Below are 144179 nucleotides of genomic sequence, written 5' to 3'. Positions count from 1 at the left end.
GGCACATTCAATCTTGATCCAACTCCGTTGCTCCTGTTTCGAAAACATCGTGACACCGTTACGTTAGACGGATCGCTCACAAGTGACTGTATTTCCCTCGATTGTGCGCACGCCACTGACGTGAGACGGGCGAGCCCATTTGCTCTGAGGTTAGGTAGGTATGTCAACAACGTGTGCTGTCAGTGACAATAGTAGACTCCATTGCATAGTGTCTCCACAGCAGTGTTGCCACTATTTAAGTTCTAAACTACGTATATAGCTTTTAAAAAATAATTCTGGCTTTTATTTTGTCTACCATCTCGTATGAGGAGCAGATTCAGGAGTCCTGCACTCTGCCGCTCATGGCAAGATGCCACTGAGATGGTTTGTTGTTGGCTTTCTTCTACCTGATATGAAGTGAAAAAGTATGTGTCTGTGTGTAGTGTGACGAACGCTTGTACGGTGCAGTGTTGGATTTGCGTTGTTAGGCATGAAGGAAAGGGACAGAGTCAAACCCGGTGCTGGCAAGTAGCGCAGTCCTCTCGGAAAGCACCAAAGGGGCCGCCGAGCTCAACGTCCCCAGCCGACTGACGGACCACGATCAACAGTGGCAAATGCCCTCACTTCATGAGGCACTGTGCAGAGGTTTGGAATTTAGCCCGGGACACTGACGCAGTGACGCGATCATCGGCTTTATGCCAACACCTGTCGTATCCTCGCCGGCCAAATACAGGCTGTGGAAATTTCATCTACCACCTGGAGTCGAACCGGCTTATCTGCGAATCGAGCACCACTACAAAGGCGTGCCTTAGCGACTTCGGCTACTGAGGTGGGTTCAACTTCCTTACATTTTTAACGATTTTTTACTTTCAATCAACTTATTTTTAATGACCTTTTGCATTTTCCAGCTTTCTTGTTGCCCCCCCCCCCCCTCTCTCTCTCTCTCTCTCGCTCTCTCTCCGTCCCTCCCTGGCTCTCTCCTTCGATCTTTCTCTGATTTCTAGAGATTTTTCTAGATATTTTTGTTTTTAGATGTCATATTTTCTTTGGTATTCTTTTTCTTGTATATCATAAATTACATTTTACCTTATCACCTTAGACAAGAAGGGAATCTGTGACCTGTTGGCACTAATCATTATTAGGGCTCAGATTTTAATTACCTAAAAACAGTGAAATATGCAGGTATCTATGACCTAAAACTTACATAAATATGACCTTAAAAAATAAAATAGACTTAATAGAAGTTTATTTAAAGCATTCTTTTTTATTTAATTTTTATTCATCATAAAGTAATACAAAATTCACTTCTCAAAATATTGTAAGTATAGTTCTTTCTTTCTGTAGGGTTTGTGGCTAATTTGCACCTATTTTTTGAATCTCTGAATGTTTTATTTTCTAAACCAAAGTACAGTGAAAAGATCATCTATCGAAACAGTAAAACAATGTTTTTACTTCTACATAGTATTTAAAGCGTTTCATATTGTTTAATACCATATGTCAATCTTCAGTATCTGCAAAGTTACACTGAATCACAAGGTACATTTTCAGGTTTTCCATTGTCAAAGATCGAAGGTTGTCGCTGAGGATAGTTTTGTACCTGGAAAAGCTCCTCTCCATTTCACAAGACGTCACTGGAGCGTATTTGAAGGCATCCAGGTCACTGGAGTTCAGCTTTGTTTCAGTATCTTCAAATGTTGCGACATTCCCTGAAAGACTGTCACTAATTTTGCACAGTGTAGAATATCCAGGATTCCGTTGGAGAACACTTTGTAATTTGGTTTTCATTTTGTCAGACACATGACCACGAGCTCGACCCAACTCACTCTGCACATGTTGCACAATACTCAGGGCCTCACATAGCTGAGGGCCATCAGCCTCCAGTCGTTTGATGGCTTTTGATATCACTGAAAAATTGGATTTGATGTATGCCAAGTTTCGAGACAATGTATCTGTAAAAACTTCTTTCACAGTTTTGATGGCACTTGATTCATCGCTATCAAGCTCACAGAAGATTGTCTTCATTTGGGTGTAGTTGGTGCAGGAATACTCGGCAGCATTAAGCCAAGAACCCCATCGTGTAAGAACAGGTTTAGGTGGGAGGGGCGTTGAAGGTGCTCGTTCCTTGAATTTCTGCACCCGTAGCGGAGCCTTCACATGATTTGCTTGCCACAGGAAATTAATTTGTCCACGTCAGGGTAATTTGATCGCACCTCTTCGGCAACTCTGTGCAACGCATGTGCAAGGCAAGTGGCGTACACCATACTGGGGTAGAGGATCTGAAGCCCTTTGGCTGCTTTAGCCATATATGAAGCACCATCTGTTACACGCAGCAAAAGGTTGTCTCTTTTCACACCATTCGGCCACAGTAGCTTCAGACAATTGTCAAACAAAATAGCAATCGTCGAATTGTTTACTCTATCGAGAGCTTCACACGTTAGTAGGAACATATCTCCAGAGCCATCAACTTTTAGAACACTAACAACAACATTTGCAACATATGGCCCACTAATATCCGTAGTTTCATCTATCGATAGCCAGATCTTTTGCTCAGCAATAGTAATTGGTATTTTGTTGAGCACATCATTGTAGCATATGGATAAATAGTTCTTTCTCAGTGTAGATTCATCTGGAACTGGATGTGTTGTGTACATCTCCAAGAACCGTCTGAACCGTGGATTCTTCAGCTTTTCCAATGGGATATTGCAGGACACCATCATCTCACACAAATCCTTGCAGAATGATTGCACGGTTGACGATTGACCTGTTTGTTCTAATAACAGCGTTTGCCTGCTGTTATTTTCAGCACTTCGTTTCACGTAGCTGCTGTGTTTTGCGGTATTACAGTGTTGTTCCACATTAAAGCGCTTTTATGCACTAATTTTAACTTCACACAGTTTACAAAATAATATTTTCTCATCAGTACTAAAGAACTTCTCTCCAAATTCTTGAACATATCCTCGCAACTTCACGCTGTCGGAGCACTTTGCTTTAGGCATGTTGAACAAGGCTAAGGCTGTATTCAAACTGGTTACTGGGAAAACCTGTGCGACTGCGATGATTATTACGGCAGGAGCCGCCTTTGTTGGCTCTGAGAGCGTATTGTCGACTCTGCGCAACAATGTTTTATGTTCGCGAAACGACTGTTGTGGTACACCGATTTTCTGCTACAGTCCTGAGAAATAAAGCTGTGTACTAATTTATCTTTCATAATAGCACCTTAAATATTGTCTCGTGAGCAACATATTCATTTTCTTATTCGTGTGTCCCATAAGATAACGAGAAAACGGTCTATGCATTTTTGGCAAAAGTTGACGGAAATATGACCTATTATATTAAAAGTTAGCCGCAATATGACCTGTTACTAAAATTTGTTGAAATATGACTTTATATGTACAATCAAAATACATTTTTCGACACTAAAATGCCTATATTTGTGTATAAATTGTTCTAAAATTCACCCTATAGTTCAGAAAATTAAAATCCGGGCCCTAATCATACACTTTTCTTAGTCGCCAACAATTTTTCTTTATTTTTAACTTCTCATGGCGAGTTATCCTGTCATCAGATCTTGAACATTGACACATAGTACTTTTTCACTTATAAACGTCCCCTTAGAACATCAGTGCCCAGACTAACTGGGGATGAACGAAGTATAGGAAGTATTATTAATATGTTGCAGCTTGTCATCACTGTTATCTAACTCGTATGCTGAAGCGGTAATGGAGGGAGCAGAAGACAATTTCACATGGCAACAGGGATAAAAGGATAAATGGAACAGATTGCAAGAAACTAACTGCGAGAACTTTCGCACAATCTGATGAACAGCTGATGCATCCAAGTATCTGACAAGTACGATATACAGAAAAATGGAAAAAAATTGAGAATTTCTTAGATGACCATCAGTTTGGCTTACGGAAAGGTGAAGACATCAGAGAGGCAATTTTGACGATCTGACTGATAATGGAAGGAAGACTTACCAAAAATGAAGAGATGTTCATACAATTTGTCTAATGTAAAATTCGTTCAGCAATGTAAAATGCTGCTAGATGTTTGGAATTCTGAGGAAAAAATCAGTAAACCATAGAAAAAGGGGGGTAACTACGAGAACCAGGAGGGAAACTAAGACTGAACGACGAAGAACGAAGAGCTCGGAGAAAAAGGGTGTAAGAGAGGGATGAAGTCTTTCGAGCCTACGTTGAATCTACACATCGAAGAAGCAATGACGTAAATGAAAGAAAGGTTATGGAGTGGAATTAAGAGTGAGAGTGTAAGGTTATCAGTGGTGAGATTGGCTGATGACATCGTTATCCCCAGTGAAAGTGAAGAAAACTTACGGACATGTTGAATGGAATGTAATCTAATAGCTACAGACTGAGGACGAAGTGCAAGCCGAACAAACAAATAAATAATGAGGAGTAGCAGAAATGTGACTGCGACAAACTTATCATCCATAGTTTGTAAACACGAAATAGACGAAGTTAAGGAATTATTCTACCTTGGAAGTAAAATAAACATGACGAATGAAGAAGGGACATAAAAAGCAGACCAGCACAGAAAAAGAACAGTCTGCCGGCATCAAACATCCTCATAATGTGAGGAAGAAAATTCTGAAAATGTACATTTGGAGCACAGCATGTACGGTAGTGAATCATCGACTGTGGGAAAACTGGGAAGGAAGAGGATGTAAGCGTTTGAGATGCGATGTTACAGAAGGACGCTGAAAATTACGTGAGCTGATAAACAATGAAGAGGTTCTCCGCAGAATCGACGAGAAAAGGAATATATGGAAAACAGTGGCAAGAAGAAGGGACAGGATGGTAGGACATCTGTTGAGATATCAGGGAACCACTTCCATGGTACTAGAAGAAACTGTAAAGGATCAAAACTGTAGAGGAAGACAGAGATCGGAATACATCCAACAAATAGCTGAGGATGCAGGGAGCAAGTGCTTCTCTGAGGTGAAGTTTGCACAAGAGAGGAAATGGTGGTGGGTGCTGATTCCGAAAAGAAGAAAGGTTCCTCCTTGAGGAAAGTGAAGAACACGAAAGAGAACTGTTGCGTGGCATGAACAGCTTACTAACAGGTTAAGGATAAAAAAAGCAGTAACAAAGGAAAACTGTACAAATACGACTGAAGAAGTGAAAATTATTACAGTAAGTTGAAAATCAGATTACATAAAGTCGACCAAGTCAGGAGAGTATCTACATTACTGGCCATTAAAATTGCTACACCACGAAGATGATGTGCTACAAACGCGAAATTTAACCGACAGGAGGAAAATGCTGTGAACTTGCACAGCATAGAATAGCATGGAGAGCTGCATCAAACCAGTCTCAGGACTGAAGACCACAACAACATGCAAATGATTAGCTTCTCAGAGCATTCACACAAGGGTGGCGTCGGTGGCGACACCTACAACGTGCTGACATGAGGAAAGTTTCCAACCAATTTCTCATACACAAACAGCAGTTCACCGGCGTTGCCTGGTGAAACGTTGTCGTGATGCCTCGTGTAAGGGGGAGAAATGCGTGCCATCACGTTTCCGACTCTGATAAACGTCGGATTGTAGCCTATCGCGATTGCGGTTTATCGTATCGCGACATTGCTGCTCGCGTTGGTCGAGATCCAATGACTGTTAGCAGAATATGGAATCGGTGGGTTCAGGAGGGTAATACGGAACGCCGTGCTGGATCCCAACGGCCTCGTATCGCTAGCAGTCGAAATGACAGGCATCTTATCCGCATGGCTGTAACGGATCGTGCAGCCACGTCTCGTTCCCTGAGTCAACAGATGGTGACGTTTGCAAGACAACAACCATCTGCACGAACAGTTCGACGAAGTTTGCAGCAGCATGGACTGTCAGCTCGGAGACCATGGCTACGGTTACCCTTGACGCTGCATCACAGAGAGGAGCGCCGACGATGGTGTACTCAACGACGAACCTGGGAGCACGAATGGCAAAACGTCGTTTGTTCGGATGAATACAGGTTCTGTTTACAGCATCATGATGGTCGCATCCGTGTTTGGCGACATCGCTGTGAACGCACATTGGAAGCGTGTATTCGTCACCGCCATACTGGCGTATCACCCGGCGTGAAGGTATGGGGTGCCATTGGTTACACGTCTCGGTCACCTCTTGTTCGCATTGACGGCACTTCGAACAGTGGACGTTACATTTCAGATGTGTTACGACCCGTGGCTCTACCCTTCATTCGATCCCTGCGAAACCGTACTATTCAGCAGGATAATGCACGACCGCATGTTGCAGGTCCTGTACGGGCCTTTCTGGATACAGAAAATATTCGACTGCTGCCCTGGCCAGCACATTCTCCAGATCTCTCACCAACTGAAAGCGTCTGGTCAATGGTGGCCGAGCAACTGGCTTGTCTCAATACGCCAGTCACTTCTCTTGATGAACTGTGGTATCGTGAGGAAGCTGCATGGGCAGCTGTACCTGTACACGTCATCCAAGCTCTGTTTGACTCAATGCCCAGGCGTATCAAGGCCGTTATTACGGCCAGAGGTGGTTGTTCTGCGTACTGATTTCTCAGGATCTATGCACCCAAATTGTGTGAAAATGTAATCACATTTCAGTTCTATTATAATATATTTGTCCAATGGATATTCTTTTATCAATTGCATTTCTTCTTGGTGTACCAATTTTAATGGCCAGTAGTGTAGTACAGATTCATCCAGGCGCAGAAAATTTCATCCCAACAAGAACTCCACTGGTATAAAAACTGAAATGGGGTTGAGGAAGAAGTCACATTGCATCGTGTACAAGTGGAGAGTCAGAAAACTGGGCGAGAATAAAGTGGAAGTAATGCGAAGTACTCCAAAAATGTGTTAAGAATTGAGCACAGAGATAAAAAAGGAGTAGCAAGACTAGTTTGTAACATCTAGTTGACGGTGCGGAGTCATGCTCTGTAGCTGAACGGTGAATGTGACTGACTGTCATTCGGCTGTCCCGGGTTCAGTACCCGGTACTGCCAGGGATTTTCCCTTGGTAGGAGCCTCTTGCCGCCGTTTGAGGAGCTACTTGAATGAGAAGTAGCGACTCCAAGATCTGCATAGCTAGGAAGACCCGAGACTGCGGTGTATCGACGTCAGGTCCCTCCACGACGCATTCAAGTGACGCCTTTAGATAAGCATGATTGGCCCATCTTAGGCACGAACGGTGGTAAATAACAATAACGACACTCAACATTCAATAAGCAGTCAATTTATCGTAAAAATTGCAACAATTAAAAAGTCGAGAATGACGTTTGTTGTTGTTGTGGTCTTCAGTCCTGAGACTGGTTTGATGCAGCTCTCCATGCTACTCTATCCTGTGCAAGCTTCTTCCTCTCCCAGTACTTACTGCAACCTACATCCTTCTAAATCTGCTTAATGTATTCATCTCTTGGTCTCCCTATACGATTTTTACCCTCCACGCTGCCCTCCAATGCTAAATTTGTGATCCCTTGATGCCTCAGAACATGCCCCACCAACCGGTCCGTTCTTCTTGTCAAGTTGTGCCACAAACTCCTCTTCTTCCCAATTCTATTCAGTACCTCCTCATTAGTTATGTGATCTACCCATCTAATCTTCAGCATTCTCCTGTAGCACCACATTTCGAAAGCTTCTATTCTCTCCCTGTCCAAACTATTTATCATCCATGTTTCACTTCCATACATGGCTACACTCCATACAAATACTTTCAGAAACGACTTCCTGGCACTTAAATCTATACTCGATGTTAACAAATTTCTCTTCTTCAGAAACGCTTTCCTTGCCATTGCCAGTCTACATTTTATATCCTCTCTACTTCGACCATCATCAGTTATTTTGCTCCCCAAATAACAAAACTCATTTACTACTTTAAGCGTCTTATTTCGTAATCTAATTCGCTCAGCATCACCCGACTTAATTCGACTACATTCCATTATCATCGTTTTGCTTTTGTTGATGTTCATCTTATACCCTCTTTTCAAGACACTGTCCATTCCGTTCAACTACTATTCCAAGTCCTTTGCTGTCTCTGACAGAATTACAATGTCATCGGCGAACCTCAAAGTTTATATTTCTTCTCCATGGATTTTAATACCTACACCGAACTTTTCTTTTGTTTCCTTTATTGCTTGCTCAATATACAGATTGAATAACATCGGGGAGAGGCTATAACCCTGTCTCACTCCCTTACCAACCACTGCTTCACTTTCATGCCCCTCGACTCTTATAGCTGCCATCTGGTTTCTGTACAAATTGTAAATAGCCTTTCGCTCCCTATATTTTACCCCTGTCACCTTTAGAATTTGAAAGAGAGTATTCCAGTTGACATTGTCAAAAGCTTTCTCTAAGTCTACAAATGCTAGAAACGCAGGTTTGCCTTTCCTTAATCTTTCTTCTAAGATAAGGCGTAAGGTTAGTATTGTCTCACGTGTTCCAACATTTCTACGGAATCCAAACTGATCTTCCCCGAGGTCGACTTCTACCATTTTTTCCATTCGTCTATAAAGAATTCGCGTTAGTATTTTGCAGCTGTGACTTATTAAACTGTTAGTTCGGTAATTTTCACATCTGTCAACATCTGCTTTCTTTGGGATTGGAATTATTATATTCTTCTTGAAGTCTGAGGGTATTTCGCCTGTCTCATACATCTTGCTCACCAGATGGTAGAGTTTTGTCATGACTGGCTCTCCCAAGGCCGTCAGTAGTTCCAATGGAATGTTGTCTACTCCCGGGGCCTTGGAGAATGAAGTAGTGTTTCCAAAAGCCGCAGAGCTGTATGAAGATGCTTTATTCGCAACTAGAAAACGATTTCACGTCAGTATAGACGCATCTTCAGGTTTATAATGGTTACGTTTCCACACTGTAGATGGACTGTTACGAAGCCCCAGCTTTAAAAAAGATGTCCACGTTAATAATCAAACCACACTGGCAGGTTGTCATAATAAAATTGAGTAAACTCAAAAGATACTTGTCAAATGTACAAAGCACTGTTGAATGAGCACGGATAACAACCCAGTGGATATAAGATCCTGTAGACACCAGTTGTATAAAACCACTTAAGTATAACTTAAAATCCCGTGTGATGTGCGTACTTCCGCCGTATTGCTAGCCACAATTACCTGCTTATACCACTTCGGTCTCTTAGCAAGACGGCGGAACTACGTACATCACACGGATTCAAATGATTCAAATGGCTCTGAGCACTATGGGACTTAACGTCTGAGGTCATCAGTCGCCTAGAACTTAGAACTACTTAAATCTAACTAACCTAAGGACATCACACACACCCATGCCCGAGGCAGGATTCGAACCTGCGACCGTAGCGGTTGCGCAGTTCCAGACTGTAGCGCCTAGAACCGCTCGGCTACTCCGGCCGGCCATCACACGGAATTTTTAATGTTTCCGTACGGTGAGGTTCAACAGCCGTAAAGAATTTTATAAAATGCGCTTTAACCATCAGCTGTTTATTTGTCCCACTAGTCATCTACCGGTTTCGGTTGTTAACTATCATCCAGGACTTACGGTACAACAAATTAGTTAAAAGCATCCCATATTCCTTTGAAGCTGAATATAGAAATTATCCAGTGAAATAGTGCATATCTAATGACTGTCAGTATTCGAAGACAAATTATGTCAGGTGTCTGTACAGTTTAATTGGATAGTTTCGATATTGTTCAGCTTCAAAGGAGTACGGGATACTTTTAACTAATTTATTGTACCGAACATCCTGGACGATGCTTAAGGACCGAAATCGGTAGATGACTAATGGGACAAATGAACAGCTGATGGCTGAAATGCATTTTATAAAACAGCGAATTTTGTTTCATTTATACCAGTTTTATACAGCTGGTGTCTACCAGGTCTTATATTCTTTGGGTTGTTATCAGCGCTCATTAACAGTCATGCTTTGTACATTTTGAGACGCATCTTTTGGATGTACTCGATTTTTTATGACAACCCACCAGCGTGATCTGATTCTTAACATGGACAACTTTTTGAAAGCTGGGACTTACCAACTGTCCATCTACAGTATGAAAATGTAACCATTATAAACCTCAAGATGCGCCTATATTGACGTGATGCGAGTAAAGCATCTTCATACAGCTATGCAGCTTTTGGAAACACCTCATCATTCTTGACTATTTAATTATTATAATTTTTGTGGTAATTTGAATGCTTATTGAGTGCCGAGACTTGTTCACAATGTCTCTGAGTTGTGGTTGTCCTCCCCAGACAGTTCTTTGAATGAAAGGCGGTGCTTTCCTTCCTTCCTCCGGCAAGGGGCTTAGAGAAGGAAAGTATTTTTGTAATAGACAAGAACGGGCAAAGAAATCGTCCGTTGTGATTTCAAATCAAAGATCGCAGCACTGGCGTTAACCAGTTTCAGGGAAACCATGGAAAACCCAAATCAGATGGCTGGACGAGGATTATAAATCCTTCTTGTCCCAAACGCATGTCTTGCAACTGAAGGAACGTACCATCCTGCGCTGTCTCGAAATCGTCTTCAAATAAATGAACGAATGTAGAAGCTTGCACTTTTTGAAGGAGATATGTTGGTAAATAAATAGTCCCAACGACAGAGCCCAGATGACGTATGTAAGCTGAGACTGATATAAGGATAGAGAAGGAAACTGGCTGTGTCCTTCTCAAGCGACATTTGGTTTACCATTTGAAATCTACGTCAGGGTGGGTGGACGTTTGATTTGAAAGGCCATCCTCCAGAAGGAAAGTCCAGTGTGTTCGCCATCCTCCAGAAGTAGAGTCCAGTGTCTTAACTATCTTGCTCAGTAGCTCTTCCCCTTATTTCGGAGGTACAGATCCTTGACGTATGTCACCCTTGATAAACAGGGGGAGCACAGACTGATTTTCTTAAACTGCGTCCTGGCCGTACGTCTGGGCACGCATTTGTACGAGTAAGTCTATTTTTCGGCCAAAAGGCCGCTATCAAAAAAATGGTTCAAATGGCTCTGAGCACTATGGGACTTAACATCTGTGGTCATCAGTCCCCTAGAACTTAGAACTACTTAAACCTAACTAACCTAAGGACATTACACACATCCATGCCCGAGGCAGGATTCGAACCTGCGACCGTAGCGGTCGCGCGGTTCCAGACTGTAGCGCCTAGAACCGCTCGGCCACTCATGCCGGCAGGCCGCTATCAGCACTGTCTCAACGGGCTTCACGATACGTCGCACAATGGACTGAGGTGCTCCTCAGGACGGTGATAAGGAGAGTTCGGGCTACTAGATACAGGTACTGTTTGCCGAGACGCTGATAATGGAAGAACTCACACAAATCAGTGCCAAAACACAGATAAAAGGCTGTTGCGCTATACTGCTGCCACCATATTGTTTAAGAGCACATATCAACAAATAAACGCACATACCACATTCATGCTCTCTCTCTCTCTCTCTCTCTCTCTCACACACACACACACAACCACACACATTTGCATGCACGTAGACTTCGTTGTACAAATTTGCAGGATGGGGTATTGTTTTCTGACGTTGCAGTTTTCAGTTGCTTGCAGAAAATTCTGAGCGACAATACAAATTTTAAGAAGCTAAGGAGTGCCACAGAATTGATTTCCTCGCTGCAGCAATGTGCACACACTGCTGACCGTCAACGTGCAACTCCACGATGGCGACACTCAAAAAATGGCAAGTTGTGATGAAGAGTACTACATCCGCTGGATATGCAAGTAATTACCATTTCACCACAACACACAAAGGAAGTACGAGTTACTCCACCTACGTTCTGTGTAAATGGTAATACTACGCAACCCGTTTCTCATTCAGAATTCACATTGTAACGTAGATTTTTTTGTGAGATTGTGTTACGTCTGGTTTAAAAAGGAGAAACATCCACCAGACTCAAGTCCCAAGTCCAAACGTGTAGTAGTGCCAGCGGTTGAGTCTCTAGGTTATAGTTTTGTGATTTTGATACATGAGCTGGTCACGCAAATATGTAATCGACGGGCCGGCCGGTGTGGCCGAGCGGTTCTAGGCGCTTCAATCTGGAACTGCGCGACCGCTTCGGTCGCACGTTCGAATCCTGCTTCGGGCGTGGATGTGTGTGAGATCCTTAGGTTAGTTAGGTTTAAGTAGTTCTAAGTTTTAGGGAACTGATGACCTCAGATGTTAAGTCCCATAGTGCTCAGAGCCATTTGAACCATTTTTTGTAATTGACGGAACCAGGCGGACCGTACACGACGCCATGCAGTATCTCAAACGCCCTCGCGCCTGAGAGGACAGATGTATATTGTATGGTCGGCCACGTGGGATCATCCAGTCACGTCACATACCACGCGTCAGGAACTGGGCTTGTTAGCTTCCAGAATTGCTCTTCCATTTGCAGCTGAAGTTTATCTGCATTGGTTCAGCTGTCTTAACGTATTCCATCTTCTTTCCCCCAGGTTAAGGATTTGAATCCTTCCTCTAGGGCTGCTGAGAAACCTCAGAGCTTCTTGCCTGAATACTCCCTTAACGGTGAATGCGTTTGGTCCTGGCAAAGGCTAATGGACGTTGTTGCACTGCCGTCTCGTTTCTCAAGGCCTGTGAGTGCCAGTTATTGTTGAAGGTAGTTTAAAGTTATTTTGTAAGTTCAAAAATGGCTCTGAGAACTATGGGACTCAACTGCTGTGGTTATCAGTCCCCTAGAACTTAGAACTACTTAAACCTAACTAACGTAAGGACATCACACACATCCATGCCCGAGGCAGGATTCGAACCTGCGACCGTAGCAGTCCCACGGTTCCGGACTGCGCGCCTAGAACCGCGAGACCACCGCGGTCGGCTATTTTGTAAGTAATAGTTCGCATTCATAGCTATATACTATAATTTTATTCACGATTTCCAAGCGGTCATTATTCTTGTCCTTTTGCCTTATTAAAAGGCGGTTATTGTTCATTTCTACATTGCAAAGGTGAAGCTAAAAGAACTTTCGATATTAATGGTCTGCAGGGTATGCAGAAGAGTTTGAAATGTTTCTTTTTATGTGTAAATAAATTTAAGCCCCAAAATTAAAATAATTTATGTAAATCTAATTAAGAAACGCGGTATTTCGTTATTAGTTACGTTTATTGTCCTTAAATTGTCTTATAATGTAAAATTATAATTAATTCTTAAATATGAGAAAACATACAGATGTTAAAATTAGCGAAAGGGAGCAATTGTGCATTTTAATTGGCAAATAATGCATCAGACTATGAGGGTACTGGTGTGTAGTTTCTGTAAGTGGTTGTTCTTTGGAGGGCGACAATGCCCTGTGGCGCAGAGTCGCAAGCAGAGGCAGAGGCAGAGGCTTTGGAAGGTGTAAGCTGCGTGAGCCAAAGGCGGTTGCGTAGAGAAGGATTTATCTCTATGTTTAATAGTAGTGGAACACAGTTTGAATAACAGTGTGTTTATGTTTGTGCAGTGTGATAAAGGAAATAAATTAAATTTTACCAGTTCTTAATGCTTCTCCATCAGTTAGCATCACACCATTGCATTTAACAATGAACGAAGTCTCGATATACACGGTCAACTAAAACAAGAGGAATGTAACATAATAATTATTAACTAATCCATATAATCTCCAAGGAGACAGGAGCTTATAAGACGCACCGCAAGCGGAGTCAACAATCAAATTTTATGCGATCAGCCACGCCGGAAAGGAGTGCAACGAAGTCTCTCGAAAATGTTTCCACGGAAGAGGCTTCCAGAACAGGAAGAGACCGAGGAAAAATGACAGTAAAGTTGCCTTCAGTTGTCTACTTGTGTATAAACATGAGCAGCGTCTGGCTCTCTCTCTCTCTCTCTGCTTAGATCCGCTCTCTATTGATGCCCCCGCTCTTGTCGATCGCTCTCTCTTAATGATCGCTCTCTCGAATGAATTTATAACAGGCAGTTATACTAGAAAAATATTTTCAAATTGTGTAAAATATTTATCTATGTAAATGTGTCGTCAATATATAATTGTTAACCAATGTTTCATTTCAACAACATTAACCTTGCCTGCCAACTTTTCTATGTTTCAACTAGGAGAACTGCAAGACTACCGACATATCGTTTGCTGGCCGCTGCCGAACATCACTGATGTTCGAATTTGCAGTAGCCACTCGTGCGTTCCTGAGATGTGTTAAGCCGATCTGTAAACACAGTTTCCGGGCAGCATTTCTGCGCGTAGTATTAATGGTCTACATACAGCCAACAAACGATGTGCGCGGTCAGTCCACTCCACGGTATCAAAGCAGGTTAGAAAAAGTCTTGAATTATTGATTTTCTGACTTTAGTGGTAAATGTATCTGTGCTGTGTGATAATTTAAACTTTATTTTTTTACTTGGGTGCTTCTTTTATTAACGGCATTCCAGTTAATTTCCTCTTATCTAAATTTATTTTTCAATTACCACTACAGAGCGCCACACAAAATACACTACTGGCCATTAAAAATTGCTACACCAAGAAGAAATGCAAAAGATAAAGGGGTATTCATTGGACAAATATATTATACTAGAACTGACATGTGATTACATTTTCACACAATTTGGGTGCATAGATCCTGAGAAATCAGTACGCAGAACAACCACCTCTGGCCGTAATAACGGCCTCGATACGCTTGGGCATTGAGTCAAACAGAGCTTGGATGACGTGTACAGGTACAGCTGCCCATGCAGCTTCAACACGATACCACAGTTCATCAAGAGTAGTGACTGGCATATTTTGACGAGCCAGTTGTTCGGCCACCATTGACCAGACGTTTTCAGTTTGTGAGAGATCTGGAGAATGTGCTGGCCAGGGCAGCAGTCGAACATTTTCTGTATCCAGAAAGGCCGTACAGGACCTGCAACATGCGGCCGTGCATTATCCTGATGAAATGTAGGGTTCTGCAGGGCTCGAATGAAGGGTAGAGCCACGGGTCGTAACACATCTGAAATGTAGCGTCCACTGTTCAAAGTGCCGTCAATGCGAACAAGAGGTGACCGAGACGTGTAACCCCATACCATCACGCCGGGTGATATGTCAGTATGGCGATGACGAATACACGCTTCCAATGTGCGTTCACCGCTATGTGGCTAAACACGGATGTGACCATCATGATGCTGTAAACAGAACCTGTATTCATCCGAACAAACGACGTTTTGCCATTCGTGCACCCAGGTTCGTCGTTGAGTATACCATCGCTGGCGCTTGTGTCTGTGATGCAGCGTCAAGGGTAACCGTAGCCATGGCCTCTGAGCTGATAGTCCATGCTGCTGCAAACGTCGTCTAACTGTTCGTACTGATGGTTGTTATCTTGCAAACGTTCCCATCTGTTGACTCAGGAATCGAGACGTGGCTGCACGATCCGTTACAGCCATGTGGATAAGATGCCTTCATCTCGACTGCTAGCGATACGAGGCCGTTGGGATCCAGCACGGCGTTCCGTATTACCCTCCTGAACCCACCGATTCCATACTCTGCTAACAGTCATTGGATCTCGACCAAATCGAGCAGCAATGTCGCGATACGATAAACCGCAATCGTGATAGGCTACAATCCGACGTTTATCAAAGTCGGAAACGTGGTGGTACGCATTTCTCCCCCTTACACGAGGCATCACAACAACGTTTCACCAGGCAACGCCGGTCAATTGCTGTTTTGGCTGCACGATCCGTTACAGCCATGTGGATAAGATGCCTTCATCTCGACTGCTAGCGATACGAGGCCGTTGGGATCCAGCACGGCGTTCCGTATTACCCTCCTGAACCCACCGATTCCATACTCTGCTAACACTCATTGGATCTCGACCAAATCGAGCAGCAATGTCGCGATACGTTAAACCGCAATCGTGATAGGCTACAATCCGACGTTTATCAAAGTCGGAAACGTGGTGGTACGCATTTCTCCTCCTTACACGAGGCATCACAACAACGTTTCACCAGGCAACGCCGGTCAATTGCTGTTTTTGTATGAGAAATCGGTTGGAAACTTTCCTCATGTCAGCAGGTTGTAGGTGTCGCCACCTGCGCCAACCTTGTGTGAATGCTCTGAAAAGCTAATCATTTGCATATCACAGAATCTTCTTCATGTCGGTTAAATTTCGCGTCTGTAGCACGTCATCTTCGTGGTGTAGCAATTTTAATGGCCAGTAGTGTAGAGAAAACTTTCTTTTTTAAAATAATAATTCAACTGGTGCCTATCGTGGGACTCGAACTATAATTCAAGAATGTACTAATCTTTTGTTTGTTTCATTTTTCATGAACCAAGTGCACCAGTATAGTACTGAGGAAAGAGATGTTGAAGCGGAAACGTAGATGATGAGCTGCAGGTTTGCATAAAAAGTACAGTCGCTTGCATATTGCCATCGCAGTACATTTCAGTAGTTTTGCCCTGCATAGTCGCATCATTTCGTGGCCAGCAGAATCATTTTATTGTGCCTTCGGCATAGAATACTGTAACTATTGTTGCACTGCGGCGCAGAATTGGGCTTTCGCTAAGCCGCACCCCAGCTGCAAACAAATTTTCATGTGTTGTTTTAAAGTTACCTTGTTACTCTGCCAGATAGGTAATTCATTGTTGCGTATAGAAAGCTTCGTTAGTTATTCAGGTTAGATCGAAGGAGGGTTCCACCTCTAAGCGCAGTTGTTTGTGAAATGATCAAAAAAGAAAAATTCGCAAAAATGGACTCTGCACAAGAAAACTTTCTTTTTTAAAATAGTAATTCAAGTTTCTATTATATTTGGAAAGTAGAAGGGGAACTGGCAGATATGCAGCTGTGTGGGCGAGCCGGGGGCCGCCTCTGGCTGGCACAGCAGGTAAGAGCATTGGCCACTGAAGTTCGAACCCTGGTCCAGCATACACTTTTAACACTTTCGAGACGAGTGACGTAGCTCCTACGTCGGTCCGACAGTACCCCAAAAAGACGATCGACGTAGCTCCTACGTCGGCCGATATCAGCGATGTTAACGACTCCCAGCGCATAACTTTCATACTCTGTAGGTTTAAAAGTACTCTCTGGTTATCCTAGTACCAAGAAAAAAATATAGATGGCAGCATTTGTCACTGTTGGAGGTGGTACAGGAGTATATTTTGTGTCATTTGCTTTGCCGCGCTCACGCTCCACAACAGGCGCGCCGCAGTTCGAAACTTGCTTTGCGCTTTATTTTCGTCATGGCCTTGCGAGATGAAGAAATAGAGTTTTTATTGAACAATGGTGGTTCAGAATTAAATGAAGAAATTGCAGATTTTGACATTAGTGATGCTAAGCTATTTTTTCTCCGAATTTTCCGTAATTCTGTGGTTTGATTCCTGGTCACAAAAAAGATAATTTTTACGAATTTTGTTATAGATGAAAACGATCCCTCTGACGGTGAACCGTCAGGAAGACCTGAAGATGAGGCTATTGACATCGTTGTCACAACAAACACAACTGGTCATTGCAATTTGCCATATTCTTCTGGCCAGTGGACAGATGACGATACAATCACTCCCCAGCTTCCTGTTTTTTTCTGAATCCTGTGGAATTCAAGATGGGATTGACCAACATTCTTCAGTGTTTGATTGTTTCACGTACTTTTCCGATGAAGATCTGGTGAGACTGATCAAACGAGAGAGAAACCACTACTCTAGAATGACAATAGAGACACCAAGTGCTACAGGGAAACTGAAGCCTCAGTCAGTGTGGCGTGAGTGGACAACGGTGAAACTCAGTGAACTGTATAAATTTTTTGGTATTATTTTGCATATGTGCCTAGTCAAGAAACCAGAACTGTCTGACTACTGGTCAACAAATCCGGTGTTGCAGTCCTCATTTGCGGCAAAGTGTCTGCCAAGAGGTAGATTTTTGTCAATTCTACGAATGTTCCATCTCATAGATAACGCAACATATATTCCTAAAAAACAGGTAGGTCACGATCCTATTCATAAGGTAAGACCTATATTCGACAGATGCTTGACCCAAAGTGGAAAGGCTTACAAGTCAGGCGAAAATATTACTTCAGATGAAGGAATTTGCCCTTTTCGTGGTAGACTGAGTTTTAGAGTGTATATGAAAAATAAGCCTAATAAATATGGCGTAAAATTTTTTATGCTATGTGAAAGTGGAAGTGGGTACGTCCTGAACTGTGAAATTTATTCTGCGAAACAGTCTAATGCCGATAACAGCATTTTACACATTTTAGACAGATTGTGTCATTCGTTTCAAAATAAAGGTCACACATTATACATGGACCGATTTTACACCAACCCTGATTTACTGCATTATTTGTGGGGGAAAAGAACTAAGGCAGTTGGTACTGTGCAAAAAAATAGAAAAGGACTACCAAGGGGCCTTGTTGGCCAGAAATTGAAAAAAATGAACTTGCGTTTCGCAGACGAGATCACTTACTGTTTGTACAATGGAAGAACAACAGAGACGTTTTTCTTTTGCAACAAAGCATAAAATGACGGCAACAAATGTCAGTGTAAAAACTAAATTAGGAATGGCGGAAAAAATGAAACCAGACTGTGTTTTGGACTACAATAGTAAAAAAGCTGGTGTGGATCATAGCGACCAGCTAATGGCGTACTATCCTTTTAAATGAAAACAAATAAAGTGGTGGAAAAAAGTTTTCTTTCACATTTTCGTGCTCATGACTATAAATTCATACATTTTGTATAAAACGCCGCAGAGTACAAGCAAACATCTGGTTGAATACATTACAGAGTTAGCAGAGAACTTGGTTCACAAAGGTGGCCTGTTAGACTTGAGCACTTCTCAGAATAGTTCATCCGTCAACAGACTAAGCGGAAGACATTTTCCAAAATTAATTCCACCCACAAAATTGTCTAAGTGACCTCAGAGAAGGTGCAAAGTATGTGCAGAAACAAGCAAGGCCAGATATGCTAAAGTTTCAAGGAAAGACACGCGATATTATTGTGAAACTTGTGACGTAGGACTTTGTTTTCCAAAATGTTTCGAAATATTTCATACAAAAGCCAATGTGACTGTGTGATTATTAATAAAATAAAAGTTCATATTTAACAGTTATTCATTTAAAACTAACAACTTCTATCCTATGTCCCTTAGAGGTCCTAAAACCTAAAAAAAAATTTTTTTCAGTGTGAAAACAGCATACTCTCAAATTAATGTACAACCCTTGTCACTAACGTAAATGTTTATTTCTTTGCAGTACTCTGAAGGGAATGGACGTAGTTTTTAAATGCAAAACAGGCAATCTATTTTCTGTGGTATAGAATCTGCTGTAGAAAATTCAGAAAAACTGTGAAATCGCTCAGTATCAGCCGGTTGAGCGTCCACACTTGCGCTCGGTCCTCAAAGTATTAATTTACTATTCAGATACTCCACATAACGAAAAAAGTGAAGTACTCAGAAGACATAATGGAATATAAACAAAGGTTCGTATACTGACAAGCCGGCCGGAGTGGCCATGCGGTTCTAGGCGCTACAGTCTGGAGCCGAGCGACCGCTACGGTCGCAGGTTCGAATCCTGCCTTGGGCATGGATGCGTGTGATGTCCTTAGGTTAGTTAGGTTTAATTAGTTCTAAATTATAGCGACTGATGACCTCAGAAGTTAAGTCGCATAGTGCTCAGAGCCATTTTTGTATACTGACAAACCACCGGCGGGTGCGAAAATGATTAGAGTAGCAATTCTCTGTGACAGACAGAACGGCTACCAGACTGCATTAATGTTCTACGTGTACAATGTTGTTACCTCATCTAGTAGGTTATACAAGGGACGTGAAAAGATATTCAGCGCTCATTGGGAAGGAGATGGGGATGTCACATAATCGTGTGGGACAGAGTTATCAGCGCCTGACTGACTTTGAAAATGACCTCATTTGTTAGTCTTTGTTTGACCAGCTGGTCGAATCAAGCAATATCAGAATTTTTGAGGTATTCGGATAAGACAGAGACAAGGTATTGGACTGCATGTTGAAAGGTGGCTACACTGAGTCACAGCGCCAGAGATTGCGCCAAAGATTATTATTCCGCCGCCTCCACTGGTGCAGTAGTAGTTCAGAGGTTGCCGTGGGCAGTACTTGTTGAGAGGATGTCGAGAACAGTACTAGTTCAGAGGATGTCGAGTGCAGTTGTTGTTTTGTTGGGCGAGAGAGTAGATGCTGTTCGGTTGGTGTAATGTATAGATGGAAGATGTTGCAATGATCACAGTGTATTTTTCGTCAATATATATTGAGGTAAAACAAAAATTATTTCACTTTTCTTTAATGACAATGCTTCTTGGTCACAGGTTCAATCAACAAAGCATCTGGCTCGTGTTCATGTATTAGACTTGTAATTATGGTTTCTATGTGCAATTATAGTATTTCTGGTTTTTTAATTAGTTCATTGTAAATGGTGTTTAAAATATCTTGTCGTATTGAGGAAGAACCGTGCCAGATACATGTACGTTGAGACACACTACCATACACAGAACAGTTACACTTGTGCTTTGTTGTTTCGTAGCTTTTATAGTTGCAGGGGACTTAATTAATCAATTGTGTTAACGGAAATTTCTTCTCATTCTTTATTTTTATTTTATACAGTCAGATTGTGTGCTAATATTACTCAGGGCCAACCAGTTACGAGATTTCGTAACCGGACACACAGCTACTAAAATTATTGCATTTTAAATAAGCCCCCATGCAATGTGAACATGAGGGCAGGCATACTCAAGGTTCCAGGCAAATATGTCTGGCCATCACAAGGCAGGATTGCCGTATTGTCCACTAAGTACATCGTAACCCGATCACATCTGCGCCTGCCATCCGAGAACAAGGAATGGACTCCCTGCGGCGTTCTGTGTCATTCCACGCCTGTGGTCGGAGAATAGCAGCAGCTACAATTGAGATTCACTGTTTCATGCAGAGGCTGACGTTAACAGCACAGCACAGACGGCTGTGTCTGGAGGCTTACCATGACCAGGAAACATGCAGTATTGATCGATAGTGTCCCACTGTGTTCGGCGATGAACCACGGTTCTGCCCCACCCCAGGTGGCCATCGATGACGAGCATGGTGACGTACTCGAGAGGCACAGCGTTGTTATTCCTGGAGTCATCGTCTATGGACCCTTCGGGTATGATTTCAGATCACGGCTGGTAATATTGTTGAACCCTTGGCGAAAAAACGGTGTAAACAGCAACATCCTGTGCCCTGACGTATTGCCACTCATGTGACAGTATGGAGATGCCATTTGTCAACATGACAGTGCTCGTCCACACACGGCGTGTGTCTCTTCGAACTGTCTGCGTGATGTTGACGAACTCCTGTAGCCAGAAGATCCACAGATCTGTCCCCAAGAGAATATGTGTTGGACCAGTTGTAACACCGCAAATGCAGGCTGCGTGGCTCCTGCTACCAATATATTAATTTTTTTTTGCTGGATTGTATGTAAATACACTCATGCTCATAAATTAAAGGATGATTGCAGAATGTGGTGCCACACAACGTGGCACTACACAAAACTGGCGCTAATAGCATAGGCACATAGGGAACACACACGTCACAGATCTGTAAGTCCACGGTATTGGTGATAAATTGAGAAAACTGTCGCGAAACACATGTGCTACAAAGCACCACTGTTTCCTGCGCATGTACCCCGACATCAATAAGGGATATGATCACCATGCACACGTACACAGGCCGCACAATGGGTTGGCATACTCTGGATCGGGTGGTCGAGCAGCTTCTGTGGTATAGCCTCCCATTCTTGCCCCAGTGCCTGTTGGAGCTCCTGAAGTGACGTACGGGTTTGAAGACGTGCAGCGATACGTCAAACGAGAGAATCCCAGACGTGCTCGATAGGTTTTAGGTCTGGAGAACAGGCTGGCCACTCCATTCGCCTGATAACTTCTGTTTCAAGGTACTCCTTTACGATGGCAGAGCGGTGGGGCCGTGCGTTATCATTCATCACGATGAAGGTGGGACCCACTGCACTGACATACTGGTGCAAAATGACGTCCCGATAAACCTGACCTGTTACAGTTCCTCTGTCAAAGACATGCAGGGGTGTACGTGCACCAATCATAATCCCACCCCGCACCATCAAACCATGACCTCCATACACGTCCCTTTCAAGGACATTAAGGGGTTGGTATCTGGTTCTTGGTTCACGCCAGATGAAAACCCGGCGAGAATCACTGTTCAGACTATACCTGGACTCGTCCATGAACATAATCTGGGACCACTGTGCCAATGACCATGTATTGTGTTCTTGACACCAGGCTTTACAGTTCTAGGCGCTACAGTCTGGGACGGGCGACCGCTACAGTCGCAGGTTCGAATCCTGCCTCGGGCATGACTGTGTGTGATTTCCTTAGGTTAGTTAAGTTTAAGTAGTTCTAAGTTCTAGGGGACTACGCCGGCCGGAGTGGCCGTGCGGTTCTAGGCGCTACAGTCTGGAACCAAGCGACCACTACGGTCGCAGGTTCGAATCCTGCCTCGGGCATGGATGTGTGTGATATCCTTACGTTAGTTAGGTTTAATTAGTTCTAAGTTCTAGGCGACTGATGACATCAGAAGTTAAGTCGCATAGTGCTCAGAGCCATTTTTCTAGGGGACTCATGACCTCAGAAGTTAAGTCCCATAGTGATTAGAGCCATTTTGAACCAGGCTTTACGGGCTCTCCTGTGACCAGGGATCAGTGGAATGCACATTGCAAGTCTCTGGGCGAATAAACCACGTCTGTTCTGTCATATGTAGGCTGTGTGTATGGAGACAACTGTTCCAGTGGCTGCGGTAAGGACCCGAGCAAGGCTACCTGCAGTACTCGGTGGCCGTCTGCGTGCACTGATGGCGATATATCGGTCTTCTTGTGGTGCTGTACACTGTGGACATCCCGTACTGTAGCGCTTGGACATATTTCCCGTATGCTGCAATCTTGAGATCACATTTTGTGGTACACAGAGGGCCCGTGCTACGACTTGCTGTGTTTAACGATCCTCCAGTCGCCCTAGTATTCTGCCCCTCATAACGTCATCAATATGTGTTATTTGAGCCATTTTCAACACACAGTCAACATTAGCACGTCTGAAAACGTCTGCACACTTACTCTAAAATGTTCAAATGTGTGTGACATCTTATGGGACTTAACTGCTAAGGTCATCAGTCCCTAAGCTTACACACTACTTAACCTAAATTATCTTAAGGACAAACACACACACCCATGCCCGAGGGAGGACTCGAACCTCCGCCAGGACCAGCCGCACAGCACACTTACTCGCTGCACCGTACTCGAACATGCACCAACACATCTCTGTGTACAGTATGTGGACTGCTGCCGGCGCCACCGTGTGACGACCGCACATCAAATACACCGCATGGTCATACCCCGAGGTGATTTAAGCCCGCAAACGGCCCACCAGAGCGTTGTTTCACCATGTATCAGCATTATCCTTAATTTATGAGCATGAGTGTATTTGAAATTTAAATGCTTTCTTTTAATGAGTAAGGACATTGCTTCACTGTATGTGTAAATTTAGATAGAAGTCTGTTAAACGCTTCATTGTATTTATCTGTGTCTTACTGTGAAACTTACAAGCTCTGGGGAAAAGCGTAAAGAATTGTTATTTGCATCGACTAGCAACGATAATAGCAGTGCTTGTGCGTTGTAAAATCTTTGGGTAGGGAGTTGTTGCGCGGAACGCGATGAGAGAGAGAGAGAGAGAGAGAGAGACGGGTTGCAGCGCTTGTAGTGTGCGGAAGTGTGGTGTTACGCTCTCGCAGTAGAGAGTAGCATTTTCGGCGGCATCATGTACGCGCACCGGCCAGATGTTTAGTAGCAGTGGACGGGCAGAAGGGGCTGCATTAATTACGATTGCCTGTTCCCGTAATTAGCCGTGCTCCACAAGATGCTACCGTCTTCAACAACAGCAGTAGTTCCAGCAACACAGATTCGTCGTCGGCTCCGAGTTTCGCCGTATGCTCAGCACTGAAGTAAGGCTATTCATTGGTAGAAAGTATTAACGGCTAACCCAGCAGCACAACTGAACGTGGTTTGATTGATAAAATTTATTCAAATAATTATCAGTTAAACTCAGGGTGATTGTGTCCTCATGGTCCTCAGACGTTGTTACCAAGCAGGGTCCTTGTTCCTTTTTTTCCTTACATGCTAACCGAGTGTCATAAGAATCAAATTGAATAGTTACAGCCAGTTTCTTAATGAATAATTTCACTTTTAAGAATTTTAGCCTCATTCTACTGTCAATTAACTGTTGTATATGAGTAAAGTAAAGTAATTTCATTTTTCAAGTTTGAGCATCAACACTGGAAAAAATCCAAATCTAAAGAAATGCACAAATTGAGAGTGCGGAAGTTTTATTTATTTTACATATAGCTTGGGGCACACGGCTGTTTGGTTTGGTACGTATTCTATTATTTATTTCTGCTCAAGTCAGTAAAAAAGGCTTAGTTGTTCAGACAATAATTTGAAATACAATTTGCAAAATAACTAACTGCAAAGTAAAGGTGCTTGCTTTCTTTCTAAATTTCTTTGATGACATTACGTGAGGCCACTGAAAGTCATTGTCCACGTAACGAAGTTCAGTACTAACAAACAGTTTAACTGCATATTTTCAAATCATTAATCGATTGTTTCTTTCAAAATTTAATGACAAACATAACGTAAGAGTGACTTTTCAGTTTTCTTTATCATTACATACTCAAAATTAGTGTCAAAAAACCTTCAGTTGCCACGTCAGTGTTTAATAATACATATTTTTCTTTCCCTTATTCTTGTACAGGGTTTTTGGATGTAAATTATCCTAGTGGGCTTGCGGCCGTTAATTATTTCCTTTTCGTTCATTAGTGTAACTTTTGGATTCATTATCAGTGGTACCACTTTTCTGTCCAGTGTTGTTCGTGAGTGAATGCACAAAATAGCTTCCACTTTTCCAAATTATAACCCTGTTAGGTTTAATTACTTTTTATTTTTAGTAGACTTTTCCATCAGAAGGGTCTGTTGTACACTCTCCTCCTACTTATCGATATTATTTCTTCGGCAAAGATAGCCTTATCCATTTAGTAAAAATCCATTAGGCATACATGCTATCCGTGGTCATATTTTACATCAGAAGCAGGATAGGCCGATTAGTAAGGGGGAGGTTACACAGCTCGCACATTCAACTCGGTCCCAGGGCCAGTAATCAAGGACCAGTTACAAAAGCTGTTTGTCAGCTAGCTTCATGAGAGGGTACAACAGCTTTGTAACACACTTACCAACCAAATCACTGCATGAAATCAGGGCAATGGGTGCGCAACGTCATTTTGATAATCTTATAATAAAATTTCTCCTGAGACATTCAAGTCTCATCTTTATTTACGATAATGATGGAAGCTGAAGAAATGAACTAAAATTTGTACCATGCTCATGATTCGAACCCGGGGTCCTTGCTTATTAGGCAGCAATACTAACTAATACATCACCACAGCACTATGGTGAGCACTGCTACAGGGATTACTCAAATCCAGTGTCCTCCGCAAAACAAACCTCAACTCGTATCTTCAGTTTATTTTACCCCAAATCGTCATTATTGACGGGGATCACCGAATAGCGCCTCAGCGCCGGACGTAATGGGGAAGTCCTTTACCTCAGGTAATTATTTAATTTATATGATATAGTTTAATTATATGATCTATAAGATCACCTGAGTTACGGGACTTCCCCCTTACGTCCAACGCTGTGGCGCTATTCAAACCAAAACACTGCAAGAAATCAGGGAAATGGGTGCGCAAAGTCATTCGATTTAGGGGGAAAATAAGCTGAAGATATGAATTGAGGTTCGTTGAGTAGGGCACTGGACCGTGGCACAAGTTTCAGTTCATTTCGTCAACTTCCATCATTATCATTTTGATAAGTCATAGAGTGGGGTAAGACTGCGCGGCAGACTGCGCAAGTCTTGTATCTCAGTTTTAGTAACGCAGCAGTTGGCTACTCTACAGGGCACGAAATGGCCTCTGTGGCTGACCCTTTATTACCGTAGTTTGTTAACGGCTGCGCAATGCGGTAAGAACTGTTTTACGTTATTTTCATATAATATTTCATGTTCCGGAAATAAGCTATAACTCAGGCAATAATTGGATTATCAATTTAAACTTTATTTCAATGTGTACTACGATGCATTGTCAGTCTTGTGGTATATTAACACATCTATATTCCTACAAAGCGTTTCCATGTGCAGTCAAAAGCTGCAGTGTCGTAGTGCGGGGCAAGTTTACGCGTTGCAGGTGGGACAAAACTGCGCAGTGCGTAATCTTACCTCATGCTTTATAATTATCGGCTTTTTCATAGACCTAGAAATATTTATGAACGTTGAGGTGGATATTATACATCGACAGTAGTCCTCTAAGAATCCTTTTTTATATTTTAGCGTCTACAAAACGAAAACCGAACGGAAACCATGCACTCCAGAAATGCTGGGAGCTGCAAAAGAGGGCTTGAAAAATGGCAAGTCTAAAAGACAAACAGCGAGGGAGCTTGGAATAAGTGAAGCTGCCCTCAGAAATCGCCTTAAAGAGCTACGAGGCCCTTGCAAGTATACTTTTATCTCTATATTTTTTATTTTGGAAACTTTTGCCTACATAGGGATAAGCTTAAAATTAATACTCCCACCCCCACTTTTTTCAGGGTTTTGGGATAAACAAACTGGGAAGATTCGGAAGAACTTTTAATGATGAACAGGAACTGGAACTCGCCGAACACTGCAGATCTTTGGACAAATGTTATTATGGTATGAAAAAATGGTTCAAATGGCTCTGAGCACTATGGGACTTAACTTCTAAGGTCATAAGTCCCCTAGAACTTAGAACTACTTAAACCTAACTAACCTATGGACAGCACACACATCCATGCCCGAGGCAGGATTCGAACCTGCGACCATACGGTCGCGCGGTTCTAGACTGTAGCGCCTAGAACCGATCGTCCACCCCGGCCGGCTATTATGGTATGACTGAAAGATTTCAGAAGATTAGTTCATGACTACTCTGAGAGGAATAACATAAAAACAAAATTTGACAAAAACACTAAGATGGCCGGAAAGGACTGGGCTTATGATTTCCTGTAGAGACGAAATCTTAGCCTTCGGATCCCACAGAAAACTAGTCTCGGTCGTGTGATCTGGTTCAACAAACAGCAAACGAGCATCTTCTTTGATAATCTTTCGTCGCTGATGGAGAGATATAAATTTGAACCTCATCGCATATATAACATGGATGAGTCAGGAATTACAACTGTTCCTAACAAAGTTCCGAAAGTGATTGCAACATGCGGCAGGAAGCACATAGGCAAAATAGCATCTACAGAAAGAGGTCAGCTGATAACGGTTATATGTTGCATGGGAGCTAGGGGAGTTACATCTCTCCAGGAATAATATTTCCTTGGAAAAGGATGATGGATAGTTTGAGGAACGGTGCCCCTCCTGGGTCACTAATGATGTGTTCGGACACTGGATACATCAACTCAGATTTGTATCTCACATGGCTATAACATTTTGAAAAACATACACAGCCAACAGAAGATAATCCAGTCTTGTTAATTTTGGACAATCACTCGTCACATTTGAGTCTGATGGTTCAAATGGCTCTGAGCACTATGGGACTTAACTTCTGAGGTCATCAGTCCCCTAGGACTTAGAACTACTTAAACCTAACTAACCTAAGGACATTACACACATCCATGTCCGAGGCAGGATTCGAACCTGCGACCGTAGCGGTCGTGCGGTTCCAGACTGTAGCGCCCAGAACCGCTCGGCCACCTCGGCCGGCCATTTGAGTCTGAACGCCGTTCTTTACTGCAGGGACCATAACATTCACATATTTACCGTTCCTCTACACAGCAGCCACAAAATGCAGACACTGAATCGCTGCTTTTTCAAGCCACTGACGGACTTTTATACACAGGAATGCGACCAGTGGCTCATTAACCACCCTGGATATGTAATTACGCAAGAATGTATCGCTGAATTGTTTGGAAACGCTTATCAAAGGACGGCTACAATGACGAAGGCAACAAAGGCGTTCAAGATATGTGGCATTTATCCAACCGATCGTCACAAATTCACAGAGGAAGATTTCCTGCGTTCGACTGTTGCAGACCAAAGCGACAAATTTAATGATGCATCCACAGTTGAAACTGGATCTCCCCAGAGCCAAAGTTCAGAGACATCTACAAATGAACCACAACCAGGACCAAGTACCTACGTTACCCCAAAAGAAATAATTCCTTTGCCAAGAAGAAAAGATTGCCAAAAAAAGACAGAAGAAAGGAAAGAAGTCAGAAATAGTATCTGGGACCCCATTCAAGAAGCAACTGGAATCCCAATCAACAGAACAAGAAATAAAGAAACCAAAGAGGAAACGGTTTGATTCTGATCAAGCTAACAAAAAGAAAGCAAAGCAAAACTTAAATACGTCTAGGGAAAATTCACGAACTTTTCACTGTCGAGGTTGTACTAAAAAATATAATAATCCACCAACAGAAGACTGGATTCAATCTCTCAAGTGCGAGGAGTGGTGGCATGAATCCTGCTCTTGTTATGAAAGTTCTGGACACTTCATTTGTGATCTCTGTTAAAAAGATTTTCGTCCGACATGAATATTTTTGCATGTTTTTGATGACAGGCCCAGATTTATTCATTAGGTCAAATATCGTGTCAACAGTAACTGTTATATGCTGAGAAACAAGGTATGTTACCCCACGGTCGGGTAAGACTGCGCATTTGCATTACTTTTTTTACTAAGTGCGAATTACAGTTTAAATTGCTTCCATGACTTTCGGACTCTGTCATATAACAGGCAAAATTCAGATGAAATGCCAGTTAAAATATAATTGTAATTTGTGACGTTTCCTTCAGTATATCGCTATTTAAACCTTAAGTGCGCAATCTTGCCCCACTTTAATGTACTGGAAAATTATTTGTAAATTTAACTCGATTTGGTAAGTATTGAAATAACATTACGTAGCGTCTCAACCTGTCAAGTTTAGTTTCCCCTTCCCCGTCTAGGTGCTCCAGTCTTTTTTATCAGTAAGTTTATTTGTTGACAGGAAGCTTAAAGGTACTGTGCCTACAAAGGTAGAAGAAAGAAGGCTGACAGAAATAACCGATGTGTAAGGTACAAAGATTCCATTTATTTACAAATTACAAGTTTTAAATAAGACACTGAACGGTAAAGTGACGAAAAAGTGGACAGCTTTACTGGTGATGTACTAGCTCGTCAGCTGCATGGCAGGCAGTACGTGGCAGTGGATCCCCGGCGGGCGACAGCCGCCCACTCGGGCGATGTCTGGAGATGTCTGCGGAGCGGGGGCGGCGGCCACCTCACTCCGAGGCGACGATGATGCGCCCGGCGGGCGGCCAGCCCCCGCCGCCCCCGCGTCACTTGATGTTGACGGCGGGCCCGACGCGCTTGTGCGCCACGGGCGACCAGGGCACGGTGCCGCGCACCATGGGCTCCAGGGGGCTGGCGTACACGTCGCTGGCCAGTTCGTCCAGGCCGATCTCCTGGTCCGCCTTCGCCTTCAGCGTCGCCTCGTCCACCGCCTTCTTCGCCCTCGTCTCGATCTCCTGCCGACACAGAAGGGGGCCGTGCAAGGAACACGTCACATCGTCCGACACAACAGCTAGCCTTGAGAATGGCCTCAGTCCGGCGAGAAAATTTCTTCAGGCACGTCATATGCATTGAAGCCTGTTGTTGATTATTTGATCTTGTAGAGATACAGAACTAACGATACTGATTATTATGTTCCAAATAGCCGCCAGACATTTCCTATTGAAATAAGAGTGCAAGACATAACAAGTCACTCGAGATGCAACAGGAGAGTACGCGTACGGTCTTACGTTAAATCAGTAAGTGGCTCGAAACAGCATATCCAGACACTCCGGGATGATGATGGCATTGAAACAGAGGGTAACACGCGTAAAGCTGAAATACTAAACACCTTTTTCCAAAGCTGTTTCACAGAGGAAGACCGCACTGCAGTTCCTTCTCTAAATCCTCGCACAAACGAAAAAATGGCTGACATCGAAATAAGTTTCAAAGGAATAGAAAAGCAACTGGAATCACTGAACAGAGGAAAGGCCACTGGACTTGACGAGATACCAATTATATTCTACACAGATTACGCGAAAGAACTTGCCCCCCTTCCAACAGCCGTGTACCACAAGTCTCTACAGGAACGGAAGGTTCCAAATGATTGGAAAAGAGCACAGGTAGTCCCAGTCTTCAAGAAGGGTCGTCGAGCAGATGCGCAAAACTATAGACCTATATCTCTGACGTCGATCTGTTGTAGAATTTTAGAACATTGTTTTTTGCTCGCGTATCATGTCGTTTCTGGAAACCCAGAATCTACTCTGTAGGAATCAACATGGATTCCGGAAACAGCGATCGTGTGAGACCCAACTCGCTTTATTTGTTCATAAGACCCAGAAAATATTAGATACAGGCTCCCAGGTACATGCGATTTTCCTTGACTTCCGGAAGGCGTTCCATACAGTTCCGCACTGTCGCCTGATAAACAAAGTAAGAGCCTACGGAATATTACACCAGCTGTGTGGCTGGATTGTAGAGTTTTTAGCAAACAGAACACAGCATGTTGTTCTCAATGTAGAGACGTCTACAGACGTTAAAATAACCTCTGGCGTGCCACAGGGGAGTGTTATGGGACCATTGCTTTTCACAATATATATAAATGACCTAGTAGATAGTGTCGGAAGTTCCACGCGGCTTTTCGCGGATGATGCTGTAGTATATAGAGAAGTTGCAGCATTAGAAAATTGCAGCGAAATGCAGCAAGATCTGCAACGGATAGGCATTTGGTGCAGGGAGTGGCTACTGACCCTTAACATAGACGAATGTAATGTATTGAGAATACATAGGATCCTTTATTGTATGATTATATGACAGCGGAACAAACACTGGTAGCAGTTACTTCTGTAAAATATCTGGGAGTATGCGCGCGGAACGATTTGAAGTGAAATGATCATATAAAATTAATTATTGGTAAGGCGGGTACCAGGTTGAGATTCATTGGGAGAGTCCTTAGAAAATGTAGACTATCAACAAAGGAGGTGGCTTACAAAACACTCGTCCGACCTATACTTGAGTGTGGGATCCGTACCAGATCGAGTTGACGGAAGAGATAGAGAAGATCCAAAGAAGAGCGGCGCGTTTCGTCACAGGGTTATTTGGTAAGCGTAATAGCGTTACGGAGATGATTAGCAAACTCAAGTGGCAGACTCTGCAAGAGAGGCGCTCTGCATCGCGGTGTAGCTTGCTGTCCAGGTTTCGAGAGGGTGCGTTTCTGGATGAGGTATCGAATATATTGCTTCCCCCTACTTATACCTCCCGAGGAGATCACGAATGTAAAATTAGAGAGATTCTAGCGCGCACGGAGGCTTTCCGGCAGTCGTTCTTCCCGCGAACCATAGGCGACTGGAACAGGAAAGGGAGGAAATGATAGTGGCACGTAAAGTTCCCTCCGCCACACACCGTTGGGTGGCTTGCGGAGCATTAATGTAGATGTAGATGTAGATGTACAGGCCTGAGAACATGTTAGATGTCTCGGAAGATGAGAATATCAACAGCATATGTGTGATTCCTTCTGTTTCGCAACGTATTTTATTTTCTAAACTTTACCTGCACCAGAACTCACAATATTAATAACATATTCCGTAGAAATATTGGAATACGTGAGGCAATACTGGCCCTACGACTTAACTTAGAAGATAGATTAAGGAAAGGCAAACCTACGTTTCTAACATTTGTAGACTTAGAGAAAGCTTTTGACATTGTTGACTGGAGTACTCTCTTTCAAATTGGCAGGGGTAATATACAGGGAGCGAAAGGCTATTTACAATTTCTACAGAAACCAGATGGCAGTTATTAGAATCGAGGGGCACGAAAGGGAAGCAGTGGTTGGGAAGGGAGTGAGACAGGGTTTTGGCCTGTCCCCGATGTTATTCAATCTGTATATTGAGCAAGCAGTAAAGGAAACAAAAGAAAAGTTCGGAGTAGGTATTAAAATCCATGGGGAAGAAATAAAAACTTTGAGGTTCGCCGATGACATTGTAATTCTGTCAGAGACAAAAATGGTTCAAATGGCTCTGAGCACTACGCGACTTAACTTCTGAGGTCATCGGTCGCCTAGAACTTAGAACTAATTAAACCGAACTAACCTCAGGACATCACACACATCCATGCCCGAGGCAGGATTCGAACCTGCGACCGTAGCGATCACTCGGCGCCAGACTGTAGCGCCTAGAACCGCACGACCACTCCGGCCGGCTGTCAGAGACAGCACAGGACCTGGAAGAGCAGTTGAACGGAATGGACAGTGTCTTGAAACGAGGATATAAGATGAACATCAACAAAAGCAAAACGAGAATAATGGAATGTAGTCGAGTTAACTCGGGTTACGCTGAGGGAATTAGATTAGGAAATGAGACACTTAAAGCAATAAAGGAGTTTTGTTGTTTGGGGAGCAAAATAACTGATGATGGTCGAAGTAGAGAAGATATAAAATGTAGACTGGCAATGGCAAGGAAAGCGTTTCTGAAGAAGAGAAATTTTTTAGCATCGGGTACAGATTTAAGTGTCAGGAAGTCGTTTCTGAAAGTATTTGTATGGAGTGTAGCCATGTATGGAAGTGGAACATGGACGATAAATAGTTTGGACAAGAAGAGAATAGGAGCTTTCGAAATGTGGTGCTAAAGATGCTGAAGATTAGATGGGTAGATCACATAACTAATGAGGGGGTATTGAATAGAATTGGGGAGAAGAGGAGTTTGTGGCACAACTTGACAAGAAGAAGGGGTTGGTTGGTAGGACATGTTCTGAGGCATCGAGGGATCACAAATTTAGCATTGGAGGGCAGCGTGGAGGGTAGAAGTCGTAGAGAGAGACCAAGAGATGAATACACTAAGCACATTCAGAATGACGTAGGTTGCAGTAAGTACTGTGAGATGAGGAAGCTTGCACAGGATAGAGTAGCACGGAGAGCTGCATCAAACCAGTCTCAGGACTGAAGACCACAAAAACAATAAACAAGTAGTCGAGGAATCAGCACTCGTGAAGAAACTAGTAAAATATCGAACTGATGCTTCATAGTGTAACACGTTCCGCTTCTGCCAGTGTGAACAGACTGCTGATATTGTAAATGTGGTTGGTCTTGGAGACAGATAGGACAGTGGACGGGTAGGTGTGCTCACCTTGAGCTCGTCGGGCTTGACGAGTTCCGAGTTGAGGATCTTCTCCTTGAAGGAGGAGATGGGGTCCCTGGTGGAGCGCACCTCCTGGATCTCCTCGCGCGTCCGGTAGCTGGTGCCCGGGTCGGACATGGAGTGCCCGGAGTAGCGGTAGGTGACCGCCTCCATCAGCAGCGGGCCCTTGCCAGAGGAGCAGTGCTCCACCGCGAACCGCGACGCCTCGCGCACGGCCAGCACGTCCATGCCGTCCACCTGCAGGCACCGTGCAACGCAGTCAGTCACCTCAATCGTTTTATTTACTAACAAACTATGTAACGACCACCAGCAAGAACTGGGGATGATTCTCTTTATACAGTGTGATTCAAACAAGAAAGATGGTTCAAATGGCTCTAAACACTATGGGACTTAACATCTGAGATCATCAGTCCCCTAAACTTAGAACTACTTAAACCTAACTAAGGTAAGGACATCAAACACATCCATGACCGAGGCAGGAGTCGAACCTGTGACCGTAGCAACTGCGCGGTTCCGGACTGAAGCGCCTAGAACCGCTCGGTCACAACAAGAAAGAAAGTTGATGTCGCCTAAGAAACTGGAATAGGCATGCGTATTCAAATACAGAGATATGTACGAGTAAACAGGGCGAATACGACGCTGCTATCGGCAACGCCTATATAAAACAACAAGTGTCTGGCGCAGTTGTTACACTACTGGCCATTAAAATTGCTACACCAAGAACAAATGCAGATGATAAAACGGGTATTCATTGGACAAATATATTATACTAGAACTGACATGTGATTACATTTTCACGCAATTTGGGTGCATAGATCCTGAGAAATCAGTACCCAGAACAACCACCTCAGGCCGTAATAACGGCCTTGTTACTCCTGGGCATTGAGTCAAACAAAGCTATGATGGCGTGTACAGGTACAGCTGCCCATGCAGTTTCAACACGATACCACAGTTCATCAAGAATAGTGACTGCAGGTATTGTGACGAGCCAGTTGCTCGGCCACCATTGACCAGACGTTTTCAATTGGTGAGAGATCTGGAGAATGTGCTGGCCGGGGCAGCAGTCGAACATTTTCTGTATCCAGAAACGCCCGTACATGACTTGCAACATGCGGTCGTGCATTATCCTGCTGAAATGTAGGGTTTCGCAGGGATCGAATGAAGGGTAGAGCCACGGGTCGTAACACGTCTGAAATGTAACGTCCACTGTTCAAAGTGCCGTCAATGCGAACAAGAGGTGACCGAGACGTATAACCAATGGCACCCCATACGATCACGCCGGGTGATACGCCAGTATGGCGGTGACGAATACATCCAATGTCCGTTCACCGCGATGTCGCCAAACACGTATGCGACCATCATGATGCTGTAAACAGAACCTGGATTCATCCGAAAAAATGACGTTTTGCCATTCGTGCACCCACGTTCGTCGTTGAGTACACCATCGTAGGCGCTCCTGTCTGTGATGCAGCGTCAAGGGTAACCGCAGCCGTGGTCTCCGAGCTGATAGTCCATGCTGCTGCAAACGTCGTAGAACTGTTCGTGCAGATGGTTGTTGTCTTGCAAACGTCCCCATCTGTTGACTCAGGGATCGAGACGTGGCTGCACGATCAGTTACAGCCATGTGGATAAGATGCCTGTCATCTCGACTGCTAGTGATACGAGGCCGTTGGGATCCAGCATGGCGTTCCATATTACCCTCCTGAACCCACCGATTCCATATTCTGCTAACAGTCATTGGACCTCGACCAACGCGAGCAGCAATGTCGCGATACGATAAACCGCAATCGCGATAGGTTACAATCCGACCTTTATCAAAGTGGGAAACGTGATGGTACGCATTTCTCCTCCTTACACGAGGCATCACAACAACGTTTCACCAGGCAACGCCGGTCAACTGCTGTTTGTGTATGAGAAATCGGTTGGAAACTTTCCTTATGTCAGCACGTTGTAGGTGTCGCCACCGGCGCCAACCTTGTGTGAATGCTCTGAAAAGCTAGTCATTTGCATATCACAGCATCTTCTTCCTGTCGGTTAAATTTCGCGTCTGTAGCACGTCACCTTCGTGGTGTAGCAATTTTAATGGCCAGTAGTGTAGATCGGTTACTGCTGCTACAGAGACAGGTTATCAAGATTTAAGTGAGCTTGCACGTTGTGTTACAGTCGGCGCACGAGCGATGGTACATAGCATCTCTGAGATAGCGATGAAATGGGGTTCTCCCGTACGACCGTTTCACGAGAGTACTGTGAATATGAGGAACTGGCGAAACATCAAATCTCAGACATCGCTGTGGCCGGAAAGACATCCTGTAAGAACGGGACCAACGAAGACTGAAGAGAATCGTTCAACGTGACGGAAGTGCAACACTTCCGCAAATTGCTGCCGAAACATAATCGATATTGGCTTTCGGAGCAGAAAGCATACTCTTGTATCCTCAATGACTGCACGACACATAGCTTTTCGCCTCGCCTGTGCCCGTCAACACCGACATTGGACTGCTGATGACTGGAAACATGATGCCTGGTCGGACGAGTCTCGTTTCAAATTGTATCGAGCAGATAGACGTGTTTGGGTATGGAGACAACGTCATGAATGTACCGTGCATGTCATCAGGGGACTGTTCAAGACAGTTTGGAACCGTGCGACCGCTACGGTCGCAGTTTCGAATCCTGCCTTGTGCATAGATGTGTTTGATGTCCTTAGGTTAGTTGACTAGAAGAAGGGATCGGTTGGTAGGACATGTTTTGAGGCATCAAGGGATCACAAATTTAGCATTGGAGGGCACCGTGGAGGGTAAAAATCGTAGAGGGAGACCAAGAGATGAATACACTAAGCAGATTCAGAAGGATGTAGGTTGCAGTTGGTACTGGGAGATGTAGAAGCTTGCACAGGATAGAGTAGCATGGAGAGCTGCATCAAACCAGTCTCAGGACTGAAGACCACAACAACAACAACAGGTTAGTTAGGTTTAAGTAGTTCTAAGTTCTAGGGGACTGATGACCTTAGAAGTTAAGTCCCATAGTGCTCAGAGCCATTTGAACCATTTGCCTGTTCAAGCTGGTGAAGGCTGTGTAATGGCGTGGGGCGTGTGCAGTTGGAGTGATATGAGGCCCCTGATACGTCTAGATACGACTCTGACAGGTGACACGTACATAAGCATCCTGTCTGATCACCTGCATCCATTCATATTCGTTGTGCATTCCGACGGACATGGGCAATTCCAGCAGGACAATGCGAGTCCCATACGTCCAGAATTGCTACACAGTGGCACGAGAAACGCTCTTCTGAGTTTAAACCTTCGGCTAACCACCAAACTCCCCAGACATGAACATTACTGAACATATCTAGGATGCCTTGCAACGTGTTGTTCAGAAGTGATCTCCACCCCGTCGTACTCTTACAGATTTTGCGGACAGCCCTGCAGGATTCATGGTGTCAGTTCCCTCCAGCACTAATTCAGACATCAGTATAATCCATACCACGTCGTGTTGCGGCACTTCTGCGTGTTCACGGGGCCCTACACAATATTCTGCAGGTGTACCAGTTTCTTTGGCTCTTCAGTGTACCGGTATGTCCGAAAACCCTTCGTTTTCAAATTATTCAAAATGGTTCAAATGGCTCTAAGCTCTATGGGAGTTAACATCTGAGGTCATCAGCCCCTAGACTTGGAACTACTTAAACCTAACTAACCTAAGGACATCACACACATCCATGCCCGAGGCAGGATTCGAACCTGCGACCGTAGCAGCAGAGCGGTTCCAGACTGAAGCGCCTAGAACCGCTCGGCCAAAACGGCCGGCTTCGAACTATTAACGAAAGTTGCGTTTAGGAGCGTTCCAGATACAGCTCAACAACTTCACCTATCTATGCGCCCGTTCGGCTCATTGTATCCTCGATGGCGTTGTGCTGCTAGGGAGACTTGTTTACAGTCGTCACTCGTCTCGTTTCGAGTCCATCGTGTACTTGTATTGGTGATAGTGACTTAACTCAGAGTGCTCCTTTAAAGTGTGGCAGGATATTCACTTCGTGAGCAAGCAGACATAAAACTACAAGGGCGCGAATGGTAATGGACACGAGGCTGCACGGCAGTACCACACGGCGTTTACAGACTGAAGACTGCAAAGTCATCCAGTCTTTAGTGCTGCGTATCGTCGTGCTGCCGAGAAAGCATCCGTAGCACCACAGACTATTGGCCGTAGAAGACCGCATGTTGCTCATATGCCTGACCAGGGAGTGCACGTTCTACGGGCTGTAGAAAAAGAGCCAGGTATCAGCGCAAGACAAGTGGCCCTGGCACGTCGCACATCTCCAAATTCAGCATGGAGGGTACTTCACGTACAGGGCTTTACATCTGCCGATCATCCACCACGAGAGAACTGTTGCCGTCGGTTTTCTGCTCAGGCTGCCAACTCGTTTTTGCCCCTTCACTTTTTCACTTTTATATACAGATGAGGCAACGTTTGGAAGAGATGAAATAACAAATTTCTACTGCCACAACATATGAACTTATCGCAATCTTCATTCTACAGTACAGACTAGACATCAGCATTAACTTAAGATTAACATGTGGGCTGCAATCGTAGGTGACTGTCAGGTAGAGCCATATGTCCTCTCAGCACGTCTTACAGGTGTTGTTTACAGGGTTATTCAGAACACTCTCCAAGACCTACTAGAACATGTGCTCCTGCAAATAAAAAGAGACATGTGGTTTATGCATGATGGAGTCCCAGGACATTTCAGTCTCAGTGTTCGAGAGGCACTGGCTGGTATCCAATACCATGACAGTTGGATAGGTAGAGGAAGACCATTTCCACAGACCTCAGTTTATTGGATTATTATCTCACCTTAAAGAATTGATCTAAGCAGCAGACCACCCGCATGCAGAAACTCTTCATTAGCGTGTTTTGGAAGCGTGAAGAATTACTCGAAACCGTAGGCATTATTTGACAGTATGCAACAGTCAACAAGGCGACGAGTCATGTGTGCTTAGAAACAAGAAGACGACATTTTGAGTACTTACTGTGAGTTTATGTGAACAGCAAACTTTCATTGATAATTCGAAAATGAAGGATTTTCGGAAATATGTTTATATGAACTTTTTTCACGTTTTGGTGTAAGGAACCAGCGCCAGAGTTGGTAAAAGCATATTTGAAACAACCTGTATTCTGCCTGACAAATAAAAGTTCTGATAGTGAATTTGCAATTCTGTATCGACAAGTTACTCTGTAACTGTAACAAATGATCTGAAGACGCGGAACTGACCTGAAACCGGTTATTTGGAAGTAAAGAAAAGCAATCTGCATATTTAAATTGGACACTTTGGTAGTGTGTTTAGTGTTGTTACCACCTTTGGTAGGGTAATAATGTGCGTGAAAAATATCATATGTTCAGTGAGCACTATCAATGACACAGAGATGATACATACTTATGTGATATAGCATTATCAACAGCAGGCATTTTAAAAATGGGGTCATTGTGGGCCTCCATTTGGCCAGCTCGTCGACTCACACAATATCCGTATTTATGTAGCATTCGAATAAGACGGCAGGCATATTCATCGACAAGGTTCCGGTCGATCCGTATGACCACCGCAAGGGAGATCGCCGTATTGTGCACCTAGTACTTTGTGACACCCCTCCCATCAGAGGAAGATTAATGGACTTCCAGGAACATTGGATGGAAACTAGCAGCAACCAGATTAGGGAATTGCCGTCCCATGTGACGGCTGCCATTCACACCGCAACACTGACAGCTACGTTTGGTGTGTTGCCATGATAAAGAAGTATGGTCCACCGATGAATGGCGTCGTATTGCGTTGAGCGATGACTCACGGTTCTGCACTACCCCAATGACCATCTTCGGTTAGTGCTGCAGACCAGAGCTGATGTCCCATTCTTCCAATCTTTTGAGAGGTACAGCGGTGTCACTCCTGTTGTCATGGTGTGGGGAGTCATCGAGTGTAACCTAGTCATGGCTGGTAGTAACTGAGGGAACTCTGACGCCACAATGGTACGTCATGAACATTCTGCGTCCACACGTTAATTCTCATGCAATATTAACGTGGTGCCATTTTTCAGCAGGACAATGCTCTTCCATACACGGGAAGCCTCTGTATGTGTGCGTGATGTCGAGGTACTCCTCTGGCCAATAATGTCCAGAGATCTGTCCCTGACAGAACACGTGCAGTATCCCAGTGCCAGCGTCAAGTACATCAAGGACCACTCACAACAGTTGTATGCCAGCTTGCCTCAGGAGGGGGATACAACAGATTTATGGTGTCTTTCCCAACCGAATCAGTGGATGCATCCAGGCTACATGGAGTGCAATGACATACTGATAAGTGTGCCTGTACTGCCAAGTTCTTTTTAAACTGGACTCCATTTTTTAACCACTGCAGTAACATCACATATGCTCTCGATGTACGAAGTTTCATTTCGTTTCCTCCTCCCACACTGAGTGCCAACTTTCTTTGTGCGGCGGTGTATATTTACTGTACTATTACTATTTTAAATTACAGTGAAATTACGATTTACTAAATTGCCTGTGGTGATCTTTCTGTGTACACGATACATTCACAACCAGTAGGAAATGGCCTTGGTAGCCGAAACCGACCTTCGTGATCTTTCTGTGTAGTCTCATGATGATATACTCATGACCAGTGGAAAATGGCCTTGGTGGTCAAAACTGGCCATGGTGATTTGTCTGTGTACTCCCGTGACAATACATTCACAACCAGTAGTAAATGGCCTTGGTAGCCGAAACCGACCTTGGTGATCTTTCTGTGTAGTCTCATGATGATACACTCAAAACCAGTGGAAAGTGGCCTTGGTGGCCAAAACTGGCCATGGTGATTTGTCTGTGTACTCCCGGGACGATACATTCACAACCAGTAGGAAACGGCCTTGGTGGCCGAAACCGACCTTGGTGATCTTTCTGTGTAGTCCCATGATGATACAAACCAGTGGAAAATGGCCTTGATGGCCGAAGCTGGTCGTGGTGATGTGTCGGTGTACTTCCGTGATGATACACTCACAACTAGTGGGAAATGGTTTTGGTGGCCGAAACCGACCGTGGTCATCGAAAATAAAAGTGCAACAGGTGCTGTAATTTTATTCCAAGTAATTATTACTGTTATGGAATCTACACCGTCATGCTCCACATGTTGGATAAGAAATTAATCCAAGGTACCGCACAAATATATTGAACCGAAATTTAACATACTGCAAAATCAGTATGCGATAGCATCAGGTAGAGATAACATGCATTTCACTTGTACTAATTCTGTTTCAGTAACATGTAGACTAAGTGTTCAAAAGTATCTGGATACCTATTAGTGGATATTAGTATGGGGTTTGTACACCCTGCGCCTTTGTGACAGTTTGATCTCTAATGTGCACCCTTTTAATGTTTTAGTAAGGTGTCTGAATGTCTGTGGAGGAGTGGCAGTCCATTCTTTCCCAAGAACCCAAACCCGATAAGGCAGTGGTGTTGACGCTTGGATCTGGAGCGATGTTGACATTCTAATTCATTCCAAAGACGTTCCATTGAGTTCAGGTCAGGACTCTAGACGGGTCATTCCATTTTGTGAGCGTAATTCTCCATTAACAAATGTAAGATGCCAACCGAGCAAGTTACCTTTGTGGCTGCAAAAGTGATCTGCAACGATTGGACTGATAGAGAGACAAATCACTACCCACAAACTCCGACACATAAATGATTTCATCGCGCAGCAGACTGAATGATATAAACAGAATGGACCTCATAATGAGTCCCGGGTGTTTGTCTTTACAAAAAACATTGTAGGTTCAATAACTAAAAGGAGGTTTCATATAAATACCGAATTAAAAGTCTTGGTCCAACCCCATTTCCTACAAACATTGCTTCTAAGCATATGTACAGGGTGGTCGGAAATTCCCGTTGCAAACTTCTAGGATATGTAGAGGGTACTGAGTACATAACATTTTGAATAGGGACCCATGTGCGTAATCGTATCGTTTCCGTTCTACGACAGTTTCAGTTCAGATGTGTACCTCGTCAACGTCAGTTTAGGGCAAGAGAAACGTCTCAGAGTTCCCTGTCCTGGTATGCAACAGGGTAGACACGATGTAGTTCAAATTCAAATGGCTCTGAGCACTATGGGACTCAACTGCTGAGGTCATTAGTCCCCTAGAACTTAGAACTAGTTAAACCTAACTAACCTAAGGACATCACAAACATCCATGCCCGAGGCAGGATTCGAACCTGCGACCGTAGCGGTCTTGCGGTTCCAGACTGCAGCGCCTTTAACCGCACGGCCACTTCGGCCGGCCACACGATGAAATGTACTACGTCAAACGATCTCCAGATATCACTTATTGTCCGCTTTGCTGTGAGACCGAGTCAATACCTGTGCATCACCGATAGAGGAAACATGATGCAGTACACGTTTGCGGAATACACAGACATGCTCCTTGTGTATGGCGAAGCTGGAGGTAACGGAAGAGCTGCTAGTTGGCTGTATCACGAACGTTTTCCACACCGTCACACTCCATCGCACAAACTGTTTGCCCAAGTTACACAACGGCTACGACAAACGGGTACCTTCACCGTGAGGAGACAGGACTGTGGTGCTCCACGGCGGCGCCGCACTCCCGAATTTGGAGGTGTACTGCGTCGCACTGAAGATATCCCGCCAAAGAGATCGCGAACAGTTACGTGTGCAATGGCTGTTAGTCACAGTACAGCCTTGGACATCCTGCACCACCAACAATTACATCCGTACCACTTACAAAGGGCACACGCTATGGGTCCAGCACGCTTTCCACAGCGCGTCGCCTTCTGTACATGGTTCCTGCACCGTCGTATCGACGCGCCCCTGTTTCCACGTCGAGTTCTCTTCGCAGATGAATGTAGGTTCACAAGGGATTGTGTTCTGAGTGCTCGAAATAGCCATGTCTGGGAGGACGAAAACCCTAATGCCACGCATGTTCAGGGATTTCAAGACAGGTTTGGAATTAACGTGTGGGCAGGTATTCTGGACGGTCATGTGATTGGACCATACCTCCTTCCATCCAAGCTCACGGGTCCCGCATACTTAGTCTTCCTACGACACGCAATGGACCCGTTCTTGTAAGCTGTGCCATTGAATGTCCGTCAGGAAATGTGGTTCCAGCATGATGGAGCACCACCTCACATTTCACTGACTGTCCGGAGATATCTCAACAGACGGTATGGTGAAAGATGGATAGGCCGTGGTGGTCTAACCGCGTGGCCGTCACAATCGTCGGATTTAACCCCTATGGACTACTTCTTGTGGGGTCGTTTGAAGAGCCTAATTTATGAGACACCCGTAGAGACAGAGGAAGATCTACTGGCACGAGTGTGGCCGCTTCAAAATGTTATGTATTCTCTACCGTCTACATGTCCTAGAAGTTTGTGACGGGAATTTCCGACCACCCTGTATACTCAAGAAAGCAACAATTACACATCAACGTGAGAGCAACTACTAATTTTGAACATTGCAACGAACTTAAATCGCAGACAGTCTACAAAGAACAAGTCGATCGAGAAAGACCATCATCTCAATAGGTCATTCTCGAAAATACATGACTGTGAACGCTTGTGCAGTGAGTACCCCGATCAGGCCAGAAAGTCATATGAAGCACTCATGCAAAACAGTCTGCTCGGCTATGGACGAGACCTCGAACCTCTGATCAGTTGTTAGATCGCGGAACCTAATTACGTTTAGGTGCAACAGGCCGCAAAAAATGCCTAACTGTCTTTCTTCCCGGTTAACTTTCACTGCGAGAGTCTCATCACACTTGATGAGTTGGAGCATCGAGTCCTGGGTACTGCAGAGTCTCCTGACAGCTGCTAATCATTTAGCCGACGTGTGATCGACTGTCCCTCAGAAATACGAGTGCTCTCTCCACTGCTTCACCACGTTTCAGAGCCTGGAGCGTCTGCTTTCACATCCCGCTGGAAGTGCCCACTTCCTCGTTCTCCTCCAGTGTGTCTAAGAGATTCTGTCTTTCCCCACTGCTCTGCACAAAACCCATGCAACGGACACTCCACGTCGTTAAAAGCTGGCCAATGAAGTTTTTTTAAAGAGAGATCTAACGCCCCCACTAGCAGTTGTCTTATAAGTCACCTAATGGGCTTCCTTCCGAGGCATACAATTCTGAGAAGACCAAGCTCAAAACTCCCATTACTCAGATACCTTTCTATGTTACCCAATGGGTCGTTGTCTCACATCCAACATTTCTAGAAAACAGCATCCTTAACTGCCACTTAAAGATTTTTTTTTTTTTTTTGTAGAAAAGTTAGTGGACTTCCTTCCAACCTTCCACCTTCCAAGAGAGACAAGTCCTTACTTCACGTCGAGTGGCGTTAGGCGACCATACTTCCACCCCATTAAAGGCAGAAGAAAAAACTTTTATCGATAAAATTTTTAACGATAAACCCATCGATCTTCCCAGGAGAAAGCAGGAATGAAAGTCTCCCAACCGGTCTGAGACTCTACGTTGTTCTACGAAAAGTGTTGCCGGCGAAAAACAGCATTCCACCCAGGTGTCCTTTCATCTATAGGAAAAGAAGATTGCGTGGCTAATAGAGGTAGATGAAGAGGAAGAAGAGAAAGGAGCAAGATAGGAGACACTAGCTTTGCTATTTGACAGAGGAGAGGACTGGCCTTGTACATTAATTTTGTGGAAAATGTTATGAGGATGATAGTAGGAAATGCTTCAACTTCTTGAAAGCAGCAGGGGATTTAATTTTTCGCAAGGTAAGTGGCAGTATTTTCCAGAGGCGGACAGCGGTAACTGAGAAGGAGTTTGCAAAAGTTTTTGTTTTGTGAGTGGGAACAATTAGGATACTAAATAAGAGTGACCTCGTGTTTCGATTGTGATGGCATGAAAGGTATTTAATCTCTGAAGCAAGGTACTGGGGTGCTTGCGCGACGAGGAGTCGGTGAAGTAGACGTAGAGTGTGGTAGTCACGCAATTTGTCCAGCCGCAGCCACCCTAGCTGGGAGTATGAAGCACTAACATGGTCATATCGGCGAATGTTGCAGGTGTAACGCACACAGGCATTCATGGTTAGTTCTAGCCGTCTTCTGTTTTCACTACTCATGCCTAGTATTTAGTTGAACTGGAAGCTTTTGGATTTGTGTGACTCATCGTGTAATAGAAATTTAAGGACTTCCTTTTAGTACTTCTGTGGATGACCTCGCACTGTTCAATATTTAGACCCAATTTCCACTTTTGGAAGAATGGGATGCCATTTGTCCACAGACATTGCGACACTGCATTCCAAGTGTCCCCAGCGGATCCAAGCCGTTACAAAGGCAAAAGGTGGGTACAACCCACATTAATGTCCACGAATATGTGTCTGGATACTGCTGATCAGATAGTGTGGGTAGATGTTACCACATTTTCACTGAGAATCTGCATCATTTCTGTGAAGCAGCTGGCATATTCAGAATGAATCTTTCACTCTGCAGCAAAGTATACACCGTTATGAAACTTAAAAATGATCATGAGCCGTCCCAATAGCAAGAAACTTCTGTTTTATGAGGTTACCTGTTTCGGCCTGTTTTAGACGATCTTCAGACCTCAAAACATGATGGCGGAGTCGTAGCGCCTGCTCCGTTCAAAACCACCGCCTACCAGCATGGTGTGAGGTCTGAAGTGGTCTAAAACAGACCGAAACCGATAACAGCATTAAAAGAAAAGACGTTTCTTGCGGTTGTGGCTGCTCATGTTCCTTTTAAAGTAGTAAAAAAAAATCGCTGTATTCCGAGAGAAATGTTCTCAAAAATTGCTATGAAACGTCTTTGCAGATTTAAACTGAGTGGCAGATTGGGCCTCGAGCCCAGTAACTTGCCTATCGCGATCAATGCTTGTACCGCCTGAGATAACAAGGCACGTTTCACGATGCATCCTCACAACTTATCTTTTGCCATTATTTACCTTATTCTTTCAATACTTTAGAGAAGAAAGTTTCCGGATTCAGTCTCTGTCCACGGCAGACTTTTAAGGTGCCTGAAAGTATTTTGTGCCGTAGCGAGATATCGCGGGCGTGGTCCACGGTGTATCAGAGTGGACTGGGATGTGGGAGAGTCAGTACGCACGCACCTTGATGCCGGGCACCATGTCTCCGCGCGTGTAGTAGTCGGTGTTGGCTGAGGCGCGCGCCGCGCTGGTGCCCATGCCGTAGCCGTTGTTCTCGCAGACGAAGACGCAGGGCAGCCCCCACAGCTTGGCAATGTTGTACACCTCGAAGATCTGGCCCTGGTTGGCCGCGCCGTCGCCGTACAGCGCGAAGCACACGCCGCCCGTGCCCTTGTACTGCGCCGCGAACGCCACGCCCACTCCCAGAGGCACCTGTAGGAAGCACGGTCGCACAGCAGCTAGTACAGCATAAAAAGAGGGAAAGGTCACGTAGAGACGGAGGGCGAGCTCGGATTGGGGAAAGGTTGGGAAAGGAAATCGGCCGCGTCTTTTTCTAAGAAACCATCCTGGTATTTGAAAAACGTCATGATACACTGCCAAGAGCTGCTGACAAGATTTCTTTATTGAACAATCAGTTTTGATTTACGGACCATCATCAGGTATCATAAAATATTTACAACAGCTTGAACATTCATATAAAATCGGAGGCGTCAAAAATGTTGTTGTTTGTTGTTGTGGTCTTCAGTCCTGAGACTGGTTTGATGCAGCTCCCCATGCTACTCTATCCTGTGCAAGCTTCTGAATCTGCTTAGTGTATTCATCTCTTGGTCTCCCTCTACGATTTTTACCCTCGACGCTGCCCTACAGTACCAAATTGGTGATCCCTTGATGTCTCAGAACATGTCCTACCAACCGATCCCTTCTTCTAGTCAAGTTGTGCCACAAACTCCTCTTCTCCCCAATTCTATTCAATACCTCCTCATTAGTTATGTGATCAACCCATCTAATCTTCAGCATTCTTCTGTAGCACCACATTTCGAAAGCTTCTATTCTCTTCTTGTCTAAATTATTTATCGTCCACGTTTCACTTCCATACATGGCTACACTCCATACAAATACTTTCAGAAACGACTTCCTGACACTTAAATCAATACCCGATGTTAACAAATTTCTCTTCTTCAGAAACGCTTTCCTTGCCATTGCCAGTCTACATTTTATATCCTCTCTACTTCGACCATCATCAGTTCATTTGTTCCCCAAATAGCAAAACTCCTTTACTACTTTAAGCGTCTCATTTCTAACTCCCTCAGCATCACCCGATTTAATTCGACTACATTCCATTATCCTCGTTTTGCTTTTGTTGATGTTCAACTTATACCGTCCTTTCAAGGCACTGTCCATTCCGTTAAACTGCTCTTCCAAGTCCTTTGCTGTCTCTGACAGAATTACAATGTCATCGGCAAACCTCAAAGTTTTTATTTCTTCTCCATGGATTTTAATTCCTGCTCCGAATTTTTCTTTTGTTTCCTTTACTGCTTGCTCAATATACAGATTGAATAGCATTGGGGAGAGGCTACAACCCTGTCTCACTCCCTTCCCAACCACTGCTTCCCTTTCATGTCCCTCGATTCTTATAACTGCCATCTGGTTTCTGTACAAATTGTAAATAGCCTTTCGCTCCCTGTATTTTACCCCTGTCACCTTCAGAAACATAAATGCATAATCCAGCAGTATTGCCATGGATTTTATATTTTTTGGCGGCAATGATTTTATATTGTCTTGTAAGCTGATATAAATATTTTGTGATACCTGATGATGGTCAGTGAACCGAAACTGATTACGTAATAAATAAATTTTTAGCATCAGCTCTCGACGGTGAATCATTGGCTTTTTCAAATATTTTCGAACGATGAGGAGCCACCTCCTTAAAATCCCGGCATTTACCTTAGGAGGACGTGGACACTTGTTAAATCTAAGGAATATTTTCTGTTACATCACATGCACCGTAAAGATATGTTTTTGAAGAACCATAGTGAATATGTTTGACATCTTTTTTCAAAGGAGTTTCAGTATCCTGGAAATTATTTTTCAGATAATTTTTTATGGCTGGAAAACTGAAATAATTGTTTCACCATCTTACCTTAATGTTGATCTATTTTTTGACGAATTATGACGGAGCTATATAAAATGTGCGAATTATTGTTATCACTATTATTATCATCACTATTACTATTTGTTAAAGGACATCTTCTAAACACCACGAGCGGAATTCATAATGTTTATTAGCTAAACCGGTATTAAAGTGTATAAGAAAATTAAATGATCGCATGGCATTGTCGGCCGGGAGGCCCCATCCGGGGATGTTCGGCCGCCGAGGGCGAGTCTTATTTCAGTGGATGCCACACTGGGCGACTTGCTTGCCGGTGATGAGGATGAAATGATGATGAGGACAACACAACACCCAGTCCACGAGCGGAGAAAATCTCCAACCCGGCCTGTAATCGAACACGGGCACGCTGCATGGGAGGCAAACATGTTACCACTCAGCTAAGCAGGATGATATTCAAATGTATAGTCCGTCGTCAATAAAAGTCAGATGTCTCTGAAGATGGATGACACACCCGAATACCGGCTTGCCTAATAAACGTTGTAACTGCCACTCATGGTGTTTGGAAGTGTCCTTTAACAAATATCTAAAAGCTGCATCAACACTGTTACATTATTATTATTATTTTTATCGCATTAAGACCTTCTAGAAAGTACCTTCGAATTTCAATTCCTAATCCTTTGTTGTTCTTTCCTTTTACTTCTAAAATGGTTCAAATGGCTCTGAGCACTATGGGACTTAACATCTTAGGTCATCAGTCCCCTAGAACTTAGAACTACTTAAACCTAACTAACCTAAGGACATCACACACATCCATGCCCGAGGCAGGATTCGAACCTGCGACCGTAGCAGTCCCGCGGTTCCGGACTGCAGCGCCAGAACCGCACGGCCACCGCGGCCGGCATTTACTTCTAATATTCCTTCATCGTTTCACTGTGTTTCTTGTTCTTGTCTTCAGACAACTTTGAACCGGTTTTCAGTTCCCTCTTGCGTTGGAATCTTCCCACTTTTAAAACCTTTCCCTAAAAATCTCTCTTTACAACATACCTTCTTCTTCTGTTATTTCTTTCAAAATCTTTCCTAAAGTGTTGAATCTAGGTGTTTCTTACTTTCTTTTCCTCAAGATATTTGAAGGTTTGCTAGGAAAACCTATTATGATCTATTATTATTATCATTGTTTTTATTAATACTATCGTACAACACTCCAGAATGTACACATAATACAAACACAATGAAATTGGACATATGTTTAAATTGAACAACGGCACTTCACGCAACTCTTCCAGACTTCTTTTAAAAGCATGTAGTGAGCAACTCTTAAGGTCTAAATAGATATGATGACCAAACATCGAAATTTTGTCTTATCTGAAAATATTTGTTTTATGACAAACAAAGGATGAATTTTCTGAATCACTAGCTAACAGCTTCCTTCTGTCTCGCTTGCCTCCTCAAATCCTTCTATTTCCTCCAATTATCCTCTTCCTCTCATAGGACTTAACTTTTATTTTTCAGACCACACAATAGTGAATAATATTTACTATCTTATACGTCTCAATATCATAACATAGTCAAATTGTGTAGAGTTCAATATGTCTTTCTACTAATATTCAACCTTCACGTGGATCATGTACAACAGATAGTTAGTGCAAATAAATATAGCATAGATGACAGCATGTTAATGCTCATACCCACAGTCTGTCAAAAGCTGCGATGGCAATTATAAATCCAATGTTTAGAGATTTGTCTGACACAGAATAAGAACGAGAATGTGAACAATGTGATTAGAAACAGTCATAGTCCTCAGATCCACGCGGCTTGTTCCCACTTTCCACTGATCACACATGAGCTCCCTACTGTTAATAGTGTTGCATGCATTATAACAAAAAACTGTCATTATTTTGTTACTTATGCACCTTCCTGGAAGCTTCATCTTTTTAATAAAGCCCATTGCTGAAATGCATCATGTTTGCATTAAACCAACAATGCAATTCATAAAGTAAGGGAAAAGATGTTGCTCTATTCTTGAAGCTCTCGATCTGAAACTGAAACAATAGCAGGTAGTGTTGGAAGGTGCTTCTCTGATATATAGGATGTATGGAAATTCTCTTTACACATTTCAAGGACTCGTAGAGGGAAGTGAGTACACAATGTTTTGTTATAAGAACCCATGTCCGGAAACATCATCCAAAGACGCTACAGAGCGTCAAAGTTATAGGCGCCGGCACGTGTAAATTTTGCTATATACAGAATGATTCCGTGATGATATTACAAATTTTCTAGAATGACGGGAAAGGACAAACGTATCAAATTGATCTCAGGATCCCTGTAGCAGAAACGAACGATTCGAAAGTTGTAAGTGAAAACCGTTCCGATACCTCTGACACTGGGGCTACAGGTACTGTTATTCTTGTCCCTAAGATTGTAGGATAGGCAACTTTCAGAGGTGTCAGTATCGACCAAAACAAGAAAAAAAACTAGTAAACATGGGCTCTACAACTCACACCTTAAGAGCACTTGTAGAATAGAGGAGACGTTTTTCACAGCATCGAAGATGAGCAAGTGCTCTTAAGTCCTCAGGTATGCATTTTAGAGACCATGTTTACAGGATGTTTTTTTCTTGTTTTGGTCCACACTACCACCTCTGAAAGTTGCCTATCCTACAATCTTGGCAACAAGAGTACCAGTACATGTAGTCCCGTGTCAGAGGTATCAGAACGGTATTCGCTTATAACTTTCGGCTCGTTCGTTTCCAGTACAGGGACCCTTACCTCAAATTGATACATTTATCCTTCACCATAATCCTAAAAAGTTCGTAACATCATGACGCAATCACCCCGCATATACATACATTTACAGGTGCTGGCACCTACAACTTTGACACTACAGCGTAGTTGGATGAGGTTTCTGGAATGGGTTCCTATTACAAATATTATGTACTCACTCCACTCTACAAGTCCTAGAAGTTTGTAACGGGAATTTCCGAACATAGTAGAAGAATATCTGAAAAAATAGGGTACCTAATTCTTTTAGATTGTGATATCATATATCTAAAAAAACTTTAAGATCAAAGAACATAAAATATACATGCATACTGTACGTTATATTAAAGAGGAAAGTTTCTTCTACTGTAGTACAAAAACCGAAAAATCAAATTTTCCCAATTTCTGGGTAGGTTTCCAGTCAAGATATTTGAGCAAAACGAACTAAAGGCAACTGTCCAACTGCCGGCTACGAAACATTGTTATAATATAATATTTTTTTAATATTCCTAAAAGTTCCTGTACTTTCCGTATTTGCAAAAATGGTTCATATGTGTCTGAGCACTATGGGACTTAACATCTGAGGTCATCAGTACCCTAGACTTAGAACTACTTAAACCTAACTAACCTAAGGACATCACACACATCCATACCCGAGGCAGGATTCGAACTTGCAACCGTAGCGGTAGCGCGGTTCCAGACTGAAACGCCTAGAACCGCCCGGCCACACAGGCCGGCCTCCGTGTTTGCGCTTTCTCGACAGAGGCTCTAACTACTTGGGTTCAAACAAGTTGCCTCGAAGTACCAGTTTCGCTGTTGGTATCTTCAGCTCTGTGAAAATCTTAAATAAACAGCGCCCTGTTATTAGGCTGAAACCTTCAGACCGATGTAATTGGGCAGGTAGACATTACTGCGAATAAAAGCGATGAAATTTCTTAAGTAAAATTGTATATCCTGACAATCCTAGCATAAAGTAAAGCGACAATCTCTACGCAGTTTTAGCTTGCACAGTTTCTAACCTTCTTTAACTAGTAGCACCAAGTTTCCCAGCCGGTGTCCACTCACATTCAGTGAGAAGCCATTACAATATCCACAGCTGTTCAGAGTAGTTTGATCGCCAGTTAAGTGGATTCAGTGTATATCTCATTCGCCTTTCCAAAGTACACTTCGCCCTATTGTGATTTTTTAACAAGGTACTGTATTCGCCCCGCCCCCCCCCCCCTCCCCCCATGAACCATGAACCTTGCCGTTGGTGGAGAGGCTTGCGTGCCTCAACGATACAGATGGACGTACCATAGGTGCAACCACAACGGAGGGGTATCTGTTGAGAGGCCAGACAAACGTGTGGTTCCTGAAGAGGGGCAGCAGCCTTTTCAGTAGTTGCAGGGGCAACAGTCTGGATGATCGACTGATCTGACCTTGTAACACTAACCAAAACGGCCTTGCTGTGCTGGTACTGCGAACGGCTGAAAGCAAGGGGAAACTACAGCCGTAATTTTTCCCGAGGGCATGCAGCTTTACTGTATGGTTAAATGATGATGGCGTCCTATTGGGTAAAATATTCCGGAGGTAAAATAGTCCCCCATTCGGATCTCCGGGCGGGGATTACTCAAGAGGACGTCGTTATCAGGAGAAAGAAAACTGGCGTTCTATAGATCGGAGTGTGGAATGTCAGATCCCTTAATCGGGCAGGTAGGTTAGAAAATTTAAAAATGGAAATGGATAGGTTAAAGTTAGATATAGTGGGAATTAGTGAAGTTCGGTGGCAGGAGGAACAAGACGTTTGGTCAGGTGAATACAGGGTTATAAATACAAAAGCAAATAGGGGTAATGCAGGAGTAGGTTTAATAATGAATAAAAAAATACGAGTGCGGGTAAGCTACCATAAACAGCATAGTGAACGCATTATTGTGGCCAAGACAGACACGAAGCCCACGCCTACTACAGTAGTACAAGTTTATATGCCAACTAGCTCTGCAGATGATGAAGAAATTGATGAAATGTATGATGAGATGAAAGAAATTATTCAGGTAGTGAAGGGAGACGAAAATTTAATAGTCATGGGTGACTGGAATTCGGGAGTAGGAAAAGGGAGAGAAGGAAACATAGTAGGTGAATGTGGATTGGGGCTAAGAAATGAAAGAGGAAGCCGTCTGCCAGAATACTGCACAGAGCATAACTTAATCATAGCTAACACTTGGTTCAAGAATCATGAAAGAAGGTTGTATACATGGAAGAATCCTGGAGATACTAGTAGGTATCAGATAGATTATATAATGGTAAGACAGAGATTTAGGAACCAGGTTTTAAATTGTAAGACATTTCCAGGGGCAGATGTGGACTCTGACCACAATCTATTGGTTATGAACTGTAGATTAAAACTGAAGAAACTGCAAAAAGGTGGGAATTTAAGGAGGTGGGACCTGGATAAACTGAATAAACCAGAGGTTGTACAGAGTTTCAGGGAGAGCATAAGGGAACAATTGACAGGAATGGGGGACAGAAATACAGTAGAAGAAGAATGGGTAGCTCTGAGGGATGAAGTAGCGAAGGCAGCAGAGGATCAAGTAGGTAAAAAGACGACGGCTAGTATAAATCCGTGGGTAAAAGAAGAAATATTGAATTTAATTGATGAAAGGAGAAAATATAAACACGCAGTAAATGAAGCAGGCAAAACGGAATACAAACGTCTCAAAAATGAGATCGACAGGAAATGCAAAATGGGTAAGCAGGGATGGCTAGAGGACAAATGTAAGGATGTAGAAGCTTATCTCACTAGGGGTAAGATAGACACTGCCTACAGGAAAAGTAAAGAGACCTTTGGAGAAAAGAGAACAACTTGTATGAATATCAAGAGCTCAGATGGAAACCCAGTTCTAAGCAAAGAAGGGGAAGGAGAAAGGTGGAAGGAGTATATAGAGGGTCTGTACAACGGCGATGTACGAGGTGCGGCTAGAAAAAAACCGGAATGATGCTGGAAAAAACATTTATTTACAATTATTTACAATTTCATGCTATCTCCTTCAATGTACTCTCCTCCTCGGTCTCTACACCGCTCCATACGAATTTTCCACTGTTCATAGCAATGCTGCAGATCATTTTCGGTAAGTCCATACATTACTTCCGTCGCTTTTTCTTTTACTGCTTCAACAGTCTCAAATCTAGTTCCTTTCAAAGCTGCCTTGACTTTAGGGAAAAGAAAAAAGTCACAGGGGGCCAAATCAGGTGAGTAGGGTGGATGATCTAAGATGGGTATGTTATGTTTTGCCAAAAACGTCTTCACTGACAACGCACTGTGAGCTGGGGCATTGTCTTGGTGAAGGATCCATGACTTTTTTCTCCACAAATCGTTCCGTTTTCTCCGTACTCGCTCACGTAGGGTAGCCATGACGCTAATGTAGTAATGCTGATTCACTGTTTGTCCCTCTGGTACCCAATCAATGTGCACAATCCCTTTGATGTCAAAAAAAACAATCATCATTGCCTTGAATTTCGATTTTGACATTCGTGCTTTTTTTTGTCGTGGAGAACCAGGAGTTTTCCAATGCATCGATTGGCGTTTAGTTTCGGGATCGTAAGTAAAAAACCACGATTCATCGCAAGTAATAACATTTTGTAAGAAGGTGGGATCACTTTCAATGTTTTCCAGGATGTCAGAACAAATCATTCTTCGGCGTTCCTTCTGTTCAATTGTGAGACACTTTGGAACCATTTTTAACACACTTTGTTCATGTTGAAACTTTCATGAAGAATCTGCCTAACACTTTCCTTGTCAACTCCTGTTAACTCAGACACTGCTCTGATTGTTAAACGGCGATCTTGTCGAACAAGTTTACCGATTTTTTCAATGTTTGCATCAGTTTTTGCTGACAATGGTCTGCCAGTGCGAGTGTCATCACTGGTGTCTTCGCGGCCATCTTTAAATCGTTTAAACCACTCAAACACTTGTGTTCGCGATAAACAATCATCGCCGTACACTTGTTGTAACATTACAAACGTTTCACTTACAGATTTTCCTAGTTTGAAACAAAATTTGATGTTAACACGCTGTTCTTTCTGTACACTCAACATTTTCCACCGCACAGACAAAACGACAACTACTTAAAACAGACGCCACGGGCAGACTGAGTGCAGGAGGCAGATGAAACTCGAGCAGTAGGCGGAGCGAGAGTCACGTGACAGGCCACGCGACTTTCAGCCTTATTGCATTCGTTTTATTGTTTCACCAGTACTAGTCCGGTTTTTTTCTAGCCACACCTCTTACTTGAGGACAATATTATGGAAATGGAAAAGGATGTAGATGAAGATGAAATGGGAGATACGATACTGCGTGAAGAGTTTGACAGAGCACTGAAAGACCTCAGTCGAAACAAGGCCCCGGGAGTAAACAACATTCCATTAGAACTACTGACGGCCTTGGGAGAGCGTGTCCTGACAAAACTCTACCATCTGCTGAGCAAGATGAATGAGACAGGCGAAATACCCTCAGACTTCAAGAAGAATATAATAATTCCAATCCCAAAGAAATCAGGTGTTGACAGTTGTGAAAATTACCGAACTATCAGTTTAATAAGTCACAGCTGCAAAATACTAACGCGAATTCTTTACAGATGAATGGAAAAACTGGTACAAGCCGACCTCGGGGAAGATCAGTTTGGATTCCGTAGAAATGTTGGAACACTTGTGGCAATACTGACCCTACGACTTATCTTAGAAGATAGATTAAGGAAAGGCAAACTTACGTTTCTAGCATTTGTAGACTTAGAGAAAGCTTTTGACAACGTTGACTGGAATACTCTCTTTCAAATTCTAAAGGTGGCAGGGGTAAAATACAGGGAGCGAAAGGCTATTTACAATTTGTACAGAAACCAGATGGCAGTTATAAGAGTCGGGGGACATGAAAGGGAAGCAGTGGTTGGGAAGGGAGTGAGACAGGATTGTAGCCTCTCCCCTATGTTATTTAATCTCTATACTGAGGAAGCAGTAAAGGAAACAAAAGAAAAATTCGGAGTAGGTATTAAAATCCATGGAGAAGAAATAAAAACTTTGAGGTTCACCGATGCCATTGTAATTCTGTCAGAGACAGCATAGGACTTGGAAGAGCACTTGAACGGAATGGACAGTGTCTTGAAAGGAGGATATAAGATGAACATCAACAAAAGCAAAACGAGGATAATGGAACGTGGTGGAATTAAGTCGGGTGATGCTGAAGGAATTAGATTAGGAAATGAGACACTTAAAGTAGTAAAGGAGTTTTGCTATTTGGGGAGCAAAATAACTGATGATGGTCGAAGTAGAGAGGATATAAAATGTAGACCGGCAATGGCAAGAAAAGCGTTTCTGAAGAAGAGAAATTTGTTAACATCGAGTATTGATTTAAGAGTTAGGAAGTCGTTTCTGAAAGTATGTGTATGGAGTGTAGCCATGTATGGAAGTGAAACATGGACGATAAATAGCATAGACAAGAATAGAATGGAAGCTTTCGAAATGTGGTGCTACAGAAGAATGCTGAATATTAGATGGGTAGATCACATAACTAACGAGGTGGTATTGAATAGAATTGGGGAGAAGAGGAGTTTGTGGCACAACTTGACTAGAAGAAGGGATCGGTTGGTAGGACATGTTCTGAGTCATCAAGGGATCACAAATTTAGCATTGGAGGGCACCGTGGAGGGTAAAAATCGTAGAGGGAGACCAAGAGATGAATACACTAAGCAGATTCAGAAGGATGTAGGCTGCAGTAGGTACTGGGAGATGAAAAAGCTTGCACAGGATAGAGTAGCATGGAGAGCTGCATCAAACCAGTCTCAGGAGTGAAGACCACAACAACAACAACAAAGTATTTACTATTATTCATATCGCAATATCTAATCTTGAACCATGAAAATACCTAATCATAATTGTCAACTTAAATAATCTAAAAACCAGTTTACAGTAAATACAATATTATTGTGCTTCAGTTCAACCCGCCCGGCTAGCCGCGCGGTCTAATGTGCTACTTCCAGAGCGGGAAGGCGTGCCGGTCCCCTGCACGAATCCGCCCAGCAAATTAGTGTCGAGGTCCGGTGTGCCGGCCAGCCTGTGGATGGTTTTTAAGGTGGTTTTCCACCTGCCTGGGAGAATGCGGCCTGGTTCCCCTTATTCAGCCACAGTTACATTATGTCAGCGATTGCTGTGCGAACAGTGTCTCCATGTACGTGTACACCATAATTACTCTACCACGCAAACATTTGGGGTTTCACTCGTCTGGTATGAGACGGCGGGTCCACTGGGGGTCGAACCGCACTTTAACCCTGTGTTCGGTGTAAGGCGGCAGTGGGGTGGGTGGACTGCTGGTGCCTGTTGTGAGGTTGTGGACCACTGGGGACGACGGCGGGACGAAGCCTCTCCGTCGTTGCTAGGTTCCCGGTTGAATAAACAATACACACAATGCTTCAGTTTTCATGGGAACGAAATCCTGTCTTCATTTATATATATATATATATATATATATATATATATATATATATATATATATATATAATTTTAGCATCGATAATTAAATCGATCCTATAAAATTACAGGGAGCTGCTATTTTTTTATATTGTCAAATACTTGCAGCCTTTGTTATTAACAATTAGGCATAAAAATCTTCACACAAATAATATTAAATTAAATCTGAAAAACAGTTTCGTTGAAGACAATCATGTTGATACTATTTTGGACTACATCCTGTTCTAGAAAATACTGGAAGCTTGGATCGTATTACTTATAGAGAATTTTGGCGCGAAGCGCGCCAGAGTGAGTTTAGCACCTATTAACTTTGGTGTATGTTACTCTCTGATCTACCGCATTCTTTGTCTAGTTCAAGAACGTGGCACAATATTTGTTTTTAAAGAAGTGATGTTGTAGAAAGTGTATCGAGAACGTGGCAATAAATGAAGACCGTGTTTAAAAGAAACATAATATTCCAGCGACTTGTTATTTGAAAAACCCAGGACCAAATATTATAAGAATTTATATAGTGAGAAAGAAGCCAGCCGAGTAACTGAGACCGACTTTGCGAAATAAGTAATATTTATCTGCCGGTGTAATATATTTTCTATTATGTAGTAATTTAAACATCGTCAAAACTGCCATATAGTTAGAACAATGTATGCACACAAACATGAATTCTTCGTTGTAAATGAACCTTAAGTATCGGAATTGCGTTATCAGTAACACGCAGCCGAACGACTCAAACGACTTTGGTTTGTTTGGTCGCCTGCTTTTCAACGAAACGTGTAGTCCTTTATAAGAGCTGACCAGGAGGATTGTACTAACACGTTTGCGCACGGATTCCGGCGCCTGTTCTCAGCAGAAAATAAACATGGCAGGAGTTTACTAGTGGACCACAGTATTACTGCCGTCCGGTGTAGCCGATGGGTCTAGGGCGTCTTGTCACGGTCTGGGCGGCTCCCCCCGTCGAAGGTTCGAGTCGCTCTCGGGCATGGGTGTGTGTGTTGTCCTTAGTGTAACTTGCTTTTAAGTTAGAGTAAGTAGTGTGTAACCTTAGGGATCGATGATCTCAGCAATTTGGTCCCATAAGACTTAACCACAAATTTCCAAAATTTCCGCAGTATTTCTGCACTCGGGAGTGAGAGAGCTTAACGTGGGTCAGCGCGTAATCGGGGGTTGCTGAGCGAAGTCTGAGCGAAGGAAGGAAGGAAGGAAGGTACAACTACATGTACGCAATGAAAACTGTGCTAACCTTGATGATTAGAGTTATGAAGTGGATGGTCCATCACGAAAAGCACAGACACAAAGTACGTCATCTGCTGCATCTATTTCACTGGAATCCGTTCCAGTTTTATCCGCTGTGTCGGTTTCCATATCATTGTCATCATGTGCTGCTTATTAATCTCACTCTCAAGACCAACATTTATTATTAAGTTCTGTGTTGCTTTCTCCATTAACCCACCAGTACGCTAATATTCATTTTCAGTTCCTTTTACATGTTCACAGGCTTTTAATCAGTTATGTTTGGTAGTCTTACATAAAGACTCTTTGGTTATTTGTTTCAGCGTAGTTAAATTACTGAAAGAAACTTTTTTGTCTGCAATTTTTTGTTTCATTGTATTCCAGATTACAGACAATCTATAGCATTCAAATTACAGTGACATGGCGCGAGCCTCAGGACAGCTTTAAAACTGCGTCTGCTTTAAAAACAGGCTTCTGCTTATTATGACACATAATTTGTAAACACTTTAAATTTTGTTAAATGTTAAGCTTAGTTCAAAGCTGATTTTAATCTGAATGACCCACTCAGTTATGTCCTTTTTGCGAGTTGCAGTAGTACGGGCTTTAGTTGTCTGACGAGTATGATACAATGCGCTATCAAAACCAATAATACTAGCAGCTGGGATGATGGGATTCAGTTTCTCTTGTAACACTTGCGATAGTTACCTCATTGATTTCATCGTGACTATCTTGGGAATTCGGTATGTCTTCGTACAACCAGCACTTTTTCATGGCGTAACGCGTATGCACCCATTGGTTTATAAGGCCCCTTTCAATTTTTTTTTTTTTTTTGAGTGCTCTCAAATATTTCCAAAGCTTTGGAACAACGTTGCAACATACTGCTAGAACAGTCTCTTATTTTACATTTTTAGAAGCGAAATCTCATATATTCCTAAATTTTCCGAAATGTTTCCCTTCCCTCTGAATTTCATTTCAATTTTTGAAAATGTGATCAACTTCCTCAACGTTGGTATTTACTTCATCTAAAAAATGGTTCAAATGGCTCTGAGCACTATGGGACTCAACATCTTAGGTCATAAGTCCCCTAGAACTTAGAACTACTTAAACCTAACTAACCTAAGGACATCACACACACACCCATGCCCGAGGCAGGATTCGAACCTGCGACCGCAGCAGTCCCGCGGTTCCAGACTGCAGCGCCAGAACCGCTAGACCACCGCGGCCGGCTTACTTCTTCTCCTAATACTCCAAAAATTTTCTCCGAATAAATGCTTAACGAAGTCATCTAGAAAAACAACTTTTTTTACAACACCTTCGTTTTATACGATTTTAACCTTTTCTCCGGTTTCTTCTTCTTTCTTATAGTCTTTCAAAATGTGTTATACTGTTCTTCCTGCCATTTTTACCACCGACAAGATTACTCTCTGTAGCGGTATCGATAGCTGATTCTGCTTTTTCTTATTCGTGACAAAACTACAAAACTTTGAAAATAAGCTCTTTTTCACCTGAAAGTGTCCACTTCCACTACATCTTTCTCTGTTTTCCATTCTCAGGAGTGTTCATGGTTATGGAATGGTTCAAATGGCTCTGAGCACTATGGGACTTAACTTCTAAGGTCATCAGTCCCCTAGAACTTAGAACTACTTAAACCTAACTAACCTAAAATCCATGCCCCAGGCAGGATTCGAACCTGCGACCGTAGCGGACACGCGGTTCCAGACTGTAGCGCCTTTTACCGCTTGGCCACACTGGCCGGCCATGGTTATGGATAACACCTCACTACACTACAGACGATATTTCACGAGGACATGCTAAACCACTTGACAGTACATGCACAACTGACCCAAAAGCATTGACAGTGCCATATGTTTTCCTAAGATGCCACTGTACTTGCTTACTGTAATGTCACTGCCTGTTTCCGATAGCTGCCACGGGAGGCGAAGTGCAGTAATATCGTGGTTGGGAGTACCTGTCCAACACACGTCCCTAATGGAACAAGGACGCCCTCTTCTGCTACTACACAACTCAGTCACGATAGTAGTTCACCATTTGCCAGTGCTGATCAGAGATCACACGTCGCTGCTTCAGTTTTACAATCGCAGGCAGATTCTAGCAGACCCTAGTTTTCTCAATTTCGGACGATGACGCCTGTTTTGTCTGCCTGGTGAGTCGCCTCCACACTCATCCGGACCTCATCAGTGACTTGATTCTCTCACTGCCCGCCTCGCATAAGTATTAGACGGCGAAAGGACTGCTCATTGAGCACCTTTCTCTTATTCTCCGGCAGAGGCTATACACCACATTATTCACGACGAGCATCTTGACAACCACACTCCTCTGCAGTTTTGGCAGCGCCTACATCCATTAATTTATGATCAAGCATTACCTGATGCCACGCTTTGGAGATTGTGGATGGTCAAAATGCTTTTGTATCTGCAACTTCATCTACTGTCTCGCGCCCCTGACCCACTTGAGGTTCTTTTATGCATGGCAGACGGGGCTTACGCTATCATTTGTCACTGACACCACCTGTCATGGACGACGTCTCCATCACCCTCAGTTGGCACGCCCGCACCTTCAGTTCCGTGCCCTGCCGGCAGAGGCCAGCGTGCTCGCCTCGGTGCCTCAGCTGCCAGTCAGCATCTGCCACCTAGTGACCTATAGGAGGTACTGCCCGCGGCCTCCCAACAGCCACCGACCTCACCCGAGCAGCAGCCCGATGGGCTGCCAGCCCCGATGCAGTAGGCTGCCGCCCCCTCCGCTCCGCACCGCCTCGCCTAGCAGCCTACCCACTGTGCTGGTTCCATGCTACTTACAGGGATGACGCTAGCAACTACCGCACACGTTGCACCTACCCAAACGATTCCAGCAGGCACGTTTAGGCGCCATGTCCCGGCACATTCCTTCACGGTACCTACCATCCGACACTGCACCACTCGCGTCAGCGGTGTGATGCCTCTATGCCACAGACATGTCACTGGGCATTCGCTTTCTCGTCGACACTGGCGTCCACTTTCACCTACTACCTTCGCCTTGATCGCCGACAATCATTCTCCTGTTGCGGTCCATGGCTCCATCAAGATGTCTCCTATCACCTTCCCTTGGACATTCCACGTTGTTGACGTGGATGAACCTGTGATTGGGTTGGATTTTCTACATCTGTACGACCTTTCACCAGACCTGCAAGCTTCCATGCTCTACCATGTGTCTGGCTCTACTGTTCTGTGCTCATACGAGTTCAGCACAACTTCACTCTCCGCCTCCTTCATGTTCATCCCTGCTCAAGTGCTCTGACCTGTCGAATGTACGCTCACAAATTGACGAACTCCACATCCAGAATGCCACCTTATGCACCCACATTGCCTCTACCTCCTCTGAGTTTTCACGTGCACAGCGTACAATACATCGCCTATCTGCAGAACCGCAACAAGGCAACCCAACACATGCCTCTACTACGTGTTCTTGCCAACCTGCTCCTGTGTCGAGCATTCCAGCACCTGCTGTCGTTTTCGCATCACTGCAGCTGAATCTCCAAGACACAACTTCATGCACCCCTCCTGATTCTCCACACCGCGTGCCTCCTACACCATGCCTTTCATTGTCAACTACGGCCAAAGCCCCACCTATGCTGGCTTAGTTCATCAAGGTCAGTGAACCAACATTGCCTGCGGATACCTTCTTGACCCCTCTTTCCAACCCAGCTTTGCGAGTATCAGCCATCAGTAATGGCACTTGTCATTGAATTTGCACCAACAATGACTCACCTGTATGTTATCAGGCCAGGGGCCTTGTTGTTGTTGTTGTTGTGGTCTTCAGTCCTGAGACTGGTTTGATGCAGCTCTCCATGCTACTCTATCCTGTGCAAGCTTCTTCATCTCCCAGTACCTACTGCAACCTACATCCTTCTGAATCTGCTTAATGTATTGATGTCGTGGTCTCCCTCTACGATTTTTACCCTCCACGCTGCCCTCCAAAGCTAAATTTGTGATCCCTTGATGCCTCAAAACATGTCCTACCAACCGATCCCTTCTTCTAGTCAAGTTGTGACACAAACTTCTCTTCTCCCCAATCCTATTCAATACCTCCTCATTAGTTACGCGATCTACCCACCTTATCTTCAGCATTCTTCTGTAGCACCACATTTCGAAAGCTTCTATTCTCTTCTTGTCCAAACTGGTTATCGTCCATGTTTCACTTCCGTGCATGGCTACACTCCATACAAATACTTTCAGAAACGACTTCCTGACACTTAAATCTATACTCGATGTTAACAAATTTCTCTTCTTCAGAAACGATTTCCTTGCCATTGCCAGTCTACATTTTATATCTTCTCTACTTCGACCATCATCAGTTATTTTACTCCCTAAATAGCAAAACTCCTTTACTACTTTAAGTGTCTCATTTCCTAATCTAATCCCCTCAGCATCACCCGATTTAATTCGACTACATTCCATTATCCTCGTTTTGCTTTTGTTGATGTTCATCTTATATCCTCCTTTCAAGACACTGTCCATTCCGTTCAACTGCTCTTCCAAGTCCTTTGCTGTCTCTGACAGAATTACAAGGTCATCGGCGAACCTCAAAGTTTTTACTTCTTCTACTTGAATTTTAATACCTACTCCGAATTTTTCTTTTGTTTCCTTTACTGCTTGCTCAATATACAGATTGAATAACATCGGGGAGAGGCTACAACCCTGTCTCACTCCTTTCCCAACCACTGCTTCCCTTTCATGCCCCTCGACTCTTATAACTGCCATCTGGTTTCTGTACAAATTGTAAATAGCCCTTCGCTCCCTGTATTTTACCCCTGCCACCTTCAGAATTTGAAAGAGAGTATTCCAGTTAACGTTGTCAAAAGCTTTCTCTAAGTCTACAAATGCTAGAAACGTAGGTTTGCCTTTTCTTAATCTTTCTTCTAAGATAAGTCGTAAGGTTAGTATTGCCTCACGTGTTCCAACATTTCTACGGAATCCAAACTGATCTTCCCCGAGGTCCGCTTCTACCAGTTTTTCCATTCGTCTGTAAAGAATTCGCGTTAGTATTTTGCAGCTGTGACTTATTACACTGATAGTTCGGTAATTTTCACATCTGTCAACACCTGCTTTCTTTGGGATTGGAATTATTATATTCTTCTTGAAGTCTGAGGGTATTTCGCCTGTCTCATACATCTTGCTCATCAGATGGTAGAGTTTTGTCATGACTCGCTCTCCCAAGGCCATCAGTAGTTCTAATGGAATGTTGTCTACTCCCGGGGCCTTGTTTCGACTCAGGTCTTTCAGTGCTCTGTCAAACTCCTCACGCAGTATCTTATCTCCCATTTCATCTTCATCTACATCCTCTTCCATTTCCATAATATTGTCCTCAAGTACATCGCCCATGTATAAACCCTCTATATACTCCTTCCACCTTTCTGCCTTCCCTTCTTTGCTAAGAACTGGGTTGCCATCTGAGCTCTTGATATTCATACAAGTGGTTCTCTTCTCTCCAAAGGTCTCTTTAATTTTCCTGTAGGCAGTATCTATCTTACCCCTAGTGAGACAAGCCTCTACATCCTTACATTTGTCCTCTAGCCATCCCTGCTTAGCCGTTTTGCACTTCCTGTCGATCTCATTTTTGAGACGTTTGTATTCCTTTTTGCCTGCTTCATTTACTGCATTTTTATATTTTCTCCTTTCATCAATTAAATTCAATATTTCTTCTGTTACCCAAGGATTTCTATTAGCCCTCGTCTTTTTACCTACTTGATCCTCTGCTGCCTTCACTACTTCATCCCTCAGAGCTAACCATTCTTCTTCTACTGTATTTCTTTCCCCCATTCCTGTCAATTGTTCCCTTATGCTCTCCCTGAAACTCTCTACAACCTCTCGTTCTTTCAGTTTATCCAGGTCCCATCTCCTTAAATTCCCACCTTTTTGCAGTTTCTTCAGTTTCAATCTGCAGTTCATAACCAATAGATTGTGGTCAGAATCCACATCTGCCCCTGGAAATGACTTACAATTTAAAACCTGGTTCCTAAATCTCTGTCTTACCATTATATAATCTATCTGATACCTTTTAGTATCTCCAGGATTCTTCCAGGTATACAACCTTCTTTTATGATTCTTGAACCAAGTGTTAGCTATGATTAAGTTATGCTCTGTGCAAAATTCTACAAGGCGACTTCCTCTTTCATTTCTTAGCCCCAATCCACATTCACCTACTACGTTTCCTTCTCTCCCTTTTCCTACTCCCGAATTCCAGTCACCCATGACTATTAAATTTTCGTCTCCCTTCAGTACCTGAATAATTTCTTTCATCTCATCATACATTTCATCAATTTCTTCATCATCTGCAGAGCTAGTTGGCATATAAACTTGTACTACTGTAGTAGGCATGGGCTTTGTGTCTGTCTTGGCCACAATAATTCGTTCACTATGCTGTTTGTAGTAGCTAACTCGCACTCCTATTTTTTTATTCATTATTAAACCTACTCCTGCATTACCCCTATTTGCTTTTGTATTTATAACCCTGTAATCACCTGACCAAACGTCTTGTTCCTCCTGCCACCGAACTTCACTAATTCCCACTATATCTAACTTTAACCTATCCATTTCCCTTTTTAAATTTTCTAACCTACCTGCCCGATTAAGGGATCTGACATTCCACGCTCCGATCCGTAGAATGCCAGGTTTCTTTCTCCTGATAAGGACGTCCTCTTGAGTAGTCCCCGCCCGGAGATCCGAATGGGGGACTATTTTACCTCCGGAATATTTTACCCAAGAGGACGCCATCATCATTTACTCATACAGTAAAGCTGCATGTCCTCGGGAAAAATTACGGCTGTAGTTTCCCCTTGCTTTCAGCCGTTCGCAGTACCAGCACAGCAAGGCCGTTTTGGTTAATGTTACAAGGCCAGATCAGTCAATCATCCAGACTGTTGCCAGGGGCCTTAATGGTTCCAAACTTCTGTGTGCCAAGGAGATCGTTCAGGATCTGTTGGCTTCTGGCATCCTCCATCCCTCCGATAGAAACTGGCCTTCACCCATTCACCTTGTTCCTAAAAAGGACAGCACCTTACACATGTGTGGGGACTACAGGTCCTTTAACGCTTGCACCATTATCGATAACTACCCCATTCCTCATATAAAGGATTTCACACAATTACTACATGGTTCTAATTTTTTCTCTGTTTTACATTGTTCCAAGGCATACCATCAGATCCCTATGCATCCACCAGATATTCCTAAGATGGCCATCATCACAACCCTTTGGCCTATTTGAATTCTTTTACATGCCTTATGAATTGAAAAATGCTGTGCAAACATGGCAGCAGTTCATTGACTCCATTTTGCTCCCTCTGCCATTTGCTTATGCTTACTTAGATGATGTACTGATCTTTTCCTCCTCCACTGAGGAACATCAAGTTCACTTCGATGCAGTTTGTTTGGCCCTCATTGCCAATGATCTGGTGATCAACCATGATAAATCTCAACTGTGTTCCACACCATACCATCTCCGCCGACAGCTTCCGACCAACCTCCCTCTCCCTGAGAATAATGCTCAGCTCCATCATTTTCTGGGTATGGATAATTTTTATCGCCGCCATATTCCTCAGACTGCCTCTGTCCAAATGGACCTCTCCGACTCTCTCTCCTGTAAGAACACGACTGGGAAACTGAAGTTGGAGTGGAACAAACCCATGCTCGATGCATTTGGTAACCTTAAACAAGGCCATCACACTCGCCCACCCCGATCCTGAGGCCTGTGTCTCGAACACTACTGACGCCAGTGACTCAGCTGTGGGCACTGTTTTACAACAGCACACCGCTGACTCCACCCAACCCCTCTGCTTCTTTTCCAAGAAACTGACTAAATGGTCAGCTTTCGACCGTGAGCTCCTCGCAGTGTAAGAGGCGATTAAACATTTCCATAGTGACCTCGAGGGGCAACCTTTCACGATCTATACAAATCACAAGCCACTCGTGAATTCTGTTCGTAATCCTACTACGGACCTGCCACCGAGACATTTCCGCCATACGGACTACATCTGTCAGCACTCTTCCAACGCATGCTATATCCACAGCGTGGAGTACGTTGTGGCAGACTACCTTTCCTGCATCTGCATGCTAACTGTACTGGTGAATCTGGAAGAGCTCACCCTACTTCAGGCTGAAGACGATGATATACAGCAAATAATATCAGAAAACGAGTCATCGCTCTCTGTCCAACCCATTATACTACACGGGTCGACGATCCCTGTCCTTTGTGACACCACTGCGGCCACCCCCCACCTCCTGGTTCTTACCACTCTTCACCACGGCGTCTTTTACTGCCTTGCTCATCTTGGCCCATCCTGGAATGAGCCACGACACGGCTGTTTAAGGAGCGCATTGTCTGGCCCGGCGTGAAGCACGCTGCCGCACTTGGACCTGTGCGTGCATCCTGTGCCAGTGCAGTAAGATCGACAGGCACGCTCAACCTCCTTGGGTTATGTTTGACATTCCAAAGGGGCGTCTTCAGCACGTCCATAACCACGTCATAGGTCCCCTCACCCCTTCCGAGTGTTACAGATACATCTTATAGATCATTGACCACGTGACTGGCTGGGTCGAGGCAGTCCCTCTTTTTGACATCACGGCCGAGACAATCGCACGCTCTTTCATCTCAGCTTGGGTTCCTCATCTCGGCTGTCCCCTGTCTCTCATGACCGACCAGGGATTCCAGTTTGAGTCCATCCTCTTTGCACAACTCTACGAACTTTGCGATCTCTGTCACGTTGCCAAATTTCACACTATGATTTACCACCCACAGGCGAATGGCCTGGTCGAACTGTGGCACCACACACTCAAGGCTATGCTTATGTGCCACGGTGGCCTATGGTCCGAGGCCCTCCTGTGGGTCTTGCTGGGTACTCGCTCAGCCCATAGAGAAGACTGGAACGCCTGACTTGCTGAGATTCTATACGGCGAACCCCTCCTCCTTCCATCAGCCACTACTGTGGATCTTCCCTCTCTGGTTGAATGGGTTCGTACAAACGTCACACGCCTCTGCACCCCCGTTCCACGCCCTCACTCCACCCTGCTTGTGTTCGTCCACAAGGACCTTGCTTCGTGTGACTTTGTGATGCTGTGGGACAACACTGTGCGAACAGCCTCGCAGCCGCCTTATTCGGGCCCTCACCGCTTGCTATGTTGCGGTACGGACACATTCATCATCCACCTACACAGGCGCCCACAGACTGTTTCTGTTAATCGATTGAAACCGGCGTGGTCACTCACCCTCCTGCCTCCCGACGTTGCCGACCTGCCTTCAGCCTATGTGTCTCCACCTGCGCAGCCGTTGGAACCACAGGACCCTTGCACCGCAGATTCCGATGCGCTTACTTCTCGCGCCAGCCGCCGCCTACAACCACCGCGCTGGCACGAAGATTATGAATTCGTGTGATGAAGCTTCCCTCCGCCGTGCTCCCGAAATACCGGGTGAGGGGGGGAGGGGGTCTCTGTGGCGTCTCTGGCGCAGAGTGACCTATCTTTGACTGTTATTTCTTTGGACTGCTTTTGTTCTAGCTTCTTCTCGTCGTGTAACTTTTTCTTCTGCCACGTTTGTTCGTTTTGTCTCAGTGATTAATAAATGCAATTTCCATACTTTGTGTGTGTTATTACCGACCAACCATACGTGATAACCCCGAGTTCTATAATTTCTTAGTTTTGAGCGAGTTTAACGATGTTGCAGCGAGCAGGGACAAGAATGTCCGTTGTTGCATATATCGCCCTCTGAATGCGTGGAGCATAAACGCATCAACTTTCTCAACTCTTCCACTATCAGCGTTCACAAAATTCCTTTCTATTGCTACTTAAAAGTTGTAATTGCATTTTCCATCAGTAAATAGCTAAACTGTTCACAAAAAAGTACGCGAAAACCTCGGAATTTCGTCTAACGCTCCACAACACACGTACAGCATCGTCTTGCTCCTAGTTGTGACGTCAACAGAACATCAGCCAATAACAGAGCGTTTTCGATCACGTGACCAAAGCTTGATATTTCATGATTTATAAGCTTTAATTACATGAAAATAACTGATGTTTTGTGAGAATATTAACCGTAAATGTTATTCATATTTTATGATCAATCAGAATAACAACGTCTTGCTCCTAGTCTGTGACGTCACCAGAACATCAGCCAATAACAGAGCGTTTTCGATCACGTGACCAAAGCTTGATATTTCATGATTTATAAGCTTTAATTACATGAAAATAACTGATGTTTTGTGAGAATATTAACCGTAAATGTTATTCATATGTTATGATCAATCAGAATAATAACAGTCCAAACCATATTTTTAAAATTAGGAAAACAGCCTATTGTTGCTAAATACGAGCCAAAAACGGCTAGAATCTTCAAAACATTCGCTTTTGAAGCAAAAGTAATTACATTTATAAAAATATCTCTGTATTAGAAAGCCGAGCGAAGCATAAGAATGGGTGATTCATTAGAACCGATAAAAAGTTTTTAAGCATCAATGAAAGTGCCTATGATAATAACAACAGACAACAACAGAAATATATGCTTCTCATACATGAAATATTCAGCTGAATAAGCTGCAAACCAACACATATTCGAAAGTATTTCCTCAGAAACAAGCTGTAGTTTATGTCATTGAATCATTGTGGTTCAGCTCTTTTTAAATGTATTTCACTATAATACATGTGTCTTGGTAATTTAATTACGCATATAACGCAAAACTGTAAAACTATTTCGTTCATTATGTAGAAAATAACTGAAAACAATCAAATGGTTCAAATGGCTCTGAGCACTATGGGACTTAACGTCTAAGGTCATCAGTCCCCTAGAACTTAGAACTACTCAAACCTAACTAACCTAAGGACATCACACACATCCATGCCCGAGGCAGGATTCGAACCTGCGACCGTAGCGGTCGCGCGGTTCCAGTCTGTAGCGCCTTTAAGCTTGGCCACCCCGGCCGGCAACTGAAAACAATCATCATCCTTACGACGCATGTGACTGCTTTCTCACCGCTTGGAGCGCTAGTATCGCTCCAACTGTCAAATGGTAACAACTTTTGCACCAGAGAGTGTCGTGCCTGTTTATGTTAGGCTGTGACTGTACTCGAAACATCTTGGCTTCCGCTCCACGTGAAATGGCATCCCATGAAATTCCAGAAAAATCGGAAGAATACATATTGAAATGTTTACATCGGGTTTATTCTTATGATGAAGGCAGTGACATCAGTTGGTGTTAGTTTGTGGCAGTGTGGTGGAGGTGATGGTTCAAATGGCTCTGAGCACTATGGGACTTAACATCTGTGGTCATCAGTCCCCTAGAACTTAGAACTACTTAAACCTAACTAACCTAAGGACATCACACACATCCATGCCCGAGGCAGGATTCGAACCTGCGACCGTAGCAGTCGCGCGGTTCTGGACTGCGCGCCTAGAACCGCTAGACCACCGCGGCCGGTGGAGGTGACATAGTGAGTAGTTGGGAGAAGGTTCAGCCGGTTGAGAGTAGGATTGTCGATATTTTTAAAAATAGCAGGAATCTGATATATCGATATTTAAAAAAAATATCATTATCGGCCCCTAATTTACCTAAAAAGTATCGATATATCGACGGAAAAAATTTCGACGTACCGGCTTATGAAAACATCGGTTGCACATTGTAAATATACTGCCGGTTTTAGAGCTGTAAATTTAAGTACTGATTGGTTCTTAGATATTTTGGACATCATCAAGCTAGCAGTGTGCTTGTCCCCGTTAGAGCAAGAATTGAAAGGAAAACGATCCACCTGAACGCTTGCCTACAACCACTTTGCTATCAATGGTAACTGCATGTAAGTGGCACAAGAAAAGGCGTCCGATTCGATTCCGATTCCGATTTGTCTGCAACACTTCTTGTTGACTGCCCTGTTCTTTCATTTCTGAAAACGCTGGCAACCTAGCAGTTGTAGTGTCAAAATTGCGTGGTGAAGTTAAACGTTGCAGTTTGTGTTAGTAGCGCTGAGTACGTCAGCATTTCCCCTCATACGTCTCCGTCCACCGCAAAGACCAGTGTTGTAGTCTTGTCATTTAGATTTTTCTTCGTCATTTTCAGCAACTGTTTTTGAAGAATGCCGGTGTGAAGAAGTAGCACGCTAGTTGCGTTAAAAATTGGTTGTAACGCAACTGGTGTGCTATTTCTTCGCATCGGAAATCTTGTTATTCTATTCACACGGCCACCGCCAGGCGCAGTCGGACGTCTTCTTTGTGCCACCTATACTGGCTTTACACAGTCAAAGAGAAAGACTGCTCAAAAAAAGTAAGACTCCTTCAAACAGTGAAAGCAGAATTATGTTTTACTACAGTTTCAAAAGAACTGTTATTTACCGAAAATTTGGTAAAAAATACAATATAAATCAAAAATATCGGCACCCGATATTGCCATTCGACATCGATACATTGTAGAATATCGACCGATATTTATCGATGTTATTTGGAAAAATATCGATGAACCAATATATCAATCTTTCATCAAAAGCAGTAGTTGAGACGAGCGGCTGGAGCGACCGACCTGTGCGCCGACGATGCCGTTGCCGCCGTAGAAGTTGTGGGCGTACATGTGCATGGATCCGCCCTTGCCGCGCGCGCAGCCCGAGCGCCGGCCCGTCAGCTCGGCCAACACCCCCAGCGGCGGCACGCCCATCAGGTAGGTCCAGCCGTGCACGCGGTACGCCGAGATGACAGAGTCCTGCGGCCGCATCACACACCGCATGCCGACCGCCACCGCCTCCTGCAACAGTGCCGCCGAACGCATTGAAATCACTCTGAAAGTGGAGCCTCTCCAGAGGTCTAATCAAAAGCATCCGGACATCTATTAGTGGACATTATTATGGAATTTGTCCGCCATTAGCCTTTACGACGGCTGGAGCTCAGCTACCAACACTTTAATAAAGGTCTCTCAGTGCCTGTGGAGGAATAGTAGCCACTCTTCCTCGGGAGCCAAAACCAGAGAAGGTAGTAATGTTGAACACTGGGATATGGAGCGAAGGCGTTGTTCTGCTTGATCTCAAACGTGTTCCACTGGGTTTAGGACTCTCAGCAGGACAGTCTATTTCAGGAACATTATTGACCGTAAACCATTGTCCCACAGTTACTGGAGTGAAGTCAACACTCTGCTTCATCCCAAAGGTTTTCCACTGGGTTTAGTTCAGGACTCGGAGCAGGGAAGTCTGTTTCAGGAATATCATTAGCCTTAAACCATTGTCTCAGAGATACTGAAGCTACACCGACGTTTAGCTTCATCCCAAAGGTGTTTCACTGGGTTTCGGTCAGGACTCTGAGCAGTACAGTCTGTTTCAGGAATATCATTGGACTTAACCTATTGTCTCAGAGATGCTGCAGCTACATCGACGTTCAGCTTCATCCAAAAGGTGTTCCACTGAGTTTAGGTCAGGACTCTGTGTAGGGCAGTCTGTTTCAGGGATAATACTGGCCATAAACCATTGTCTCATAAATACTGGAGCGAAGTCGGCATTCTGCTTCATCCTAAAGGTGTTCCACTGGGATTAAGTCAGGACTCTCAGCAGGGCAGCATACTTCAGGAATATTATTGGCCATAAACCATTTTCTCACAGATCTTGGAGCTAAGTGGACCTTCTGCTTCATCCCAAAGGTGTCCCGTCCCACTAGGCTTAGGTCAGGACTCTGAGCAGGGCACTCTATTTCAGGAATATATTGGCCATAAAACATTGTCTCACAGATATTGGAGCGAATTCGACGTTCTCGTTCATCCCAGAGGTGTTCCACTTGGTTTAGGTCAGGACTCTGAGCAGGGCAGTCTATTTCAGGACTATTATTGGCCGTAAACTATTGTCTCACAGATACTGGAGCGAAGTCGACGTACTGCTTCAACCCAAAGGTGTTCCACTGGGTTTAGGTCAGGACTCTGAGCAGGGAAGTCTGTTTCAGGAATATCGTTGGCCTTAAACCGTTGTCTCACAGATACTGTTTTATGACAGGGTGTATTGTCATGCTGATATAATCATCGTTTCGCAACTGTTCCTCTACTATTCACAGTGCTGTAAAATTTATTTATATCGTTCGAATTTAACGTTTTCTTAAGCGCGTAGAACACGTCTACATGGTATTGTCGCCTCCTCTGTACTTCGCTGTTGGCAGTATACATGCTGATAGGTAGCGCTCCCAGGCGTTCGTCAAACCCAAATCCACCCAGCATCTTGCCGTGATACATCACCCATAAACTACTCGCTTCTAGTCGTCAACTTTCTAGTGATATCACTCTTTACACAATTTCACGCACCGCTGAGCACAGAATACAGAAATCTGTGTATTTTATTGTGCTAGCTGTACTTCTGGTTGCACTTTAGAACTCACAAGTGATCCCTTCTCCTGATTTCATGCGATTTTTTTACAACTACCCTTCGCAATGCTCGAAGGTCCCTGTCCGTTTTAGTACATGAGTTCTTCCTGGTCCCAGTTTAGCTTTCGTTGTTCCCTTGCGTTTCCACTTCTCAATCACACCACCAACACTCGACTTGAAGAGCTTTAGAATGTATGAAATGTCTCTGACAGATCTGTCACTCAGGTGATATCTAAGGATTCAATGTTATTGAGCTCTTCTGACCGACTCATACTCCTGTTATTGTTTCTCCACTGGCTACACAATATTCCCTGCCTCCTTTTACACTGAGGGGTGGAGGTCTGCCTCTAGTGACACCTAGTGGTCACTTACACATTACGTTGAGGTGTCCACATACTTTTCATCAGATAGCGTACAGCGCTACGTCAAACCTCACTTCGCCCTGGTCGCCGAATTTTATCATTTATCAGTTACCTCAGAAAATAATATTGACAGAAGGTATTAAATATGACAAGTCAGAATTTGCTAGAGGAGAAATACAAAGTTGAAGAAGTATGCATGATTATGAGACAGACAGACGCCACCTACATGGAAATTAAAGACGGGTTTTCTTAAAAGAGAATCGTCTCTATGACTACAAACAGCACAGATGGCAAGCCAGTACAAAGTAAAGAAGGGAAACACAGAACTTTGTAATGCGGGCAGCTGCAGCCGTTAACCTGCATATTGAATGGAAGTAAAATGAACCGCAAGACATAAGTAATAGGTGGTTTCTTTATTGTCATAACCGCTTTCTCTGGATTAAAACAGCATCCTCGAGAGAAAACAGTGTCACAATAGCGCATCAAGACGCCCCAACGTTCGCAATCAAAAATCAAACTCTTGAAGAGGGGAAGTCGTCAAAATAAGTAAAACAGCAACATACACCTGACTGCCTTCCGTGCTGTACCCTCGCAACCAGCAAAGGTACGCCACCGCGCTATTCGCCCAGATGTTCGGTTTTATTTATTTATTTTGACGACTTCTGCTCTTCCGAGGTTTGATTTTTGACTATGAGCGTTGGGGACATCTTGGGGCGCTAATGTGACACTGTTTCCGCCTTAGGGTGCTGTTTTAATGCAGCGAAACCGGTTGTGACAATAAATAAATTACCAGTTACCGATGTCTTGCGGTTCATTTTACTTCCTTTCATTAGAAACAAGTAAAAGCCAAAGAAATCAGTGCTGACATATGTGAATACTACTCAATCAATTATTTAATCAGTGATGGTTGCAAAATACTTACACGAATTATTTACAGATCAATCGAAAAACTAGTAGAAATCGACGTCGTGGAAGATCAGTTTGGGTTCTCGAGAAATATAGGAAGACGCGAAACAATATTGAGCCTATGACGTAGAAGACAGGTAAAGAAAGGCAAAGCTCCCCAAGATACTGTTATAGGCCCTTTGCTGTTCCTTATTTGTAAAAACGATTTACGAGACAATCTGAGCAGCCGTCTTGCGTTGTTTGCAGATGATGCTGTCGTTTATCGACTAGTAAAGTCATCAGAAGATCAGAACAGATTGCAAAACGACTTAGAAAAGATATCTGTGTAGTGCAGAATTGGCAATTGACTCTACATATTGAACAGAGTGAGGTCATCCACATGAGTGCTAAAAGGAATCCGTTAATCTTCGGTTACACGATAAATCAATCAAATCAAAATTCAACTAGGAATTACAATTACGAACAACTTAAATTGCAAGGAGCACATAGAAAATGTTATGGGAAAGGCTAACCAAAGACTGCCTTTATTGGTAGAACACTTAGAAAATGTGACAGATGCACTGGAGAGACTACCTATACTACGCTTCTACGTCCTTTTATAGAATACTGCTGCACTGGGTGGGATCCTTTCCAGATAGGATTGACGGAGTACATCGTGAAAATTCGGCACGTGTTTAGTATTGAGGAATAGGGGAGAGAGCGTCAAGGACGTGATACAGAATTTGGGATGGACACTATTACAACAAAGGCGTTTTTCATTGCTGTAGAATCTTTTCACGAAATTTTAATCACCAATTTTCTCCTCCGAATGCGAAAATATTTTGTTGACGCCGACCTACATGGGGTGAAACGATCATCATAATACAATAAAGGAAATCAGAGCTCCCACGGAAAGATACAGGTGTTCCTTTTTTACGCGCGCTGAGAGTTTGGAATAATAGAGAATTATTGTGAAGGTGGTTCGATGAACCCCCTGCCAGGCACTTATATGTGATTTGCAGAGTGTCCATATTGATGTAGATGAGATGTAGATGCACGTTTATAGATTTTTATAGACACAGAGAAAGCTTTTGACAGCGTTGACTGCAATACAGCCACTGAAATTCTGAAGGTATCAGGGGAAAAATACAAGTTCTTTAGAAATAACAGTTATAAGAGTCGAAGGGCACGAAGGGGAAGCAGTGGTTGAGAAGAAGTGAGACAGGATTGTAGCCTATCGACGATAATTCCAATCTGTACATAGAGCAAGCAGTAAAGGTAACCAAAGAAAATTTTGGAGAAGGAATTAAAATCAAGGAGAAGAAATAATAACCTTGAGGTTTGTCGATGGCATTGTAATTAATTCTGTCAGAGACAGCAAAGGACTTGAAAGAACAGCAGAACGGAATGGACACTGTCTTAAAAACGAGGATGTAAGATAAAAATCAACAAAAACAAGTGTAATGGAGTATAGGTGAACGCAATACAGCGATGTTGAGAGAATTACATCAGCAAATTTTACATGGATTTTACTTTTGGGAAGGTGACGATGACTGAAGTAGAGAGGATATAAAATGTAGACTAGCAGTAGCAAGAAAACCGTTTCTGAAGAAGGAAAATTTGTTATTATCAAACGTAAAGTTAAGTATTAGAAAGTTTTTCTAGAGGGATTTTTCTACAATGTAGACTCACATAGAAGTGTAACGTGGGCGATAAAGAGTTCTGGCAAAAGAGAACAGACGCTTTAGAAATGAGATACTACAAAAGAATGCTGAAGCTTAAATGTGTAGACCGTATGACTAATGGGGAGTTACTGAATCGAAGTGGGAAGAAAAGAAAATTTTGTGGCACAACTTGACTAAAAGAAGGGATCGCTTGGCAGGACACATTCTGACCCATCAAGGAGTCAACAATCTCATAATGGAGGGAAGTGTTGGTTTTGTGGGGGGGAGGTAAAAATAGTAGAGGTAGGGTACGGACTGACAGTAAGCACATTCAGATGAGTGTAGGCTGCAGTAGTTATGGAGAGTAGTGTGGAGAGCTCCACCAAAGCTCTCTTGAACTGAAGACCACTACATTGACAACAACACCCATTCATTATTCAGGTTAGCCTTATTGTCAGATCTGAGAGAAAACAATGAGGTTTGTCAGTTACTCAGAGACGCCAAAGGACGGAGAAGAGCAGTTAAACGCAATGCACAGTGTCTTCACAACAGGTTATAATATCAATATGAACAAAGGTAGAAAGTTAACAGAATCTTCCGTCGGTTCTTGATAGAGAAACATTATAATAAATGAAAAGCACCAGTTTGCTTTTGTTCTACAATATTACTTTTATTGTGTTAACCTGTTTTAGGCTTACAAGGACATCTCCAGACATTTACTGAGTATTGTTACCCAATACTCAGTAAACGTCTGAAGATGGCCTTAACAATATTCAGTAAATGTCTGAAGATGGCCTTGTAAGCCGAAAACCGGTTAACATAATAAAAGTAATATTGTAGAACAAAAGCAAACTGGTGCTTTTCATTTATTAAGGAAGAAAGTGGTAGTGGAATATAGTCTAACAGTGGGAATTCGATTAGAAAATGTGACACTGTGAGTAGCAGATGAGAGGAAATATGTCAACATAGTCGTTATTATAGATCAGAAGTAGCAAACGGGGAGACAGAAAAAATATTAAAACAAAATTTTACGCTATACGTGTTCGCAGTTCCACCATGTGATCGCCTACGATATTATAAGGAAAATAATTTTCGTCTCCAGGTGCTGTAAGTGGAAGTTAAAAATCGGAACAAATGTTATACTGAAAGTAACCTAGGAAGCCATATTGATTCCTGCTTTAACGTAAATTTTCTGGATATAGCGCTTGTAACGGGACATCCTCCTCCAGCATTACCTTTCCTCAACACTAGTTGTCGACACCAATATTATTTTTTGAATTTTGGACAGGTCAGTATAAACTCAGCTGCTTTTCTGGAAACTTTCATATAATTTTTATACACAATGTGTTGTATTTCAAGCAGAAATTTATGAAAAGGAATTAATTTATTTTCGATGTTACAATCGAAGGTATAGTTAAAATTTTTTTTTAAACATTTGAAATGAATGATTATTTGGCACACTTAAAATTTCTATTATTAATTACGCCATCTAGTACTGTTTAATATGTTTATTTCTAGATTCATTTATGAAATAATAATCGAAATTAATAGAAATTCATTTGTGAAGGAAACTTGTAAACCCTTTGGAATACTGTTATTTCGGCTGAGTGAGATAGTAGTAAGCATGCCTCTGATGTGATCGGACGTAGTTTTGTAATTTCTGCTTTGTTTTATGTGATAATTCGAAAGACTGTATGATATACTTAAATGTGCAACAAAAAAAAATTCTGCAACAATAATCTTCAAATTTATTTAGATCAATTCAACCATGAGGACCTAAAAGTCAGAATTTAAGCTTTAAGAATAAGTAAGACCTCTAGACAAGAAGAACTGGAGTCAACTCTACATGAAAAGCTAAGTATACTAGAAAATTTATTGTAATCTTCGCTCCTCTCAAATTTCATAAAAGACTTTGCTTATTGAGGACAATAGCTGGAATCAGGAAGGAGGGGGGAGATTACAAGCTGCGTCATATCGTAAAGTAAAAATCACTGAATGATATCGACATTTCGGCAAGGTTACAGCAGCCTTTATCTAAGTCTTTTCGGGTATTTTGTTGTCTAGGCGTATTTCGTCGTGACTCAACTACCGAGCTGCCGGTCACTGCCCTTCATCAGAGCCCAACAGACATAAACAATGTGAAACGCGAGCGTTACCATCGAGTTACTCCGGCTGCGCGACCCATGGCTCACGAGAGCAAAGAGGCCACACCGCATTCGCCGATGAATACCTGTCATGGTCCATTCTCTAAGGAGCAGTTTACAGCAGCAGATTACCATTCCCTCCACGACAGCAAATCAGTTACAACATAGTTTCCGTGGTTGAGAAAACATGATTTTCTGACTGCTTTAATGCGTCTCGACAAGTTTTCCTCTCCTGTGCCAACCCCTTCATTTCGAAGCAGCATTTGTTCACTGCCCACTCAATTACTTTTTGGATATATCCCCATCTCTGTCTTGCCCTGCATTTTTTGCTCTCTCCCGTCACCTCAAGTACCATGGAAGTCACTCCTCGATGTTTTACCACATGCCCTGTCATCCTATCCCTTCTTGTAACTATTGTCCTCCATACGTTCCTTTCCTGGCCGATTCTGTAGAAAATCTCATTTCTCATTTTTTTTCAATTAGCTTAGTTTTTATCGTCCTCCTGTAGAACGACATCTCAAACGCTTCGACTGTCATTCTTCCGGTTCTCTTAAACCAGGTCAGAATTGTCTAGTATCAGATAAAGGAGAATGGAAAAGAAAATTCAGGATCTGTTAGATTACATTCAGATCGGCTTTCAAAAAGGTAAGGTCACCAGAGGGACAGTTCTGACGTTGCAGCTGATGATGGAAGCGAGACTGAGAGAAAAATCAAGACACGTTCGTATGATTTGTTGGCTTGGAGAAAACGCTCGACAATGTGGAATTTTGCAAGCTGTTCGAAATTATGAGAAGAATAGGAGTAAACTGTAGGTGAAGACGGGTAACTTACAGTATGTACACGAACCAGAAGGGAATATGTTCAAGAAAAGGAGCTACAGTTGTGCATTTTTTATTAAAAGCGCGACTGATTTCGTAAATCAATTTGCATCATCGGGGGTAAATCTGAATAAAAAGAAGAAAAAGACCGTAAACAGTATTACGCAAAGACCGTATCACTCTGATAAAAAGTTTCCGCAAGACTGAATACTTACATTGCAGTGTTCAAGCCACTTTTACAGGCCGATCCCAATTCTTTCTTTAAAATTTGGGAAATTTCACAAGAAAAAAGGGATAGTTATGGACTAAAACGCGGCAATGAAACTGGAACCTGTGAACAAATGGGATGAGAGAAAAGATTATAAAGAAGCATCGGAAAGAGGGCGAAAGACGAAGTATAGAGTAAACAGTTGAAGCCGCGCCGAGACGGAACGCCTCACTCTGACAGGATATCAAAACAAATAACTGAGGACGTAGCTTGCAAGTGCTACTCTGAGATGAAGAGGTTGGCACAGGAGGCCAATTCGTGGCGGACCGCATCAAACCATCCAGAAGACTGGCGACAAAAATAAAGAAAAGCATATTCGTCGTAACTCAAGTAACATACACGGACGAATTTGAATTTTGCGGTATTTTGTCATATGACGGTTGGTAGGAGTGGCTTTTTTTATGTCTGTTACATGCGATCATTCCCATTAGTAGCATGATAGCTTTTGTATGGCGAGCATTGTTGTTTGATGTTTATCTGCATCATGGAACAGATGACAACTGAGCAACATATCAAAGTGAGAAAAAATTATTACAAAAACAGTGCAAGTTCCAAGACAACCGTCCGTGAATTGCGTGTGACACTCGGACATAATGCTGCTCCAACCGAATCACCAGTTCGGAAGTTGATCCGTAAGTTTGAGACCACTTTTGTTTCAAACGTTAAGAAAACATGACTACTGCTTTCCGTACACAAGAAAACATTGCTGTCGTGCGTGATAATGAGGCCACGCCCCAGAAAAGCGGTTCGCCGATGAACTCAACAATTGAATTTACCGCCAAGTTCACTGAATGAAATCCTTTCAAATGATCTGAAAATACATGTGTACAAGATTCACCTTACACGAGAGTTGGAGCCTGCAGTTCATGGAAAGAGACTTCGATTTGTTCAATGCGCTTTGACTCGACAAGCGGAGAAGATGAGGAGCAATTCCACGTCAGTGGGTACGTCAATAAGCAGGGTAGCGAAAATCCGCTAGTGACTGTGGATGATGAGATGCATCCACAACGCACGACTGTGTGGTGCGGCTTCTGAGCAGGAGGAGTGATCGGCTCGTACTTTTTTGAAAATGATGAGGGAGCTGCCGTCACTGTGAACGGCGACCGTTACCGAAACGTGCTTCCTGACTGGTTTTCCCCTCTTATTGAGGAAAATGACGATTTTTGGTATCAACATTATGGTGCAATATGTCACACATACCGTGAAACATTTTCTCTGCTGAATGTAAAATTTCCTCAAAAAATTATCTCTTTACGTGGCAACAAGAAATGGCCTGCCATATCATGCGATCTTACTTCTTGTGACATTTTTGTGGGGATTTGTGAAGTCAAAAGTGTATGTGAACAAACCACAAACGGTACAACAATTGAAGAATGAAATAATTAAAGGGGTTATTAACGGCATCCCACCAGATATTTCTGAACGTGTCATCATGAACTTCAATGAACCAACCCACTGCTTGTGCAGCGCGGCCTTCAGTAGGCATACGGAGGATATAATATTTCATACATACGAGGTGTGGCTAGAAAAAAACCGGACTAGTACTTGTGAAACAATAAAACGAATGCAATAAGGCTGAAAGCCGCGTGGCCTGTCACCTGACTCTCGCTCCGCCTACTGCTCGAGTTTCATCTGCCTCCTGCGCTCAGTCTGCCCGTGGCGTCTGTTTTAAGTAGTTGACGTTTTGTCTGTGCGTCGGAAAATGTTGAGTGTACAGAAAGAACAGCGTGTTAACATCAAATTTTGTTTCAAACTAGGAAAATCTGCAAGTGAAACGTTTGTAATGTTACAACAAGTGTACGGCGATGATTGTTTATCGCGAACACAAGTGTTTGAGTGGTTTAAACGATTTAAAGATGGCCGCGAAGACACCAGTGATGACACTCGCACTGGCAGACCATTGTCAGCAAAAACTGATGCAAACATTGAAAAAATCGGTAAACTTGTTCGACAAGATCGCCGTTTAACAATCAGAGCAGTGTCTGAGTTAACAGGAGTTGACAAGGAAAGTGTTAGGCAGATTCTTCATGAAAGTTTCAACATGAACAAAGTGTGTTCAAAAATGGTTCCAAAGTGTCTCACAATTGAACAGAAGGAACGCCGAAGAATGATTTGTTCTGACATCCTGGAAAACATTGAAAGTGATCCCACCTTCTTACAAAATGTTATTACTTGCGATGAATCGTGGTTTTTTACTTACGATCCCGAAACTAAACGCCAATCGATGCATTGGAAAACTCCTGGTTCTCCACGACAAAAAAAAGCACGAATGTCAAAATCGAAATTCAAGGCAATGATGATTGTTTTTTTTTTGACATCAAAGGGATTGTGCACATTGATTGGGTACCAGAGGGACAAACAGTGAATCAGCATTACTACATTAGCGTCCTGGCTACCCTACGTGAGCGAGTACGGAGAAAACGGAACGATTTGTGGAGAAAAAAGTCATCGATCCTTCACCAAGACAATGCCCCAGCTCACAGTGCGTTGTCAGTGAAGACGTTTTTGGCAAAACACAACATTCCCATCTTAGATCATCCACCCTACTCACCTGATTTGGCCCCCTGTGACTTTTTTCTTTTCCCTAAAGTCAAGTCAGCTTTGAAAGGAACTAGATTTGAGACTGTTGAAGCAGTAAAAGAAAAAGCGACGGAAGTAATGTATGGACTTACCGAAAATGATCTGCAGCATTGCTATGAACAGTGGAAAATTCGTATGGAGCGGTGTAGAGACCGAGGAGGAGAGTACATTGAAGGAGATAACATGAAATTATAAATAATTGTAAATAAATGTTTTTTCCAGCATCAGTCCGGTTTTTTTCTAGCCGCACCTCGTAAATGGGAGAAGTTACTTAATGTGTTTGTAAAAAAATTACGTTTTCAATAAATTGTGTATGTTCTATAGCACTTTAATATTCGTCCCTTCTTCCCGGACTTCTGGGAATGGCGGTCAGTGACGAGTTGTCCTGACCTGTCCAGAGTAGAGGTGGCAGAACCCCCGGATGATCTTCTCCTTGTAGAGGTTGCCGGCAGCGGTCTCGAGGCGTCGGATTGTCTGCATCTGCTCGAAGTACTGCAGCGCATCTTCCCTCGTCAGCTTCACATTGGTGGACGGGCCCTGGTCCAGGCGGTGCAGCCGGCATTCCTGTGACAAGAAGAGCTATGCGTCACTCACCGCGGAAGCACCACGCACAGGAATATAAGCGACACTCTGGCTACAATCTGGAAGTCCAAGGAATCCGAAATGCTGCTTATTTACGTAATAGACCACTCAGTCAACCTGTTCAATGGTACTTCTTATCAGAAGGTGAAAAGTTGGACAGTGCTGACCCTAAACAAGAAGTAAATTGTGTATTGTCATGCCTTTCCAGATTTAAGCAAATACCACCACCAATGACAGGAAATGTTGCTATTTCGTCTCTGTACACATAGACTTTCAGTTTTTAAAGTGAAGTATTCACAAAGTTCAACAGAAATTTTGAATAGCTTGTTAACTCATGCTGTGGTTTTTGTAGTTTCTGTACTTTATAATATGACTGCTATCCTTCTACAATTTTACCGATAACGAAAACTTATTTACTTCGAAAATCACTCCTGGGATGTTAAATTGTCGTGAATTATTTTACTCTGTGCGAAAGACTGCGTACAGGGCTATTACAAATGATTGAAGCGATTTCATAAATTCACTGTAGCTCCATTCATTGACATATGGTCACGACACACTACACATACGTAGAAAAACTCATAAAGTTTTGTTCAGCTGAAGCCGCACTTTAGGTTTCTGCCGCCAGAGCGCTCGAGAGCGCAGTGAGACAAAATGGCGACAGGAGCCGAGAAAGCGTATGTCGTGCTTGAAATGCACTCACATCAGTCAGTCATAACAGTGCAACGACACTTCAGGACGAAGTTCAACAAAGATCCACCAACTGCTAACTCCATTCGGCGATGGTATGCGCAGTTTAAAGGGGAAATCAACGGGTCGGCCTGCAGTGAGCGAAGAAACTGTTGAACGCGTGCGGGCAAGTTTCACGCGTAGCCCGCGGAAGTCGACGAATAAAGCAAGCAGGGAGCTAAACGTACCACAGCCGACGGTTTGGAAAATCTTACGGAAAAGGCTAAAGCCGTTTACAATTGCTACAAGCCCTGACACCCGATGACAAAGTCAAACGCTTTGAATTTTCGGCGCGGTTGCAACAGCTCATGGAAGAGGATGCGTTCAGTGCGAAACTTGTTTTCAGTGATGAAGCAACATTTTTTCTTAATGGTGAAGTGAGCAGACACAATGTGCGAATCTGAGCGGTAGAGAATCCTCACGCATTCGTGCAGCAAATTCGCAATTCACAAAAAGTTAACGTGTTATGTGCAATCTCACAGTTTAAAGTTTACGGCCCCTTTTTCTTCTGCGAAAAAAACGTTACAGGACACGTGTATCTGGACATGCTGGAAAATTGGCTCATGCCACAACTGGAGACCGACAGCGCCGACTTCATCTTTCAACAGGATGGTGCTCCACCACACTTCCATCATGATGTTCGGCATTTCTTAAACAGGAGATTGGAAAACCAATGGATCGGTCGTGGCAGAGATCATGATCAGCAATTCATGTCATGGCCTCCACGCTCTCTCGACTTAACCCCATGCGATTTCTTTCTGTGGGATTATGTGAAAGATTCAGTGTTTAAACCTCCTCTACCAAGAAACGTGCCAGAACTGCAAGCTCGCATCAACGATGCTTTCGAACTCATTGATGGGGGCATGCTGCGCCGAGTGTGGGAGGAACTTGATTATCGGCTTGATGTCTGCCGAATCACTAAAGGGGCACATATCGAACATTTGTGAATGCCTAAAAAAACTTTTTGAGTTTTTGTATGTGTATGCAAAGCATTGTGAAAATATCTCAAATAATAAAGTTATTGTAGAGCTGTGAAATCGCTTCAATCATTTGTAATAACCCTGTATATATATATATATATATATATATATATATATATATATATATATATATATATATATATATATGTCTTCACTGCACAGGTACGTCAATGTCTCGCCATTTACAAGATACGAAAACGAGATGGTGTTCCCTTATTCGCTCACACACACACACGCAACACACGCACAAACACCCACCCACCCACGCACACACACACACACACACACACACACATACATAGAGAGAGAGAAAGGGGGATAGAGAAAGAGAGAGAGAGAGGGAGAGATGCAGCCTACTGTGAAAACTAGATTCAAGACTCCCACCCAGGGCACAATCAACTGTCCGCCATCTCCTTTTCGTATCTTGTAAAAATGGAGACAGTGTAAGTTACGAATACAGTTTCAAAGTGAAGACAATGTGCAAACCTGTAAAAGTAGGTACCACCAGCTGCGTACACCTAAAAAAACACACACATGGACATAGAACCTTTCACGTAGTGTGATGTAATGTTAATCACAACCGTTTGACACTACAGCCGTAGTTTTCAATGTAAACAAGTTTTCTGTTTTAGTTTCTTTATTGTTGCAGATAACATACTCTCAAGGAATAACACCATTACTGCAAAGTGCAGAAAGCTGCAAAACTACAGCATATGCTAACAAGGTATTAAAAGATTTCTGTTTCAATTTGTGAATACTTTCGAAACTGAAATTTTATGTGTACAAATAACAAAGAGTAATTTTTCTGTTGTTTGGTAGAAAACAAATAAAAACCCCCAGAAGTTGCTGTAACTTTAGCGAAACACGTATGGTTAAAAAGAAGAAAAAACTGTGTTTCCTCAAGGCGGAATCCATCGATAAATAAATTTGCTTGTTACGTATACATGTGTACAGTGCGCAGTTACAACCTTTTCATTCTCACCTCGAAAGAGTAAACTTACTTATGTAATTCTTTGTTTGTTTGTTTGTTTTCTGGTAATGACTGCCGACCTGGTACACACTGAAATGGTTCAAATGGCTCTGAGCACTATGGGACTCAACTTCTGAGGTCATCAGTCCCCTAGAACTTAGAACTACTTAAACCTAACTAACCTAAGGACATCACACACATCCATGCCCGAGGCAGGATTCGAACCTGCGACCGTAGCGGTCGCGCGGTTCCAGACTATAGCGCCTAGAACCGCTCGGCCACACCGGCCGGCTTACACACTGAAATCCCTGTGCCTCAGTGCCACAGCACACCACTGTAAAACCCAAAACAAAATGGTGCAGCCCATCGATAAGGTAGAGAGTCGGGCTTCAGTGAGACTGCGCGACAGCAATTTAGCGTCTGGAATGTGATACATCAACTAATGTGAAGTCTGGTGTGTAGAATTCGAATCCACCTTTCAAAATGTTCTAACTGTAAGTTTTTTGAGTTTTTAGGGATTTACGTTGTCTATTTTCTGTATTTCGATGTTTACTGTTCGTTTACCATGGTTGAAACTTTGATAGTGGCAACTATTTATTTACACCTCCTACAAAATAAATACTTATTTCAAAGTTTTACTGACCTTCAAAGTAGTCACCAGCATTGTGTATAACCCGTTGCAGGGATGTGGAAGTCTTAGGATACTCTTAGCAGTGCCAGTTGTGTTGAGAGCGGCGCGGTCTATTGCCCGACGAATTTATAGCCGTTCTGAAGCGAATGCCGTGAAGTGTTTCCTTCGGTTCAGAAATCGAGTTGAACTCACGAGGTCTTAAGTCAGGGGAGTGCAGTTGTTGGTATAACACTTAGCAGCCCCATTACTCAAAAAAATCAGTAACAGCTTGCCTTGTACGTGCTTGAGCATTGTGCTACAAAATAATGGTCAGGTCCTGCAGAAAGTGGTATCACTTCTGTCTCTAAGATGGTCGTTGGTTGTGTTCCAAAAATCAACAACCGACAACAGACAGCATTATTTTAAGGGGACGACGATTTATAACATCTAAAAGAATTAGTACTGAGATTATTATGCCCTAGTTGTCGAAAATGTGTGATGTATTTAACACAACATGTTTCAGAACGTCGAGGGCTATTCGCAAAACAAGTCCCTATCTGTCGCAAAATGGAAACCACTGTGAAAATTAAAACAAAAAATGTTTTATTTGCAAGAGTTAGCTACATCTTCCTGCCACTTCTCTACATAGTCACCACTTCGGCTTGGACATCTGTCGTAGCGTTGTACCAACTTTCCAATACCTTCGTCATAGAAGGCAACCGCCTGCGCTTTCTGCGAATTCTCTACGCTGATCTAAAGCTCGTTGTCTGTGACAAAACGTTGTCTTCATAGCCAGCGGTTCATGTGAGCAGAGATGAAACTCAGCGGTAGCCAATTACGGGCTGTATTGTGGGTGATCAAACACTTCCCTTAGCAAAGGCTACAGGATCATCTCGATTGCCTTTGCAGACTGCGGCCAAGAATTGTCTTGAAGAAGCAACCGTATGGCAGTTATGTTATGTGGGTTGCACGACATCAAGCGAAATCTCTCACCAGGCCCTCATACTTGGCGGGAGACACGGTTTTCTAGGCCCCTCTACGTGCTCACTGTGCGTTCAAAACTGAAAAGAGCGACGTGACGTGATCGACGGGCATACTAGACAATCTGCCCAACATATACACTATGTGATAAAAAGTATCCGGACAGCCCCCAAAACATACGTTTTTCATATTAGGTGCATTGTGCTGCCACCTACTGCCAGGTACTCAATTTCAGCCACATCAGTAGTTATTAGACATTAGTCATTAGAGAGCAGAAGAGGCCGCTCTGTGGAACTCATGAACGTGGTCAGGTGATTGGGTGTCACTTGTGTCATACGTCTGTATGCGAGATTTCCACACTCCTAAACATCCCTAGGTGCACTGTTTCCGATGTGATATTGAAGTGGAAACGTGAAGGGACACGTACAGTACAAAAGCGTACAGGCTGACCTCGTCTGTTGACTGACAGTGACCGCCGACAGTCGAAGAGGTTCGTAAAGTGTAATAGGAAGACATCTATGCAGACCATCACACAGGAATTGCAGACTGCATCAGGATCCACTGCAAGTTCTATGATGTTTAGGCAGGCAGTGAGAAAACTTGGATTTCATGGTCGAGCGGCTGCTCATAAGCCACACATCACGCCGGTAAATGCCAAACGATGCCTCGCTTGCTGTAAGGAGCGTAAACATTGGACGATTGAACAGTGGAAAAACTGTAAGTAGGCTGTTTAGGTTTTTTTATTGGTAACGCCTCATAGCGCTTTGTATGAAAATCACTGGCTGTGCTGTGTGCAGTCTGTGGCTGGTTTGCATTGTTGTTGGCTATTGTAGTGTTGGGCAGCTGGATGTTAACAGCGCGTAGCGTTGCGCAGTTGGAGGTGAGCCGCTAGCAGTGGTGGATGTGGGGAAGTGAGATGGCGGATTTTTGAGAGCGTGTGTCCATCAGAAACAGTACATTTGTAAGAATGGATGTCATGAACTGCTATATATATTATGACTTTTGAACACTATTAAGGTAATTACATTGTTTGTTGTTTATCAAAATCTTTCATTTGCTAACTATGCCTATCAGTAGTTAGTGCCTTCAGTAGTTAGAATCTTTTATTTAGCTGGCAGTAGTGGCGCTCGCTGTATTGCAGTAGTTCGAGTAACGAAGATTTTTGTGAGGTAAGTGATTTGTGAAAGGTATAGGTTAATGTTAGTCAGGGCCATTCTTTTGTAGGGATTATTGAAAGTCAGATTGCGTTGCGCTAAAAAATATTGTGTGTCAGTTTAGTGTTGATCAGAAATGTCTGAGTACGTTCAGTTCTGCTCAGCTGTTTGAAAATCAAATAACATAAGATGTTATTCAGTAATTCATTAATTTTTCTAAGGGGACGTTACAAAACGTTGTGTGGAGTGACGAATCACGGTACACAATGTGGCGATCCGATGGCAGGGTGTGGGTATGGCGAATGCCGGGGGTACGTCATCAGCCATAGTGCGCATGCGAAAGGTAAAATTCGGAGGCTGTGGTGTTATGGTTTGGTCGTGTTTTTCGTGAAGGGGGCTTGCAACCCTTGTTTTTTTGCGTGCCACTAACACAACACAAGTCTACATTGATGTTTTAAGCACCTTCTTGCATTCCACTGTTGAAGAGCAATTCGGAGATGGCGATGGCACCAAACACGATCGAGCACCTGTTCATAATGCACGGCCTGTGGCGGTTACACGACAATAACATCCCTGTAATGGACGGGCCTGTACAGAGTTCTGACCTGAATCCTATGACACACTTTTGGGATGTTTTGGAACTCCAACTTCGTGCTAGGCCTCACCGACCGATATCGATAACTCTTCTCAGTGCAGCACTCCGTGAAGAATGGGCTGCCATTCCCCAAGAAACCTTCAAGCACCTGATTGAACGTATGCCTGCAAGAGTGGAAGCTGTCATCAAGGCTAAGAGTGGGCCAACACCATATTAAATTCCAGCATTGCCGATGGAGGCCGCCACGAACTTGTAAGTCATTTTCAACCAGGTGTCCGGATACCTTTGATGCCATAGTGCATGTGCAAAGCTTCATCGGATTTTCGTAGCAGTGTTATTTCGTGACCAATTGGAACTCACTTCCCGAATAGCCCTCGTATACTATCACATTATCAAGCTATATAAAACAAATAAACACAAACCATTACTTCCCATTACTACACACACTAACACACATACACTGACAAAAAAAAGTAACGCCAAGGAGTCGTGCGACATAAACGAAAGTTGGTAAGCGTGTTCCTACAGCTGGAAGATGACGGCTATTCAAGTTTCGCGACAGTCGCATAAGAGCGGTGCTAGTAGCGCCATTGTGAGGTTAGGATTTGATGTGAGTTGACACACAATTTTTCAAACTGTAGCATCGTTGGGGCTTATGATATATACGTAGCAAGATAGGTCACCATTTGGTAGCCGAGGGTAGTTATCTTCAGTAAATGAATTGAGCTTTATGATAGTGTAATGCACAAGGAAAAGTCTTGTATGTTTAACAATGCTTATTTGGTACTTGTTTCTTATTTTTTCTGTGCCTAATGGTAGATCAAGTTTACTGTAGGTGATACTAGTGTACAGACAGTGTAGATAGATTAACTGTCTGTTGTAATGCGAAATAATGATTTTTGTTTGTCTCTTTTATATAACTTGATAATGAGAGAATGTAGCCCCGAAATATAATGTGTTAAACAAATCACACATCTTAGACAAGTGGTGCGTAGTAATTTTAGTACTGTTTCGCATGCAGTTGTATGATGGCTTCCCAAGAGATAGCATCGAAATGCTTTCGAAAAGTCATGATTATCGTAACAGATGTACATCACTCTATTACAAACAACCACTTTCGATCAGACGACAGGCCGTTCCTCAGGTAGATATATACAGTAAAGAAGACCATAATTAGGCCTAGTGTTCACATACAAATATAACCGTCATATATCTATACGACATACGTCGTATCAACTATACGTACAAAATATCAGTTACTGGACGTGTTTCAGAGCAATACAACTGCATCTACACCTGTGATCGTCAAATCGTCGATCAAGAGCTCCTAGTAGCTCGTGGGAACAGTTTTGGTAGATCGTGGTAAAGCTCAGGTTGGCCCCATTGAGCTCAGACCGCGCTCACGACAATTGCTTGTTTCTCCCGCGCACCCAGTACCTACTCCGCCAACATTAAAAAACTTGTTGATGACAAAAAAGAATGCCATCCTTCTCACTGAAGTAATGTATGATACATTACATTTGTAATTTGTTACTAACTACGCTTCAATTGCTTTCTTATGTGCAATTCGATTTCAGTTTATTTTTTCATATACTGGTTAGTAAAAATTCATTTCATATTTGTTAGAAATGTAAGAATATAGACGGAAAACAATTGCAAGATTTTTAAAAGTTATTATTTATGTCCTAGTATCTTTTGATAGCTAATATTAGAATTTAAAACCGGTATTGTAGCTCAGAAGTTTCTTAAGTTTGGCGACTACTGATCCAGACCAATGCTAAAGAACCCCTGTATCAAAACCACAGATTGCAAGAAAAAATCCAACCCACACGTAAGGTAACATGTTAATGGGGGCAAGCGTAGAGTCTGACCGAAGTGGCATACGCCCTTCTGTCACAAAAACTGTGTCAAAGATTGTAGAACTCATTCAGAGGCAGTTCTGTACAGATAAATTACTAGATATACAAAGCGTATCTTTCGCACTAGCAAAATGCTCTGAATTATTAATGGATGTTTAACATATAATGATCTATCATCATAGCAGTTAAAATTAATGTATCTATACAAATTACAAATATGAGACACATAAGTAAAGTAGCCATTTTGTCCCGTGAGCTATCGTCTGATGATGTAGTTCGATTTCGAAAATAGGCGTAGCACATGAAATTAAATGATTTCTAGACGACATGCTCCAGCATTGGAAAAGTTCTAAAAGTAGTAAGTTCGTTATTTGTTGTGTGTGGAACGTACCTTCGTGTCAAATGTCGCTTCCGTTGCGTAGCCATTGCTGCTCACAGATAAGACCTGCGGTCTCTGGAAAGAGAATAAGACATAAATATTACTCTGCACCACGACTAAAACAAAGCTGTGTTATATTATCAAATCCTACGGCAAAGTTTACAGTTTACGGTAATTAATGGACGCTGATACCAGCGTTCTCTTGGTTATGAAAACCGTCGAAATTACCAGCTACCGATCCATGAACCCAGTAGTGCCATTACACTCAAATACTGTCCCTCACACTGAACTGTTCCTTATCCATATCTTCAAATTAGAACTTGGCCCACATCTCACTCCCCAACATTGATATCCTTCGCACATCCCCAACATTAAAGCTAAGCAGCAGCCGTGTCAGGACCTTTAGGAACCCCTCATCTCTTCCCTCCTTCCTGGAGACTTTTCATGCAGTACTATGTCAACGATCCCTCTGTCATCATGGTATGTACTACTTGCTTCATTACAACTAACCAAATATTATGCAAAATCGTCATTTAATTTTTTGTTAAATTCTTCAATATATTGACACATCTTAAAATCAGGCAAAGCATTACTTGCACCTACACACATCTCACGAAATGACCACGACAGCAAAAATTAAAGAAATTAGAGCTCATACGAGGTGTGGCTAGAAAAAAACCGGACTAGTACTGGTGAAACAATAAAACGAATGCAATAAGGCTGAAAGTCGCGTGGCCTGTCACGTGACTCTCGCTCCGCCTACTGCTCGAGTTTCATCTGCCTCCTGCACTCAGTCTGCCCGTGGCGTCTGTTTTAAGTAGTTGACGTTTTGTCTGTGCGTCGGAAAATGTTGAGTGTACAGAAAGAACAGCGTGTTAACATCAAATTTTGTTTCAAACTAGGAAAATCTGCAAGTGAAACGTTTGTAATGTTACAACAAGTGTACGGCGAAGATTGTTTATCGCGAACACAAGTGTTTGAGTGGTTTAAACGATTTAAAGATGGCCGCGAAGACACCAGTGATGACACTCGCACTGACAGACCATTGTCAGCAAAAACTGATGCAAACATTGAAAAAATCGGTAAACTTGTTCGACAAGATCGCCGTTTAACAATCAGAGCAGTGTCTGAGTTAACAGGAGTTGACAAGGAAAGTGTCGAACAAGTTTACCGATTTTTTCAATGTTTGCATCAGTTTTTGCTGACAATGGTCTGCCAGTGCGAGTGTCATCACTGGTGTCTTCGCGGCCATCTTTAAATCGTTTAAACCACTCAAACACTTGTGTTCGCGATAAACAATCATCGCCGTACACTTGTTGTAACATTACAAACGTTTCACTTGCAGATTTTCCTAGTTTTAAACAAAATTTGATGTTAACACTCTGTTCTTTCTGTACACTCAACATTTTTCGACGCACAGACAAAACGTCAACTACTTAAAACAGACGCCACGGGCAGACTGAGTGCAGGAGGCAGATGAAACTCGAGCAGTAGGCGGAGCGAGAGTCACGTGACAGGCCACGCGACTTTCAGCCTTATTGCATTCGTTTTATTGTTTCACCAGTACTAGTCCGGTTTTTTTCTAGCCACACCTCGTACAGACTTTATCGACAGTCAGTCTCCTTAAGGGCCACTCTCAAATAGAAAAGAAAGAGAGGAAAAGATTTAGGTAACAGAGGTACCACCTACTGCACTAGGTAAGTCGCTTGGGTTGCGGAGTATAGATGTAGATCTTACTGTAATTTCATTAATGATGATCGTTTTACATCAGTACAAAGAGTGGTTGAAGATTCTACCGATCCATCTGGTTGTGGATCTGATATAATAGAAATGGACAGAAAAAGAAGGGTGACTGCGTAGGATGTCCAGTTGCCACTACGTTCATTTCTGGCGAATTATGTAACATTTTTTAAGTCTGCTAATGGAAATGACGCAGTTTGTGCATGAAAGTGTGCAACCGGTACATGAAGCATCGAGATCCCAGTGCTGTCTTCCTTCACCTGAATCACTGTTTGAGGTGTTTGTTCAGCTCTCTCCTGTGGCTGTTAGTCGCAAGGGTATAGGTGCACTTAAATGACCTTGAAAAGTGAAAGTGCTAGTGTAGGTTAGCTACATGCCAGGTTCAAATGCCTGGCATCATCAACATCACAGTGGTGAGAAATTTGAAAATCCAAGATGGCAATGGCAGGAAATTTTAAGAATGCAACAATGAGCTGGTGGGTAATTTAAAAAAAAATAGCATCCCCCCATGAACCATGGACCTTGCCGTTGGTGGGGAGGCTTGCGTGCCTCAGCGATACAGATGGCAGTACCGTAGGTGCAACCACAACGGAAGGGTATCTGTTGAGAGGCCAGACAAACATGTGGTTCCTGAAGAGGGGCAGCAGCCTTTTCAGTAGTTGCAGGGGCAACAGTCTGGATGACTGACTGATCGGGCCTTGTAACATTAGCCAAAACGGCCTTGCTATGCTGGTACTGCGAACGGCTGAAAGCAAGGGGAAACTACAGCCGTAATTTTTCCCGAGGACATGCAGCTTTACTGTATGATTAAATGATGATGGCGTCCTCTTGGGTAAAATATTCCGGAGGTAAAATAGTCCCCCATTCGGATCTCCGGGCGGGGACTACTCATGGAGACGTCGTTATCAGGAGAAAGAAAACTGGCGTTCTACGGATCGGAGCGCGGAATGTCAGATCCCTTAATCGGGCAGGTAGGTTAGAAAGTTTAAAAAGGGAAATGGATAGATTAAAGTTAGATACAGTGGGAATTAGTGAAGTTCAGTGGCAGGTGGAACAAGACTTCTGGTCAGGTGAATACAGCGCTATAAATACAAAATCAAATAGGGGTAATGCAGGAGTCGGTTTAACAATGAATAGGAAAATAGGAATGCGGGTAAGCTATTACAAACAGCATAGTGAACGCATTATTGTGGCCAAGATAGATGCCAAGCCCACGCCTACCACAGTAGTAAAGGTTTATATGCCAACTAGCTGTGCAGATGAAGAAATTGATGAAATGTATGATGGGATGAAAGAAATTATTCAAGTAGTGAAGGGAGACGAAATTTTAATAGTCATGGGTGACTGGAATTCGGGAGTAGGAAAAGGGAGAGAAGGAAACATAATAGGTGAATGTGGATTGGGGGTAAGAAATGAAAGAGGAAGCCGTCTGCTAGAATACTGCACAGAGCATAACTTAATCATAGATAACACTTGCTTCAAGAATCATGAAAGGAGGTTGTATAAATGGAAGAATCCTGGAGATACTAGTAGGTATCAGATAGATTATATAATGGTAAGACAGAGATTTAGGAACCAGGTTTTAAATTGTAAGACATTTCCAGGGGCAGATGTGGATTCTGACCACATTCTATTGGTTATGAACTGCAAATTGAAACTGAAGAAACTGCAAAAAGGTGGGAATTTAAGGATATGGGACCTGAATAAACTGAAAGAACCAGAAGTTGTACAGAGTTTCAGGGAGAGCATAAGGGAACAATTGACAGGAATGGGGGAAAGAAATACAGAAGAAGAAGAATGGGTAGCTCTGAGGGATGAAGTAGTGAAGGCAGCAGACGATCAAGTAGGTAAAAAGACGAGGGCTAATAGAAATCCTTGGGTAACAGAAGAAATATTGAATTTAATTGATGAAAGGAGAAAATGTAAAAATGCAGTAAATGAAGCAGGCAAAAAGGAATACAAACGTCTCAAAAATGAGATCGACAGGAAGTGCAAAATGGTTAAGCAGGGATGGCTAGAGGACAAATGTAAGGATGTAGAGGCCTGTCTCACTAGGAGTAAGATAGATACTGCCTACAGGAAAATTAAAGAGACCTTTGGAGAGAAGAGAACCACTTGTATGAATATCAAGAGCTCAGATGGAAACCCAGTTCTAAGCAAAGAAGGGAAAGCAGAAAGGTGGAAGGAGTATATAGAGGGTCTATACAGGGGCGATGTTCTTGAGGACAATATTATGGAAATGGAAGAGGATGTAGATGAAATGGGAGATAAGATACTGCGTGAAGAGTTTGACAGAGCACTGAAAGACCTGAGTCGAAACAAGGCCCCAGGAGTAGACAACATTCCATTAGAACTACTGACGGCCTTGGGAGAGCGAGTCATGACAAAACTCTACCATCTGATGAGAAAGATGTATGAGACAGGCGAAATACCCTCAGACTTCAAGAAGAATATAATAATTCCAATCCCAAAGAAAGCAGGTGTTGACAGATGTGAAAATTACCGAACTATCAGTGTAATAAGTCACAGCTGCAAAATACTAACGCGAGTTCTTTACAGACGAATGGAAAAACTGGTAGAAGCGGACTTCGGGGAAGATCAGTTTGGATTCCGTAGAAATGTTGGAACACGTGAGGCAATACTAACCTTACGACTTATCTTAGAAGAAAGATTAAGAAAAGGCAAACCTACGTTTCTAGCATTTGTAGACTTAGAGAAAGCTTTTGACAATGTTAACTGGAATACTCTCTTTCAAATTCTGAAGGTGGCAGGGGTAAAATACAGGGAGCGAAAGGCTATTTACAATTTGTACAGAAACCAGATGGCAGTTATAAAGAGTCGAGGGGCATGAACGGGAAGCAGTGGTTGGGAATGGAGTGAGACAGGGTTGTAGCCTCTCCCCGATGTTATTCAATCTGTATATTGAGCATGCAGTAAAGGAAACAAAAGAAAAATTCGGAGTAGGTATTAAAATTCAAGGAGAAGAAATAAAAACTTTGTGGTTCGCCAATGACATTGTAATTCTGTCAGAGACAGCAAAGGACTTGGAAGAGCAGTTGAACGGAATGGATGGTGTCTTGAAAGGAGGATATAAGATGAACATCAACAAAAGCAAAACGAGGATAATGGAATGTAGTCGAATTAAATCGGGTGATGCTGAGGGAATTAGATTAGGAAATGAGACACTTAAAGTAGTAAAGGAGTTTTGCTATTTGGGGAGTAAAATAACTGATGATGGTCGAAGTAGAGAGGATATAAAATGTAGACTGGCAATTGCAAGGAAATCGTTTCTGAAGAAGAGAAATTTGTTAACATCGAGTATAGATTTAAGTGTCAGGAAGTCTTTTCTGAAGGTATTTGTATGGAGTGTAGTCATGAATGGAAATGAAACGTGGACGATAAATACACTCCTGGAAATTGAAATAAGAACACCGTGAATTCATTGTCCCAGGAAGGGGAAACTTTATTGACACATTCCTGGGGTCAGATACATCACATGATCACACTGACAGAACCACAGGCACATAGACACAGGCAACAGAGCATGCACAATGTCGGCACTAGTACAGTGTATATCCACCTTTCGCAGCAATGCAGGCAGCTATTCTCCCATGGAGACGATCGTAGAGATGCTGGATGTAGTCCTGTGGAACGGCTTGCCATGCCATTTCCACCTGGCGCCTCAGTTGGACCAGCGTTCGTGGCGGACGTGCAGGCCGCGTGAGACGACGCTTCATCCAGTCCCAAACATGCTCAATGGGGGACAGATCCGGAGATCTTGCTGGCCAGGGTAGTTGACTTACACCTTCTAGAGCACGTTGGGTGGCACGGGATACATGCGGACGTGCATTGTCCTGTTGGAACAGCAAGTTCCCTTGCCGGTCTAGGAATGGTAGAACGATGGGTTCGATGACGGTTTGGATGTACCGTGCACTATTCAGTGTCCCCTCGACGATCACCGGTGTGGTGTACGGCCAGTGGTGTTGGCCCTGTGTGCCTCGGTCGTATGCAGTCCTGATTGTGGCGCTCACCTGCACGGCGCCAAACACGCATACGACCATCATTGGCACCAAGGCAGAAGCGACTCTCATCGCTGAAGACGACACGTCTCCATTCGTCCCTCCATTCACGCCTGTCGCGACACCACTGGAGGCGGGCTGCACGATGTTGGGGCGTGAGCGGAAGACGGCCTAACGGTGTGCGGGACCGTAGCCCAGCTTCATGGAGACGGTTGCGAATGGTCCTCGCCGATACCCCAGGAGCAACAGTGTCCCTAATTTGCTGGGAAGTGGCGGTGCGGTCCCCTACGGCACTGCGTAGGATCCTACGGTCTTGGCGTGCATCCGTGCGTCGCTGCGGTCCGGTCCCAGGTCGACGGGCACGTGCACCTTCCGCCGACCACTGGCGACAACATCGATGTACTGTGGAGACCTCACGCCCCACGTGTTGAGCAATTCGGCGGTACGTCCACCCGGCCTCCCGCATGCCCCTCGCTCAAAGTCCGTCAACTGCACATACGGTTCACGTCCACGCTGTCGCGGCATGCTACCAGTGTTAAAGACTGCGATGGAGCTCCGTATGCCACGGCAAACTGGCTGACACTGACGGCGGCGGTGCACAAATGCTGCGCAGCTAGCGCCATTCGACGGCCAACACCGCGGTTCCTGGTGTGTCCGCTGTGCCGTGCGTGTGATCATTGCTTGTACAGCCCTCTCGCAGTGTCCGGAGCAAGTATGGTGGGTCTGACACACCGGTGTCAATGTGTTCTTTTTTCCATTTCCAGGAGTGTAGTTTAGACAAGAAGAGAATAGAAGCTTTCGAAATTTGGTGCTACAGAAGAATGCTGAAGATAAGGTGGGTCGATCACGTAACTAATGAGGAAGTATTGAATAGGATTGGGGAGAAGAGAAGTTTGTGGCACAACTTGACTAGAAGAAGGGATCGGTTGGTAGGACATGTTTTGAGGCATCAAGGGATCACAAGTTTAGCATTGGAGGGCAGCGTGGAGGGTAAAAATAGTAGAGGGAGACCAAGAGATGAATACACTAAGCAGATTCAGAAGGATGTAGGTTGCAGTAGGTACTGGGAGATGAAGAAGCTTGGAGAGGATAGAGTAGCATGGAGAGCTGCATCAAACCAGTCTCAGGACTGAAGACGACAACAACAACAACAACAACAACAGCATCATTTAAAATGAAACAGCTAATCACAGAGCAGTATTTTACCGAGAGGGACAATAAAACGAAACAGCTAATCAATTTGTAGCCTATCATGTTCAAAATTATCCAAATGATCTGATTTTTTCTTTCAAAAATCATGTAAGTGCACACACATACACACAAATGCACACACACACACACACACACACACACAAACACACACACACACACACACACACACACACACACACTTATCAGTATTGCAGCAGCTCAATTTGTAGCCTATCATGTTCAAAATTATCCAAATGATCTGATTTTTTCTTTCAAAAATCATGTAAGTGCACACACATACACACAAATGCACACACACACACACACACACACACACACACACACACACACACACACACACAAACACACTCACACATGCACACACACACACACACACACACACACACACACACACACTTATCAGTATTGCAGCAGCTCTCCTACATTGGAATAACACCTTTCGTGTGAGCGTGTATATATATATATATATATATATATATATATATATATATATATATATATATACGCACGCTCACACGAAAGGTGTTATTCCAATGTTGGAGAGCTGCTGCAATACTGATAAGAGTTAAGAGGGGGAGCATGAAGATGGGCTGAGGTGGGACTGAAATTGTATTCGCATGGGAGACATACTAGGACAACCCATGCACCTATGCTACTTGCAGTGCCAGGACCGTGCAGTGGTTAATGCATCTGCCTCGTGACCAGAAGACACGGGTTCGAATCTTGGCCTTAGTACAAATTTTAATTAATTATTTCAGCCTGTGTTCATTATCACAAGTTCAGGTTACTTATTGTAATATGTACTAGTAGGTATAATTACAGGTCTCTGATTGCAAACAAAAATTCTGCTTTTGTTCCAAACTACAGTTATTTATGAAAATACGAGGGCAGTTCAATAAGTAATGCAACACATTTTTTTTCTCGGCCAATTTTGGTTGAAAAAACCGGAAATTTCTTGTGGAATATTTTCAAACATTCCCGCTTCGTCTCGTATAGTTTCATTGACTTCCGACAGGTGGCAGCGCTGTACGGAGCTGTTAAAATGGCGTCTGTAACGGATGTGCGTTGCAAACAACGGGCAGTGATCGAGTTTCTTTTGGCGGAAAACCAGGGCATCTCAGATATTCATAGGCGCTTGCAGAATGTCTACGGTGATCTGGCAGTGGACAAAAGCACGGTGAGTCGTTGGGCAAAGCGTGTGTCCTCTTCGCCGCAAGGTCAAGCAAGACTGTCTGATCTCCCGCGTGCGGGCTGGCCGTGCACAGCTGTGACTCCTGCAATGGCGGAGCGTGCGAACACACTCGTTCGAGATGATCGACGGATCACCATCAAACAACTCAGTGCTCAACTTGACATCTCTGTTGGTAGTGCTGTCACAATTGTTCACCAGTTGGGATATTCAAAGGTTTGTTCCCGCTGGGTCCCTCATTGTCTAACCGAACACCATAAAGAGCAAAGGAGAACCATCTGTGCGGAATTGCTTGCTCGTCATGTGGCTGAGGGTGACAATTTCTTGTCAAAGATTGTTACAGGCGATGAAACATGGGTTCATCACTTCGAACCTGAAACAAAACGGCAATCAATGGAGTGGCGCCACACCCACTCCCCTACCAAGAAAAAGTTTAAAGCCATACCCTCAGCCGGTAAAGTCATGGTTACAGTCTTCTGGGACGCTGAAGGGGTTATTCTGTTCGATGTCCTTCCCCATGGTCAAACGATCAACTCTGAAGTGTATTGTGCTACTCTTCAGAAATTGAAGAAACGACTTCAGCGTGTTCGTAGGCACAAAAATCAGAACGAACTTCTCCTTCTTCATGACAACGCAAGTCCTCACACAAGTCTTCGCACCCGAGAGGAGCTCACAAAACTTCAGTGGACTGTTCATCCTCATGCACCCTACAGCCCCGATCTCGCACCGTCGGATTTCCATATGTTTGGCCCAATGAAGGACGCAATCCGTGGGCCGCACTACGCGGATGATGAAGAAGTTACTGATGCAGTACGACGTTGGCTCCGACATCGACCAGTGGAATGGTACCGTGCAGGCATACAGGCCCTCATTTCAAGGTGGCGTAAGGCCGTAGCATTGAATGGAGATTACGTTGAAAAATAGTGTTGTGTAGCTAAAGAATTGGGGAATAACCTGTTGTATTTCAATGCTGAATAAAACAACCCCTGTTTCAGAAAAAAAATGTGTTGCATTACTTATTGAACTGCCCTTGTACATAACAATTTGGAGTACAAAACAAATGTGGCACTGCTATCAAAACTTAATTGTTGTATACGATTTTTATAAAAAATACACTTGGCTCACAGAGTAGGAGTACTGATAAGATTTACATTTTAAGGAGCACTTGTCGACAACTGAAGTTCGATAACTGTACCACAATTTGCAAGCAGAATGGACCATCAAGTTAAATATTTCCACATCTAAATTGTGTGTATTACTTATCAAATTACTTGCAACTCACTTACTAACACGACTGATATATGGCATAAAATGCATTTCTGATGAGAAGAGTTTGACTTTGTACCAAATTTAAAGAAAAAATGTTATTCCCACATCTAGATTCAGAAATCGGTCCTAGTTCCACTAGAACGGATACCAAAGTCAGGTAAAAATTATAACGACCCGTCTTACTAGGACATTAAGTTCATGTTGCAGCATAAAATGTTTATTGTCTTCTGCTTATAATGCTACCTCGAACCGTCTCACAGTGGGAACTACATGACACATCGATGAAACATCAGACTGGACAATAGTAATACACAATCATATAGGTAGGAAACGAGGGCTGTTGTGCTTTCAACTAACCACCTTCAAAGTAACCCAAACATTATAGTGCCTCTGTACTAGGCTATTAACTGTATCTTGCAGTACAAACGTTTATCATCTTCTGATTTAACGTCCGCCTCGAGCAGATGCATCGAACAAAAGCGAACAAACAAAGTCCGTCTCCGTAGCGTAGTGGTAGCGTTTCCGCATGCCACGCAGGGGACTGCGTGTTGTGTGTCCTTCTTCATCATTTTCATCATCATTGACCCGCAAGTCGCAAGCCGGCACGATAGTTCAGCGTGTTCGGTCAGAGAGCCCGTTGGCCACTGTAATAAAAAAAAAAAAAAAAACTGAGTGGAAGGATCAACAAACGAACTGGAACGGATGCCATGTCACATCCGCAACGATCAGACAACGAAAGTGGAAAAAAAGTCGGTAGAGCACTTGCCAGCGAAAGGCAAAGGTCCCAAGTTCGAGTCTCGGTCCGACACACAGTTTAAATCTGCCAGGGAGTTTCAGTGTTGCAGATAGTTTCTTTCTTTCTATTATTAGCAATTTCACCTGTTACTGGAAAGGCATGCTAAGTTTGTAACTGTCTCGGTAGAGTGCACTAGAATATGGTTGCACAAGCGGTACCATCTAGCGAGAGTTTCACGAATGGTTAGAGAACATAAAAGCGCAACACATTATTCGTTACCTTTAGTTGCTAAAAATTTCCTTCCTTGCTGACAGCTTTAGCGGGATAAAGTGAGAATAACTGTAGCATAAGCACGAACTCGGTGCGCTCACGGCCGGCCGAAGTGGCCGTGCGGTTAAAGGCGCTGCAGTCTGGAACCGCAAGACCGCTACGGTCGCAGGTTCGAATCCTGCCTCGGGCATGGATGTTTGTGATGTCCTTAGGTTAGTTAGGTTTAACTAGTTCTACGTTCTAGGGGACTAATGACCTCAGCAGTTGAGTCCCATAGTGCTCAGAGCCATTTGAACCATTTGGTGCGCTCACGCCCGATCTAAACACAGTCGGAAACAATAGCGTGCAAATCCAGGCAAAGGACTCTATTTTAGATAATTTCAATAGGGCAATGTACAGTAACGTATTTAGCCATTGACAACAGATTTCTGACGCTTGAGTCCAACAAACCTTGCTAAAAATGACACGTCTAGGATAAATCTATAATGTGGTGTATCACTTAAACTGCATATTTTCGTAATACGCAAGTATAAGTACCAGAAACCAATAAATACGACATGTTAGCTACGCATATAGTTAAATCGAAAGGGGGGCTTCTCAGTTTACTTCTGTCAGCCAATCACTACACAGAACGCATGACGTCACGAAATATCAATGTTTCGTCCCACAAACTCATAAGCGCCACGGAGTGAACCATAATTATGTAAAACATTAAACACGTTCTGAATTGAAAACACGAAAACATTAATTACGCAGTGAAGCTAATACACAACGCATTAAACTTCTCTCTAAAACGCCAAAAGGCATCATTTTCAGTACAGTTTGTGGTGATAAAGTGTCGAGGAATTTGTGGCGGCTCTAAAATGTGCTTACCTACAGTTCTTATCTTGGAATCATCTTTTGTTGTCGTTTAGTAGGTGATTATGTAAAGGAAAGGAGATGCAGTCAGTGAACTTTCTAGAGATCCCTGGCACCATACTGCTGTTAGGTAAATGTCACAGTCTTCCCCAGAGTAGTAACCACGAGCCGAGCCTGCACATGAGCACAAACTCTAATCAAAAGTATCCGGACATCGATTAGTGGACGTTGGTAGGCCTTTATGGCAGTTCGAACTGCGCTGGGGACACTTTCAATGATATGTTTGAGTGTCTGTGGACGAATGGTAGCCCATTTTTCCTCAATAACTGAAAGCAGAGAGGATAGTGATGTTAGATGATGGAGCCTGAAGCCGTTCTAACTCATTACAAAGGTGTTTCATTGCAGGAACGTTATTGTGCACACATCATTACCTTACAGCTACTGCTGTAGAATGGAGTGCATTGGCATGCTGACGCAATCAATCATCCTCTCAGGATACTTCCTCTAATGTACACAGTAGTGTAGAACGTGTTGATATCCTTCCGCATTTAACGTTTTTTTATACACAATAATGTGCCCACAAACTAACCACGAAAAACACCTTGCATACCGCAACACAACCACCTCCATACTTCACTGTTGGCACTACAGATGATGGATGTCAGGTAACGTTCTCCAGGATTTCTCGAAACCAAAACCCTTCCATCGGATTGCCACAGGCTATAGCATGGCTGATCACCCCATATCGCTCGTTATGTATACCACCTCAAGTGCCACTTAACACTGACTACATAAATATGTGGCATATGACGAGGTGTTCGACCATTGTAGCCCGTTCTTTTTACGTCCCTACGCACAGTCTTTGCGCTCACTGGACTGCTGGTATCTCTTTGGAACTCAAGAGTGATTCCTTCCGCTTTCTTGCGATTTTGTAGAGACAACCTTCGCAATGATCGACATTCCCTCTCTGTCACTACATGACTCACATAGTCCCGGTCAAGCTGTGCCTGTTCCGTCGCGTTTCCATTTCACAAACTATCACAAGCTGTAGTAGAGTTGAAATGTCTATGCTGTATTTGTTACTCAGACGACCCATTCGGGTGTTATTGCTTCTCTACAATACCCCCTGCATCCCTTTGTAATAGCAGGTCTGTCTCTCGTGACATCTGGTGGTCAGCTCTACATTACATAGGGGTGTCCAGACACTTTTGATCAGATAGCGTAAGTACACTGCTGGAAAAAAAATATAGTGCACCCTTTAGAAGTTTCAAAATCACTCAATATTTGTTGCAACAATGCATGTGGAGTACGTGAGATGAGTACATTTACAGATCAATGCACAAGCGGTTCTATGGTACCAAGTACCGACCTGTGTTGAAACACCCATGTTAGTACGTGGTGTAGCCTCCATGGGCGGCAATGCAGGCGCTGACTCTGGCGTCCATTCGATCATACAGACGTCGAATACTGTCCTGGGATACGTTCTTGCACGCCTGCTTGACCTGTTTACGTAGTTCTGTATAAGATTTGTTGGCTGACAAGTCGCAGGAGTCACTTGACGTGCCATTACAGCCCACACGTACTCGATTGGAGACAATTCCGGAGGGCGTGCTAGCCAGGGAAGTTTCTGCACATCTTACAGAGCACATGGATATTCATGGGCGGTGTGTGGGGGAACGTCCTGTTGGAACATCACATCACCTTCCTGTTGCAACAACGGCAAAATAACGGTTCTCACAACATTCTGCACGTACCAAGTGCTGGTTAGCGTCCTCTCCAAAGTACTAATGGTGAAAGTTGTATCTCATCGCACGCGAGAAAAGAGGGGCCTGGGTGGGGCCAGTGCTTTTTTTGTGTATTTAGGGCGCACAACTACAATGGTCATTAGCGCCCAGACTAAGTTAGGAATGCACTGCGAGCCACAAGGTTAAAACAGCAACTAAAAGGGACAACACTATAAAAGACATATTAACAGGCAAGGGATTAAAAGAAAACGGCATAATCAAATGTCCTTAGACAGGTTTGTCAAGTGGATAAAACGAAGAACGCGAGCAGCTGCTCCTGGGTCATCCACGAAAATGGCATCCAGAGTACATGGCAGGCCAAGATCAACGCGCAGTGTATTAAAATTCGGACAGCACGTTAAAATGTGGCGTACCGTCAGCAATTGCCCACATGGCCAGAACGGCGCCGGCGCAGCCGTCAGCAGATGGCGATGGCTGAACCGGCAGTGTCCAATCCGTAACCGGGGCAAAACGACCTCCTCCCGCCGAGAAGGGCGTGAAGAGGTCGTCCAAGCCGTGGGAAGAGGTTTCAAGGTGCGAAGCTTGTTGTCCGTAAGTGTAGCCCAATCGGCATGCCACAGCGATAAAATGCGCTGACAAATGACCCTGCTAAAGTCAGATGAAGGCACACAACAAGAAGCTGTCCGAGGCTGGAGGACCGCAGCCTTGGCCGCGGCATCTGCAGCTTCGTTCCCAGGGATACCGACATGGCCAGGAACCCACATAAAGGTAACCGGAGAACCGTCGTCCGCCAGCTGCTGAAGAGAGCGTTGGATCCGGTGCATGAAAGGGTGAGCGGGGCCAGTGCGTCTCGGACGAATGCACTCTACGTGACAGTGCTCAACAGGTCTACATCGTACATGCAAACGACCATCACTTGATCGCAGGCAGAATCTGCTTTCATCGCTGAAGACCACGGGGCGCCATTCCATCTTCCAAGTAATCCCCTGAAGGCACCACTCGAGTCTTGCAGGTTAAAGCAGTGGCGCCGGCCGGCGTGGCCGTGCGGTTCTAGGCGCTTCAGTCTGGAACCACGTGACCGCTACGGCCGCAGGTTCGAATCCTGCCTCGGGCATGGATGTGTGTGGTGTCCTTAGGTTAGTTAGGTTTAAGTAGTTTTAAGTCTTAGAGGACTGATGACCACAGATGTTAAGTCTCATAGTGCTCAGAGCCATTTGAACCATTTTTTGAAAGCAGTGGCGTGAGTGCAAGATCGGCTACGGGTGTGCGTGCCAGTACTGCCACTGCAGGTAACCAGCTTGCGACAGTTCGTGTTGACGCGTCTGAGCTATCTGCCAATGTTGTCCTTACAGTACAACGATCCTGGCGAGCGTCTGTGCTGCGTGGACGTCCATTACCTCATGTACAAGTGTGAGAATGTTCATGTGACCACAGATATTAGCATCGTCGCGCAGCTGACGCAGCCCGCCACACTTGTGTGCCAGTTCTCCAAAAGGATATCTCGTCCCTCGGAAGGCCACAATTTTACCACATTCAGACTCACTCAGTTGGCTGCAGGAAGCTTGAGTGCGTCTCTGTGGCGTGGTTTCCAGCTTTCTTGTCATGTTTGCACAACACTGAGAGCCTTCTGGCTGTGCGCTTTCCCTACTAACAGGTAGACACAGAACTAACGTCGATCAATTGTAGAATTTTGGAACACGTATTATGTTCGAGTATAAAGACTTTTCTGGAGACTAGAAAACTACTCTGTAGGAATCAGCATGGGTTTCGAAAATGACGATCGTGTGAAACCCAGCTCGCGCTTTTCGTCCACAAGACTCAGAGGGCCATAGACACGGGTTCCCAGGTAGATGCCGTGTTTCTTGACTTCCGCAAGGCGTTCGATACAGTTCCCCACAGTCGTTTAATGATCAAAGTAAGAGCATATGGACTATCAGACCAATTGTGTGATTGGATTGAAGAGTTCCTAGATAACAGAACGCAGCATGTAATTCTTAATGGAGAAAAGTCTTCCGAAGTAAGAGTGATTTCAGGTGTGCCGCAGGGGAGTGTCGTAGGACCGTTGCTATTCACAATATACATAAGTGACCTTGTGGATGACATCGGAAGTTCACTGAGGCTTTTTGCGGATGATGCTGTGGTATATCGAGAGGTTGTAACAATGGAAAATTGTACTGACATGCAGGAGGATCTGCAGCGAATTGACGCATGGTGCAGGGAATGGCAATTGAATCTCAATGTACACAAGTGTAATGTGCTGCGAATACATAGAAAGAAATATCCCTTATCATTTAGCTACAATATAGCAGGTCAGCAACTGGAAGCAGTTAATTCCATAAATTATCTGGGAGTACGCATTAGGAGTGTTTTAAAATGGAATGATCATATAAAGTCGATCGTCGGTAAAGCAGACGCCAGACTGAGATTCATTGGAAGAGTCCTAAGGAAATGCAATCCGAAAACAAAGGAAGCAGGTTACAGTACGCTTGTCCGCCCACTGCTTGAATACTGTTCTCCAGTGTGGGATCCGTACCAGATAGGGTTGATAGAGGAGATAGAGAAGATCCAACGGAGAGCAGCGCGCTTCGTTACAGGATCATTTAGTAGTCGCGAAAGCGTTACGGAGATGATAGATAAACTCCAGTGGCAGACTCTGCAGGAGAGACGCTCAGTAGCTCGGTACGGGCTTTTGTTAAAGTTTCGAGAACATACCTTCACCGAGGAGTCAAGCAGTATATTGCTCCCTTCTACGTATATCTCGCGAAGGGACCATGATGATAAAATTAGAGAGATTAGAGCCCACACACAGGCATACCGACAATCCTTCTTTCCACGAACAATACGAGACTGGAATAGAAGGGAGAACCGATAGAGGTACTCAAGGTACCCTCCGCCACACACCGTCAGGTGGCTTGCGGAGTATGGATGTAGATGGCGCTCTGGTAGCCATGCCACTACGCTATCTGTTGACGGATGACGTTGAAACTACGAGGGTAAGCCCAAAAGTAAGGTCTCCTATTTTTTTTTAAGTACAGAACTCTTTTTGTGAGGCAGTTGGTCACTCTGTTATGAAGAGTGCTTCACGCGCTGTGTGTAAACATGCGCACGCCGCGCTGAGGCGCTCAGTCTTGGCTTGGCAGTCGTTGAGAATGGAGCTCCCGTTGTATGTTACCACCAAGTGCGAATTGCGCGCAGTTATTCGGTTTTTGAACGCTAAGGGCACTGCACCGATTGAAATCCATCGCCAATTGACGGAAGTGTGTGGTGAGTCGTGCATGGATATCAAAAATGTTCGTAAGTGGTGTAGAGAGTTTGCAGTTGGTCGGACCGGAATTTGCGACGAACAAAGGAGCGGGAGACCGTCAATTTCTGAGGAGACAGTGTTGAAGGTTGAGCAAAGCATGCGTGAAGATCGGCGGATCACCCTGGATGATCTCTGCACGTTGGTTCCTGAGGTTTCCCGAAGCACCGCTGACAGTATTTTAACGGAAACATTGAACTACCGGGCCCGCATCTCGTGGTCGTGCGGTAGCGTTCTCGCTTCCCACGCCCGGGTTCCCGGGTTCGATTCCCGGCGGGGTCAGGGATTTTCTCTGCCTCGTGATGGCTGGGTGTTGTGTGCTGTCCTTAGGTTAGTTAGGTTTAAGTAGTTCTAAGTTCTAGGGGACTGATGACCATAGATGTTAAGTCCCATAGTGCTCAGAGCCATTTGAACCATTGAACTACCGGAAGGTGTGCGCAAGATGGGTACCACGCATGTTGACTGAGGAGCACATGCGGCAACGAGTTTATGTATGCTTCCCGCTCATTTCTTCACCGCCTTGCAGCCGAACAGGACAACTTTCTGGACTCAATTGTCAGGGGTGAAGAAACTTGGGCATACCACTTTACACCTGAGACCAAGCAACAATCACGCCAGTGGCGGCATCCTTCTTCGCCAAAGCCGCGGAAATTCAAACAAGCACAGTCTGCCGGTAAAGTCATGACAACGGTTTTTTGGGATCGGAAAGGGGTATTGTTGGTCGTCTTTGTGCCCGCTGGGACCACAATTAACGCTGATTGGTACTGTGAGACTCTGAAAAAACTCAAACGGGCAATTCAGAACCGGAGAAGAGGAATGTTGAGCAAGGGCGTACACATTCTCCATGACAATGCTCGCCCACCCATCGCTCGGCAAACCGTTGCTTTCCTGTAACAGTTTCAGTGGAACATAATCACCCCCCCCCCCCTATAGTCCTGTCACCTGTTCCCTTGGTTAAAAGAACATCTGGCCGGAAAGTGATTCAGCTCCGACGACGAGGTGAAAGAAGAGGTTCATAACTTACTGAACAGCATGGCGGCGAGCTGGTATGACATGGGCATACAAAAACTGCCACGGCGCCTACAAAAATGCATCGACAGAAATGGTGATTATGTCGAAAAATAGCTAAATGTTCAAGCTTTAAACTGATGTAAGCCATTGTAGAAATAAACAGGTCTATGCACTTATAAGAAAATAGACCTTACTTTTGGGATTACTCTCGTATTATTAGTACATCTATTATCACCTAGGTGGCATAGGCCGTCATCAGATTAAAATCGAAGTCGTCTTTCCAGGTGTAGTAACTTTTTCCGGCAGTGTATGTATTACAAGGTGTGCGAAAGATGAGCAAATTCGATGGCCCGTAGGGTGTGTACTTCGCTCGCGTGCGATGGGAGCGAGAACCGCGACACCCCTGAAATACTGTGCCAAGTAGTGTGCCCATTGCGCATGCGTCACGCGGGGAGGCCCGGCAGGTCAGTTGTCTCACGCGTGGCCGGGAGCCAGCGAGCCTCGTCTGCCCCTTGTGTCTCCTTTTATACCCGCGGGCTGGCCAACAGCAGCCACTGTGACGCAAAGGCGACATACACCTGCGTCTCCAGATGCTGCGTCATTGACAAGCACACTTTCTTATCGCTCCTGTAGACACAAGGCTGCATGGGGATTTCTGTCCGCTGAGTATAAGAGACACTTGTAAGATGGCTATATTTTGAAGATATTATTCGAAGTGTTAATATTTGTAAGGGAAAACAATATATTTGCAGAACTGTGGTCAGAGAAACAGTTGATAGGCAACAGTATGTGTGTCTACTACGATCTTTGACAGTCAGTAGTGGAGAGCTGCGGTGTGCAGCAGGTGGGGGTTCGTTGAGTGGACAGTGTAATGCATGGATGCACTTTTGGAACTATGCGAGTTGCAGATTATGAGGAGGAATGATGACTTAGAACTATGGTTGGGCAGCATACGAACATAAAAAAGATTCCACAATGAAGGACAAGGTATTATTTGATGAGGTAAAAAGTTTAATTTTATTTTTGCGGACTTGAACTGTTGGTCCACTTCACCCGCGTCACAGTCGAGTTTTTGATAATTAATTCTATTGATTGATCTTCTGAGTTAAGTTACTGTACGATGAAAGTTATTAGATTAAAAGAATTTTCATATTAGACTCTACTGTATGGTTAAATGATGATGGCGTCCTCTTGGGTAAAATATTCCGGAGGTAAAATAGTCCCCCATTCGGATCTCCGGGCGGGGACTACTCATGGAGACGTCGTTATCAGGAGAAAGAAAACTGGCGTTCTACGGATCGGAGCGCGGAATGTCAGATCCCTTAATCGGGCAGGTAGGTTAGAAAGTTTAAAAAGGGAAATGGATAGATTAAAGTTAGATACAGTGGGAATTAGTGAAGTTCAGTGGCAGGTGGAACAAGACTTCTACTCAGGTGAATACAGGGTTATAAATACAAAATCAAATAGGGGTAATGCAGGAGTAGGTTTAATAATGAATAAAAAATAGGAGTGCGGGGAAGCTACTACCAACAGCATAGTGAACGCCTTATTGTGGCCAAGATAGACATGAAGCCCATGGCAACTGCAGTAGTACAAGTTTATATGCCAACTAGCTCTGCAGATGATGAAGAAATTGATGAAATGTATGATGAGATAAAAGAAATTATTCAGGTAGTGAAGGGAGACGAAACTTTAATAGTCATGGGTGACTGGAATTTGAGAGTAGGAAAAGGGAGGGAAGGAAACATACTGGGTGAATAGGGATCGGGGCTAAGAAATGAAAGAGGAAGCCGCCTGGTAGAATTTTGCACAGAGCACAACTTAATCATAGCTAACACTTGGTTCAAGAATCATAAAAGAAGGTTGTATACATGGAAGAAGCCTGGAGATACTAGAAGGTATCAGATAGGTTATATAATGGCAAGACAGAGATTTAGGAACCAGGTTTTAAATTGTAAGACATTTCCAGGGGCAGATGTGGACTCTGACCACAATCTATTGGTTATGAACTGTAGATTAAAACTGAAAAAACTGCAAAAAGGTGGGAATTTAACGAGATGGGACCTGGATAAACTGACAGAACCAGAGTTTGTAGAGAGTTTCAGGGAGAGCATTAGGGAACGATTGACAAGAATGCGGGTAAGAAATACAGTAGAAGAAGAATGGGTAGCTTTGAGAGATGAAATAGTGAAGGCAGCAGAGGATCAAGTAAGTAAAGAGATGAGGGCTAGTAGAAATCCATGGGTAACAGAACAGATACTGAATTTCATTGATGAAAGGAAAAAATACAAAAATGCAGTAAATGAAGCAGGCAAAAAGGAATACAAACGTCTCAAAAACGAGATAGACAGGAAGTGCAAAATGGCTAAACAGGGATGGCTAGACGACAAATGTAACGGTGTAGGGGCATATATTACTAGGGGTAAGTTAAATATTGCCTACAGGAAAATTAAAGAGACCAATAATTCCAATCCCGAAGAAAGCAGGTGTTGACAGATGTGAAAATTTCCGAACTATCAGTTTAATAGGTCAGAGCTGCAAAATACTACACGAATTCTTTACAGATACATGGAAAAACTGGTAGAAGCCGACCTCGGGGAAGATCAGTTTGGATTCCGTAGAAATGTTGGAACACGTGAGGCAATACTGACCCTACGACTTATCTCATAAGATAGATTAAGGGAAACAAACCTACGTTTCTAGCATTTTTAGACTCAGAGAAATCTTTTGACAAATTCGACTGGAATACTCTCTTTCAAATTCTAAAGGTGGCAGGGGCAAAATACAGGGAGCGAAAGGCTATTTACAATTTGTACAGAAACCAGATGGCAGTTATAAGAATCGAGGGACATGAAAGAGAAGCAGTGGTGTAGAAGGGAGTGAGACAGGGTTGTAGCCTATCCGCGATGTTATTCAATCTGTATATTGAGCAAGCAGTAAAGGAAACAAAAGAAAAATTCGGAGCAGGAATTAAAATCCATGGAGAAGAAATAAAAACTTTGAGGTTCGCCGATGACATTGTATTTCCGTCAGGGACAGCAAAGGACCTGAAAGAGCAGCTGAACGGAATGGACAGTGTCTTGAAAGGAGGATAATAAGATGAACATCAACAAAAGCAAAACGAGGATAATGGAATGTAGTCGAATTAAATCAGGTGATGCTGAGGGAATTAGATTAGGAAATGAGACACTTAAAGTAGTAAATGAGTTTTGCTGTTTGGGGAGCAAAATAACTGATAATGGTCGAAGTAGAGAGGATATAAAATGTAGACTGGAAATGGCAAGGAAAGCGTTTCTATAGAAGACAATTTCAGTACTTAAAGGTTGAGTCATTGGCATTCTGCGTCAAGATTATGAATTCAATTTCCCTGGACCAATTGTATCTAATTTTTAGCAGTATTTTTTTAGCTGTTGTGGAGTCTTGCTGTGTTACTGTTTCTGCCAGTACTTCATTTTGCAGGTGAGATTCATAATACGTTATTGTTTCGTTTCCTTTGCGCCTGTAGGTTCTGTCAGTTTCTTTATTTTACCAAGGCCATATGTCAGTGCGGAAATTTTCATGTTTTTCAGGTTACATTCTTATACAGGTCAACATTACAGTTTTTTGAATGCAGTTATCTTTTTCCAAACAGTTCGCGCTGACCACGTCTACTGAACGTGAAATTATTGGTTTACTTATTTATTTGCTTATGAATAAGATAGGTTTTCACCTACAGCATTCTTTTCAGTTTCATGTAAGTGATGTGGCTTTGAGCTCAGTAGCACATTTAGTTTATCAGTTCACAAAAAGGCAGAAAAAATGCGTTCCTTTCCTGTATGACAACCTGCAGTTTGATGCGAATACTTGTGATCAAGTGGCACAAGTTGCATGGAGGTTTCGTCCGCTGAGCATGACAGACTGTGCCATGGCAGATACTGACGTCATTCCTCACATTCTTTCACGAGTTACAAATAATAAATGAAAAGTACAGTACTAAACGTTTTCTACAGTGTTAATTTACTCTGCCTATTGTCGTCAAAGAAGGTATAAGGGGCAGTCAAATGAAAACGAGATAGATGGGAAAAAGTAAGTGAGCTGTTTATTATTTGAAACGTAACCGCCATAGCTGTTAACGCATTTATCAGTCTGTGAACCGAAACGGTCATTGCCTTCACAGAAAAACGATTTCGGTTGCCTACGGAACCATTATTGTACCTAGGTGTGCTCTCCTCTTCGTCTCAAAGAAATTGGCCAAAAATGTCTTCCCTCAGGGCTCCAAAATAGGAAAGCGCATGTGGAGAAACCGGGACTACAGGATGTGTAAGGGCCTCCCAGCGAAACTTCAGCAGCGTAGGCGAAATAAAAGGCACGCCAGCTCCGGGAACGCTATGATCACCTTTTCCATTGACTGCAAGGGCTCCTTACTCATTGACTTTCTAGAACACGGCCCCACCATTAACGTACAGCGGTAAGAGGGCACTTCGCAAAAATTAAAACGCACCATCAAATACAGACGCCCAGAATTGTTGACGAATGGCATCATCCTGTTGCAGGACGTTGCCAACCCCTTCGATGCCAAAGTTGATACGACTACGCTGCTGGGTACAACCACGGGTTCCTGAGGTAACAGCAAACAGTTTTCTATGAAGGTTTGATCGTCTTGTCTCACAATTGGTTAAATGCATTAACAATTATAGCGATTATACTTTTTGTATCTGTCTTGATTTCAACTGAGCCCATCATATACATTGTTCATGAACAACAATGGAAAAGAGTTACACATCAGGACTGAGGTATGAGCACATAGTAAATGTCATCTTTGACAGTGGAGTGGTAATTAAAAACTTTAAATAGTTAACAAATTTAAAGATGACCAATCATAAATACATTATCACTAAACACGAATAAACAGGTGCCTATACAACAGTTTAAATTAAAATAAAAATTCCAATAACATAAAATTAGTATGTGATAAGTGTTATGACGAATAGTTTGAAGAGTTATCGCGTATGGAAGGAGACACAGATCGAGGAAAAAAGACAGAACTGGCCATTGTAACAACAGAATATATGGAGTACATAGGCATTCACAATAAAATAGATGTTGTTGTTGTGGTCTTCAGTCCTGAGACTGGTTTGATGCAGCTCTCCATGCTACTCTATCATGTGCAAGCTTCTTCATCTCCCAGTACCTACTGCAACCTACATCCTTCTGAATCTGCTTAGTGTATTCATCTCTTGGTCTCCCTCTACGATTTTTACCCTCCACGCTGCCCTCCAATGCTAAATTTGTGATCCCTTGATGCCTCAAAACATGTCCTACCAACCGATCCCTTCTTCTAGTCAAGTTGTGCCACAAACTTCTCCCCAATCCTATTCAATACCTCCTCATTAGTTACGTGATCTACCCACATTATCTTCAGCATTCTTCTGTAGCACCAAATTTCGAAAGCTTCTATTCTCTTCTTGTCTAAACTATTTATCGTCCACGTTTCATTTCCATACATGACTACACTCCATACAAATACCTTCAGAAAAGACTTCCTGACACTTAAATCTATACTCGATATTAACAAATTTCTCTTCTTCAGAAACGCTTTCCTTGCCATTGCCAGTCTACATTTTATATCCTCTCTACTTCGACCATCATCAGTTATTTTGCTCCCCAAACAGCAAAACTCCTTTACTACTTTAAGCGTCTCATTTCCTAATCTAATACCCTCAGCATCACCCTATTTAATTCGACTACATTCCATTATCCTCGTTTTGCTTTTGTTGGTGTTCATCTTATATCCTCCTTTCAAGACCATGTCCATTCCGTTCAACTGCTCTTCCAAGTCCTTTTCTGTCCCTGACAGAATTACAACGTCATCGGTGAGCCTCAAAGTTTTTATTTCTTCTCCATGGATTTTAATACCTACTCCGAATTTTTCTTTTGTTTCCTTTACTGCTTGCTCAATATGCAGATTGAATAACATCGGGGATAGGTTACAACCCTGTCTCACTCCTTTCCCAACCACTGCTTCCCTTTCATGCCCCTCGACTCTTATAACTGCCATCTGGTTTCTGTACAAATTGTAAATAGCCTTTCGCTCCCTGTATTTCACTCCTGCCACCTTCAGAGTTTGAAAGAGAGTATTCCAGTCGACATTGTCAAAAGCTTTCTCTGAGTCTACAAATGCTAGAAACGTAGGTTTGCCTTTCCTGAATCTATCTTCTAAGTATTGCCTCACGTGTTCCAATATTACTACGGAATCCAAACAGATCTTCTCCGAGGTCAGCTTCTACCTGTTTTTCCATTCGTCTGTAAAGAATTCGCTTAGTATTTTGCAGCTGTGACTTATTAAAGTGATAGTTCGGTAATTTTCACATCTGTCAACACCTGCTTTCTTTGGGATTGGAATTATTACATTCTTCTTGAAGTCTGAGGGTATTTCGCCTGTCACATGCATCTTGCTCACCAGATGGTAGAGTTTTGTCAGGACTGGCTCTTCCAAGGCTGTCAGTAGTTCTAATGGAATGTTGTCTACTCCCGGGGCCTTGTTTCGACTAAGGTCTTTCAGTGGTCTGCCAAACTCTTCACGCAGTATCATAATAGATAAACACAGGAAAAATGAAGGAATACAAGACGAACATCAGCAAAACCGATAAACTGCGGGGACCGATTCCTGACTGCCAGTGGAGGAAAGGTGCTATGAACATGTGTCTGGAAATGCACCGTTGCCACGGTAGATGCCGCTGATGAATGAAAGTTCGTGTGACCACGTGCCATGTGTTCGTTGCGTGTTGCCGGATGTGTGATTGAGGCAGCGTACTGTAAGCATCAGAATGGTCCGGTTTTCACGTCCGAAACAAGCCGAGATGGTGTTTGTATACGGTCAAGCAGATACCAGCAGAGGCAGTACAGCTATACCAAAACAAGTAAGCCGGCCGCGGTGGTCTCGCGGTTCTAGGCGCGCAGTCCCGAACCGTGCGACTGCGACGGTCGCAGGTTCGAATCCTGCCTCGGGCATGGATGTGTGTGATGTCCTTAGGTTAGTTAGGTTTAAGTAGTTCTAAGTTTTAGGGGACTGATGACCACAGCAGTTGAGTCCCATAGTGCTCAGAGCCATTTGAACCAAAACAAGTAACACCCCAGACACCAACCACATCACACAATATTTCAAGCACTTTTTGCGTGTTTGTGTGATCATGGGTCTCAGACAGACGAACGTGCAGGGAGGCGTCGGAGTGTGCATACACCAGATTTGGAGGAGCGGTTTCTGCTTCTCGACCGTTTCCATCTGCTTGGCGGTACCCAGGCGCCATCTCGGATTGTTCCGGACATGAATACCCGACCACTCTGCTGCTTACAGTATGCTGCGTCAATCACACAGCTTGGAACATACAAGGAATACACCGCACGTGGTCAGAGGAACTTTCATTCGTCAGAGCCATCTACCGTAGTAGCGAAGCATTTCGAGACGCATGGTCATAGGGCCTTTCTTCCTCCGTTTCTAGTCAGGAACCCGTCACCGGCCGCTGTAGCCGAGCGGTTCTAGGCGCTTCAGTCCGGAACCGCGCTGCTGCTTCGGTCGCAGGTTCGAATCCTGCCTCGGCCATGGATGTGTGTGACGTTGGTTAGGATTAAGTAGTTCTAAGTCTAGGGGACTGAAGACTTCAGCCATTTGAACCATTTTTTTGAACCCGTCACTGCAGTGGTCGGTTTTATTAATGTTCACCTTGTAGAATGGAGCAGACATGGGGGGAACCATTGGAGAACTGTGAGCATTTAGTGAAATTTAGGTGAGGCGAATTATTGAGCTGCGTTTGTTCATTTAATGTTAAAAAATGGTTCAAATGGCTCTGAGCACTATGGGACTCAACTGCGGAGGTCATTAGTCCCCTAGAACTTAGAACTAGTTAAACCTAACTAACCTAAGGACATCACAAACATCCATGCCCGAGGCAGGATTCGAACCTGCGACCGTAGCGGTCTTGCGGTTCCAGACTGCAGCGCCTTTAACCGCACGGCCACTTCGGCCGGCATTTAATGTTAAATCAGGATTGTGCGCCAAATGTTTGTTGATTTTGGGAGCTTCCAAGATATTACATTTTTTACTTCTGTTTGCTGAAAGGAGGACATTTGACTGTACCTGGTATCTGTGGCCCCCCCTCAGTACATTCTCAGGAGTCATAATATAGCAACATCCGGCTGCTTCTGTCAAGAGTTTCGGTGTGCAAAATGTTCATCAGGCACATACATCGGTTCAGACACTATCCAGAGAAGCCAAATCCATAAAATCTGGACTTATCCACGAAGAACTACAGCCTAATGTATACAGGGTATCAAAAATGGTTCAAATGGCTCTGAGCACTATGGGACTTAACTTCTGAGGTCATCAGTCCCCTAGAACTTAGAACTACTTAAACCTAGCTAACCTAAGGACATCACACACATTCATTCCTGAGGCAGGATTCGAACCTGCGACCGTAGCGGTCGTGAGGTTTCAAACTGTAGCGTCTAGAAGCGCTCGGCCACTCCGGCCGGCGTACAGGGTGTCTTTCCTATGGCTCGTCAGACACATTTCCTCTGGTTTTATCGGCAGATATTTGCAATTTCCTTTTTTCAATGTGTATCTGGAATCAGCCCAAACAAATTCTACTCATCTACATCTACATGTATACTCCGCAAGCCACCTGACGGTGTGTGGCGGAGGGTACCTCTATCGGTTCTCCCTTCTATTCCAGTCTCGTATTGTTCGTGGAAAGAAGGATTGTCGGTATGCTTCTGTGTGGGCTCTAATCTCTCTGATTTTATCCTCATGGTCTCTTCGCGAGATATCAGGTCTTTCATGCTCCACCCAGCGTCGATGGAAAGCGTTGGTTTGTTTCTCGTTACAAACAAAATTATTATTAAAGTGGAATTTGATGGTTGAAGCGGTCACTGTAGCAAATATCTAGTAATACCAGAATTGCTGGTTACTGTTTTTATCACAACCGAGGTAGATTCTACCTACACGTCGGTCAGGGGCCTGAAGATGTCGTAGTAAAATCCTGAAACTGGTTGCCAAATAAAATAAGGTTGGAAATTTCACGGCTGGAAGGTGTTTGACATCCTCTATCGAATAGCCGAGTACTGCAACCATCTCTAAAAGGATGGAGACCACGTTTTACATTAGCCGTCTTCATAAAGCTGTCTACACTAAGATTTTTGATGATGCCTCACTTTTGATGAATGCAACTAAGGCAGTCTTGTTTCCTTGAGAGCAAAAGGCTTTTAAATTTCATAGTGGCCATAGCTCTTCTTGTTCCGTAACTAGTAACTATAGAACCAGTAGTCAAACCTGCAACGAACGAAGTGTTACGGCCGACTCACGAACCTACGTCTAGATACTACTCTGACTGGTGACACGTACCTAAGCATCCTGTCTGATCACCTGCATCCGTTCATATCCATTGTGCACTCCGACGGACTTGGGCAATTCCAGCAGGACAATGCGACACCCCACACGTCCACAATTGCTACAGAGTGGCTCCACGAGCACTCTTCTGAGTTTAAACACTTCCATTGTCCACCAAACTCCCCAGACATGAACATTATTGAGCATATCTGAAATGCCTTGCAACGTTCTGTTCAGAAGAGATCATCACGCCCTCGTAATCCTACGAATTTATCGATAGTCTTGCAAGATTCATGTTGTCAATTTCCTCCAGCACTTCCTCAGACACCAATCGAGTCCATGCCACATCGTGTTGTTGCGGCACTTTTGGGTGCCTGCGGGGGGCGCTATACGATATTAGGCAGGTGTACCAGCTTCTTTGGCTCTTCAGTGTAAGATCTAATAACATGTCGAAATTCGTATGCACCTATGGCAATCACCTTCTCACATTAAGGATATGTATCACGAAAGCTCTCATTCTGTTGCCTGTGGTTCAAACCCACGTCCGGCCATCGATATTTATGTTTTCCAAAGTCGCTCCAGGAAAATGCCAGGATGGTTCCTCTGAAGGGTCACGGCCGATTTCCTTCCTCATCCTTGACACGATCTGAGCTTGTGCTCGGTCTCTAGTGACCTCGATGTCGACGGGGCGTTAAAACTAATCTTCCTTTCTTTCTTTTTTTGTTGCCTAAATGGTGGTGGAGGATAGACAGGACGTGTTGGCTTGATGACTTGGCTATTTTGTACAAGCCTGGCTCTCCTACCGATCTTCACTACCGTATTTCTATATTCACATCACACAGGTCCTCCACCATGTGTCATGGCTAATGACTCAACAAGACCTACCTCCACTATTCCACAGACAGACCTGTTAATTGTTTTTGATAACCAGTGCGATTTGAACAATGCCACCACAATAAACACAAATTCATATTGCCTGTTGGTGAATCGTGTTGTCGCTGACCTATGTAACTGAGCTGCAACTGAGTAGCAACTGCAGTAAGTGAAAATGATGTCAAGGCAATTGGTACGTGAAGTATATTTCCAAGTTTTGATGGTCGGACACATCTTGAAGAATGAAGAAGTTAGTTTGGTAATGGAGGGAAGTGTGCGTTAGGGAGAGGAAGGGGGTGGGGGGCGGGAGGAGACCAAATCTTGCACGCAACAAGCAAGTTTACACGGATGTAGGATCCAGTAGTAATGCGTAGCCTATATGAAAAGCTTGAAACACGACAGACTGCCATGGAGAGATCTATCAAACCAATCTTCTGAAAGGCAATAACAACAACTGAATTCTGTTAGGTAGCTGTCTAGCACAAAAAAATTCACTCATATCGCTACAAATTAAACGTCGAATCTTCGTATGTGTAAGCAAAACTGCATAAAAATCGGTGGCAAAACTGCTCCTGTTTCTGGTTTGTCAGCAGAGGAACAACGCGTGGCACGGTACACCAACAACCCTCCCACCCCCTACTCTTTAAACAATCCAACTTCCGTGTATTAAACAGCTTCAAACGCCTGATTACTTCACAGATGAGTTAATTTGTGGATGATTTTGGTCCGGGAAATTTGCACTCCGTTTTAGCAAAAGCTAGTTTACCGCGCAACTCAGTGTTTATGGCGTCATATCTCCCGAAGTGTGTGTACTACGATGATATAATTTTGCAGGAACATCGATGGTGCATAGGGATACAATTTTGTAGGGAGCACATAGTGCTCATGTGGGAGCGATCTAGATGCTTGTGAAACAGTAAACTGGTAGCCAAGATCGCAGGAATTCTTTTTATTCCACGATTACCGGTTTCGGCGAAACTAAAGCCGCCATCATCGGATCTTAGGACACATTACCCCTGCTAATGAGCATATTATGACAAGATTTTAATTTTTAAATTAGTCCAGTAACTATATCAAATGCTGAAAACCAAATTTTTATTACCCCTGTGAGCCGTTACATACTCAACATGAAATGGTGTGTGGTGAGCGTAGAGGTTTAGTAGTAAAGATAAGATATGAAGAGAGAGTACGTGACACCGTTTTAGAATACTGGTTCTCCTACCGATGATGTTGTAACCTGTATGTTTCCTAAAATCCGATGATGGTGGCTTCAGTTTCGCCGAAACTGGTAATCATGGAATAAAAAGAATTCCTGCGATCTTGGCTACCAGTTTATTGTTTTACAAGCATATGGATACAGTCGGCAGAGTGTTTTGCTAAAACTCTCTGTAGTAATGAGAAAATAAATTAAAACTTCATGCCTGATACTGAAATTTTAGTGCACGAACAGCGAATATATAGCGAGCGATAATTTTTTTCCTTTCATTATTTCAAAGAAGGTGTTAGCGAGGAAAAGTTTCTAAAAGGTTTGAAATTGCGCGTAAAGGTCGCTAGTAGTCACTAAATGCTGTCATTTTCAAATGCTGTATGAAAACAGTCTGGATAATTTGCGCTCGTTAGTTATGCTGCCTCTAGCCACGTACACAGTTTCTAACTTTAATTCTTGACCTAGTGTGCGAAACTTTTAACGTAACATTACACTTCCTAATGAGCATATTATGACAAGATTTTAATTTTTAAATTCGTAATTATAGTATTAGTAATTATATCAAATGCTGAAAACCAATTTTTTATTACCCCTGTGAGACGTTACATACACAACCTGAAATGGTGTTTGGTGAGCGTAGAGGTTTAGTAATAAAGATAAGAGAGAGTACGTGACACCGTTACAGAAAACTGGTTCTCCTACCGTATACGTCATCACTTTTTTACTTCTACCTTAAGAGCTAAATTATTCTTAATGCGTGGAGAAACGTAACCCTATTCGCTACAGGACGGGACGTCAGTGCTGGCGTACCAGCTGCTGTTAGGTTATTCTTGAACCATTTGCGTCATTGTCGAGCAGAGTTGCACGTAGCTTGTGCTTGGGTAATGTGTTTACACAGCCTAGGCATACAACATTAAGAAAACAGAGTGGCCGTCTTGTAATTTTTTTTAATAATTTATTTTCTTCCTCAGGTCACATAACCGTATCATTAACGACTTCGACTTCTTAACAAGTCATCAGATAATATGTTTGAAAGAAAAAAAGGGGAGGATATACTAGAGTGCTAAAAAACCAAATTACAAATCAAACAAACTACTTTTCACAACCACACGTATCTGAATTCGTTAGATAGTAACTCGTCAACTGAAGAGACCTAGAGGCGACCTCGCAATGTCAACGTATCTGATCTCTTATTGTCGACACTGAAGGCTTGAAAGCTGTACATCACGATCACAGCTTTCAGAATTTTTCTTGTGTTGTGTTCTAAACCACAAACACTGTGTAAACATGTTTCTGTGCCGAACAGTCGATCTCTGAAAGTATCACTGTCTGTGACGAACTCAGTAGGGATATGTGAGGTGAAATACTTTGGCGAGCCGTAACGCTAGCCAGTCAAAGGGGGATGCACGTCATGTTCTCAGCTAGGAACGCACAAAAGGAAGTTACAGGCTTGCTTGATGTTCCGGTCGGCTTTTCCGAAGCGCAGAGGAGCTGCTGTGACTGAGTAATCAGTTAAATGGATTTGAAGTCACTTTCTGTTGAACATTCTCAGATCTCGTGTTACAAGAGTTTTGTTCTGCATTGGGCTGCTTCTCGCATTAGTATCTGGAGGAGTTCCAGATACGCAGCTTGTATTTATCTGTGTTCAAAATTGATCGTTCGTTGTTCTCGAGGCATGTTAACAGAAATCTGGTTTACATTAGCTTATCCGGATGCAAGGGCCGTTGAAATCGTCACACTCTCGTCTAGCGAGCTGTTTTCAGCGCTCTGTAACGCATATGGAATTATTTTGTTACATCTTTCCTTAGGAGTGGCTTGGTGTACGAAACGTTTCATGTACAGGCAATTGTGTGCTTGATTGTGGACACGATTAAGCTATAGACGAAACTTACTCTCTTAAATCAAAGTCTACGTGGTTCATTCGTGATTCCTTGTCACTTTTTAAAGGTTCTAGCATCCTTACGATAGATTGTGCACTCTGAAAACTTCATTTAGTTACCTCTCGTAATGTTGTCGATTTTCTACTTTCAACAGAGATACCAGTCTTACTGAGTCTCTATTACAATCAGTAAACAAATTTCTCAAAACTGCAGTCAGCAGTACGTTTCGGCTATTTCTTTGCATGCTTCTTAGGCCAGCAGGTAAGTCAGCAGCCTGAGATGCTGGATCATCACTTTATATACGACGTGATTGCGTTGTGTCTTTAAATTTCAGATTTCTAGATAGAATAGTGTAGATTAACAGACTGAACCAAGTATGCTCATTGGACATAATATGGCCACAAGCTGAAGTACTACACGACCTGAAACGATGTTGTAAGCTTATCACAAAGTAGTGCTATCACAGAAACCCTTCAGATGTTCATTTATTACGTTATGCAAAGTAAACTGTATCCTTTATTCTCTTATCCCATTGCTCTAAAATTTTGTAGTCATATACCGTTATCATATGACTTTTGTAGGTCTAAACATTATGTTGTAGAGGGCATCATTTTAGCTCATACTCAGGATACATATTTGCATGTATTCCGAACGTAACAGAAGAACGGGTAACTTACAGGCTGCCAATGATTATGCTGGTAACTCATGTCACAAATATGAGATTACAAACATTCACAATGTAAAACTGATTGTAAGATAAAGTCTTCGCGAAGTGAAAACTGATAAAAATTTACTGCAATTTTGTCAAATAAAGACATGATTGGAGACTGTGGCTGTTATATGAGGTAAAATGTTGATAGTGTACAGCAACGAGCCACAAATTGGTTTTAGGTTACTTTATTCAGAAAGTAGCGTTGCCGGTTTCGAATTTATACAGTTCATCATTAGAAGATTTTAATGATTTCATCAAAACATGTGATGCCTTGGTTAACTGGTAAGCTGCTCTAGGATAAACAATAATTCATTGTATTGCTGCATCTTTGACTTGTGTACTTAGCAAACTCTGTATTTAGTTTCGTTGGGTGTGAGTCACAACATGAGGTCCACATTGGAAATTCATTTTGTGACTAAATGAAAGTGTTGACAATGCCAACAAACGTATGTGATGCTGAAAATACAAACAACATTTCGAATATGATTCGCTGGAAGAAAGCTGTGCAAACAAATGCTCCAGACGTTTCACGTAAGTTGCACTCTAATACAAGTCAGTAGCGCAGCCATCTTTGTTACGCGTTTGTAACTGTGAATTATTGTTTATCCTATGGCAATTCACCAGCAAACGAATGCATCTTATGTTTTGCCGAAATCATGAAAGCCGTCTGATGACGATGAACTTTGTAAATTGTAAACCGCTAACGAACTTTTTCAAATGGTTCAAATAGCTCTGAGCACTATGGGACTTAACATCTGACGTCATCAGTCCCTTAGAACTACTTAAACCTAACTAATCTAAGCACAACACACACATCCATGCCCGAGGAAGGATTCGAACCTGCGACCGTAGCGGTCGCGTGGTTCCAGACTGAAGCGTCTAGAACTTTTTCAATAATGTAACCTAAAACCAATTTGTGGCTGGTTGTTGTACACCATCAACAATTATATAAAAATTACTTAATTGTTGGTACAAATAAGCTAGACATGCACTAGAAGTAAGCTAGTAATTTCCTCTGCAGACGTGATCCGGGAACAGCAGATTAGTAGCTGGTAGTGGCGAGCGTACGCTAAACAGTCAGTGTGAACTAGCGTACTCTTGCGACCAGCATGCACTAATTTGCTACTCGCGGAACGCTTCCACAGGCGAGCTTCATCAAGCCTGCTTCTGGTGCACATCTAGCTTATTGGCAACAGCAGCCATGTAATTTTCTAACTAGTTTTCGCTTTCAGAAGGCTCTATCTTTCAATTACTTTTATTGTGTGGATACTTTTAATCTTATATGATTTAAGTGATACCAAACCGGTATTATTACTGATTCAGTTGTAGTGTTTAGAATTGACAATTAGAGCCCAGATATGTTTAAGTTACGATCCGGCCTCTTCAGTTGACGAGTTACTATGTAAGGTATTAACTAGTATGGTTGCTTATAGAAGTTAGTTGGGAATACTGAAGAATGGGATGCAACGTATATGAGTGAGCATTCACATGCGCAGAACAGATTTTGTGTTGTCAACATACATTGCCGGCCTGGTCACGTGTTCTCGGGACGTCGTGTGTTTGTCCATATAGCGCCCTGAATATTTAGAATGTCACTACATCCCTAGTACTGACGGATCCTTTTCGTACGTGTCGTGAATTATTTATATATGTTACGCAGACGTTTTTAACAGTTTCCATTTGATACCAGGAATAAAGGGCAAGTGATATTGCATTCTGCTTTTTTGCGATAGGTGTCACAGTTCAGATGCACTGGAATTTTGGTAGTTTTCGGTATGATACGGCACTTTATAGTATTACAGAGCCCGACGAACATTTTTGCAGTGATAGTCTTGCAAAACGACTTGACAATACGCTAGTACTTTTGCAAGTGTCCGAAAAACATAGAATTTGCCACAAATTAGCGATTATATCCCTGCTAATTCGCCCTTTTGTCTGATATTTCTGCGTATTTATTTTCTCGTTTTTGCGATCTGAAGCACAATGTTTCTTACTGGTGACACTTTGAAGCATTTATTTAACGCATTTTACGTACTTGCTCCCAGTTTATTAAATAAATAGTAGACTGAGTAAGAAGGGGGGAAAAAGGTGATCGGAGAATAAATGTGTACTGTAAAGCAAATACAGTTGGTCATGTAACAGTCAACCCATATAACACCATTAAGGGAAGTGGAAAGTGACACAAATGAAAGAGTTTGGGGACATGTTTACTAGTATTTTACGCTCGTCTTGACTTTTTGCACTATTGTCATCACAGTTTGTCAAAGTTTCTGAGTGTAAAGATGAAACACACATCTCAGTGTACAAACATATGCCGGATAATGCAGAATGAAACACATTTCTCAGTGAAAGAAAGTAGCAAATATGATTACCACAAGTTATATATACGAACCTGACAAATTTCGTTTTACAGGTGGTTTTCGTGTGGGTACTTTTGGTAGTAGGTGCCGTGGAAAATTAAAAATAGTTGGTATAGCATCTACCTTCAGCCACACACATCCAAATTTTTCTCTGTCTAAACATTCCTCTTCAAAGTGTTTTGAACATACTTTGGAATATTTTGTGGGCACAAAATTACTCCTCCTTATTTTCTGGAGCCACATCTTTACTCGTTGTTCATCCTTCGGGAAACTAAAATATAAATCACACATAACCATTCTCCATGCTCAAGACACACTTAACATGGTGTCCTATTGTAACTTTATAGCAAACAAAAAGGTTTGGACACACGTATTATACGAAGACAATTACAGACTCCCACTCTATTGAATTTATCTGTCTCCCGTCTTTCAAATCTATGTATATAATCGACAAGTCACTGGTAAATGCATGGAGGATAGTATTTGCTGAAACAACTAACCATTCCCTTTCCTGTTCCACTAGAAAATTTACGAGAGGAAGCGATTGTTTGTAAGCTTTTGTACGAGCCATAATATCTACTGTATAGTCATAAAATGGTCGAAAAATAGGTCTACAGAATCAAGCCTTAATTATAATACGTCTCGAAATTTTTAAACATATACAGTGTCTCTTACTAATATGATAACTATAATTACAGCTAGATGGTATGTGCCCATGAAAAGTTACTATCTCTCCTTTCACATATTTTTCTTTGCATCCATAGCATCAACAGTAATTCACCATCACTATTACACTATCAACAAACGGTGAAAACACAACAAAACTCTTGATATTATAAACTTCAAACTCTGCGGAAAGCACACACGCACAGCGAAGTCCCGAAAACACGTGACAATCCTGGTTTAGGTTGATAACATGCGCAGAACGCAATGCTCACTCCAGAGATATTTACTCTATGATTTTGCCCAATGACTTCATAGGTAAGCCACAGATGATAGCTGACAAACATCTGAAAGCATAAACGAATGTTCAGAATCAAAGAAATGTAGCACTGAGTACAGACATCGAACATGTACATCACGTGAACCCATATTGTAAAAAGGAATCTTATGTAAAGAAAAAATAATGATGCGCGAGCGATTTATGAAAGTCCATAAAATAAATCAAATTAAAGAAACAGATGAGGGAATTAGGGAGTTTCGGGCGGATACCACAAAAGAAGATACTAGCAAAAATATCAAAAAACGTATTACGCTACAGGAAAATTACGACAAGCCGAACACTGATATCATGCACGACCGAGGAAGAAGATACCAGTGCTACCCTTGGAGGAAAAAACACCCGCCAAACATTGGTATTACCAATGGCCAAAAGGACAGGATACCTAGCATCGGTATCCTGTTCTTCAGATAACCTGTACTGGTCAACTGAAAAGGAATAGCACGGGCCGCTGTGGCCGAGCGGTTGTAGGCGCTCCAGTCCGGAACCGCTGCTGCTGCGGTCGCAGGTTCGAGTCTTGCCTCAGGCATTGATGTGTGTGATGTCCTTAGGTTAGTTAGGTTTAAGTAGTTCTAAGTCTATGGGATTGATGACCTCAGATGTTAAGTCCCATAGTGCTTAGAGCCATTTGAACCATTTTTTGAAAAACAAGATACTAGTATTACCTACATCCAACAGAACAACATACCTAACATTAGTATTCCGTACTTAAGTTGACCTGTGTAGCTTTATTTCAGCTGACATGTATATTACCTAATGCGTAGAAAACGGTACCTCTACATTAGTATCCTGAAGTAAACTGAAAAATAACATACTAGTATTACCCAACACAAAAAAAACGATAAACCTGACATAGGTATCCTATTCTTTACCAATGGCGGATACAATGGCCAATTAAAACGATTACACAAATTCTTTAATACGACGACCAAGAACAAAACACGTGCACTGTTTCTTTGGTTTAATTCTACATTCATTCACTTATTTAAATTTACGATTTGACGCTTCGTTTCCCAAGATTTACTATCTAGGACTCATAAATAAACAACTTATCAGCTGTGACTTGAATATGACGTCATTGGTCAAAGACAACGAGTTGTATCCCATTTTTCAGTTGACCCAGCTAATTTGACCTGTAATTCAGTTTACATGTACTTTGTTATTCTCTTTTTTCTTTCATTTTAAACCCATCATCTGACGATGAGTTGGTATTAACACATTTGTGTGTCTCAGTGGTCAGGTGCTACCACTTCTTAAACAGAAAACCTAACAAACTTAATTGTATGTACAGCTGATAGTAATAATAATACCAATAATAATGGCAGTTCATACGGTTCAATGGCCTGGTGCAAGTCTTTCTATTGGACGAAACTTCGGAGGCTTACGTGTCCCTAACCTACCCAGTTGTCCAACCGTGGTAAAGGGACCCACATTTTAACGTGGAATCCGAACCACATGTTCTTTTGGCGACTCCTCGCATCGCTAAGAGACGACGGCTGGGTTAAAACGAACACTGAAAAATCCGTAGCCACTCAGTTCCTGTGCACGCGGTTTGGCACTGGACCACCTAGACCGATAAGTATATAAATGGTTCATCTACAGGTTAGGATGAGTGAGTTTGCGAGTATCAAAATATGTGACATACATGGTCGTACCTTTTGATTGCATTCACTTAGAGAAGTAAATTTTTTACACTGCCAAGTAACCGTAGGTCTTAATATCTTACATAAATTTGAACTTGACACATCTTCCCGTTCTTGAGTAAAATGGGTCTTAACAGTGGGACGGATAGACAACAAACTGATTCTACAAGAGTTCTGTTATTTATCGATTGAGGTAGAAAGCCCTAAGAAATACTGATTTCTAAGCCTTGACACTTCTTGCAAACCAGCGAAATTATAGTACGTTTATCTCTTTAAAGCTTTAGGCGAAGTAGATTCCATACATCGAATGACGATGCGAGATACGGGCACAAAATCGCGCTACTTTTGGACAGCATCTGTCTATGATAGCGACGTAATGACGTACTTGGCAAACAAGGGAAAACAGAAGGGAGGAAGGAATATATAGGGTGTCTATACAGGGGACGAACAACTTGAGAGAAATATTATAGAAAGAGAAGAAGAAGATGAAACGGGAGGTAAGATACTGTGAGAAAAATTTGACAGAGTACTGAAAGACCTAAGTCGAAACAAGGCCCGTGGAACATGCGATATTCACCAAGAATCAATGAGATTGCTGGAAGAACCAGCCATGAAAAAAGTATTCCACCTGCTGCGCAAGATATATGAAACAAGGAAACACACTCAGACTTATCCAGAATGTAATAGTTCCAAACAAGGCGGTTGCTGACAGATGTGAATACTGCTCAACCGTCAGTTTTGTGGCGGTCGCGTTGCCACACCAAAGCTGACAACGAGAATCGATACCATAGACATTAGCGAGGTTTCTATGCAAAATGACGTATAAGAGGCGCTCCTGAATATTAGTCTCCCCTATCAGGTCTGCAGCGCCCTTAGGTTGTCAGAATGGTGTTGGGGATGCCAGTATTCACCCAGTTCAAGAGCTCAGCTATAGCAGTCAACATCATCGTGTAGGACAGTAACCGTTGAAGTTTCTGATGAAATGTACTTCGTAAATGTTCCCTTTTCTACTGCAAGAGAACAGTTTATTAATTAGTGCATCAACTGTTACTTTGTTGGTCATGAAAGTTTTAAAGTATTCAGATTACCCAGTACTCCTGTGGCAAAGATTTGAGTCAAAGTAAAGTAAACCTTTTATTCATTTATATAATAAAGCGAACTAATATTTCTTGTGTTGTGGTATGATGAGCCTTCTTCCAGAGCAATCAAAGAAAGTGGTGACAACAAGTTTAACAACAAAAGTGGAAAAACTGGTAGAGGCCAACCTTGGAGAACACGAGATGCAAGAACATCAAAGACAATACTGACACTGCGAATTATCTTAGATAAGTTGAAGGAGGGTAAACCTACGTTTATATCATTTGTAGATTTCGAGAAATCCTTTGACAGTGTTCAATGCACTCTTCCAAATTTTGAAGCTAATGGGGACAAAATACAGGAACCGAAAAGTGAATTACAACTCGTACAGAAACAAGACTGCAGTTTTAACAGTCGAAGGACGTTTTGGAAAGGGATTTAAAGCTCAGGGAGAATAAATAAAAATTTGCTAGTTTGCCGATACATTGTAATTCTATCAGAGACGGTTAAGAGACTGGAAGAACAGGTGAACGAAATCGATATTGTCTCGAAAAGAGATTATAAGATGAACATCAATAAACATAAAACAAGGGGAATGGATTGTAGTCGAATTAAATCAGGATATGAGGAGGGAATCAGTTTAGAAAAATGTGTCGCTAAGTGTAGAGCGTGAGTAGTTTCCACATTTAGGCACCAAAATAACGTGATTGTCGAATTATGGAAGATACAAAATTCAGACAGGCAATAGCAAGAAAAGAATTTCTGAAAAACAAGAATTTGTTAACAGCGAGTATAAATTTAAGCGTCATAATTTCTTTTCCTACGGTATTTATGTGGATCGTGGTGTTGTATGCAAAGGAAATGTGAACGATAGATAATTCAGACAAGATGAGAATAAAAACATTGGAAATGCGGTGCTATAGAAGAATGCCGAAAATTGGATGAGCAGATCCACTAACATATTAAGAAGAACTGAATCGAACGGGGAAAAAGTAATTTATGGCACAACCTGAGCAAAAGAAGGGATCGGTTGATAGGACACATCCTGAGGCATCAAGGAACTGTCAATTTTGTAATGGAAGGAAGTGTGGGAGTTGAAAATTGTAGATAGAGATCGAGGCTTGAATACACTAAGCGGGTTCAAATGAATGTAGGATGCAGTCATTATTCGGGCATGAAGAGGCTCGCACGGGCTAGAGAAGTATAAATTTCTATGGGCTGAGCATTCGGATGCGCAGAACGAGAATTCCACCCTAAACCTCTGCTGCAGCTCAACTCACGTGATTTTGTGACCGCGCATTTTAGCTGGTATAGCGGTAAGATTGTTTTGAGTGTTATTAGTTCGCTGCTATTGATACATCACCTTCAGAAGTACCGTGGAACTTTGTATATGTGTTTTACAGACTTCCTAACTATTTGATACCAGGCCTAAAGATGTGACGAGCAATAGTATTTTGCTTTTTCGCAGCAGTATCATAGCTCAGCGTTCACTTTACTTGCAAGGGAACATCCCCATCGCACCCCCCTCGGATTTAGTTATAAGTTGGCACAGTGGATAGGCCTTGAAAAACTGAACACAGATCAATCGAGAAAACAGGAAGAAGTTGTGTGGAACTATGAAAAAAATAAGCAAAATATACAAACTGTGTAGTCCATGCGCAAGATAGGCAACATCAAGGATAGTGTAAACTAGGGAGCGCCGTGGTCGCGTGGTTAGCGTGAGCAGCTGCGGAACGAGAGGACCTTGGTTCAAGTGTTCCCTCGAGTGAGAAGTTTAATTTTTTATTTTCAGACAATCATCACCACACGTACTGTTTATCAGCAAATGTAGCAAATAATCATATAAATGTTCGACAATCGCTCGATCCCTTAAGGAACTTTCCGATGCTTTACAGTTCGGAAAATATTCATTGATATTGTTATTGAAGTCGCGAGCTATATTTGCTGGATTCATGTTGCCCACGGAATGCATCTCACGTATTTAATGCACTCTCGTCCAAAGTAGCGAACAGTCAACTGCCAGCCAGGGAGCCTCGTTAGCAGGAATACTCTCTCTTTCGTGCGCTGTAGTCGACCGACGTCATGTGTTTCGATGTTTGTTTAGGTGTAGCGTCATCATACTACGGCGCAGTTACCTCGCATCGGACGGACGGACAGACAGATAATAACTGTCTGAAAATAAAAACTTAAAACTTTTCACTCGAATAAAGACTTGAACCAAGGACCTCTCATTCCATAGCTGCTCACGCTAACCACGCGACCACGACGCTCCCGAGTTCAGACTATCCTTGATGTTGCGTGTCTTGCGCATGGACTACTCAGTTTGTATATTTTGCATATTTTTTTCATAGTTCCACACAACTTCTTCCTGTTTTCTCGATTGATCTGTGTTCAGTTTTTCAAGGCCTATCCACTGTGCCAACTTATAACTAAATCTGAGGGGGGTGCGATAGGGATGTTCCCTTGTTAGGTTTTTTCGGTAACGGGATAACAATTGACAACCAACAATATTTTTTACGCTTTCTGTCGCACTTACTCATATTGTCGAATCTTTGTTCTAATAATTACGTTAGAATGCCACTGTAGACGCCGCCGAAGTGTTACGAAGGAAGAATGCATTGGAATTATGAAACTGTTACAGTAAATACGGTAACCGATTTGCACCATCTGCTTGCCCACTATTATTTTCAGTTTTCTTTTATTTACCATTCTGCTTCTTGTAGACAAGTAAAATGCCTGTAACATTTTTTTTCATCAGAAAAGGAAAACCATGCACTACGCACAAAAAATAAGAAAAAATACAAGATCAGTACTTGAAGTTTGGAGCAACAAAAGAAGGGACAGCTAACAATACTGTTTTAATGTTTTCTGTTGCATTGATTTTACTGTGGAATCTGTTCTCATTAACTGCGTTGCAATAACATTATACAGGAAATTTTCTCATGAAGACATACTAAACACACAAGGGTTTGAGAACCTGCATAAATCGGAGATAATTAATCAGACTGTCATGCATAAATTTTATCTCCAAATGAACGTAGCACGAATATGGGAGTTTACACAAATACACTTGCAAATTTATCTAGCACTTGTATCGGAAACACATACTATAAAACCACAGAAATTATCTCTTCAATACAATACCGTGCCTCCCTTTATTATAATATAAAGTGCCTCATATCAATGGCATTTGCAATTATACATTTGTTGCACATCCCTATGAAAAGTAACAGGATCTCGTTTCACATACTTCTCATTAAATCCGCAGCAACGACAATACTGCACCATAGCTCATACTAAAACTCAAACATGCAGAAGCATATATAAGAGAAGGCGTACGTGTAATATTCAAGTTACAGTATTACCGGAAATTGTAGATATGCAGCGTTGCTCCAAAATCACCTGACTAGCACGGTTAGATGTTGAGAACAAGCGCAGTAGGCTATGCTCACTCCATTGATACATATATTCAGTGGGTTAGAGCGGGGATTATGCTATCAGAAAATGCCAACTTCGATACGAACGCGACGTCCTGCGTCCATAACTTATGCACACCCACCTGAGAATGTAATGCACGACCTGCTTATCTGTTGACGATACAATGAACCTAGTTTGTGGACAGCCGCCCTTTTTGGTACCGATGGACAACCGACTGGTTTTAACAGCCGATTGGCCAGTCTGTTGGCTTTTCGTTCAACTGAACGAAACTAGTCTTTCGCAGTTGTCAGCTATATGAATGTTTTCATTCACCCACACTCCGGATTTCATTGGTTTCACTTAAAGTAAGACAACGTACTGACACAAGTCACTGACATTTACGATAGTTATATGAATGTCTTCTCTCATTTTCCTGGTTTCTGTGACTTCATTTACATTAAGCGTACCATTCGTCCCGTAAAAAACGCGAAGTCCCCGTTTTTGCTCGCGTGTTCCGCGTACCCAGAATTTTTGTTGGGACGCGAATAGTTCTCATATTTTCGTGATACTAAACTCACTCCGTCCGAACGGGCCTCCGTGTCATCCTTAGCCCACAGGCGTCACTGGATGCGGATATGGAGGGGCATGTGGTCAGCACACCGCTCTCCCGGCCGTATGTCAGTTTCCGTGACCGGAGCCGCTACTTCTCGATCAAGTAGCTCCTCAGTTTTGTCTCACAAGGGCTGAGTGCATCCCGCTTGCCAACAGCGCTCGGCACGCAGGATGGTCACCCATCCAAATGCTAGCCCAGCCCGACAGCGCTTAACTTCGGTGATCTGACGGGAACCGGTGTTACCACTGTGGCAATTCCGTTGGCATTTTCGTGATACCGTCTTCATAAATTAAGAACCGATTTATTCTGTCATTTCTTGCTGCGAGAAATGCTGCATCGACGCTTATTTCAGTTATTCTTATTGTTGAACGCGTTTTCTGAACAGATGAAGTTTGCTTGGTCTAGTGTTGTCAGCTGATGCGTTGTGTTGTCATTTGCGTAAACTAAGTTATTGTGCCCAAGCGCAAGTGTACCTTTTCTTTCAACTTAAAGGAGGAAGATCCTTTCCTCGAAGAGGCAAGGCTTAGTTGCGAAGTTGCAGTAAAATTTACAATGCCACATTTTCGATTGCAGGTGGTGGGAACTCGGATATTGTTCAGCATGATGAATGAAACAAACATAAGCTAGCTTCTTCTACTGCTGTTGCAACAACCTCTAAAATTTGTTTCTTGGGTAAGTTTTTTCACACATCCTAAGACGCTCTGCTCACGTTGTTTGTATGAAACATGCATTTAGAAATGTAAAACATTGCCAGGATAAAAATGCTTTATTAATGGGCTGTCATGAAATCAAATTCTTGATGTTCATGATCACAGAGCTTTTACGTTAGAATTTAATAATGAAAGGTATGATATTATTGTTGAGGGTTGACCTGTTACTTGATCGTAACTGCTATTAAGACATTTCATTAAAGTCGACGTTATTTAGTGAGAACCACACATGTTAGAGTTGTTAGCTATAATTAGCATCAAGTTAGAATGTTCAAATAGTAAAAGCATAATTTGTGAAATTACAGGAAATGAGAGGCTACATTGGCTTCAGTTGAGGAAACTTTAGCATACCATACCGAGTGTCATAATCACAGCTACAGTTCCGCGTATTCCACAATCAATGTCATTAAAAAACTATATGACGTCAAGTTTAGTTGTAAACTAACAAACACTGAAGCCATTGTTAATGGTGTATGAACTCCTTGGTGCAGACAACTTCTTAAAGGAGATCTTTACTGTGTAAATTTTGTTTTGGATTAATATCATTGCTCACAAGTCAACAAAGTTCCTTCCAGTAGCCTATTAGTTAAATACTTCACTTCAGAAAGCGGAGTATATAAAAATATTGGAATTATTTTTATTGAAAATGAAACTTTTAATATCTAAAAATGTGATGTCAGTTCTGCATGATCACTGCATAAAACCAAAGTTTGTGTGTTTATCTGCTGACAGCACAAACAACATGTATCTAAACAGAAGCAGCAGAGAAAATATTTTTGCTAAATTGGAAGCAAGCCTTGGTAGGAATTATTTTATAGGTGTGGGTTGTGTGGAACGCATCATCCACAACAGTGTGGCAACATTCGTTCGGAAGTTGGCAATTTATGTAGATAATATTATTTGTAAATTTTACATATATTTTCAGAGTTGTACTGTAAGGGTGGAAATACTGGGAGAGTTCTGTTATGTTCGAAATGTCAGTTACCATCATTTGTCAGGTTACAGAAGAACAAGCTGAGAGACATTGCTTCCTGGTTTTGAAACAATTTTGACTTTATATCTTGCTCTAAATTCATTTTTCCACTTTGAATCACGTTGTATTTTATCTTTGCAATCAGTTTTCAATAATGAGGAATCTGAAACAAGCATAAGAGAAATCTAAATCACCATACCTTCCTTCCAGAGACAATATCTTGTAAATTATTCCTAAAAAACATAAAAACAGGAAAAATAATTTTGTGAGTTCAACACAAAATCTATTTGAAGGGCTTGTATGACAGCAATCAAGCTGTTCACAGTAGGTTTTATCCCTATGTTCTTTCATTGTATAATGTAGTAATTGAATACTTGGTTTCATGGGGAAGCAGTTTTCAGATTATAATCGACTTTGTTGCTCCAATTTGAAAGAGAAGTTGCAGTGGAGTGATATAGAATCAAGCATACCATTGATTCAAAAAGTAAGCAGTGTAAAAACTGAGTGCAGAACTGGTTGATGAATATTGTCTTGTCAAAACAATTGGAACAATTCAAAGGAAGAAGTGCGTAATATACGAGTTGGAATATTTAAAGTTTAAAAGAAAATTGCGTGAAACTAGTAGTCTTGCTTAAAATTGTAGAACCTACTCTGTGCATCCCGGGGTCAAATGCGGGAAATAAGTTTTTGTTTTCAAAAATGAATTATTATTGGTCATGTGATAACACAGATGTTTTAAGTAGTACAATTGCGAATGCAATGTTTCTGAACTGTAGTCTAACCATTCCATGTGCAAACCTGTATGACAGATTGTTGTGCAGTAAGCAGTAATGTGAGCAAATTCACTCAGGTGAAAAATACCAAGAAATTTCTAGTAATTTGAAGGATTTGTAGGTGCATTTCAAGTAGGGTATTAATAATCATTGTTCTGACGCAAAGTGCATTATTCAATATCATGTTTCCGTCATCCTAACGTTCTGTTAACCTATGCATCAACCACAGCTACGCTTGTCAACATCTTTTTATACACAAACATCACATCCTATTCCAAGGGGAGGTGAATAAAAAAAAGATATTTCTGAAAATGAAATATTTTCAAAATTTATGCATTTATCTACTTAAATACGAATTTCCGGCATTAAATATGGTTTTTTGGTTGGTTTTAAAATGTTGATAACTGATACTACATTATAAACTTGTGTATATGATTACTTTCTTATCTAAATTTATTGACGCTCTGTTTTGGGCCCTTCACCGATCATTTTATTTCGGTAAATTGTCGTGAACAGAAAGCATATAAGAAATATCTTTTTAAATTGTTTACTGGCTTTTTCACTTGTCTTTTAAGCATATACTGTCGCAATTATTTTTGATCATATGTTAAATGTTCTTTGAATTTCTTTCATTTAGTTTCATAATATGAATCATCCATGACGATACTGTTCATCACAGTGAATTTATCTTCAGGATCACTTTTCATCCAGTCATATGATTGCTTCCATTCCCACGCCACCGAGCGTTTTGGTATTCTGACCAGACACAAAGTTCACTATTCAGTAAACGCCTAGTCATAAAAATGGACGAAAAACGGAACTAAAAGCTACTTATTCCACTCAATAAAAAGCATATATCGGAAAGACAATAACAGTAACGACAGTTCATGACAAAGTGCAGCAAACAATAATTATTTAACAATGCCAAAACAACCGAATGTTTCCGCTGAGAACTGATTGCGCCGGGTTGTGTCGAATGTTTTTGTATGTTCGTACCCACAGACTGATTTTACTCGAAGGAAATGAATGAATAATTATCCTATGCATACGTCAAACTACAACCGACTGCATCAACCGTTTTCATTCGGTCGCTCCAGCACACTGGTTTCACGCAAAAGAGTAAATCAATAGTTCAACAAACACGTAATTAGACCGTAATTATATTATCAAATTTCTTTGACAAAGAAATTTGATTAAATATTCATTATGTGTCTTTGACAAAGACCTGTCGTTAAATATTTCGTCATAGTTCATTTAGAATGGCTAGCATGTAATAACAGAAGAACCATGCGATATCAGTAACTTTTGAGAATATTTCTCGCTTAGAAACAGTGGTTTGGTTAAAAGTAGTGACGTTCGTGGAGTTACAACACCTGCTCCATTCACCGCCTCCGACTCCCATCATTGTATGAGGGTCTGAGGATGGTCAAACACTGGCCGAAACATGTTACCATCAAATTAATATTTTTGCTGTCGACTCTGTTTATAGTCCATTTTTAAAGTACATGTGATATCAGCTGAAAAACTGCTATTTTTAATGCTGTTAGTTCTATAGTTCTCATTCACGTATTTTTACAATACGAAACGAAATGCGATTAAACCAATATCCAACCGCCTGCTAATATTAAGATATATAAATAAAATCTGAGTGCAATGTAATGTAGACAGTTTACAGTATCCGAGTCGTAATCTATGGAATAAATCATTTAATATGAGAAATGAGTTGTAACTCGACGTGTTTTAAGTTCAAAAGAGACTGATTGTGCGTACATCCGCGTGCTTATTGTGCGTACATCCGCGTGCTTGCCAAGTACTTTCTGATGCTTTATACCGATTGGAGCTCGTTTTCGCGAATTGCTTTACGTATTTCAGACTCATTTTAGTACATTCAAAATTAGACACAATATTTAGATTATTGCATCTGAGCTGTTGCTTAATCTGACAGAAGACCTTTTGACCTTGTCCTTCCTTTTTCTTTCCCGGCTGTAACATTTAGCTCCCTATCATGTCCGCCCGTGACGCTGTCTCCTTTATTTGCATATCTTACCTTACAGCTAGCTCATGTTCCATTATATTTAACACAAAATCGAATTCCTGTTCACTTTCAGCTACCACTGATGCATCGTCAATGAATGGTATTGTGCTAACTTTCTGTGCTTGACAAACAACAAAGTACTTTAATTCCCTTTTCAGTGAACAGATAAACAACAGTGGTAACAATGAATCTGCCTTATATTTTTTCTAGTTTGACTTCTTATACAAATGTCAGTACAGACTATTCTAATCCGCTTTGAAGAAAGAGAGTTGATTTCCATCTCCCTGCCTAAAAATGACAATGCATTTTATTTCATCCCAGATTGTAAAACGCCTTTCCATATGTATTGCACAGTAACCTCCGAAATGTGACCTCCTTTGAATTTTGAATGTGCTCCATGTACTCAACACGCGACCGTTTTGTATTGTGCTTATACATTTCAGCTGCTCGCAGTAAACAGAAGCCAATCGCTTTCTTTGATAAAAATCTAAGGTAAGACTCTAGATTTTGTCCAATAAATCTGACGAAAGGTGACATGTGACTGAAGTTCCTTATTACACTAAATCAAATATACACTGACAGAAAAAAAAACCGAAACACCAAGGAAGGAAGGGGCTGTGCGACATACACGGATGTTGGTAGTCTAAAAGATAATGTGTATTCAAATTTGACACTAATCGCACAAGAGTGGCAGTAATAGCTCCACTATGATGATGCAAATCATGTTTGCTTTAAATATCACGCTGTAACTGTGGTGAGAGTTAAGTTCAATTTGTCATTGAACATGATGAGCTGATGTTAGTCATGAATGCCTTTAAAGCGACACCTCACTAAGTTTCATCGAGGTCGTGTAGTAGGGCTACGAGAAACTGGATGTTCCTATTGTAGTTGGTGTACTCAACGATGAATCTGGGTGCATGAATAACAAAATGTCATTTTTTCGGATGAATCCAGGTTCTGTTTACAGCATCATGATGGTCGCATCCGTGTTTGGCGACATCGCGGTGAACGCACATTGGAAGCGTGTATTCGTCATCGCCATACTGGCGTGATGGTATTGGGTGCGATTGGTTACACGTCTCGGTCACCTCTTGTTCGCATTGACGGCACTTTGAACAGTGGACGTTACATTTCAGATGTGTTACGACCCGTGGCTCTACCCTTCATTCGATCCCTGCGAAACCCTACATTTCAGCAGGATAATGCACGACCGCATGTTGCAGGTCCTGTACGGGCCTTTCTGGATAGAGAAAAATGTTCGACTCCTGCTCTGGCTAGCACATTCTCCAGATCTCTCACCAATTGAAAACGTCTGGTCAATGGTGGCCGAGCAACTGGCTCGTCACAATACGCCAGTCACTACTCTTGATGAACTGTGGTATCGTGTTGAAGCTGCATGGGCAGCTGTACCTGTACACGCCATCCAAGTTCTGTTTGACTCAATGCCCAGGCGTATAAAGGCCGTTATTACGGCCAGAGGTGGTTGTTCTGGGTACTGATTTCTCAGGATCTACGCACCCAAAATGCGTGAAAATGTAATCACATGTCAGATCTAGTATATTTGTCCAATGAATACCCGTTTATCATCTGCATTTCTTATTGGTGTAGCAATTTTAATGGCCAGTAGTGTATTTTTTGGTGTTACGATTTTTTTTCCGTCAGTGTACTTCACAAAGCAACTTTATCAAAGAAATTTCATAGTGTAATATTGACCTAGGACTACACACGATGAAATCGTATGTTTTGGTAAGGTTGCTCTCAAAAATGGTTCAAATGGCTTTGAGCACTATGCGACTTAACTTCTGAGGTCATCAGTCGCCTAGAACTTAGAACTACTTAAACCTAACTAACCTAAGGACATCACACACATCTGTGGCCGAGGCAGGATTCGAACATGCGACCGTAGCGGTCGCTCGGCACCAGACTGTAGCGCCTAGAACCGCACGGCCACTTCGGCCGGCAGGTTGCTCTCGTCACTACTTGTTGGACGAGGTGTCCGTTAACGTTATCCACGCTTCCCTGGAGTACTTTGTCTTCTGGACCTGCGACGCCACTGCTGAGAGTCGGGGAAGTCACACATGCACACACTGGCGCACACGACACGACACACAGACGCACCGTGGAGCTGCGTAGCGCGGCGCGCAGTCCAGCGGCCAGCATGGTGGGGGTGGACGTCGCTCTGCGCCCAGGCAGCGACTGAGGGCGCGGCCGTAAGACGGTGCCGCTGGTTGGCGTTGCTGCTGCTGCTGCTGCCGCTGCTGCCGCTGCTGCTTGTCCCGCGGCTATGTTTAAACCTGGCGAGACACGCCCACGGGACGGGATTAGCTCTGGCATTTCGCGGCCGCCTTGGCTCGTCCTCGACGCTGCACAAACACACGCACGCACATACACTCGTAACTAGGGTGGGGGTGGGGGCGGACGAAGCATTTCTGTAGATATTACAAGGTAATAAACACTGGTGGGGTACAGTGGTTTCACTAATCGAGAAAGAGCCAGAAAACCAGTAAGAGTTCGTATACAAAGTGGTCCATTGATCGTGACCGGGCCAAATATCTCACGAAATAAGCGTCAAACGAAAAAACTACAAGGAACGAAACTTGTCCAGCTTGAAGGGGGAAACCAGATGGCGCTATGGTTGGCCCGTTAGATGGCGCTGCCATAGGTCAAACGGATTTCAACTGCGTTTTTTTTAAATAGGACCCCCCATTTTTAATACATATTCGTGTAGTACGTAAAGAAATATGAATGTTTTAGTTGGACCACTTTTTTCGCTTTGTGATAGATGGCGCTGTAATAGTCACAAACATTTTGCTTACAATTTTAGACGAACAGTTGGTAACAGGTAGGTTCTTTAAATTAAAATACAGAACTTAGGTACGTTTGAACATTTTATTTCGGTTGTTCCAATGTGACACATGTACCTTTGTGAACTTACCATTTCTGAGAACGCATGCTGTTACAGCGTGATTACCTGTAAGTACCTCATTAATTCAATAAATGCTCAAAATGATGTCCGTCAACCTCAATGCATTTGGCAATACGTGTAACGACATTCCTCTCAACATCGAGTAGTTCGCCTTCCGTAATGTTCGCACATGCATTGACAATGCGCTGACGCATGTTGTCAGGCGTTGTCGGTGGATCACGATAGCAAATATCCTTCAACTTTCTCCACAGAAAGAAATCCGGGGACGTCAGATCCGGTGAACGTGCGGGCCATGGTATGGTGCTTCGACGACCAATCCACCTGTCATGAAATATGATATTCAATACCGCTTCAACTGCACGCGAGCTATGTGCCGGACATCCATCATGTTGGAAGTACATCGCCATTGTGTCATGCAGTGAAACATCTTGTAGTAACATCGGTAGAACATTACGTAGGAAATCAGCATACGTTGCACCATTTAGACTGCCATCGATAAAATGGGGGCCAATTATCCTTCCTCCCATAATGCCGCACCATACATTAACCCGCCAAGGTCGCTCATGTTCCACTTGTCGTACCCATCGTAGATTTTCCGTTGCCCAATAGTGCATATTATGCCGGTTTACGTTACCGCTGTTGGTGAATGACGCTTCATCGCTAAATTGAACGCGTGCAAAAAATCTGTCATCGTCCCGTAATTTCTCTTGTGCCCAGTGGCAGAACTGTACACGACGTTCAAAGTCGTCGCCATGCAATTCCTGGCGCATAGAAATATGGTACGGGTCCAGTCGATGTTGATGTAGCATTCTCAACACCGACATTTCTGAGATTCCCGATTCTCACGCAATTTTTCTGCTACTGATGTGCGGATTAGCCGCGACAGCAGCTAAAACACCTACTTGAGCATCGTCATTTGTTGCAGGTCGTGGTTGACGTTTCACATGTTGCTGAACACTTCCTGTTTCCTTAAATAACGCAACTATGCGGCGAACGGGGGGGACACTTGGATGATGTCGTCCAGGATACCGAGCAGCATACATAGCACACGCCCGTTGGGCATTTTGATCACAATAGCCATACATCAATACGATATCGACCTTTTCCGCAGTTGGTAAACGGTCGTCGGAACTGGCGGAATGTTACGTGATACCACGTACAGGGTTATTACAAATGATTGAAGCGATTTCACAGCTCTACAATAACTTTATTATTTGAGATATTTTCACAATGCTTTGCACACACATACAAAAACTCAAAAAGTTTTTTTAGGCATTCACAAATGTTCGATATGTGCCCCTTTAGTGATTCGGCAGACATCAAGCCGATAATCAAGTTCCTCCCACACTCGGCGCAGCATGTCCCCATCAATGAGTTCGAAAGCATCGTTGATGCGAGCTCGCAGTTCTGGCACGTTTCTTGGTAGAGGAGGTTCAGACACTGAATCTTTCACATAACCCCACAGATAGAAATCGCATGGGGTTAAGTCGGGAGAGCGTGGAGGCCATGACATGAATTGCTGATCATGATCTCCACCACGACCGATCCATCAGTTTTCCAATCTCCTGTTTAAGAAATGCCGAACATCATGATGGAAGTGCGGTGGAGCACCATCCTGTTGAAAGATGAAGTCGGCGCTGTCGGTCTCCAGATGTGGCATGAGCCAATTTTCCGCGGGCTACGCGTGAAACTTGGCCGCACGCGTTCAACCGTTTCTTCGCTCACTGCAGGCCGACCCGTTGATTTCCCCTTACAGAGGCATCCAGAAGCTTTAAACTGCACATACCATCGCCGAATGGAGTTAGCAGTTGATGGATCTTTGTTGAACTTCGTCCTGAAGTGTCGTTGCACTGTTATGACTGTCTGATGTGAGTGCATTTCAAGCACGACATACGCTTTCTCGGCTCCTGTCGCCATTTTGTCTCACTGCGCTCTCGAGTGCTCTGACGGCAGAAACCTGAAGTGCGGCTTCAGCCGAACAAAACTTTATGAGTTTTTCTACGTATCTGTAGCGTGTCGTGACCATATGTCAATGAATGGAGCTACAGTGAATTTATGAAATCGCTTCAATCATTTGTAATAGCCCTGTACTTATACGTCTCTGACTATTACAGGGCCACCTATCGCAAAGCGAAAAAAGTGGTCCAACTAAAACACTCGTATTGCTTTATGTACTACACGAATATGTAATAAAAAAATGGGGATTCCTATTTAAAAAACGCAGTTGATATCCGTTTGACCTACGGCAGCGCCATCTAGCAGGCCAACCATAGCGCCATCTGGTTTCCCCCTTCAAGCTAGACGAATTTCGTTCTTTGTAGTTTTTTCGTTTGCCGCTTATTTCGTGAGATATTTGGCCCGGTCACACTCAATGGACCACCCTGTATACATTGCAGGGGAAAAATAAATTGTACACCTGGAAAGACGACGACGATTTTGATCCGACGATAGCATATGCCACCTGGTGGATAGTACTGATAATGGTTCAGCGTCGTCCGCAACAGCGTAGTGGAATAGCTACCAGAGCACCATCTATGTCTACCCTTTAATAGGGAATGCTCACAGCAGAAGGCTCAGTGTGGTGCAAACCCGTGAAGAAAGCAGGAAACCATGCCACAGAGATACACTCGTGCTTCCTACAGCAAGTTTGAAAGGGTTCGCAGTGTGCCCTTCCGATTGGCGGGATGGTCCATCGGAGAATTGCCACATAACTTGGAAGTGCTGCGTGCAGTGGTGCTGGTATCAGTGGTCACGTGGACTTTCTCACACCTGTAGATGAGATTCTGGACGTCCACGCAGCACACACTCCCGGCAGAATTGTCGTACTGTAAGGGCAGCAGTGGCAGATTGTGCAGTTACCAGACCAGAGATAAGAGGGGCTGTGAACCCAGACGTGTCTACGCAAACAGTTGCGAACTTTTATTAGCAGTAGGACTACGGGCATGCATACCTCCAGCCTGTCTCCCACTCACGCCACAGTATCGAAATGTACATTAACAACTACTTTCTAAATGTACCTGATAAATTAAGCAAGAGCTTTACCAAAGACGAGGAAACAACAGTTCCAAAAGTAGTCAGTAGCATGTTAATAAGTCCCACTAATAAATATGAAACATTGAAAGTAATTAACAATATGAAACCAAAAATGTCTGCAGGACTGGATGAAGTGCCAGTGACAATAATAAAAAAAGTCGCCACACAAATCTTGGAACCACTGGTACATATTGCCAATTTATCATTCAACAAAGGTGTGTTCCCCCAGAGGCTGAAAATTTCTAATGTTAAACCATTATTCAAAAACGAGGATATACATAAGGTAGAAAACTATAGACCTTTATCCCTCCTTTCAACTTTATCAAAAATTTTTGAAAAACTGATGAAAATTAGACTCATAAGCTACCTTGACACCTTCAATCTTCTAAATTGTAATCAACACAATTTTCGTACAGGTTACAGCACAGAAACAGCTATACAGGCCTATACAGAAGAAATTATTAGAAATTTAGACAATAACAAATGTGTGGTAGGAATCAACCTAGATCTTTCCATGGCCTTCGATACAGTAGATCATCAAATTCCATGAAATAGAGAAAGTCTGGTCTACAAAATTTTTGGGCATGTACATTGATCAGCAATTGAGCTGGAAAGACCATGTCACATACATATCCAGAGAACTCAGTTCAGCATGTTTTGCACCGAGAATAATTACTAGAGTTTGCAGTGCAGAATGTACAAGATTAGTGTATATGACTTATTTCGATTCTATTGTATCATATGGAATAACATTCTGGGGTGCAACTAAATGTCGCTTGAGAGAGGTTTTTAAATTACAAGAAAGAGCCATTAGAATTATTACACACAGCTCTCCACAAACACACTGCAAGCCCTTGTTCGTGCAGCTAAACATACTTACTGTACCATCTTTGTACATATTAAAAAGCATACTGCATACAAGAACGCATTTGAGTAGTTTACGTATAAATTCAGATCTTCATGACTACAATACACGTATCTGTAAGAATCTGCATGTAGAAAGAACAAGAAAAACAAAAACTCAAAAACATGTGCGCCACTATGGCATAAAGCTTTATAATGCTCTGCTACTCTGCATCAGGGGAACAGAAGATGAAGGAAAATTTAAGTCAGAATTAAAAAAGTTTATCATAAATAAATGTTTTTATAGCATAGAGGAATATTTTGAATCCTTAAATCACTAACTGATAGTTGTATTGTCAATATCATGTTGCTCTCAGTGTCAGTTCTACGTCTCATTTATATTCTTTTAACTCTAAATTATGTGTAATATGTCTTTTCCAAAATGTACTAAATATATATAAATCCATCACATACAGTACATGTTAAAAGAGCATGTAAAAGAACAACACATTAATTCAATGTTTTAATTTTCGACATATGATATAGTGTTAATTTTATGTGTTTTAATTCAATGTTTCAATTTTCAACATAATGATAGTTTTGTGTGGTTGTTAGAAAATCGTAATATTCTAATGTGTGTATTCTGGACAGTATTATGACAATTCCTATATCATGTAAATGATGAAAAGGATGATAATAAATTAAATTAAATTAAATGTGCTGACTATAGTTGTAAAACGACTGTAGACCACCATAAGTAAGCATGGTCTACTTTACTCTTCCAAGTAGCTTTGCTGAGTTAGTGTCATACCTGCATAACCTTCACGTTGGGTTTGTTGCACAGCTATCGGGCATTACCTCATAATGATCACTTTCTTTACGTATGCAATCAGTGTCTTACTGAATTCCCCGTAAAAATCGAAAGCGGTGAACCGTCTAGAAACTGAGTGAGGTTTTAGAATAGGCCACGTAACCAACAGAACGTTTTTGATCTACGAGTACATAGTTATATTCCTAGCTATTACTTAGGAACAAAGAGTATTTATAGCAAAACTGAAATTGTCGATGTTTAATTCATCTTTTATTCTTATTTATAAAATGAAACAGGTGTGTTGTAGTAAAAGTAAAGACAACAACACAGATTTATCATCTAGCACTAGGAAACGCAATTTCCTCAACAGAAGGTAAAATAAAAAATCTATCAAACAACGCTTCAACACTTCCTCGAACTTACATAAAACATGTGTAGAAAAATTACCGAACTGTGATTTTGATGGAGGGTAACTCTAGCGCTGGCCACTCAGCTACAGTCGTAGTTGGGTCTCAATCTAAATAAATGTAGTGTATTGCACGTAAATAAGGTTCATTACTATTTCCTAGGTCACTTTCCCCCATAACGTTTTGTCAACACATCCTCGCTTTTGAAACCTGACCTTTGCGTGTAGCCCCTGACACAGTGCTCTACTGCAAACTGTTATGTCAGGCCCGGGTACACGGAATAGGTTCCCAGGTATGTGAGTGGCTCGAAAATTTCTTAAGTAACGGAACGCAGTACGTTGTCCTCGACGGCGAGTGTTCATTAGGGACAAGGATATCGGCAGGAGTGCCCCAGAGAAGTGTGATAGGACCGCTCGTGTTCTCTGTATACACTGGTGTGCAAAACTTTAGAACGAAAGTGACTTTATCGTGATGTGTCACTGCCAAGTAACATAGATCGATGAAACTTGGTCCATACATAGGAACAAATGCTACAGTAAAGTGCAGAAGGAAACCGAAAGAAAGAAGAATGTAGAACATTTTAGACCAATTTCTACCCCA

General features: G+C 42.9%; 1 protein-coding gene and 1 pseudogene across 1 annotated transcript; both read right to left on the bottom strand.

The window, feature by feature from the left end:
- Nucleotides 1-29034: 29034 nt before the first annotated feature.
- LOC126253301 (pyruvate dehydrogenase E1 component subunit alpha, mitochondrial-like) lies at nucleotides 29035-137908 on the bottom strand. The gene is made up of 7 exons (XM_049954532.1): nucleotides 137678-137908; nucleotides 89588-89650; nucleotides 81127-81300; nucleotides 70207-70425; nucleotides 45259-45507; nucleotides 33133-33381; nucleotides 29035-29490 (listed from the first exon to the last, which is right to left on the bottom strand). The coding sequence occupies exons 1-7, from the start codon at nucleotides 137891-137893 to the stop codon at nucleotides 29302-29304; spliced, it is 1359 nt and encodes a 452-aa protein (XP_049810489.1). The 5' UTR covers nucleotides 137894-137908; the 3' UTR covers nucleotides 29035-29301.
- On the bottom strand, nucleotides 131215-131332 carry LOC126254095 (5S ribosomal RNA; annotated as a pseudogene).
- Nucleotides 137909-144179: the final 6271 nt, after the last annotated feature.

This window comes from Schistocerca nitens, chromosome 4 (assembly GCF_023898315.1).
Source record: "Schistocerca nitens isolate TAMUIC-IGC-003100 chromosome 4, iqSchNite1.1, whole genome shotgun sequence".
Classification (NCBI taxonomy): domain Eukaryota; kingdom Metazoa; phylum Arthropoda; class Insecta; order Orthoptera; family Acrididae; genus Schistocerca; species Schistocerca nitens.
Note: the sequence above shows the minus strand (reverse complement) of the source record. Positions and strands in the feature narration are given on the sequence as shown.

What these genes read in the sequence shown, in the direction of transcription:
- LOC126253301 (XM_049954532.1), bottom strand. Translation starts at nt 137,893, where the DNA reads ATGCCAGAGCTAATCCCGTCCCGTGGGCGTGTCTCGCCAGGTTTAAAC. An exon ending in AAGCGACATTTGACACGAAG is followed by an intron (nt 81,301 to 89,587) that starts GTACGTTCCACA and finishes TTCTTGTCACAG; the next exon opens with GAATGCCGGCTGCACCGCCT. An exon ending in GCCACCTCTACTCTGGACAG is followed by an intron (nt 70,426 to 81,126) that starts GTCAGGACAACT and finishes GCACTGTTGCAG; the next exon opens with GAGGCGGTGGCGGTCGGCAT.